Source organism: Bufo bufo, chromosome 4 (genome assembly GCF_905171765.1).
Source record: "Bufo bufo chromosome 4, aBufBuf1.1, whole genome shotgun sequence".
In the NCBI taxonomy this organism is placed as follows: domain Eukaryota; kingdom Metazoa; phylum Chordata; class Amphibia; order Anura; family Bufonidae; genus Bufo; species Bufo bufo.
This window is the reverse complement of record NC_053392.1, coordinates 106,540,851-106,685,029: the sequence shown is the minus strand read 5'-3', so window position 1 is coordinate 106,685,029 and position 144,179 is coordinate 106,540,851. Positions and strand designations below refer to the sequence as shown.

The window sequence follows — 144,179 nt, the reverse complement described above, 5'->3', positions numbered from 1 at the left end:
TGGTTATTGGCTGTTTTTACAAAACCCTGGGGTGGTAACTTTGTTGGAAGATGTGTATAAAATGCTTGTGTGTTAAAATAAAGATGAGTTCCTGTTTTACCCTTTATCATGTTGAGGCTGATATTTGGGTAACTGATCGACGCGGGGGATTGCTATACGCTGGGAGATTTGCTATACTCCCCTGGCTATAACTACTAGCTCTTGTAAGAGCTTGTTCCTGGTTCCTGCTCTCTGGATGTAGGAGAGGTTCACCCACTGCAGCCTGGAGCCTTGTCGTAGGTCCAGGGTGGGTAGGAGACGGTGAGACCTCAACCAAGCTTCGGCGGTTCGTGGGGTCTGCAGGGCGTACGGTGTCAAGTGGAGTGCTTGGAGTCCTCGGAAAGCACTAGGAGCATCTATTCAACGGAGGTACCCGGTCGGGGTGCTAGGCGTTCCGTTACAGGGTGATAGACAGATGTCCGTATCTGTTTAATATTCAGCAACTTACAGAGCTCCCGCATGACCTTGGACATAAAAGGAGTCCCTTGGTCAGTCAGAACCTCTTTGGGTATCCCCACTCTGGAAAACATCTCCATCTCCTCTTTTGCTATGAGTTTGGCCGAAGTATGTCGCAGTGGCACCTTCTCCGGGTACCGAGTGGCATAGTCCAGTATGACCAAGATGTGTTGGTGCCCCCTAGCGGACAGTATGGGCTTTCTAAGTATCTCATCTCGCACCTATGCGATTCATTAGCCTACATCCGGTTTACGGTTTTCTTTGTCTGCCACTTCCCTTCTGATGCGGTCCACTGTGAAACGGATCAGTGATTTCAGCATTCCACTCCACATCGTTGTATTTAAATACAATACAACGATTACATAGAAACCCTCTACCTACATTGATTAATCTATTTAGCTCAAATTCAAAACCTAGCCCGTTATCACAGATTGATAAAGTCCCACCCGATGCGTTCCACTGTGGAACACAAACGAGCACTTCTGCTTCCGGTCTTCTCCAATTCCATTTAAAAGAATACGGAGGCATTATCTGTTTTTTACAAATATACACAAAACCTTTATTTATTTATTTATTTTTACATGTGCTTAATGTGTTTAGCAATTTTTACTAAGCAAAGGTCCTGATTCTCTCAGAATTTTAGGTGATCAGGATGTGAGGTCAGAGAGGCCTAGTCCTTCCCCTCCTACCCGCTATCAGATAATCATGTGCTCTATTTTGCCTATATAAAGGTGCTTGTATCTGTTCTTGTTATGTTGTTCTGCTCTTGAAAATGGGATTTCATTGCGACAAGCGTCAAGCTTTTATTTGTCATTAAAAAGACTTATTTATCCTGGAGCCTCGGTATCATCCTTTGGGGACCAAGGAGCCTGATCTACAAACTACAAGCGACCTCGGCTTATCCTATACCTTCCTCCCCAGTAAAGTAAGTCCTATACCACTGTATGGAGTTCTTCGTGAATTAGCGATCACCAATCGCAACATAGGAGTATACACGGTGATATTTTAATATATGTATATGTATGTTTTTTTTATATATCTGTAATATCCCAGAGTTATGTTACTAAACTCTTTTTCCCCGCTACTATTTGTTGGTAACATGTGCCTTGTCATCTAATGTGATTTTATTTAATATTCCTCACAAATGTGCTTTAAAAGCCTGTTACATGTATTTTGCTATAATTTTCATGTACACCAGCAGGTGGCAGCAATGTGTCAGCAGGACCTTTCAGTTTAGCATATCTAGACTGGAATAGTTTATTCCAGTTTAGCTCCCCCCTCTTTGAGCAGAGTGGGCTGGCCCATGTCCTGCCTCATGGGGAGGAAAGGAAGTTTCAGTTAGTGTGCCAGCCACCCCGGCTAGGGGAAGGCTGTGCTGGTAGGAGCTCCCAGTTCTAGGGATCCCAACCCAGGATCTGTCACAGCTGAGGATGGGGAAAACCCTCAGCCGTGCGATGCCACGAGATGTTTGTGGCTGCTCGGCCAGGACAACAGAATAAGGGAGCAGGTCACCTCCTAATGCATCCCTAATCTGACCCTAACTCCTAGCTGCATGAGCCGACCTTGAAATTAGGAGGGCTCATGCTCAGGAACCTCGGATCCCTACTCACCCTCCGCCGATCCCTGAACTAGGAGCTGGGTAGACCACCTGTTCCTCTTGGATACGGAGAAACTGGAGTCTAAACTGGCCGGGCTGCAAGGGGAACAGAAACAGACATATGGCAATGGCAGGTAAGTGCAACTAGTACCACACCTACCTGCCACAGACACAGAGCCTGGAACCCAAGTATAAGTGCTGCTGTCCACAACAACACAAGAGACAGAGCACACACCACACAGGAACCCAGGAAACCATACGCTGCAATAAATAAGCATAACACAAACACATCTTCATAACACTGTGTATCACAATTTATGACCACAAGGGTGGCCCTCACTGGCAGATGGAATAAGGGACCAGGAGGGTGCCTCCAGCTTACAAACAAGGCTGGAGTACCCCTCAGACATCAGGTCTCAACTGAGGCTTTATAGCCCATGTAGCCACACCCACACAATCACACCCAGTGTTCACACACACAGAAGGGAATTAACCCTTCTCACACCAGGGAAGGGAGAACAGCCACATACAGGGGAAGTGAACAAACCCTTATCACTCTGCAGCTGTTACCGCAGGCAACGACATGCGTGGCAACCGTGTCCTGGGAGTCAGCCAGAAGGCCGAGACACCGCCACCACATGTACAGAAAACACCACGTTACCTCGGGCAGCCACAAGTGAAGGGAAACCATCCCAGTGCACACATCCAAACTTCGTGCACACCAGGTATATAAAAAGGCACACCTACAAACGCAGGTTGCCAGGTGTAACCGCATGCAGCTTGCAGCAAGCTGCAAAGCACAAACATGTTGCCAGCGGCAACCACACGTGAGGCAACAATCCAGCCGCCCTCACCATGTGATTGACCAAAACCAAACCGCAGGCAACAGCATGCGGATCAGGAGTCACGACCATAACCATGGTCGTGACAGGATTGTGTCTCGGCTGAGACCAAAGATCTTCATGCCCAGTCTGAGCCTTCAGCCTCAGCTGGTTGACAAGCAAGCAGCCACCTCCAGAACTCCAGGACGAACCATACCCTGTGAGCATAACTGTGAGTACTATCCAGAGACCAGGAAAAGCCAAATTCAGCTAGTCAGTCCCATACACAGCAGAAGATAGACAGAGCAGAAGATAGTAATTCCTGCCATATTCTCCAGGCACATGATAGGAGCAGAAGAGATATTGATCCCTGCCATACATTGCCAATACCTGCTGGGACCCAAGACTATTGCTGTAACTCATATGGATTAATGCTGCATCAAGTAAAGACAAGTTGAATTATATCCCAAGTCTGGATCTCATTTACTGCTACTAAAACCCTCAATTACTCCTACTAGCAACACACTCATTTATTGCAAGTGAGCCAGGATCCAGGAGTCCAGCCGTACCAAGGTAGGAGACACCATTGACACTATTACTACTATACAGAGACATTACACCACTCTGGCACTCCTTACCTGGTACGTGAGTTGCAACACCTTAAAGGGGCCCTGAGACTGTAACCTGCGCACGCTGCAAATGAACAAAAACTCTTAACTATCATTTACACCTGACCCAGTCAGTGCATATTATTGCGCTAGTGTGCATTAGTCCAATCCGGCTTACTGTATATCTTCTTGGGTTTTCATCCCACCATTCTTATTCTCATTCTTCTACATATTTATGTCTCACCGCTTAATATTAATAATCCTTGATAGTAATATTTCTCCACTTTCCATCTTAATTTGGCTCTGTGGTGTTTCCCCTCGGTACTCTCAGGATCCACCTGAAAAAGCACCTTAGACCATCTTTTCACCCATACTTATCCAACAGTCCACCATTGTGTACTGATTCTTTTTTATTGGTTTGGGGAGCTGCATCATCACCATTATCACTTCTTGTCCATCCCTTCCACCACTTCCATCCCCTACTACCATCATTGGTGAATCTATTGGTGTATCCCTTGGTGCCTCAAACCTTCTCTTCCCTTCCCATTTTTTCCCTCCAATCCCCCACCCTATTTTACCTGATCAGTCATTCCTATTTTTTTTTTTTTTTTCCAATTTTTTCTCTTCACATAACCCCAAGACAGCAGGCGTGCTGCCCAGGAGGTACGTTTAGTGGGTTAATAGATGGAGAAAGACAAGAAGTTATGTTTTTGAGAGGTTCAATTTCAGATAGAGAGAGGACATGTTGTTAGAGACAGCTGCTAGACAATCACTGGTGTTTTGTAGTAAAGCAGAGGTAATGTCAGGGGATGAGGTGTATAATAGGGTGTTATCAGCATGGTACTGAAAACCAAATCTACTGATGGTTTGTTTGATAGGCACTGTGTAGAGAGAGAAATGGAGAGAACCTAGAACTGAACCATGGGGACCCCCAACATCAAGAGTATTAGGAAAAGAAGTGGAGCCAGTGAATGATACACTAAAGGAGCGACCAGCAAGATAGGAAGAGAACCAGGGAAGAGCAGTTGTCAACACTGGCTCTGGTAGAGATCTTAGAAGTTCAGATAGACGGAAGACTCAGGAGTCGATCTGACATATCTCTATTGCTTTCATTGTTGCTGACAGGTTTCCACCCCTTCGCAGGTGTTGCTCGTTATTAGTCAGGTGGCTCTTTATATGTTCCGCCTCTCACTGGTTTCCCTGCGTCTAATAGCTCTTCTGTGGAATGCTCTGCTTGTGTGGTGGTTCTCCTGTTCCAGTTGCTTCTCAAGCTAAGTACTTTTCCCTTTCCTTTTGTGTGTGTTCTGACTAGGCCTCAGGGAGACACTAGCTACTTCAGTTTGGAAGGAGCTGGTTGCCTCTTTCCCTGTTCTCTAAGCTGAGGGTTTGGTGCAGTGTTTCAGCAGACTCAGGTTCCGGTGCATGTGCATTTCTACCTTTGAGATTTTCACATGTTGTTAGCAGCTTAGGGAGAGATATTCAGGGATTGCTATGAGGTGACCTCTTTTCCCTAGGTTTGGGGCCTAGTCTGTTGATGTTTCGTTGTGTTTCCCTTTGGTTGTCCTTCCTTCCCCGTACTACCTGTGACAGCAGTGTCCTTAAGGACACTTATATTATCCTTATAAGCATGCATCTTATTAGCTCCAAAATTATACAAATTCAAAAGTTTTACTTCCTAATTCTGTGTGGGTCTAAGTAGGGTCATAAATGAAACAATTAGAAAAACTGGGTCAGTGGCTACACTAAAATTGAAAAAACTTATGGCTAGGTGCTCTACCCAGCGACTCACCCTAATGTCTCAAGAGAAAATAGGTTATAGTAAATTTTGGATCTGGGAGGCACTCAAAATATCTAAGGCCATGTGCATTAACCACAATGTGTGTGATACTGTTAATAATTTATTATATTACCAATTCAAACAACAATGAAGCAAACAAAAATGAAAAGATAATTAAGTAATTGATCAACTTAGATGGATCAAATTTTAATTAAGAAAAATAGGAAAATTAGAAAAATTAGAAAAATTTTCAAATTCGAAAACATTTTTATATATAAATTTATATACAGTGCTGCCCATAATTATTCATACCCCAGGCAAATTTTGACTTAAAGTTACTTTTATTCAACAAGCAAGTAACTTTTTGATGGGAAATGACATAGGTGTCTCCCAAAAGATAATAAGACGATGTACAAGAGGCATTATTGTGGAAAAAAATAATTTCTCAGCCTTTATTTACATTTGAGCAAAAAGTGTGCAGTCCAAAATTATTCATACCCTTCTCAATAATCATTAGAAAAGCATTTATTGGCTATTACAGCAATCAAACGCTTCCTATAATTGCAGACCAGCTTTTTGCATGTCTCCACAGGTATTTTTGCTCATTCATCTTTAGCAATGAGCTCCAAATCTTTCAGGTTGGAGGGTCTTCTTGCCATCACCCTGATCTTTAGTTCCCTCCACAGATTCTCAATTGGATTCAAGTCTGGACTCTGGCTGGGCCACTCCAAAACGTTAATGTTGTTGTCTGCTAACCATTTCTTCACCACTTTTGCTGTGTGTTTTGGGTCATTGTCATGCTGAAATGTCCACTGGTGCCCAAGGCCAAGTTTCTCTGCAGACTGCCTGATGTTGTCGTTGAGAATCCTCATGTATTGCTCTTTTTTCATTGTGCCGTTTACCAGGTTCCCTGGTACATTGGCTGAAAAACACCCCCAAAGCATTAGGTTCCCACCACCATGTTTGACAGTGGGGATGGTGTTCTTTGGGTTGAAGGCTTCTCCTTTTTTACGCCAACTGGACACTTTTTGCTCAAATGTAAATAAAAGCTGAGAATTTTTTTTTCCACAATAATGCCTCTTGTACATCGTCTTGTTATCTTTTGGGAGACACCTACAGTATGTCATTTCCCGTCAAAAAATTAATTGCTGGTTGAATAAAAGTAACTTTAAGTCAAAATTTGCCAGGGGTATGAATAATTATGGGCAACACTGTATATAAAAAAATGTTTAAAAATATACAATGTAAACTTGAAGTCACAGAGGGAAAACAAACCAGGCTGGTGTAGTGAGCTGCATTTATATTTATATAAGCAGATATATAACGCGAGCTTGACTGCAATGCGTGGTTGATTAAGTGTGGTTGCGTAAGTGTGTGACTTAAGATTAAGTGACTTTGGATTCAGGGACTTCAGTGGGGGACGTATCCTATGGGGGGCCAGCACTAGTTTGTTCCATGACTTTGTGGCGGTGTTGAACACCAATGAGCTGGGTCTATTTTTCACCTCAGAGATCAATGAGAGGCAGATCTCATTTTTGGATCTAACTATTGCACTCAATACCACTGGTGACATTGTGACCAGCATGTATAGAAAATCTACTGCCACGAACAGTTTACTAAGATGGGAAAGTGGGCACCCGAAGGCACTGAAGAGAGGCATCCCTAAGGGGCAATATTTGAGAGCCCGTAGGAATTGCTCCCAGCTGACCGATTTCAGAAAGGCTGCGGGTGACCTTCGTGATAGATTTCGATCTCGAGGATATCCGTCTTATTTACTCAAACAGGCCTATCAACATTCTCTGAGCCTCAATAGAGATTCGCTACTATCCCCAAAACAAAATCTGCAAGGGGGTGATGATGTGCGGATCATTGGAACTTTTGATGGTGCACATGACCAACTACGGCATGTACTATCAGAATATTGGGATATTCTTAGATCTGACTCGGATATAGGCCATCTTATTCCTGAGAAAACAGCAATTACTTTCCGCCGTAGCCAGAACTTGCGGGATATTTTGGTTCACCAGACAATATACCTGGTTACACAATCCTGTCTCAGGTACTTTTCCATGTGGAAATTGCAAGTTCTGCGGTTACATTAATAAAAACAAATCATTCACCGGCTTTACATCTGACAGAACTTACTTCATTAGACCTTTTGTGAATTGTAAATCCACTGGTGTGGTCTATTTAATGACATGTAGATGTGGCCTAAAATATGTCGGTAAAACGATACGCGAGTTAAGACGGCGTATTGGGGAACATATATCTGATATTAACAACTCTCAAGATACTCCGATCGCTCGTCATGTGGATGATTTCCACAGTGGCCATGCTTCAGCCATTAAATTTCAGGGCATTGACATGGTTAAGAGAACACCGCGAGGAGGAGATTTAGACCGCAGTCTCCTACAAAAGGAGGCACAATGGATCTTTAGATTGGGGACCACCAAACCCAACGGGTTGAATGATGCAATTTCTTTTGTCCCATTCTTATGATAGATCTAGGTTCCATTGTGGTTTATTGAGGTCATTCTTTGTCCTCCTGTGAATACTACGCTATGGTTGTCCCTGGTAGACCTTTCCCACACATATGGCTAATAGTCATCATGAGTTGCACTAGATATAGTGGATGTTGTACTACACTACTTACCTTGGATACATTGTACCAGTGTAGGTGTGATCCGCTATTTATGGACTAGTATCAGTGGCGTACCGCCAATAGAGGCAGACCACGCAGCTGCTATGGGGCCAGTGGGGGAAGGGGGCCCAGCTGTGAAAGGACCCGAACCCATAATTTAACTAAATAAAAATGGTTGCTAAGAGTTCCTGTCTCTGGTTCGGGGCATGTCTTCTTGCTCCCTGCTTCCCCTGTGTTCGGATGGGCCCCTTACACAGTCCATGTTCAGCTGGCAGTCACAGTCCCTGCTTGCAGCCTAGAGCACTTCTGTCTGCTGGGCGCTGGTTGATTTGCCAATCAGCATTTAGCAGTGTTGTGCTAGCAGTAGCAGAGCATGCTGCTGATTGGCTAGCCTAGCGGTGCACCCAGCAGGGGAACGAGCCAGCCGTGCTGCGGGACTACTGTTGCTGCTGGCCTTGCTGTGACCTGACCTGACTGCCGTGACCAGGAACCAGCATCACCCTCCAGACACCAGCAGTCATCCTGCAGAGAGAGTGACTTATCGTCTCCTCCAGGATTCAGTTTGTTTGAAGATCTACTCTGCCTGCCGCTCTGCCACACAGTGACAGCAACAGCAAGTGCACAGTAAGTTAGCAGCAGTGTGCCCTGAAATGCCAAAGTTCAGAGTTAGGGGGCAGTATTCACTATAAGCACCAATAGCAGGCGAAGTGCATTTATAGGGGTCGGGGCTTGCATACATAAGCAGCAGAGCAGACAGCAGGCACAGTCCATAAGGAGGGGCTAAGGTGGCACTGGCAAGGTTCATAAAGGGGGGCTATGGTGGCACCATTGCTCCCCCTCATGAACTGTGCTTGCTGTCTGCTTATGTGTGCACCATAGCCCCCACCATTTTGAACTGTGCTTACCGCTGTGCTGCCTATTATATAGTGTGACACCATAGCCGCCTTCCCTCCCTCATAAACTGTGTCTGGTGTGCTTCCTATTATATAGTGCGCCACCATAGCCGCCCCCCCCCCCCCCCCCATGAGCTGTGTCTGCTGAGCTGCCTATTATATAGTGCGCCACTATATAAAAGGCCGCACAGCAGGAACAGTTCATGGGAGGTATGGCAGTGGCACACAATATTATAATCAGCCGACACAGTTAATTGGGTAAGACTATGTGAACTTTTGTGATCAGATTCTGGTATTCTATTCCAGCAAAGGAGCAGAATACTGAATCGCTGTGTCCGCCATATGCCAAACAATGTCGGCACCCACTTTATTGCATTCATTATAATGGAATCTGTTGGGTTCCAGCGCAAGTAGGTGAGTCGTGTGTGTAGTGAGAGGGGCTAAGAACAGGGCATGGGGGCCCAATTCAAATTCTCGCTATGGGGCCCAATGATTTATTTGTACGCCCCTGACTAGTATATATGCACATTCATTCATTTTTTATCTATATGAGTGATATGTGTAATCTTATAAGGCTATCTGTCCAACACCTTGCTGTCACTTGACGTCATATGTGGTTACTTTGTTTATTTATCCATCCTCATAGTAGCGGTTTACTTATCTATTGATTGCTTTTTGATCACCGATTTGCATATTATACATTGCTACCTGTTCATACATATAAAGCCGCCGTTGATTTTCCCTATTATACTTTTACCATGCAGCGCTTGTGCGCTGACCCCCTGGATACATCCTCATTCCTCCGTTGTTGGTAGTCAACCAGCCCATCATGCATACTTCTGCGGTGGATTGGCTGCCGACAGGAGGTGTGTCCAGGGGGCGGGGAACTGCCCCTTCAAATCACAGTGTTTGCGTGGCCGCTTTGCGGCCATTACAATGCCGAGACCTTGTTTGTTAAAAGCAGTGCACCGAGATCTACACTAGGACTCGGTGGTACTCACTAATAAGCCTCATACAATTCGCCGTTTCCCAGACTAGGGTATCGGCTTAGGCAGGCGAATGTGTTATAGATACGTAGGCTCCTGAAGAAGTGCACTGATAAAGTGCATGGAAACGCGTTGAGCCGCAGTTCAGCTTATGCGGGCGGGTTGTTTGCTGCGTGAACCTCGGCAGCAGTAGCCTTTACCTGTGATTGTACACATCCACATTGTAGATAGTGATCGGAGGCACGGCACAACACACAGCCGCTCCATACACTATCCCTCACTGCCCAGCGATACCACTGTCTCTGGTTAGTGGTAGATGTGCGTTGTATGTGGTATGGTCCTGATGGTTGTTGAGGTTATCAACACAGTGACCAATTCAGTGACAATACCACTTCGCCAATAGTCCATCAGCATAGGTTACTACTGAGTGACATCTACATTGCATCTCAGAGTACTACAATTTGCTTTCTGTGCGGTGGATTTATAAATTTTTAACATATTAGTCCGTCTATCTGGTAGCTACACTATAGTGATCCTCCAATTAACCTAGGTCTGGTTGGATCCTGATTAACATTACCACTGGTTGTATCAGCTGGATAGACGGTTTTGTACTCATGTCTCATGATTAATGTAGGCATTCACCCCTATCCCCTTAGCACTAATAAACTCTTTATTATTTTTGCTCCTTTTAATGCCCCTTTTCCAATATTTGCTTGGGGACTGCAATTAGCCAGTTTCTTAGTACTACATTATATTGTATTTTTCGCTTTTGTGGTGTAATCCCCATTTAGTATGTGTTGCACAATTGACAATGCAGTCCAGTGCACATCTTGCATGATGTATGCAGTCCTGGAACAGTCGTTCGAGGGTATATATCTTTGTTCAAGATGTGAGCAAATTACCCGTTTGGAATCGCAAATCGAGTCTCTAAATGGGCAAGTTGCAACACTGAGAGGCATTGACAATTTGCAAAAGAGTTTGCTTCTCACCGAGCAAGCACTCTTTGGGGTAGATGAGGGGGAGGGTGACAGAGAGGAGGCTGAGGAAAGTGAGGTAGCTAGCTGGGTAACAGTTAGAAAGCGGGGTAGAGGGAAGAGTGCCAGGGAGGCTAGCCCTGATCTGACACACCACAACAAGTTTGCATGTTTGGCAGATGAGGGCGATGTCAGTCCAGGAACGGCACTGCTGCAGCCGGACACTTCCTCTGCCAGTCAGGGGAATGTCAGCTCCAGTAAGCAGGGGACCAGGGGAGCAGGGCAGGCCAGACAGGTGCTGGTAGTGGGAGACTCCATTATTAGGGGAACAGATAGGGAAATCTGTCACAAAGACCGTGATCGCCGAACAGTGTGCTGTCTTCCTGGCGCTAGAGTTTGACACATCGCGGATCGGGTTGACAGATTACTGGGAGGGGCTGGAGAAGATCCAGCGGTCATGGTCCATATCGGAACCAATGACAAAGTTAGGGGTAGGTGGAGAGTCCTTAAAAATGATTTCAGGGATTTAGGTCAAAAGCTTAGGGTAAAGACCTCAAAGGTAGTATTTTCCAAAATACTACCTGTACCACGGGCCACACAAGAAAGGCAGCGGGAGATTAGGGAGATTAACAAGTGGCTCAAGAACTGGTGTAGGAAGGAGGGGTTTGGGTTCCTGGAGAACTGGGCCGACTTCTCTGTCGGCTACAGGCTCTATCGTAGGGATGGGCTGCACCTCAATGGGGAAGGGGCAGCTGTGTTGGGGAAGAAGATGGCTAGAAGGTTGGAGGAGTGTTTAAACTAGGGACTGGGGGGGAGGGAAATTACATTATAGGAGGGGAAGATAGTGCAGATAGAGACCGGGGGCAAGGTAGTGGGACTGGGGGAGGAATGGAAGGAGGGACTAGAACAGTTCAGAAGAAAAGGTGTAGGGTAAAAAATATACATAAACCTCTCAAATGTATGTATACTAATGCCAGAAGCCTGACAAATAAAACTGGGGAACTGGAATTAGTGATGTGTGAGGAGGACTATGACATAGTGGAAATAACTGAGACATGTCTGGATGATAGCTATGACTGGGCAGTTAATGTACAAGGTTACAGTCTGCTTAGAAAGGATCGTCAAAACCGGAGAGGGGGAGGGGTCTACCTTTATGTAAAGTCCTGTCTAAAGCCCACACTCTGTGAAGATATAAGTGAGGGACATGAACATGTGGAGTCACTGTGGGTAGAGATACATGGAGCTAAAAACAACAATAAATTACTAATAGGAGTTTACTATAAATCACCTAATATACCAGAGTCCACAGAAAATCTACTACTAAACGAGATAGACAAGGCGGCAAATCATAATGAGGTGGTTATTATGAGGGAATTCAACTACCTAGATATAGACTGGGAAACTGAAACTTGTATATCTCATAAAGGAAACAGGTTCTTGGCAATAACCAAAGACAATTACCTCTCCCAACTGGTTCAGGACCCGACTAAAGGGACGGCCATACTGGACTTAGTATTAACCAATAGGCCTGACAGAACAACAGACGTGCAGGTTGGGGGACACCTGGGAAATAGTGACCATAAAGTAATAACCTTCCAATTATCATTCAAAAGAGCGTTTCTACAGGGAGGAACAAAAATACCAAACTTCAAAAAAGCTAAATTTAGCCAACAAAGAGAGGCCATAGGCCTAACTAACTGGGACAAAGTCCTCAAAAATAAAAATACAGCCACAAAATAGGATATCTTTAAAAGCATCCTAAAATCTCATTGTGAGAGGTACATACCGTATGGGAATAAAAGGTTAAGGAACAAAAATAAACCAATGTGGATAAACAGAACTGTAAGGAAAGCAATAAATGACAAAAAGAAAGCATATAAAAACACTAAAACAGGAGGGTAGCGAGGAAGCACTGAAAAACTATGGAAAAAAATAGAACATGTAAAAAACAAATAAAAGCGGCCAAACTAGAGACCGAGCGATTAATTGCCAAAGAGAGTAAAATTAACCCTTAAATGTTCTTCAATTATATAAATGTTAAAAAGTATAAATCTGAAGGTGTCGGCCCTTTAAAGAGTAATGAGGGGGGAGTCGCAGAGAGCGACGAGGAGAAAGCAAAGCTGTTAAATATTTTTTTCTCCAATGTATTCACTGAGGAAAATAAACTGTCAGATGAAATGCTGAATGTAAAAATAAATTTCCCATTAAAAGTGTCCTGTCTGACCTAGGAAGAAGTACATCAGCGACTTAAAAAGATTAAAATAGACAAATCGCCAGGACCGGATGGCATACACCCCCGTATCCTAAGGGAATTAAGTAATGTCATAGCTAGACCCTTATTTCTGATATTTGCAGACTCTATACTGACAGGGAATGTCCCACAAGATTGGCGCATGGCAAATGTGGTGCCAATATTCAAAAAGGGTCCAAAAGCAGAGCCTGAAAACTATAGGCCGGTAAGTTTAACATGTGTTGTGGGTAAACAGTTTGAAGGTTTTCTGAGAGATGCTATGTTAGAGCTTCTCAATGGAAATAAGCAAATAACGCCATATCAGCATGGCTTCATGAGGGATCGGTTATGCCAAACTAATTTAATCAGTTTCTATGAGGAGGTAAGTTCTAGACTTGACAGCGGCGAATCAATGGATGTCGTATATCTGGACTTCTCCAAAACATTTGACACTGTACCACATAAAAGGTTAGTATATAAAATGAGAATGCTCGTACTGGGAGAAAATGTCTGTATGTGGGTAAGTAACTGGCTCAATGATAGAAAACAGAGGGTGGTTATTAACGGTACACACTCAGATTGGGTCACTGTCACTAGTAGAGTACCTCAGGGGTCAGTATTGGACCCTATTCTCTTCAATATATTTTTGTTAATGATCTTGTAGAAGGCTTGCATAGTAAAATATCAATTTTCGCAGATTACACTAAACTGTGTCAAGTAATTAACACTGAAGAGGACAGTATACTACTACAGAGGGATCTGGATAGATTGGAGGCTTGGGCAGATAAGTGGCAGATGAGGTTTAACACTGACAAATGTAAAGTTATGCACATGGGAAGGAATAATGCAAGTCACCCGTACATACTAAATGGTAAAACACTCGGTAACACTGACATGAAAATGGATCTAGGAATTTTAATAAACAGCAAACTAAGCTGCAAAAACCAGTGTCAGGCAGCTGCTGCCAAGGCCAATAAGATAATGGGTTGCATCAAAAGGGGCATAGATGCCTGTGATGAGAACATAGTCCTGCCACTTTACAAATCACTAGTCAGACCACACATGGAGTACTGTGTACAGTTCTGGGCTCCTGTGAACAAGGCAGACATAGCAGAGCTGGAGAGGGTCCAGAGGAGGGCAACTAAAGTAATAACTGGAATGGGGCAACTACAGTACCCTGAAAGATTAGGGTTATTCACTTTAGAAAAAAGACGACTGAGGGGAGATCTAATTACTATGTATAAATATATCAGGGGTCAGTACAGAGATCCATCCCATCATCTATTTATCCCCAGGACTGTAACTGTGACGAGGGGACATCCTCTACTTCTGGAGGAAAGAAGGTTTGTACACAAACATAGAAGAGGATTCTTTACGGTAAGAGCAGTGAGACTATGGAACTCTCTGCCTGAGAAGGTGGTGATGGTGAGTACAATAAAGGAATTCAAGAGGGGCCTGGATATATTTCTGGAGTGTGATAATATTATAGGCTATAGTTACTAGAGAGGGGTCGTTGATACAGTGAGTTATTCTGATTGCCTGATTGGAGTCGGGAAGGAATCTTTTATTCCCCTAAAGTGAGGAAAATTGGCTTCTACCTCACAGGGTTGTTTTTTTTTACCTTCCTCTGGATCAATTTGCAGGATGACAGGCCGAACTGGATGGACAGATGTCTTTTTTCGGCCTTATATACTATGTTACTATGTATATGTGAATATAAAGTATTCACTGTAAATCCCATTAATGTCCAGTAGGGGAAGCAGTTACTTCAAAGTTCTAAATGGTCCAAGTTCGTTCACACTGTTTCATGAATGGGCATCCCAGTGATAAGCGATATAGTATCGCAAGAGATCAGCAACTGTATATGTCAGTGAACTTCCTTCCAGTTTTGTCGCTAGTACAGTGGACATCCTAAACCGCGTTCACCGCACACAGGATAGCGCTACAGTTTTAAATATTATTATACTGCAGGCTGTTGTGAGCATTAAATATATTACCCTAACTTACCGGAAAACATTAGATGTATTGTGATGTCCTCACTGTCACTGATAAGTAAAAAGGAAGATTGTCAAAGCTGGAAGGAAGTGCTCTGACATATACAGTTGCTGATCTCTTGCGATACTATATCGCTTATCACTGAGATGCCCATTCATGAAACAGTGTGAACGAACTTGGACCATTTAGAACTTTGAAGTAACTGCTCCCCTTACTGGACATTAATGGGATTTACAGTGAATACTTTTTATTCACATACTGTGACTTCAAGTTTACATTGTATATTTTTTTTTAAAAAAATTATATATATAAATTTTATATATAAAAAATTTTTTTTTTTTTTTTTTTTACATTTTTCTAATTCTCCTATTTTTCTTAATTACATTTTTATGCATCTAAGTTGATCAATTACTTGATTATCTTTTCATTTTTTATCCTTCTCTTACTGAGTTGTTTGAATTGGTAATATAATAAATTATTAACAGTATCATGCACATTGTGGTTAATACACATGACCCTACATATTTTGAGTGCCTCCCAGATGCAAAATTTACTAAAACCTATTTCTAAGTAGGGTCATACCTGGACATTTAACTTAATTCTGTCTCTTGACAGCAAAAAGGAATGGCAACTATTCTCTACTGATTCTTCTGAATCTCGCTACCATATTAAATGCTACAGAGAGATCCAGAAGAGTCAGTAGAGAATAGTTGCCATTCCTTTTTGCTGTCAAGAGACAATTACATTTCCAGGTATGACCCTACTTGGACCCACACAGAATTAGAAAGTAAAACTTTTGAATTTGTAAATTTGGGAGCTAACAAGATGCATGCTTATAAGGCTAATATAAGGTTTAATATGATACCAAAATTTACGAACTAGCTCTTAAGTTCCAGCTGTGGAAAGAATTTGAATTCATGACACATTAATAAAGGGTTAAAGCCTGAAGGAGTGCTAGGTTCCTTCATGTAAACATGATGATTTACCCACCTGATAGGTATGTACTATTAATGCAGGTTTAGTCAATATTTTTTTTTTTAATCCATGAACAATGTTGTGATTTTTGTACTATTTTGTACTCTTTGTAATACACTAGTGTTATTAATGTGGATTGTTTTTGTTGTAGGCTGTTGTTTGCCATTCATGGCAAGACAGGTTCTTTTAAATCTGGAGTAACTAAGCAAGCACAAGATCAAACTAGGTATTTCATACTTTTACTATAGATTAGATCTGTCTTACAGATAAGTCCTCCATTAAAAAATCACTACAGTATTTTTTCTGAAGCCTAAATAGTGAAGCACGGATTATTATTATTAAAAAGGTACTGTTTCAATAAACTTTGCAGAAGTCTAATGGAATAGGTGAATATAAGAAACTTTGTAAGATATCTTAGTATGTTTTCTATCTGACCACCATACTGGATTGACAGCAACACTGCTCAGCACTGCTGCTTAATGTCCTACATGCTGCTACTTTTGGGGGAGCTACAGAGAGATGTGGGAGCAGGATCTTCTCTTCTCTGTGTGCAGTATATGGGAGACTTTATAGCAACTAGTCTCTGACCACTAGCTCAAGGAAAACTAAGAGTTATCAATGGAGCTTTAAGAGGTTAAATCTGTTGAAACATGGATAATGCAAGTCATATAATAACCAGATGCTTCTTTTTTTTTTTCTTCTCCTTCCTCTCTGATATGGCACCCCTAATGCAGACTATGAGGGATATTTATCAAAACTGTTGTAAAGGAAAAATGACTTAGTTGCATATAGCAACCAAATAAATTCAACCTTTCATGTTCAGAGCTCCTTTTAAAAATTAAAAGTGGAATCTGATTGGTTGCTATGGGCAACTAAGCCAGTTTTCCTTTATACCAGTTTTATATATATATCCCCTATGTTTCTATATTTCCAGAGTCAGAATGTGTGGAGTCTCATCACACTGCACTTCATCTGCCCTATAGAACTGCTGTCCCTTAACTCATGATACAGAGTTTCAAGTGTATTGTGATGCAGCTTCAGCTGAACTCTCCCCACCTCCTGCTTGTGATAAGTTTCTCCCTGTCAGCTCTTACAAGCAGGAGGGAAAGGGGAGCAGTGTTAAGCTGCATCTCATATGATACACTGGAGGCTGTGCACACAGCATTCATAGATAGTACAGACAATAAAGGTGGATCATCGGGAATGAATATTCCAGAGAACGCTTGTTCCTGACAATCTGCCCGTCTAAAGGTGCAGCAACTAAATTATCCTTCATGCAGGAACCTAAATGATTGTTTCTGGGCAGCAGATCATGCTGTGTGAACAGCAATCTGCTGCCCAGAAACAATGCCTCGTCCTCATACTGTGGAGGAGATCACTGCATGTAAATCCATCGTTTCAGCCCTACTGAATGAACAGCCGGCTGTCAGGAAGGGACACTTCCTTCCCAACAATCTGCTGCTAGTCGGCCCCTGTAAAGCATTTCTTAGCAGGATCAACCCTATTTAACCAGTCATAATGCCCGGTAAAGCTGACTCTGCTGATGAAAAACATACTTTTCTTCTCCTGATCTGTGCTGCAGGTAGGAGGAATAAGTGTTAAGAGAAATATAAAAATTAGGGTTTAAGTGCACTAAAAGTGGCTACTCCTCGATTCTGCTTAACTGGATACTACCTCCCACTGCTTCATTGACAGGGCCAGGTATCCAGGTGGAGGGCACAGTGTGCATGGAAGCAGTGCAGAGGAGTTAAGGTGCACCTAGTGGTTAGTGCCAGCCCTCAGTGCACTTAAGCTCTAATTGCATATTTTTAAAAACACTTATTTCTCCTAAATCCAGCAGCAGATCTTTGGAAAATAGGTATGTTTAAAACAGCAGGGTCAGCACTACCAGGCATTGTGACTGGTTTAATAGGGTTGATCCTGCCAATTAAGGGTGTACACATGTATACAGCATGCCTCTGATGGAATAAAACACTCACAAATTGCCTAACATTTGGCATGTGTACTAACGCCAGTGACTTGTAAAAACTAGAGGATACATGACCCTGACCCGGTCTTGTGTGCTTCTATATACCTTCATTTCAAATAAGAAATATACACACACAATTTATTTTAATAATCTATATTTTAATAAACCATATCTAGCAGCATCTTTCCACAATTCCTGGACCAGGGGTGAATGAATAACTCTGGAGTGAATTCACGGAACTTCACCTAAAGCTGTCACCAGCGATAGGGACCCGCAGATAACAGAATCTTGATCATTTAAAGCACATACATGTTTTTATTATCAGCAGTCGTATCAATCTCCCGGTGCAAGAGTAAAATGTGCAGAATGGGACAGGTTAAGTCACTTAATCATCTGTGGCTTTGAATTACCAGTCAGGAAAATAATAGGGTCATACAGTTTAGGTGGGGATGGAATGGGCTAAAATACAAATAATAAATGGGATTTTGAAATGGCAGAGAGCATTGCATAAATCCACCTGAGTATAAAGGCTGAAGCAGCATCTAATGCGTTTCCAAAATAGCCACCCGCTCTGTGTAAGGAGGACATTGTCCGCTGCAGAATAGCCCCTCTCTGTCAAGCGGACACACTCCTTATTAATCGGAAGAGGTAATTGTATGGAGGAGGGGGAGAGCGAGCCTGGATTCTGCTGCTGCCACAAGAGATAAAAAAGCAGCAAATTGCACCCAGTTGAAAAGCCGGTGCTGAGAAGTGAGGGTTTGTTGAGTGCTGGGTAATTATCAGCCACAAAAGGGACCAAATTGCTGGCTCTATGCTGTGGACCCAACTGCAATTTTGCTTCCTTACGAAAGCTGATCAAGCTTTTATAACCTGATAAGACTCCGGATGAGAACCTGCTGAATCTGAAGGAGTCATCTGGTTCAATATATATATATATTTATATATATATATATATACATATATATATATATACACACACATTTGATTTATGCATAAACTCTCATTTCCTTGTGGAAAGCATACTAACCCTTTAGGGACTGATTTTGTATTTAAAAATGTTGTTTGAAATATCATGTTTCAGTCTTTAAAGATAGCATTCACCATAAAAGTAGTTTCCTAAAGTTTTTAAAAGAAAAATATTTAAAGATTTTTCTGAGAGTATCTGAACTGTGGCGGGTCTGACACTCGGGACCCCCATCCATCATCTGACTGAGAAGGCAGTAGCGCCACAGGCTTCTCTCGGGTTTTCCTAGGCCATGTGACATCACGTTCATCGATCATGTGGCCTAGGAGCAACTCGGTCTCCTTGAAGTGAATGGGACTGAGCTTTGAAAACCAAGCACAGCCGCTATGCAATGTACGGCGCTGTGCTTTGTGAGCTACTGAGAGCATGCAGATACTGATGAACTGTGCAGAGGATAGATCATCAATTATTGAATCTTGGAAAACACCTTTAAAGTTGAGTCAGTCATTCGTAGATTTTATAATCATGTTCCAGACTGTGGCTCTACAGCTGTTGATGTAACATCCCAGAGTTATGTTACTAAACTCTTTTTCCCCTCTACTATTTGTTGGTAACATGTGCCTTGTCATCTAATGTGATTTTATTTGATATTCCTCACAAATGTGCATTGAAAGCCTTGTTTGAATATATATTTGCTGTAATTTTCATGTACACCAGCAGGTGGCAGCAATGTTTAGCAGGACCTTAGAGACAATTTAGCATACCTAGACTGGAATAGTACATTCCAGTTTAGCTCCCCCTCTATGAGCAGAAGTGGGCTGGCCCATGTCCTGCCTCATGGGGAGGAGAAGGAAGTTATAGTTAGTGTGTGCCAGCCACCCCGGCTAGGGGAAGGCTGTGCTGGTAGGAGCTCCCAGTTCTAGGGATCCCAACCCATGATCGAGTCTAGGCTGAGACCAAAGATCTTCATCCCCAGTCTGAGCCCTTCAGCCTCAGATGGTTGACAAGCAAGCAGCACCTCCAGATCTCCAGGAAGAGCCATTCCCTGTGAGCTAACTGTGAGTAACATCCAGAGACCAGGAGAAGCCAAATTCCTCCTCAGCTAGTCAGTCCCATACACAGCAGAAGATAGACAAAGCAGAAGATATTGATCCCTGCCACATATTGCCAATACCTGCTGGGACCCAAGGCTATTGCTGTATCTCATATGGATTAATGCTGCCTTCAGTAAAGACAAGTTGAATTATAATTCAAGTCTGGATCTCATTACTCCTACTAGCAACACACTCATTTATTGCAAGTGAGCCAGGATCCAGGAGTCCAGCCGTACCAAGGTAGGAGACACCATTGACACTATACCTACTACTACACAGAGACATTACCCCACTCTGGTATTCCTAACCTGGTACATGAGTTACAACACCTTAAAGGGCCCTGAGACTGTACCCTGCGCACGCTGCAATTGGCGTCACGAACAAAAAACATAGACTGTTATACCCATTTCCGGACCCACTGCATATTTTGGCGTAGATTTGCAGCAGCTGGAGAGCCACAGGTAGACTATTGTTTAGGCTCATGAAGACTTACATACAGTATGTGACAGCAAAGTTGCTGGGCTCTGTCAGGCACTAGGGCCTGTGTGCGTGATCTCCACCTCTAAACTGCCTTTGTTCCTGTGGTCATGTTCTATCAGAAGCCATATTACTGAGATATTTAACCCTAGAACACCTAAGGAAATCCATATGTCTCAATACATGTACGTTTGCAGGAAAAGGTAAGTGAACCCTTTGGAGTTAACTGTATTTTCTCTATTGATTACTAACAAAAGGAGGTCTTATTGTTACCTAAATCAAATATAGTACCCACAATCTAACTAAGCCAATAACACACCACTCTTGCTCAGTGTTTTTTTGAATAGTGGACTCATAAACAGATGGTTGCAGATTGTAGAGCATGCTGTAGGTCTTTTGCTGTTACTCTTGGGTTCTTTCTCACCTCTTTCAACATTGTCCATTGTGCTCTTGTAGTGATATTACCGGGACACACACTCCTAGGGAGAATACTATACCAACAGTCCTGAATTTTCTAACTATGGGCTGATGTACACCAAGGACTTTAGCATTGCTTTTGTGGCCTTTTAGAGCTACATGTATCTCTAGAGACATCATCTGAGGTCTTCTGAAAGTTTATACCTTAAGGTATAGTCCACACTAACCATCTTTCTTGAGAAAATCAGATTTGTGCTCGGATCGGCTCATGGTGAGAACCTACCCTAGCTAACCCTACTCCCCCCCTACCTGGAAAGCAGCAGGGTTATGCCGAAACTGCTGTCGAAGGGAAGCCTAAAGGGGGCTACACCGATAATGAGTACCTGAGATGAAGGGAGGGTTCTTGGGAGGGCCGAAAGCATTCGAACCGACGAGTGGCAGCAGGTGAGGCAGGTATAAGAAGCCAAAGCCTCGCCTCCCCTCTCACAAACACGGCAATCTCAAATTCTCAATTGCCTACCACTTGTGCTCGGATCGGCTCATGGTGAGAACCTACCCTACCTAACCCTACTCCCCCCCCCACCTGGAAAGCAGCAGGGTTATGCCGGAACTGCTGTCGAAGGGTAGCCTAAAGGGGCCAAAAAGAGACAATGCATAGGAATTGAGAAGACTTTAATAAAACATACCTACAAAACCAAATCTCGAAAGGCCAGTGACATCTCATATTGGGGATCTGGGATATAGCGCGTGTAGCAGAAGGAACTCCAACGCCCCAACTGTTAAATGACAAGTACTGGTACCTTATGCATGGAGGCAGCAGCCGCTGAACCGATGCAAAATGAATGCCCTGTGATCGCCAAAGGATTAACCCCTAACTTGGCCAACAAAATGCGGATGAACCTGTGGAAAGATGTAGTATTCATAGGCGCAGCCCCTAACCTGAGCAACGGGGAACATGCCGGCTTCGCCTCGATCCTAAGCAACCATGCATCTAGCGCCTGTACCGGACACCAACTATTGGCAGTGGGGAAATATCTGACCTCTACCGATTCCCCCGGTCGAGACGTCTTGGTTGAGGCCAAAGTAAGAATATACATGGAGCTGCAACGGCGGAGCTGATCTTTGCTCAAGAATTTAGCAGGCGTGTTGGCGCCCGTGAGCTCGCCCGGTCTGAGGAATCCGTAGAAGGCCAGGTACATGGCGGTCTCAACCAAAGTGCTAACCTGCGGCCCAAACGGTTTACCCTGCAACATGTTAGCTAAGGACCTAAACATGACTCCATGACGTTTCTTAACGGACATTTTCTGTAAGCCCTTTAATGTCGCCTTGAAAGGGTGGGCTGAGAATAGTGACGGTAGGTCCGGATACAGCATGTACCAATGGTGTTGAATACCTGCCAGGTACAGTTTAATGGTGCTATAGGCCAGGTTTAACTGAGAGTGGAAAAACCCGAAAAAAGCCAGTAGGTAAGTTATAGGCCCTTCCCCTGTAGGTGGGTAGGTGTCCTTATAATTTTAGAACAAGCGCCAAGCCGTCTTGTATGCTCTCAGGGTGTTACTGGACAATGTATTGGCCATTAAACTCCTAGCTACGGCGGAATGTGAGACTAGTCCAACCGCAACTGGGACTGGTGAAGAGTTGGCGTTGGCAACCGATCTGCCCCTGGACAAACCTGAAAGAAAAGTCGAAAATTAAGGCGGGACAGAGCATCTGCTGCGAAGTTACGCTGCCCACTAATGTGCGTACAAACAAAATGGAAATTATACACAAGAGATAGCCAAACAAACCTCCTGACAAATGACATGACCTGTTTTGAACTAGACCTGCCCTTCATGAGAATGTCAGCGACTACAGCGTTGTCAGTCAAGAACAGCACCGTACGGTTCCTCTATTGCTAGCCCCATACAACCGCTGCCCCCACTATAGGATAAACCTCGAACAATGAGGAACATAGGGAGAAGCCTGGGATGGACGCGACCTCTGGCGGCCACGGACCAGCAAACCAATGACTGCCGTACAGCGCGGCGAAGCCGACTGACGACGACGCATCAGTGTGGATTACCGGGGACTGGTTTGAGACCACCGGAATAAAGAGCGATACTCCGTTCCACTGTGACAAAAACCTATGCCACATTAAAAGATCCGCCATGGCCTCCGGATCCAAACTCACCATCCCGTCCTGACCACGGGCATGCAGGAGCAATGCCAGGAGTCTGTAAATGAAGGACCTACCCTGGGGAATGATGCACATGGCGAAATTGAGCATGCCTAACAGGGACTGAAGATCCGCCCTGGTAGCAACCCTCACCTGAGCCCACCTATGCACAACCTCCCTAATCCTGTCTAACTTGTCTGGCGGGAGACTAGCTCGCAAGCGCACTGTGTCTAAAGGAATGCCTAAGAATGTAATAGCGGTGTTTGGACCTTCTACCTTGTGTGGAGCTATAGCTACGCTGAGATCTGAAAACACCATACGCAAGAGCTGTAGGTCCTGAGGCTGCTGTGCAGGGGGTTCAATGAGGAGAAAGTCGTATAGGTAATGTGTGACATGACTGACCCTGAAAGACATCCGACAACACCCAATGCAGGGCACTAGCAAACTGGTCGAACAGCCACGGGCTAGACTTGGACCTGAAGGTCAACTTGTTGGCGAAGTAATACTGCTCCTGCCACTTGACACCATGCCACTGCCATAGGTCGGGCTGGATGGGGAGCAGTTTGAATGCGTCCGTGATATCTGCCTTAGATAACCAGGTGCCTTTCCCAAACCTGAGTATGACCTGAATAGCCTCATCAATAGAGGCATACCTCATAGAAAACTCATCTGAGGGGATCAGTGAACTTAAACTGGGTATGGGTAAGGAATGCAGGGCCGACAAATCATAAACCAACCTCTTTTTATTAGAAAACTTGCCAGTCACAACACCGACCGGGTTAACCCTCGAAAATTCGAATGGGGGCTGTATAACGGGCCGATCAAATATCCCTTATCTAGCTCAAGCCGTATTAACTGTGTGACTGCCTCGGGATCTTTAGTTGCCGACAACAAGTTCCCGCACTCATGCGGGGCTTGAGGAAGGGCAAGCAAGCCTGTGTGAAAGCCTTAAAGCAGGCCGTTGAGTACGAACTGCATCCAAGCTGTGTCTGGATAACTGGCTAGGAGACAGGCGAGGAGATCCATGTTGACCACGCTTAGTCATGCGTGACTATTACCCTTTTGCGTGCAAGCGACGCGGGAGTGGGCCCTGAAACAAAGGGCACATAAATGTAGCAATCTACATTTGTTGTAGTGGCACACAAAGTAATTGAAGTTATTGCACAGCGGTGACTTGCCGAGATACTTAACCGGGTGACCCAACTTGTCAAACCCTACTAGCTGGCTGGCTCGGAACAGTGCCAGCTTGGGAAGGCACTAGTATGGGCGTAGGAGCTGCAACTAGTGCAAGTCGGAGCCTTAAGCCCCGCAAAATGACGGCAAAATAGCTCAGTATCTACCTGCGACCAATCCAGGGTGTGCTGACACTGAGTGAGAGTGGCTGCCGCCTTGGCCGAAAAGGAGCGGTGGTAGTCGTAAAACGCGGTGCCACCATATTTGTACCCTAAATCCACGACCTTGAACAAGTAGAGATCTAACTCCTCCCTCCTGAGGGGGCTAATGGTGCAAGCCTCGTCCCTATAGAGGCTGAAGGCCAACACGAACTCAGCGATATTAATCTTTCTATTCAACCTGACGTCCCTAGACCTGAGCACTAGTGAGACCTCCCCACAGGATATGGTCTTGTTGTCTGGGGCTTCGTGTGCAGCCACGAGAAGAAACGCCAGATTGACGTCTTTCCCTTCCAGGATATCCTGTCGGATATTAGCGGGTATGAAATGGGCTGGTGCTATCATGGGAGTAAGACTGGACCCACCAGGAGCACCGGAGGCTGTTATACCGGCGACCAACGATGTCTGTACCCCCATGCCGAATGCCATAGAACTGGTCTCGATGGTCTCCGGTCTAGCCTGCATGTCCGACATGGACAAACCCATCGTGTTGATGGCAGCATGTAGCTGAGTGAGCGAAGTCTGGATGGTACTAAGGGAAACCTCATCCTGGCTAGGTGCCGCCGAGTGTGTTGAAAGAAGGCGGTTGAGTTCGGCCTTCCTCGCAGAGGCTGGGAACGGAATCCCCCTTTTCAACAACTCAGCCGTCAGTTTTGGAATGGTCCACAATCTCAATGGTAACTCCGCCTGTCGCGCTGACTGCTGCTCCCCGCTGTCACGAGAGGAAGAGGAGCCTTCCGGAGGAAACCCCTGAGACATCTCCCTACTAAAAGAAAATTGAATGAAGTAACTATACCAACACCTGCAAAGCAACATCACGCCAAGCTAAGCAACAGACCTGACCAACGAAAGAACCCACTGCACCCGTGCCTAAGAGCAAGGGCACTCACGGTTGTAAAACGCAAGACCTGCCAAGTCTGTCGAGCTGACTGGACTAAGGACACAGGAAGCAGACAACCGTTGAGGAGGATATAACCACGCTGAGCCTATGGTCGTGACACCGTGTAAACACGAGTCTGATGACGTGATTGAACTTCGATGCTGCGCCTGCCGGCGTAGACGAGGGTGCTACCGTGACAGGATCCCACAAGGAGTCTGTGGACGTGATTGGACATATGCCTGTAGTCGTGACCGGGCTAATATCTGTAGTCGTGGTAGACCAGCATGTATTGACGTGACTAAACGAGTCTGTAGTAGTGACAGAACTTTATACGAGTCTGTAGACGTGACTGACAAGTGCCTGTAGTCATGACAGGAGCCCATATGGAGTCTATAGTCGTGACAGACTAATGCCTGTAGTCGTGACAGGACCCCATATCGAGTCTGTAGTCGTGACAGACTAATGCCTGTAGTCGTGACCGGACTTTATATCAAGTCTGTAGTCGTGACAGACTAACGCCTGCAGTCGTGCCAGGGCTTTAAAACGAGTCTGTAGTCGTGACAGACTAATGCCTGTAGTCGTGTCAGGGCTTTATAACGAGTCTGTAGTCGTGACAGACTAATGCCTGCAGTCGTGGAAGGGCTTTATAACGAGTCTGTAGTCGTGACAGACTAATGCCTGCAGTCGTGGCAGAGCTTTATGACGAGTCTGTAGTCGTGACAGACTAATGCCTGCAGTTGTGGCAGGGCTTTATAACGAGTCTGTAGTCGTGACAGACCTGGCAGTACCCGCCTGTAGCCGTGACAGGCTCAACCGGGTTTTATTCTTTTTTATTTTTTTAAATCTTTTTTATTGTTTTTTATAAAAATCTTATTTTAATTTTTTTTATAAAAAAAAATTTTATATATTTTTTTTATATACAAAAAATTATTATTTTTTTAACAGTGGCCACGACAGTAGGAGCCACCATCCGGAATTAATACAAGTGGGGCTGCGTGGCCGCGTGCATGGAAAGTCGGCAGCACCCGCCCCCCAAAATGTAAACTAACTAAAGAGTCATAGGAGGCACGCCTTAAACTCACCTTGTGGCCATCTCAGCAACCTATAACTGCAGTGCAGCAGCGGAGTAGCTGACCGAACTGAAGACCTGAATAAACAACAACATACGGATAACTAAAACGTACGCAGGCTATGGCGCCCCTACCCTGACCTAACAGCCCCACCCCGCAACCCATATACAGCTGCTGCGCTCTGAAAATAAAGAAACCGACTAAACAAAGCATGCAACAATATAAGCTGACAAAGTCGCCAAGAGGCTCTCCCCCTTACCGGTACAGTATATGGACATAATTGCCTGTAGCTATTTATTAATCACTATAGAATAATCATGCTTTAACTCACAGTAGCATTTGACATTTAATTACACTATGTTCAGAAGCATTGACAAGTTTTCAGTTTTGCCTTAAAGCACCTGCTGAAACTATAAAGATACTACTTATAGGCTGCAATGCCAGGAATGGCCGGCAGGTGGCGCCCACCCCTTGTGCGTGCTACTAGCGAGCGCTACTGCCCGCCGGCCGGACCAAGCTGCTCTGAGACCCCACGCCTGGGAAGCCGGTAAGCAGTGTGAAACCGTTAGGGAACCAGCGAGGTGTTGGTGAGGCAGAACTGCGGGGGTGAACGCAGAACTGGTGAGGCAGAACTGGTGGGGGGGTGGACGCAGTGAACGAGAAGTGCGTCCCAGAGTGGAACGCACCGCTGAGCACGCACTACAGGGTATGAGACGGGGGAGGAGGGCGAGGGATGAAACCAGCAAGCCGGCCAGACACGTGGAGATAGCAGGGGATGCCAAGTACCATGAGCACATACGTGCCTGCCCAGAGCAGCCCCCTCCCCGGCCTACCTATGCAGGAATGAAGCAGCTCGGAGCACGCGACCACGTGAACCTGCTACAGCCTCCCTCAGTCCAGCACCTGGAAATTCACGTGTGAGCCGATCCGAAAGCATTCGAACCGACGAGTGGCAGCAGGTGAGGCAGGTATAAGAAGCTTACGCCCTGCCTCCCCTCTCACAAACACGGCAATCTCAATTGCCTACCACTTGTCAGTAACTGGGCTTTGTGTGCCTTTATTTAATGGGCAAAGCATCTTTAGAACCCACAATTCACAACTCATGTTAACTGAAACACATTTTCCCTATTCGCTCTTGGAGAAGTCATTAATACAGATGATTAATACTTTTTTTTCCCAGCACTGTGGATGTTCACTCCATGGGCTCAATAAATACATAAATGGTTCAAATGTTGATTTGTTGGTTTAGTTGGATTGTGTTGTCTAAAAATGTTTACTATATGATTTAAAAAGCAGCATACCTCCTGGAATGGATATAAAATGAAAAAAAGGGGCAGCACAGCCTCAAAATCGTAATGGGTGAACGGCCCACTGGGGAAAGTCAATCCCACAACAATAGGTAGGAAAAAGGCAGCACTCCAAAAAAATATAATAAAAAAAAACACTTTATTCACCTCAGTGGCAATGGCGACGTTTCGGCTCTATATCAGAGCCTTTCTCAAGCCTTGGGAAAGGCTCTGATATAGAGCCGAAACGTCGCCTTTGCCACTGAGGTGAATAAAGTGTTTTTTTAATTTTCCTTTTTTTGAGTGCTGCCTTTTTTCTACCTCCTGGCATGGATAGATAGATCGATCGATCGATAGATAGATAATTCTTTTTCACTTATAGGAGGAAAATGCAAAATTGCTGATATGTGTGAACATGGCCTTGGGTACTCCAGTTTTAGCTTGCCTTCCATGAATGGTATTATGTGAATACAATACCATGAAGAACAAAATTAGCATGGCCTTAAGCTGTATGTTCAGTCCATAAGGTTTTTGAAAAAGCTTGGCTTTACAATAAAAGAGCCTGAAGCTGCTATGACAGAAATACAAAAGTCACTTTGAGAACACACAATGGCTTCTCACGACCACTTAGGACCAGCTGTAAAATCAATGACACAGGTCAACAAGAAAACATGTAGGAAATTTTACCAACAGTGATAATTTCTACCCATAGGCCCCAGTGATCAGGAACTTTGACTCTAGCATTGACAAAAAAAAATGTTAAAATACATGAAAGCCTCCCTCCACCTCAGATGTTCAGTGACACCACTAACACTAAGCAGTGATATTTACATTCAAAGCTTTCGTCTCCATATGAACTGTAAAACCCTAGCATGTGAGCGCCTATGAAACAATACAAGTGGATTTACGGTATATGTGCAGGAATTGGGGGACCCACAAAATCTACATGCATGAATACACACTTACATAATATTGCTAGTTCTTTATAATGCATAGACAAAGGTAACCATATTAGCTGTAATTTCATTATTGGATCTCGTTGCCACTACAGCCCAACGGGAGGCATGGTTGAAGGGCTAGAGTGGATGGGAGTGGTGGATGAGGCAAATAAGGGTGGTTGCAGTCCTCACAGTGGTTAATCCCGACTCCAATTCTCCCCTTGCCCGTGGCTGCAATGGATGGCGGGGCACAACTATTTTTCCCCTTAGGGTACACCCTGGGTTTGGGACTTCTGCCTGGTGGTGGCTAGGGTGCCCCTAATGATGGAAGTTTAGAAAGATGCAATGCAGGAGGATTGGGACAAGGAGCCGGAGGATGGTGTAGGCAGAGGCCAAGCTCACTTGGTTAGCACATATAAAGTCTCTTTATTGAATAAATGATGAGGGTTTCAGTACAAATATAGTAGTAATGCTTTTTCAAGTAGTTCACAAGGCAGTAGTTCTCCAGAATGCTTTATATTAGGGGTTGGCAATAAAATGTTCCCCTCTAACTCTAAGTCTTTCTCTAGATATCCCATGCAATCTTCCCAAATGACCACAGACGTAGAATTACGTGTACTCTCAAAATACTTTCTTTAGTTCTTTGTTGCAGGGTAAAGTCCTTCAATGGAAGGCCAGTCTGTTTTAGAATTGTAGCAGGTGCCAGAAGCAACAATCCCAGAGCACAAGCAGTAAAGTCTATTGCCATAAGCAAGTCTTTAACCTCTTCAGGACACAGGGCGTACCGGTACGCCCTGATGTCCTGGTACTTAAGGACACAGGGCGTATCGGTACGTCCTGAGAATTTCCGATCACCGCATTCGGCAGGCACTCTGTACTAATGCCCAGGGGGGTACCAATGCCCCGATGTCGGCGATCACAGAAAACCGCAGGTCAATTCAGACGTGCGGTTTTCTGCGTTTCCGGGTTATTCGGGTCTTTGATGACTCGATAACCCGGAAAGGACGGTGATCGGTTGTGTGATTATACACCACCAATCACTGTCCTGCGATCCTGTGAGGTGGCGATCACGTCACCTCTCAGGATCGCCTGCGATTGGTCCCCATGCGGCATGTGGGCGGAGCGCAGCAAGTTTGAATCTCCGCCGCTGCTCTCCTCCCTCATTCCGGTCCGTGGAGCGGGGAGAGCAGCAGGAGATCACGCTGCCCACCGATATTGTGAGTTTTTGCGCCCCACAGCGCATTTGTATTATTATTTTTATTTTTTACACTTTTTTTAACTTTTTTTAGTTAGGGATCTTTTTTTTTTTTTATAGCTATAGGGTAAGTGCGTAAACACCCGTGCCCCACACACACGCACACCTAATAAAGATTTACACACACGCACATACACTCAGACACACACTCCCCTATGGCCCGCCGGACGTTCTCGGCCAAGGAGGCATACGCCCTCCTTGCCTCCGAGTCCGAGAGCCCCAGTGAGGATAAGGATGACCCCACGTTCCTGTTGTCATCCACATCCTCCTCATCATCAAGCGATGATGAGCCCCCAAGGCGGCGGAGACGCCACCAGGCGGATCGAGGGGACCCCCATGCTAGGGACCCTGTGGCCCAGCCTAGTACGAGCAGCTCTGGGGCTCGTACTAGTTTTCCGGCCCACCAGGTCAGTCCACCTGAGCCCCCTGCAGGTGGACTTGTCTGGTGTACCCCAGAGAACTTTGAGCCCGCAATTCCTGATTTTGTTGGTGAATCAGGAATCCAGATTTACACAGTGGGCTTCACTAAATACGACTTTTTCAGGGGTTTTTTCAGTGAGGAACTGGTAAATCTGATGGTGGAGCAGACGAACCTGTACGCCCAACAGTTCGTCGCTCAACACCCGGGCTCATTTTTGGCTAGGCCCCCGGTCAGTGCAGCCGAGATGAGGACGTTTTGGGGCCTCGTGCTGCATATGGGCCTAGTCAAAAAGCCCAGTGTCAGGCTGTACTGGAGTGGGGACGTCCTCTACCAGACCCCACTCTACAGTATGGCGGACACGTTCCCGATTTGAGGCCATCCGGAAATGCCTACATTATGCAGATAATGCAGCATGTCCCCCCAAGGTGATCCTGCCTATGACCGTCTGTATAAGATACGGCCGGTCATCGATCACTTTGGGGCCAAATTCATGGAGGCCTATGTATTTGGAAGGGAGGTCGCGGTTGATGAGTCTCTCATTGCGTTCAAGGGGAGACTCATTTTCCGCTAGTATGTTCCCTCAAAGCGGGCGAGGTATGGCGTGAAGCTGTACAAACTTTGTGAGAGTACCTCAGGGTACACTTACAAGTTTTGTGTGTACGGGGGGCGAGATTCCCGTATTCAACCCCCAGAATGTCCCCCCACTCTGGGTGTTAGCGGGAAACTTGTGTGGGACCTTATGCACCCACTGCTAGATAACGGTTACCACCTATACGTGGATAACTTTTATACTACCCCTTGTTCCAGTCCCTCGCCGCCAGATCCACGTTCGCTTGTGGGACCGTGCGGAAAAATCAGCGCAGCCTCCCTGCCTACCCCCTCCAGGTACCTATCCCCAGGGGTGAGACCCATGCCCTTACCAGTGGAAACCTGCTGCTAGTCAGATATAAGGACAAGAGGAATGTCCTTGTACTGTCCACAATTCACGGTAGCGGCATCACCCCTGTCCCTGTGCTAGGTACCGCGGCAACGGTCCTCAAGCCCGATTGTATCGTCGACTACAATCGGTATATGGGAGGAGTTGATCTCTCTGATCAAGTCCTCAAGCCATATAACGCCATGCGCAAAACCAAGGCATGGTACAAAAAAGTTGCGGTCTACTTGGTGCAGGTTGCCATGTACAACTCTTTTGTACTGTTCCAGAGCGCTGGCAACACAGGGACATTCCTCCAGTTCTATGAGACAGTCCTCAAGACCCTGATCTTTTCTGACCGGGAAAGAGCAGGTGGGAGTACCTCGGGAATTGGAGGCGCCTGGATCGTCCCTGGCCAACACTTTCCAGGTGTGGTCCCCCATACTGGAAAGAAGGGACGAACCCCAAAAAAATGCAGTGTGTCAAAGGAGGGGGATACGGGAGGACACCACTACTCAGTGTGACACGTGCCCCGATCATCCGGGCCCCTGCGTTATTGGTTGCTTCAGGGAGTACCACACTTCCATGGATTTCTAAATGCATAATCCCCTTCACCAACTTAGCCACTGACTATTCAAAAAAACAATGGTTCTTAGACTTGAGACACCAAAAAATAAATTTTTGTAGAACTAAAAAAAAAAAAAAAGTAGATTTACTAGGTAACGCAGCGTTGGTAATAATCTCCTCTGTAAATATAGCCCTAACCCCCCAGATTAACATGGTAAAACAAAAAAAAAAAACTGCAAAAAAATATTATTTTTTGTCCCCTTACATAAAAAAAAAGTGTAATAGCAGGCGATCAAACAGTCATATAGCCCCCAAAATAGTGCCAATAAAACCGTCCCCTCATCTCGCAAAAAATGAGCCACTACCTAATACATATATAAACGGAAAATGCAAATGTGATCGCACACTACATCCAGCACTCTGCCCTCCATGCTGGATGAGACATTGGTTTATATCTTGGCCAAAGCATAGTAAGCCACTCACCGCGTCAAGGTCGTCTCATGAGTGGTCCCTAACTCTTGTTCCTACCTGTTTATGGGCCATGACAGCCACATAAAATCCAGGGAATGCAGGTCAGCATGCAAGCCAAGTACACTTTGCTTGTAACCCCGTCCGGTGCCATTACAGCTTTCATCGGATCCAGGGATGCAAGTACCAACATGCATGCTGAATCCACCATATACTTCTCCTGGAGCCAGATGGCTAATGGTAGGTTCTATACAAGCAGGCTCAGTTTTATACTGACTTTAAAACCAGCCTCAAGGACAGATTAACTGGTCAGGTGTGCAATGACTCCAAGGAGATCGCCACGCCTCCAATATATACTACAAAGAAAAAAATAAGGGGTTGGGTCAGCACAACCTGCCTGTAGGTGCAGATCACTATGGCGAAATACATATATAAACGGAAAATGCAAATGTGATCGCACACTACATCCAGCACTCTGCCCTCCATGCTGGATGAGACATTGGTTTATATCTTGGCCAAAGCATAGTAAGCCACTCACCGCGTCAAGGTCGTCTCATGAGTGGTCCCTAACTCTTGTTCCTACCTGTTTATGGGCCATGACAGCCACACTTTGTAGTATATATTGGAGGCGTGGCGATCTCCTTGGAGTCATTGCACACCTGACCAGTTAATCTGTCCTCGAGGCTGGTTTTAAAGTCAGTATAAAACTGAGCCTGCTTGTATAGAACCTACCATTAGCCATCTGGCTCCAGGAGAAGTATATGGTGGATTCAGCATGCATGTTGGTACTTGCATCCCTGGATCCGATGAAAGCTGTAATGGCACCGGACGGGGTTACAAGCAAAGTGTACTTGGCTTGCATGCTGACCTGCATTCCCTGGATTTTATGTGGCTGTCATGGCCCATAAACAGGTAGGAACAAGAGTTAGGGACCACTCATGAGACGACCTTGACGCGGTGAGTGGCTTACTATGCTTTGGCCAAGATATAAACCAATGTCTCATCCAGCATGGAGGGCAGAGTGCTGGATGTAGTGTGCGATCACATTTGCATTTTCCGTTTATATATGTATTTCGCCATAGTGATCTGCACCTACAGGCAGGTTGTGCTGACCCAACCCCTTATTTTTTTCTTTGTAGTATATATTGGAGGCGTGGCGATCTCCTTGGAGTCATTGCACACCTGACCAGTTAATCTGTCCTTGAGGCTGGTTTTAAAGTCAGTATAAAACTGAGCCTGCTTGTATAGAACCTACCATTAGCCATCTGGCTCCAGGAGAAGTATATGGTGGATTCAGCATGCATGTTGGTACTTGCATCCCTGGATCCGATGAAAGCTGTAATGGCACCGGACGGGGTTACAAGCAAAGTGTACTTGGCTTGCATGCTGACCTGCATTCCCTGGATTTTATGTGGCTGTCATGGCCCATAAACAGGTAGGAACAAGAGTTAGGGACCACTCATGAGACGACCTTGACGCGGTGAGTGGCTTACTATGCTTTGGCCAAGATATAAACCAATGTCTCATCCAGCATGGAGGGCAGAGTGCTGGATGTAGTGTGCGATCACATTTGCATTTTCCGTTTATATATGTATTTCGCCATAGTGATCTGCACCTACAGGCAGGTTGTGCTGACCCAACCCCTTATTTTTTACTACCTAATACAATCGGCTAAAAAACAAAAAAAAAATGACTCAGACTATAGAGATACAAAAAATTTCTTTTTTGTATCCAAAAAGATAATATAGTCTAAAACCTAAATAATTGTAAAAAAAATAGACTTATTAGCTATCGCCGCGTCCTTAATAATATCCTCTGTAAAAATACCCCATGACCCAACCCCCCAGATTAACACGGTCAAAAAAAAAAACGGTGCAAAAAAAGATTTTTTTTTGTCACCTTACATAACACAAAGTGTAATAGTAAGTGATCAAAAAGTCATATAGCCCCAAAAATAGTGCCAATAAAACCGTCCCCTCACCCCGCAAAAAATGAGCCCCTACCTAATACAATCGGCTAAAAAACTAAAATAAAATGACTCTTAGACTATAGAGATGCAAAAAAAATCTTTTTTTGTATCCAAAAAGATAATATAGTCTAAAACCTAAATAATTGGAAAAAAATAGACTTATTAGGTATCGCCGCTTCCGTAATAATCTCCTCTGTAAAAATACCCCATGACCCAACCCCCCAGATTAACACGGTCCAAAAAAAATATTTAAAATGGTGCCAAAACAGCTATTTTTGGCACTTTTCCATTTCAATCCGTCGTGTCCGGTAAAAAACAAGCCAAGCAAAACTTTATATTTATTACCCTGATACTGCAGTTTACAGAAACGCCACATTTGTGGTTGTAAACTGCTGTATCAGTAAAAGGGAGGCGCAAAAGGAAAGGACCGACATGGTTTCTGGAAGGCTGATTTTGATGGCCTTTTTTATTGACACCATGTCCCTTTAGAAGCCCCCCTGATGCCCCCCTAGAGTAGAAACTCCCTAAAAGTGACCCCATCTAAGAAACTACACCCCTTAATAGCATTCCCCAAATGATCCAAACATGAAGTAGACATATGGGGTATGTAAATTAATAACTTTTTTTGGAGTTATTACTATGTATTGTAGAAGTAGAGAAATTGAAAGCTAGAAATTAGCAAATTTTTCCAAAATTTTGGTAAATTTGGTAATTTTTTATAAATAAAAATGATTTTTTACTCCATTTTACCATTGTCATGAAGTACATTATGTGACGAAAAAACAATCTCAGAATGGCCTGTCTAAGTAAAAGCGTTTTAAAGTTATCACCACATAAAGTGACATTGGTCAGATTTGCAAAAATGGCCTGGTCCTTAAGGTGAAATAAGGCTGTGTCCTGAAGGGGTTAACTTACTATCTTAGTCCAGAATGTCCTTAAATTGGTCCTCAACCTTTTGGATAAATATTCAGTACTTTCTTCCCTCAAAGGAAGTTCTAAGAAAAGTTACTATTTCTGGCAGCTTTTCCACTCCCAGGAATTGTGTTTTCCTAGAGAAAAGTTTTTTTTAAAGGCCTACATGACAGAGCACACCAAAGCAGAACTTCACTCTAGCTCTTCTGGCTAGAAACTCTCTACACTACAAGCTGGGATGTCTTCTGGCAACTAACTAAAGACTGCCAGTGTAACTATTTCCTCCTGTAGATAACCTTTTGGAGTTCACATTGAATAAATCACAATCAGCATCACAGTAAACATCTAAAATGTACAGGTAAACATGAGCATCAACCTTTTAGGGGTGAATCAGGGTATTAACACTTTAGCAGAAAACAATATTAACTCTATAGCAGTGACAAGTCACTGAACCTCAAATGAGAAGATACAACTGAAATAAGACCACAATGTTATAATATCCTGTAGGTTTATACATGATGTCAGAAAAACAGCATTACCCATCGTACTTCCAACCTCATGCTGTACTAACAGTTTTTATTGAAACAGAATTATGGGCACATTTATCATTGATTTTACTCCACAATGATGATGTTAAAAAGACGCGAATCGTGGAATACACTATATTTTCTCCATTATTTGTCACTTTTACCGACTCTTTCCACTTTTCTCTTAAGAGAGAGGCGTGGCCTCCCGAAGACTTGAGTTACTCGCGCATGAAGTGCCAGCGATACTCCTAATTTATTAAGAGACATCTGCCTCTTAAAGGGGTTATCCTATCTCAGACATTGATGACATATTGTTAGGATATGCCACCAATTTTAGAAAGTTGCAAGTCTGTTTTACCTAACCTGCAGGATAAACAGAACAAAAAGACACAACACAATACACAATGATAGTAAAAATAAAAATGGTTCCTTTACTGTAGGAGTCTTACAATGAATAAGGATTAGATAAAACAGAGCACATAATTGACCATGAAGGCTTGACATAAAACATCCAAACCAACACTTCAGCTAGAATCTTAACAACATACAGAATGAATGTACATACACAAAACTGATACTTCAACTGGAGTCCTAACTACATCCAAAATGAAGATACAAAGTAAAATCAACACTTCAACTGGAGTCCTAACTACATCCAGAAGGTACAAAGTAAATCAAGTGAAACATAAATACATCACCAATTATGTCATTTCAGCATAAAACGTAGGCCAACACCTCGCCTGGGAAGCCTCTTTTTAGCAAAGCCAGAAATCTCAGATAATCTGGAAATTCTGGGCACTGCATGCATCCACTCCACAGAGGCTTCTAAACTTGGATTTAGGAAATTCCTGCTCTTATACTTTGGTAAAACTTCCACTCATATAACCATTTTACCTGGGCCATAAAGTTCCAATCAGTGTTGATGTGCTTAATATTTAGGTTTGTGAAGGTCATACCATCCATTAGAGCGGCCACGTGACATGAAAGACTTAAGTTAGCTTCCTAAATATTAACCAGATGGAACATCGTATCTGCCTGGTGGAACGTGCTGAATTACCAGATGGATATCTCTTCCTAGGAATACCTTCAGGATTATATACAACCAATATGGCACATAAGCACTAATTAACTACATACATTTACACTAGCATTACAGTTGGTCCTCTGATTATTGATTATGTGCAGTATATGATGATGGATTCATAAACTGCTTATTATGATATAGTTTTCTAATTTTATATGATATATAACAATTCCATACTGACAATATCACAAGAACAATTGGGTGTATAAGGAAATTTAGCACCTATAACTCACATACATAGTAAAAAGCAACCACTCTAACCTGTGGGCACTAGCTATTTGTTAAATGCACAAAATGTATACCTTCTAGCCCCCCTCCTCAGGATGTACTGTGTGAAGAACTCGTGTCCCTGAGCAGCCTTCGCAGCGCAATGGGGGTCTTACAGTATATAACCTGACTAGCTAAACTAAGTACCGTAACTACAGTCACTATATTAAAAGGCTAATATTTTAAGGTAATCTTTAAAAATGCTAATTAAAGGGAATGGACCAAGAAAAATAATGTAAAAAAACTCCTTTAACACAAAGTCCCACCTCTGGGATCTGCTCCTATCTCGAAAATGGTCCACCAAAGTGAAGGAGAGTGCATTAGCTGCCACCTTTCATTCACTTCTACGGGAGTTCCAATAATAGCAGGGTGCTGGTTTGTCTATTTCCGGCACTCCAACGGAGGTGAATAGAGTGCTTGCCACTCAAGCACGGTGTGCTCTCTCTCCCGTTCTGGAGATAGGAGTGGGTCCCAGAGTTGGGACCCACACATATCTGACATAGGTGGCATATCCTATCAATAAGCCACCAATGTCTGAGATGACACAACCCTTTTAATAAATTAGGTGAATTTTACTCCATCCCACAGGAGATCAAGACTGGCATAAGAAAAGGCAATGGTGATAAATCTCCCCCCTGACTCTGTCAGCCAGTTGAAAGCCCAAAGAGGGATCACCTGATACCACTGGGTCTTTTTGAAACACCTACCAAGACTAAAGATGCCCATACACCTACAATAGATGTTCGGCCAATATATATCTCCCTCGAGTCCCCCATACACATATAGGCTAGGTTCAGCCGAGAATGTGCTTTTAATGGGGACAGTCACTTCCAGAGAACAAATGGACCAGGCACTGCAGTTCAACAAGCCCTATCCTTCTCTACCCCGACGTTATCTGTTTGTGGAGAGTCAGGAACTCCCCATACAATCAGATTATACTACAAACCACAATGTTAATGTGGGAAAAATGTTGAATTTCTTTCCACACTTTTGCACAAAACATGGCAAAACCACAATGTGGTATCATAATTATGTGTAACCTTTTTAATCCCTATGTCACAATATTTTGCCATATGGGCATTTTTGCACCGTGCTCGCCACTTGGAAGTGGCAAGGGAGCGATGGGGGCCACCACTCCTGGCACACGGACAACATCTTAAATTAGACACTTCCTCCAGCAGTGCAGGGGCATAAAAAGCCAGTTTTTTATAAATGACACCATAAGTTTACAACAAATGACCCTACTAAACAACCTCACTCCTGCGCTTAACCGCCACCCGCATCGGATGACTTTACAGTACCATTACAACTTTCTTCAAGCTGGCCACTTCCAAAGCTCACATGTAGCACTTAAAATGACTCCTGTTATTTTTTTTTATCTTTTTTTTTTTGTTATGCAACTTTTTTTAAATTTATTAATTTATTTTTTAAGTGTACTGTTAATTCAATGGTATGAGCATGTAAATTAAGTTTTGTTGCTCAGGCAAAATGTATAAAAAATTGATTAAACAGGGCAAACCTCGAACTCACAAAGTGCTTACAGCACTCAGGAGAGGAAAACCCTCCAGTCGAGGAAACCTCTAAGGGACTGTGGCTGAAGAACTGCCCTTCCCTTGTGTTTAGAAGAATAATCCCAACACATAATTCATCATTGTCATAATGGAATTGTGCATGATACTGTACCAGATATACAACAGCATTATCAAATAACAATACAGAGATACATCATTGAAGAGTGAGTGGCAGGGAAATGCTTCCTCCAGTTCATCTAGTGAGGAAAAGAGGAAGGAGGGATAAAAACATGAAATTGCATCTATTCCTGAACCCCCACCTCCCCCACAGTACAAGGCTAAGTACACATGCATCAAGCTGCAGGGGAGTGCATGGAAGATGGAAGCAGGGGCACAGTGTTCGTAAGGAAAAGTGTAGCTTTTGCCTGATAGCACTGTGCTAGGACTGCAAAGGGTAAAGGACCTTTGGAATTGATGTGTGCATGTCACATGATCGATCATATCAAAGGTCCTCAAGCTTCTGCAGGAGGAGGACCTGCAGCAGCCTGTAAGTAAACATGTTATTGTGTGTCTGTCAACATCTGCTTATTCTGTAGATAGAGGAATTACAAAACACCACTGTGCTCAATATCTGGACTCGAGTAGTAGTTGGAGTGTGAAAGGAAACCGAAGCAAAGGAGAAAATGTGCTCTTACTTCAAATATATGGACACTGCACAGTACCACTTCTTTCCTGTTTACTGGGTGTAATTCTCAGTATGTGCCTTTAGGGCTCATGCACACGGCCATAGTTTTGGTCCACATCTGATTTGTGTTTTGAGGATCGGATGCGGACCCATTCATCTCAGTGGGCCACAAAAGATGCGGAGAGCACACTGTGTGCTGTCCACATCTGTAATAGTGTTGAGCGCGAATATTTGAAAAGCAAATTTTTATCTCGAATATCACAACTTTGAGAATTTGCGAATATTTTGAATATAGTGCTATACTGTATATTCGTTTTTCGAATAATCGTAATTTTTTTTCATCTGAAGTCATGATTCCTCCCTGCTTCATCTGAGTCATTGCTATATATTTGTTTTTTTTAGAATATTCTCATTTTTTTTCCATCTGAAGTGAACAGTCATTGGCTCACAAGCAACTTTAAGCAGGGAGGAATCAAGACTTCATATGGAAAAAAATGAAGAATATTTTAAAAACTAATATATAGCACTATATTCTATAATGCTATATATATTTGTTTTTGACCCACACCTGTATTGATCGCATAATATTCACATATTACGCGATCATTACCTTGCCGATTTTCGAGTAAAAAAAAAGAATAGAATATGACGAATATTCAAATTCGCGAATATTCAATGAATATTCTACAAAATATTCGTGAAATATCGCAAATTCGAATACGACCCCTGCCGCTCATCACTAATCTGTAAGTCCATTCCACTGCCGCACCAAAAAATTTTACATTTCCAATACTTGTCTGTTTTGCAAACAAGGACAGAATATTTCTGCAAGAGTAAAAAAAAGCCCTTATTCTGTATATCTGCTCTTATTCAGTATATATGGACATTGCACAAGGGTCTGAGGCTGCAGGTTTTTTTTCTAAATACCAGACAGCCTCTTTAATTTTGGGATCTTTGTGATTTGTGGTTTTATGTTGATGATGTAACATGGAGCTGTGCTCTTTAACCTATTGAAGACAGAGCGATTCTCCATTTTAGCATTTCCGTTTTTTACTCATGGCTTTCCCAGAGTTATAACTTTTTTATTTTTTCATTCACATAGCCATACAAGGGCTTGTTTTTTGTTGTACCACTTGTACTTTCTAATGGCTCCATTTATTTTTCAAACAATGTAGTGGGAAGCTGAAAAAAAATTGGGTGGGACTGGAAAAAAATGGAATTCCACCATAGTTTTATGGGTTTCATTTTTATGATGTTCCCTATGTGGTAAACATGACCTGTTCCCTTCATTCCACGAGTAAGTAAAATTACAGCTATACCAAATTGGATAGTTTTTCTTCCCTTAAAAAAAAAAAAAAAATTTTTTTGACTTACATCACTATATTTTGACCCATAACCCATAACTTTTCTGTCTATAGACCTGAGTAAGGGATCATTTTGTGCAGGACGATCTATAGTTTTCAGTGATCACACAGGGAGCCATTAGGATCCTCACATCCCATGGTCACAATTGACAATGACATCTAAAGGGGTTAAATGTCTGCATTCGCCATTATCGTCAATTTCAAGTATTAGCCTCAGGTGTCTGCTTTATGATTCTGACACCCAAGGTGCAGTGATACCTAATATGTTTACCCAATGTAAAATTGGGAAAGGGGGGTGATTTAAACTTTTTTTTTTTTGTTAACTTTTTAAACTTTTTACTTAATAACTATTAGCCATCTTAGGGGGCTAGTACATGGGATCTTTTGATCCCTTGTCCCATTTACCATAACACAGATCTATTAGGGTGAATGGCATTCTGGCTCGCTCCTTGCTGAGTTGTGCCTCATGCACAGCCCCCAGGCTGTCATGCTAACTGATCTGAGCCTAGCAAATTAACTGTGGGGGCTCTGATCAGAAGGCAGAGGGAGCTGCCTTCTGCCTTACCTCACAAATGCCGCAATCGCTGTTAAGCACGGCATCTGAGGGGTTAAAATATGGGGTTCAGCACGATCTCCATTCCCCGTCCTTGTGGCCGGGTGCCTACTGTATTATAGAACCGGCAACCACCATGTAGTGGGCTCACTGTAGCAGCTCTCTCCAAGCCCTCAATCACTGTGATGTACTGTTTCATCAGAAGCAGTTGAGCACTACCAGGCTATACATGGAACAGACAGGATCAGAAGCAGTTGGGCACTGCCAGGGTATACATGGAACAGACAGGATCAGAAGCAGTTGAGCACTACCAGGCTATACATTGAACAGACAGGATCAGAAGCAGTTGAGCACTGCCAGGCTATACATGGAACAGACAGGATCAGAAGCAGTGGAGCACTGCCAGGGTATACATGGAACAGATAGGATCAGAAGCAGTTGAGCACTACCAGGGTATACATGGAACAGACAGGATCAGAAGCAGTTGAGCACTGCCAGGCTATACATGGAGCAGACAGGATCAGAAGCAGTTGAGCACTACCAGGCTATACATGGAACAGATAGGATCAGAAGCAGTTGAGCACTGCCAGGCTATACATGGAACAGACAGGATCAGAAGCAGTTGAGCACTACCAGGCTATACATGGAACAGACAGGATCAGAAGCAGTTGGGCACTGCCAGGCTATACATGGAACAGACAGGATCAGAAGCAGTTGGGCACTGCCAGGCTATACATGGAACAGACAGAATCAGAAGCAGTTGAGCACTGCCAGGCTATACATGGAACAGACAGGATCATAAGCAGTTGAGCACTACCAGGCTATACATGGAACAGACAGGATCAGAAGCAGTGGAGCACTACCAGGCTATACATGGAACAGACAGGATCAGAAGCAGTTGGGCACTGCCAGGGTATACATGGAACAGATAGGATCAGAAGCAGTTGAGCACTGCCAGGGTATACATGGAACAGACAGGATCAGAAGCAGTTGAGCACTGCCAGGCTATACATGGAACAGATAGGATCAGAAGCAGTTGAGCACTGCCAGGCTATACATGGAGCAGACAGGATCAGAAGCAGTTGAGCACTGCCAGGCTATACATGGAACAGACAGGATCATAAGCAGTGGAGCACTACCAGGGTATACATGGAACAGACAGGATCAGAAGCAGTTGGGCACTGCCAGGCTATACATGGAACAGACAGGATCAGAAGCAGTTGGGCACTGCCAGGGTATACATGGAACAGACAGGATCAGAAGCAGTTGAGCACTACCAGGCTATACATTGAACAGACAGGATCAGAAGCAGTGGAGCACTACCAGGGTATACATGGAACAGACAGGATCAGAAGCAGTTGGGCACTACCAGGGTATACATGGAACAGACAGGATCAGAAGCAGTTGGGCACTGCCAGGCTATACATGGAACAGACAGGATCAGAAGCAGTTGGGCACTGCCAGGGTATACATGGAACAGACAGGATCAGAAGCAGTTGAGCACTACCAGGCTATACATGGAACAGACAGGATCAGAAGCAGTTGAGCACTGCCAGGCTATACATGGAACAGATAGGATCAGAAGCAGTTGGGCACTACCAGGCTATACATGGAACAGACAGGATCAGAAGCAGTGGAGCACTGCCAGGCTATACATGGAACAGATAGGATCAGAAGCAGTTGGGCACTACCAGGGTATACATGGAACAGACAGGATCAGAAGCAGTTGGGCACTGCCAGGCTATACATGGAACAGACAGGATCAGAAGCAGTGGAGCACTGCCAGGTTATACATGGAACAGACAGGATCAGAAGCAGTGGAGCACTACCAGGCTATACATGGAACAGACAGGATCAGAAGCAGTTGGGCACTGCCAGGGTATACATGGAACAGACATGATCAGAAGCAGTTGAGCACTACCAGGCTATACATTGAACAGACAGGATCAGAAGCAGTTGGGCACTGCCAGGGTATACATTGAACAGACAGGATCAGAAGCAGTTGGGCACTGCCAGGGTATACATGGAACAGATAGGATCAGAAGCAGTGGAGAACTACCAGGCTATACATGGAACAGACAGGATCAGAAGCAGTTGGGCACTGCCAGGGTATACATGATACAGATAGGATCAGAAGCAGTGGAGCACTACCAGGCTATACATGGAACAGTCAGGATCAGAAGCAGTTGAGCACTGCCAGGCTATACATGGAACAGACAGGATCAGAAGCAGTGGAGCACTACCAGGCTATACATGGAACAGACAGGATCAGAAGCAGTTGGGCACTGCCAGGGTATACATGGAACAGACAGGATCAGAAGCAGTTGGGCACTGCCAGGGTATACATGGAACAGATAGGATCAGAAGCAGTGGAGCACTACCAGGCTATACATGGAACAGATAGGATCAGAAGCAGTTGAGCACTGCCAGGCTATACATGGAACAGACAGGATCAGAAGCAGTGGAGCACTACCAGGCTATACATGGAACAGACAGGATCAGAAGCAGTTGGGCACTGCCAGGGTATACATGGAACAGACAGGATCAGAAGCAGTTGGGCACTGCCAGGGTATACATGGAACAGATAGGATCAGAAGCAGTGGAGCACTACCAGGCTATACATGGAACAGATAGGATCAGAAGCAGTTGAGCACTGCCAGGCTATACATGGAACAGATAGGATCAGAAGCAGTTGAGCACTGCCAGGCTATACATGGAACAGTCAGGATCAGAAGCAGTTGAGCACTGCCAGGCTATACATGGAACAGACAGGATCAGAAGCAGTTGGGCACTGCCAGGGTATACATGGAACAGACAGGATCAGAAGCAGTTGAGCACTACCAGGCTATACATTGAACAGACAGGATCAGAAGCAGTTGGGCACTGCCAGGGTATACATGGAACAGACAGGATCAGAAGCAGTTGGGCACTGCCAGACTATACATGGAACAGATAGGATCAGAAGCAGTTGAGCACTACCAGGCTATACATGGAGCAGACAGAATCAGAAGCAGTTGAGCACTGCCAGGCTATACATGGAACAGATAGGATCAGAAGCAGTGGGGCACTACCAGGGTATACATGGAACAGACAGGATAAGAAGCAGTTGGGCACTGCCAGGCTATACATGGAACAGATAGGATCAGAAGCAGTGGAGCACTGCCAGGTTATACATGGAACAGACAGGATCAGAAGCAGTTGGGCACTGCCAGGCTATACATGGAACAGATAGGATCAGAAGCAGTGGAGCACTGCCAGGTTTTACATGGAACAGACAGGATCAGAAGCAGTGGAGCACTGCCAGGCTATACATGGAACAGACAGGATCAGAAGCAGTGGAGCACTGCCTCTGATCCTGTCTGTTCCATGTATAGCCTGGCAGTGCCCAACTGCTTCTGATCCTGACTGTTCCATGTATAGACTGGCAGTGCCCAACTGCTTCTGATCCTGTCTGCTCCATGTATAGCCTGGCAGTGCTCAACTGCTTCTGATCCTATCTGTTCCATGTATAGCCTGGCAGTGCTCAACTGCTTCTGATCCTGACTGTTCCATGTATAGCCTGGCAGTGCTCCACTGCTTCTGATCCTGTCTGTTCCATGTAAAGCCTGGCAGTGCCCAACTGCTTCTGATCCTGTCTGTTCCATGTATAGCCTGGCAGTGCCCAACTGCTTCTGATCCTGTCTGTTCCATGTATAGCCTGGTAGTGCTCCACTGCTTCTGATCCTGACTGTTCCATGTATAGCCTGGCAGTGCCCAACTGCTTCTGATCCTGTCTGTTCCATGTATAGCCTGGCAGTGCCCAACTGCTTCTGATCCTATCTGTTCCATGTATAGCCTGGCAGTGCCCAACTGCTTCTGATCCTGACTGTTCCATGTATAGCCTGGCAGTGCCCAACTGCTTCTGATCCTGTCTGTTCCATGTATAGCCTGGCAGTGCTCCACTGCTTCTGATCCTATCTGTTCCATGTATAGCCTGGCAGTGCTCAACTGCTTCTGATCCTGACTGTTCCATGTATAGCCTGGCAGTGCTCCACTGCTTCTGATCCTGTCTGTTCCATGTATAGCCTGGCAGTGCCCAACTGCTTCTGATCCTGTCTGTTCCATGTATAGCCTGGCAGGGCCCAACTGCTTCTGATCCTGTCTGTTCCATGTATAGCCTGGCAGTGCTCAACTGCTTCTGATCCTATCTGTTCCATGTATAGCCTGGCAGTGCCCAACTGCTTCTGATCCTATCTGTTCCATGTATAGCCTGGCAGTGCCCAACTGCTTCTGATCCTATCTGTTCCATGTATAGCCTGGCAGTGCCCAACTGCTTCTGATCCTATCTGTTCCATGTATAGCCTGGCAGTGCTCCACTGCTCCTGATCCTGTCTGTTCTATGTATAGCCTGGCAGTGCTCCACTGCTTCAGATCCTTTCTGTTCCATGTATAGCCTGGCAGTGCTCCACTGCTTCTGATCCTGTCTGTTCCATGTATAGCCTGGTAGTGCTCCACTGCTTCTGATCCTATCTGTTCCATGTATAGCCTGGCAGTGCCCAACTGCTTCTCATCCTGTCTGTTCCATGTATAGCCTGGTAGTGCTCCACTGCTTCTGATCTTATCTGTTCCATGTATAGCCTGGCAGTGCCCAACTGCTTCTGATCCTGTCTGTTCCATGTATAGCCTGGCAGTGCCCAACTGCTTCTGATCCTGTCTGTTCCATGTATAGCCTGGCAGTGCTCAACTGCTTCTGATCCTGTCTGTTCCATGTATAGCCTGGCAGTGCTCAACTGCTTCTGATCCTATCTGTTCCATGTATAGCCTGGCAGTGCCCAACTGCTTCTGATCCTATCTGTTCCATGTATAGCCTGGCAGTGCTCAACTGCTTCTGATCCTGACTGTTCCATGTATAGCCTGGCAGTGCCCAACTGCTTCTGATCCTGTCTGTTCCATGTATAGCCTGGTAGTGCTCCACTGCTTCAGATCCTTTCTGTTCCATGTATAGCCTGGCAGTGCTCCACTGCTTCTGATCCTATCTGTTCCATGTATACCCTGGCAGTGCTCCACTGCTTCTGATCCTGTCTGTTCCATGTATAGCCTGGTAGTGCCCAACTGCTTCTGATCCTATCTGTTCCATGTATAGCCTGGCAGTGCCCAACTGCTTCTCATCCTGTCTGTTCCATGTATAGCCTGGTAGTGCTCCACTGCTTCTGATCTTATCTGTTCCATGTATAGCCTGGCAGTGCCCAACTGCTTCTGATCCTGTCTGTTCCATGTATACCCTGGTAGTGCTCCACTGCTTCTGATCCTGACTGTTCAATGTATAGCCTGGCAGTGCCCAACTGCTTCTGATCCTGTCTGTTCCATGTATAGCCTGGTAGTGCTCAACTGCTTATGATCCTGTCTGTTCCATGTATAGCCTGGCAGTGCCCAACTGCTTCTGATCCTGTCTGTTCCATGTATAGCCTGGCAGTGCCCAACTGCTTCTGATCCTGTCTGTTCCATGTATAGCCTGGCAGTGCCCAACTGCTTCTGATGAAAAAGTACATCACAGTGATTGAGGGCTTGGAGAGAGCTGCTACAGTGAGCCCACTACATGGTGGTTGCCGGTTCTATAATACTGTATATATACATGGAACAGACAGGATCAGAAGCAGTTGAGCACTGCCAGGGTATACATGGAACAGACAGGATCAGCCTGGCAGTGCTCAACTGCTTCTGATCCTGACTGTTCCATGTATAGCCTGGCAGTGCCCAACTGCTTCTGATCCTGTCTGTTCCATGTATAGCCTGGTAGTGCTCCACTGCTTCAGATCCTTTCTGTTCCATGTATAGCCTGGCAGTGCTCCACTGCTTCTGATCCTATCTGTTCCATGTATACCCTGGCAGTGCTCCACTGCTTCTGATCCTGTCTGTTCCATGTATAGCCTGGTAGTGCCCAACTGCTTCTGATCCTATCTGTTCCATGTATAGCCTGGCAGTGCCCAACTGCTTCTCATCCTGTCTGTTCCATGTATAGCCTGGTAGTGCTCCACTGCTTCTGATCTTATCTGTTCCATGTATAGCCTGGCAGTGCCCAACTGCTTCTGATCCTGTCTGTTCCATGTATACCCTGGTAGTGCTCCACTGCTTCTGATCCTGACTGTTCAATGTATAGCCTGGCAGTGCCCAACTGCTTCTGATCCTGTCTGTTCCATGTATAGCCTGGTAGTGCTCAACTGCTTATGATCCTGTCTGTTCCATGTATAGCCTGGCAGTGCCCAACTGCTTCTGATCCTGTCTGTTCCATGTATAGCCTGGCAGTGCCCAACTGCTTCTGATCCTGTCTGTTCCATGTATAGCCTGGCAGTGCCCAACTGCTTCTGATGAAAAAGTACATCACAGTGATTGAGGGCTTGGAGAGAGCTGCTACAGTGAGCCCACTACATGGTGGTTGCCGGTTCTATAATACTGTATATATACATGGAACAGACAGGATCAGAAGCAGTTGAGCACTGCCAGGGTATACATGGAACAGACAGGATCAGAAGCAGTTGGGCACTGCCAGGCTATACATGGAACAGACAGGATCAGAAGCAGTTGGGCACTGCCAGGCTATACATGGAACAGACAGGATCAGAAGCAGTCGAGCACTGCCAGGTTATACATGGAACAGACAGGATCATAAGGTGTTACACTGCCAGGCTATACATGGAACAGTCAGGCAAGGCATGGACAAGGATACAACAACACTTTATCACGCGACACCACACAGAAAGGCAGATGGCAAAACCCCCTGGATGAGCAGCAAGGGGCTACACCCAGCAAGGCACAAGACATACTGACCCCAAGCCGCACAGTTCACAGATATAAATAGCTGCATAATAAGGGCACCTGATAAGCCACACCAAGGAACAGACCAGGGAATGTTAACCCCATCAGAACCAGGAGTAACCAGAACCAAAGAACAAACAATACAAGTGTCAGCTCACAAAGTCACAGAATGCTGCAGCCAGCACACCCAAACAACATCCAGCATACACAGGATAAAATGCAGCCAGTACGTGGTTATAGGCAGCCAGCCTACACAACAAGGAGTGACAGAACCGCACACTGCATCCATACTAAGAACCTGTTCACACTCAATGCCGCAGGCAGCACGCATCAAAGAACCAATATACATGGGAACACCCACAGCCAGTACACAAAGTGCATGCAGCTAGCCTGCACGGCATCGGTGACATAAACCACAGAGATATGTATGTGGGGAGACACAAACACAGGCAAAAGTTCACACACAACACCGCAGCCAGCACGCAGCCCTAAGCAACCTGCATACACAGGAGTTCTCCTGAGGCCAGTGCACGAGAGAGCATGCAGTCAGCCTACACGGCCACAACTGTCCAATGACCGCACTGTGACAACACTGTTGTAGTGCTTAATTTTACCATGGTATGTGGTGATGACCACGGTACAGATTCAAAAAAGCCATAAACAACCTATATAAAGAAAACGACCGCACAATGTACCCATTAAATGTAATAAACTTTTATTGTAATATATAGTTAAAAATATTAATAAAATCACATGATGTAAGGAGAGGTGACAGAAAAAACGCTTTCATGACTCACACACAGTGGATGAGGATTATGCAATGGAACATCTAATGACAGGAACACTCGCACTGAGTGAACAGCTTGTATGACTGATCACTACATATAAACCGTAACTGAAATAACTGTGCCCAATCTCAGATGAAAGTACCGTAGGTAAAAATAGTCATAATACCCATAGATGTGTGTGGTAGGGGATGCTTTGGGCTTGTTTTCTTTATGTAGGTTGTTTATCTCTAACTAATTGGTCCCTCCAGTTTTTACATCTCCTAAGTGAAATAATCGGGGGGTCTTGTACTCGATTGACAAGATCCCGGTCTGATTCAATCAAGTGCCAGTGTTCTCTGACAGCTCTTTTGATGTTATCTGCCATAGGGCTATATTGAAAAGATAAAAACAAAACAAGTGTTTAGTTTTTTCTGCAGTAACAACTCCTCTCTATTTTGGTTCAGGGCTCAGATAAGTGACTGTGATATAATATCATCTGGATATCCTCATTCTCAAAGACGTCTGGTCAAATCTAATGATTGTTCTAAAAATATGTTGTAATAACTGTTATAACTGACCATATGGTAAGGATATTTTAATATGGACTGGATGGTAACTATTATTGTGTAGGAGGGAGTTTGTTGCAGTCCATTTTCTAAACCCCTTTGTCAGTAATTGATGAGTACACTTCAGGGTTCAGAAGTGAAAGACCACCTTTTTGCCTTTGCAAAGCAGATTTTGATGGATTGTTTTTTAGGTGCCATGTTGCCATTCAGCAGCCTCTGGGGTAACAGTATAGCCATTTGTTTTTAACTTGAAAGTTAGATTTTTATAACTTTTTAAACTTTTTGTTACTTTTTATTTTTGTCCCACTAGGGGACTTCCACTTTTGAGGGTCTAAACCCTTCTACAATTAGTGTAATGCTGACAGTCACAATGCATTACAGTACACTTTGTGTTGTTATGCATTGTGACTGTCAGTATTACACTCAAAGTTGCCTATGAGCCCCAGCCTGTGAGTACAGTTTCAAAGTACAGTATAGTACAATATTCTCCTAGAAATAGTGTATGGACAGCAATAATGATGGTGGTTATAGTATTCCTTCTCTGTAAAGACTCTTTACAGTCTCTCAGCAGAACCACAGGCTTGCAATAAGGTTTGTGTTAAGTCCTTCTGCAGTTAACAAGCTGAGGGGTGTAGAATTGAGATATGGGTGGCCAATCCATCTCAAACTATGGAGAATTCAATTGCAATGCTCCCTTCCACAGCAGCAAAGCCTTTCTGCCATAAACTAGAACAATATCTTGCTGTCTGAGTCCAAAGCATTACTATGTGAGTTCTAGAACTTCTAATCTCATTCTCCAGTTCTAGACTTTCTACTCTCCATCCTTGCACTGCCAGCTGCATTGCCACAGCACCATTTTATCTCTTTTAGGCTACTTTCACACTAGCGTTTTTACTGCATCCGGCAGGGCTCAGTAAAAACGCCTCCGTTACTGTTAATACAACCGTCTGCATCCGGTTGTATTATCTGTAACATTGCCAAGACGCATCCGTCATGAACTCCATTGAAAGTCAATGGGGGACGGATCAGTTTTCTATTGTGTCAGATAGTGTCAGAGAAAACGGATCCTTCCCCATTGACTTGCATTGTGGGTCATGACGTCTTGCACGCTGCGGTTTGCTCTCCATTATGGGAACGCAACCAAATGGAACAGAATGCATTTTGGAGCATTTTGTTCTGTTCAGTTACGTTTTCTCCCCAAATGAATGGGGACAAAATGGGAGCATTTTCTTTCCAGTATTGAGACCCTACGACAGATCTCAATACCGGAAAATAGAAATCTTAGCGTGAAAGTAGTCTTAGACCCTTTAGCTAGCCTTACTACATACTATTACTAGAGCTACAGTGTCCCAGGTAGTTAGCTAGAACAAATACAAAAAACATTATAGGATACAGACCTACAGTCCAACAAAGGCAGACCACGCGGCTGTTATGGGATCCATTCATCTCAGTCTACAAATACTAAGGCTCCCAAGCCACTGTCTAGGGCTTGGGCCCTGATTTCTAGCTTCCTGCTTACTGCTTCCCCTGTGCTCATGCGGATGGGAACATGGGCTGCAACTGTCTTATTCCTTGTGTCAAGCCACTTATGAAGCAGAGACAACGTCAGAAGCCTCTTACCTGGGCTAAGGGGAAAAAACACTGGTCCCAGAGTCTGGGGGAAGAGTGGAGAGGCACACAATCCAAGTTGCTTGAGGTCCTGTGTCAAGCTTCCACAGATGGTTTGGGGAGCCATGTCATCTGCTGATGTTGGTCCACTGTGTTCATCATGTATATTATGTCCAAAGTCAGAACAGCCGTCTACCATAAAATTTCAGAGCACTTTATGCTTCCTTCTGCTGACAAGCTTTATGGAGATGTTGATTTCATTTTCCAGTAGGACTTGCCATCTGCTCACAAAAAGTACCAATACCTGGTTTAATAACCACGGTATCACTGTGCTTGATTGGCCAGTAAATGAGAATAGAGAATCTGTGGGGTATTGGCAATAGGAATAGGAGAGACACCAGACCCAACAATACAGACAAACTGAAGGCCACTGTTAAAGCAACCTGGCCTTCCATAATACCTCAGCAGTGCCACAGGCTGATCGCCTCCATGCCACGCTGCACTGATGCAGTAATTTATGCAAAAGGAGCCCTGACCAAGTATTGAGTGCATATAATGTACATACTGTTTAGTAGGCCAACACTTCTGTATTAAAAATAATTTTTAAATTGGTCATGTAATATTCAAATTTTCGGAGATACTGACTTTTGGGTTTTCAATAGCTGTACGCCATAATCATCAACATTAACATATTATTGTGTTATTTACGGTGCAGGGGGTGGGGCAGGGGAGGAGCCAGGGCAGGTAGTATGAGGGGCAATTTATGGGAGGGGCTAGGAACAGGGCATGGGAGCATAATTCAGATTCTTGCCTTGGTCCCAGTGATTTTCTATGTACGCCCCGGAGCTATATATTTTTTTTTTTCAGTAGCACCATTTGGTTGTACAAATCATTTATTAACCACTAACCAACCAACCATAGACATTAAGCGTCGAGGCGGTTTCTGAACGTCTTTGCAGAATTGGCAGCTAATTTTCAGTGACAACAGGGGTCCCCTAAGGGCTGTTGCACACAAGCGAGTCCATTGCGGGAATCACTCTGCGAGTGTGAGCGTGATCCTCCATTCTGGACTTGCAGGAGCGCACTGCATTATCATGATTTATAATGCTATGTGCCTCTGCTTGACCTTACAGATACATAAAGCTGTCAGTATGATCCTGTATCAGTAAGGTCAAGCAGAGACACATAGCATTATAAATCATAATAAAGCTGTGCGCTCCTGCAAGTCCAGAACAGAAGATCACGCTCACACACGGAGCGTGATTCCCGCAATGGACTTGCTCGTGTGCAACAGCCAGGGACAGGGAGTCAGGGACAGTTTTTTTTTACTGCCTCTGCCTTCTCCATCTGTGATTGAGCTCTTTGTATACAGATCAGGAAACGGCAATACCGCTTCCTGTTCTAGTCCTAGTGGTCATGGGATTGCCGGGGGCTGGGTGTCTGCACAAGCTGATCGGACCCTGATCAATTTTGTACAACCTCTGTACTGCCATGTAAACCTTTCTAGAACCCCTATCCCTGTGTAGCTGGGGCTAATATATCAGCCCCAGTTACAAGAGAATTGAGCAATAAAAAATCTAATGTTAAATGTCTCCTGAAGGTCTTGTTCAAAAAAAGTGAGTACACCCCTCACATTTTTGTAAATATTTTATTATATCTTTTCATGGGACAACACTGAAGATATAACAGTTTGATAACACTTTCATCATGGCATTCCAATGGACTTTTTACCTTTTGTGTCGCACTTAATTAATCATAGAGCGTAAGTTCCTGCTAGAGGGTTCCCCATCTGAATTATTTGTCGCTATGTAATGCCTGATTTTGTCTACACATCAAAACTCTGAATTGTAAAGAACTAAGAAAAACGGTATGTTTGCACTTTATAAATGGATCATTATTAAAGATCTTACCTTTACGGTCCATTCACACATCCGCAATTCCATTCCGCATTTTGCGGAATGGAATTGCGGACTCATACATTTCTATGGGGCCGCATGACGTGCGGCCCCGATCCAGAATTGCGGACTCGCACTTCCGGGTCCGCAATTACGATCCTGAAAAAAATAGAACATGTCCTATTCTTGTTCTCAATAGCGGACAAGAATAGGCATATTCTCTTAGTGCCTGCAATGTGCGGTCCGCCACTAAACACACACGGATGTGTGAATGGACCCTAAATCTAACAATATTCAAACTGGTTTGTAGGGATTTTGTAGGACTGCAAAGCACAGTCCTCTGCTGCCCTCTAGTGCCAACATTAATACTTACAATGAATTAAGACAATTCCTTAGAAAAACTCTACACAAATAACTGCAACCACATTTGTTCCTGGCCTTTGCGTCTTTATCTACAACAGATGACAACATGTGAAGAAGAGGTATTTTAACCTTGCTTTTTTTATAACATCTTGGACTTTATGTTAGTGGAAAATTTTGGTTAAGATATTTTGTTTTTACACATTAAAAAATTGTCTCTGCTTTTAAGTCAGTAACAACATAGTTAATGAATAATATTTGCCATATGTCCGCTTTATGTTGGCATCATTTTTAAACATAAGTTTGTTTTTGGAGATGTCAAAAGGCTTTTAAGCTTGGCAGCAATTTCAGAATTTTTTTAGGAACCAATTGAGTTCTCAAGTGGCTTTGAGAGGTCTATATATAAGAACCCCCATAAATCATCCCATTTTAAGAACTGCACCCCTCAAAGTATCCAAAATTATATATAAGAAGTTTGTTAGCCCTTTAGGAATTAAAGCTGGGGATTTTTATTTACTTTGAGGGCATTACAACACTTGCTGACTGTAGAGAAGTTCACCGATTTTGCTATATTCAACTATATTATGCTTTTTGTGGCACTAAAAATAAGTATTTGTTCCAGGTACAATCCAACTTTTTAATCAACTTGTAGCTGAAATTCTTCTTAATAAAGGCTTCATATCTAAGTTGTATTCATCGCTACCAAAGATGGATCCATCTGAATTCCGTTTTGAATCACGGGTTAGATGGTTAGGTGATATGTTTTTTCTGGACCGGGAAGAATAGCAGAGGATCTATCAGTTTCTTTATACAAATCTTTACAATTACAATTTAAGATGACACATTCTCTATTCTGTTAAAGGGGCTGTCCACAAGAACATCGGAGCATTTCATGTGCCGATGCTCTCCTTTGCCATGCGCTGAATCAGGAGTGTCGGTGACGTACGGGGCTCTCCATAGGGCTGCCAGGTGGAGGCTTCAGCTCAGCAGTGAGCCCAGTAACGTCACCGGCACTGATGGGCGGGCTTTAGCGCTGCCCTAGCCATTTTACAGGCTAGGACAGCGCTAAAGCCAGCCCATCAGAGCCGGTGACGCAACTGAATACACTGCTGGGTGGAAGCTTGTGTATTATTGTAAATAAAAAAGCCCTTGCCCTGTCCGATCTAGCGCAGGGCAAGGGAGCGCATCGGAGCATAACATTCTCCGATGCTAACATCAGAAGGGCTGCCTGGGTGAAAATATCAGAAGCTGTAACTCATTCCTTCTACGACTCGCATATTAATCATCAGTGGTGTAACTATAAATGACTGGGCCCCATTTTTGAATGCCCCCCCTCCCAAGCAACTTCTTCACAACCCCCTTCCTCCCGTACAACCCCCTATTCCTGTGGCTAGTCAAAATCTCTCTCTCAGACGAGGCTCGGCTGCTGATCCGTCTGTTTCCTATAGTGTCTCTGTATAATACTGTTGAGGGGGCCCTGACAATGAACTCTGGGTTCACTCTGAGGCCTGTGTGTAGGGGCGTGAGAGATTTCGACCCTTGTCAGTCACACAGTGGCGTAGCATGGGTTGCCGGCACCCGGGGCAAGCCAAGTATTGCTCCCCCAACCTTTGGCCACGCTCCTTTTAACAGATAATGTAGTAGATATCACCTCCTGCAGTCCTATGTAACTCCACAGATAACACGGTCATAACTCTCTGAATACAGATAATGTAGTAGATGGGTGTGAGCCCCCAGAATTCAGAACACGCACAGTGTGAACAGAGGTCTGGGGCCGGGCTGCTACAATGTGGGCCAAATTCTATATCCACCCTCCCATCACTACAGAACATACAGGGTAATACAGCGCACATACCTCTTACATCTAGTGACATCTCCTTTGATGTAGATGTTCTCTTTCCTCATCTTCTCCTTTCAGACCAGACCACCATTTTTCAGCCATTTCTCGTCTCTGCAGTTTACTACTTTTCCATCATCCTCCCATCTTCTGGACAAATCATCCTACCATCCCCAATACTCTGCCTGCCATGCTCCCCAATATTATGCTGCAGAAACAGATAAACCCCCTGATAATAGTAGTACCATGCAGATAGTGCCCTTGAATAATTATTGGCACACAGTGCCCTAAAATAACTGCGCCCAGCAAATAGTGCCCCTGACACTAATAGTGTAAACATAACGTCCCCCAAAAATAATTGTGGTAAGCTGATACTGTGCCAAGGTGCCCCCACAGTAATAGTGCTCCCAAAAGTCCCACTAATAGGAATAATTTTCTGCTAGAGCACACATGGCAGTAATAGTGCTCCTACAGTGCACCCAACATGTCCCCACTGTGCCCCAGAAGTAATAATGCTCCCATAGTGCCAATACTAGTAATCATGTTCCCTCTAGTCCCCCAGTAGTAATAAAGCCCACCATAATGCCCCCAAGTAGTAATAATTCTCCTTATAATGTGACAGTGCAAAAAATACCCCCTGTTAATGCCCCTAGTTGAGCTAATGTCCCCATATTGCCCCCATAATGTGCCAGTATAAAATACCCCCATAGTGCTCCTCTTCCCCGTTCCTCCTAGTGCCCCCCATAATGTATCAGTATAAAATGCCCCATATATAGTGCCCTCAGTTTCCCCCCTAATTTGCAAGTATAAAATACCCTTCTTAGTGCCCCATAGTACTCCTCTCTCCCCATAGTACCCACCATAATGTGCCCCAGTATAAAATGCCCCTATACAGACCCCCCCCATACAAAATACTCCTTCTTTGTGGCCTCAGTAGATGCCCCCAATAATGTGCCAGTAAGAAGTGGCCCCATAGTGCCACCAAATAATGTGCCAGTAAAAAGTGCCCCCAATAATGTGCCAGTAAGAAGTGCCCCCATAGATACCCCCATAGTGCCCCCCAATAATGTGCCAGTAAGATGTACCCCCATAGATGCCCCCAAAGTGCCCCCAATAATGTGCCAGTAAGATGTGCCCCCATAGATGCCCCCCAATCATGTGCCAGTGAGAAGTGTCTCCCATAGATGGCCCCCTAATCATGTGCCAGTAAGAAGTGCCCCCCATAGATGGCCCCCCAATCATGTGCCAGTAACAAGTGCCCCCCAATTGTGTGCCAGTAACAAGTGCCCCTCATAGATGGCCACTTAATCATATGCCAGTAGCCAGTATTGTACCATATAAAAAAATAAACACTTATACTTACCTCCATGGCAGCGATGTGATGCAGGCTTGTATGGCTCAGGCAGCGCAATGACGTCATCGCGCCGCCTGCACCGACTTCTGATAGGCTGCAGGCACTAGGCCTGCAGCCTATCAGAGGTACGGGTAAGGGAGAAGCCTCTCCCTGCCCCGCAACACATCCATCTGTATCGCTGTCCTGAGGACGGCGATACAGATGACTATGGGGATGAGCGCTTCCACAATGGAAGCGCTCATCTTCCTGTGACCTGCCGCCGTCCCCCACTTGTGAGCAGGGCCGCACCACCTGGGGCGATCGCCTAGCTTTGACTAATGGTAAATTGCTTGATCCTCCAATATTTCCTTTTTATAAGAGTTAGGCCTCATGCACACGACCGTTGTGTGCATCCGTGGCCGTTGTGCCGTTTTCCGTTTTTTTTTTCGCGGACCCATTGACTTTCAACGGGTCCGTGGAAAAATCGGAAAATGCACCGTTTTGCAGCCGCATCCATGATCTGTGTTTCCTGTCCGTCAAAAAAATATGACCTGTCCTATTTTTTTGACGGACAACGGTTCACGGACCCATTCAAGTCAATGGGTCCGTGAAAGAACACAGATGCACACAAGATTGGCATCTGCGTCCGTGATCCATAGGTTACTTTCATACAGACGGATCCGAAGATCCGTCTGTATGAAAGCTTTTTCAGAGCTGAGTTTTCACTTTGTGAAAACTCAAATCCGACAGTATATTCTAACACAGAGGCGTTCCCATAGTGATGGGGACGCTTCTAGTTAGAATATACTGAGAACTGTGTACATGACTGCTGCCTGGCAGCAGCCGATCTCTTACAGGGGGCTGTGATCCGCACAATTAACCCCTCAGGTGCTGCACCTGAAGGGGTTAATTGTGCATATCATAGCCCCCTATAAGAGATCAGGGGCTGCCAGGCAGCAGGGGGCAGACCCCCCTCCCTCCCCAGTTTTAATTTTATTGGTGGCCAGTGCGGCCCCCCCCCCCCACCCCCCCTCCCTCCCTCTATTGTATTATTTTCATTGGTGGCACAGTGTGCGGCACCCCCGCCCCCCCTCCCTCCCTCTATTGTATTATTTTCATTGGTGGCACAGTGTGCGGCCCCCCCCCGCCCCCCTCTTTCCCTCTATTGTATTATTTTCATTGGTGGCACAGTGTGCGGCACCCCCGCCCCCCCTCCCTCCCTCTATTGTATTATTTTCATTGGTGGCACAGTGTGCGGCCCCCTCCCCCCCCTCCCTCCCTCTATTGTATTATCATTGGTGGTCAGTGTGCGCCCCCCCGCCCCCCCTCTATTGTATTAATATCATTGGTGGCCAGTGTGCGGCCTCCCCTCTCCCACCCCCCGATCATTGGTGGCAGCGGAGAGTTCCGATCGGAGTCCCAGTTTAATCGCTGGGCTCCGATCGGTAACCATGGCAACCAGGATGCTACTGCAGACCTGGTTGCCATGGTTACTTAGCAATATTAGAGGCATCATACTTACCTGCTGCGCTGCCTGTGACCGGCCGGGAGCTCCTTATTCTGGTAAGTGACAGATTATTAAGCAATGCGCCGCACAGACCTGTCACTTACCAGTAGGAGAAGCTCCCGGCCGGTCACAGACAGCGCAGCAGGTAAGTATGATGCTTCTAATATTGCTAAGTAACCATGGCAACCAGGTCTGCAGTAGCGTCCTGGTTGCCATGGTTACCGATCGGAGCCCCAGCGATTAAACTGGGACTCCAATCAGAACTCTCCGCTGCCACCAATGATGGGGGGGAGGAGAGGGGAGGCCGCACACTGGCCACCAATGATATTAATACAATAGAGGGGGGGCGGGGGGGCGCACACTGGCCACCAATGAAAATAATACAATAGAGGGAGTGAGGGGGGGGGCGCACACTGTGCCACCAATGAAAATAATACAATAGAGGGAGGGGGGGGGGGGGGGGGCCGCACACTGTGCCACCAATGAAAATAATACAATAGAGGGAGGGAGGGGGGGCGGGGGGGGCCCGCACACTGTGCCACCAATGAAAATAATACAATAGAGGGAGGGAGGGGGGGCGCACTGGCCACCAATGAAATTAAAGCTGGGGAGGGAGGGGGGTCTGCCCCCTGCTGCCTGGCAGCCCCTGATCTTTTACAGGGGGCTATGATATGCACAATTAACCCCTTCAGGTGCAGCACCTGAGGGGTTAATTGTGCGGATCACAGCCCCCTGTAAGAGATCGGGTGCTGCCAGGCAGCAGGGGGCAGTCATGTACACAGTTCTCAGTATATTCTAACTTGAAGCGTCCCCATCACCATGGGAACGCCTCTGTGTTAGAATATACTGTCGGATCTGAGTTTCACGATGTAACTCAAATCCGATGGTATATTCTAACATAGAGGTGTTCCCATGGTGATGGGGACGCTTCAAGTTAAAATATACCATCGGATTGGAGAAAACTCCGATCCTATGGTATATTAACTCCTGACTTTACATTGAAAGTCAATGGGGGACGGATCAGTTTGAAATTGCACCATATTGTGTCAACGTCAAACGGATCCGTCCCCATTGACTTGCATTGTAATTCAGGACGGATCCGTTTGGCTCCGCACGGCCTGGCGGACACCAAAACGACTTTTTTTTATTGTCCGTGGATCCTCCAAAAATCAAGGAAGACCCACGGATGAAAAAACGGTCACGGATCACGGACCTACGGACCCCGTTTTTGCGGACCTTAAAAAAAAACGGTCGTGTGCATGAGGCCTTAAACGGAGGAAAAGCACCTGATAATTTGCTATGCAATTTCTCCTTAATACAGAAATACCCCAAACGTGATCATAAACTGCTGTTTCGGGACATGGCAGCACTCAGAAGTGAAGGGGTGACATCTGGAGCCATAACTTTTTTAATTTCTTTGTTGACTGAGCTGTATGAGGGGTTGTTTTTTGCAGGACAAGCTGTCGTTTTTTGTGCTACCATTCTGGGGGTACATTTGGCTTTTTGATCACTTTTTATTAATTTTTTTGGGAGGTGAGGTGGGCAAAAATTGCAATTCAGTGTTTTTTTAATGTTTATCCTTTATGGGATTCACTGTGAGGTATAATTGAAATGATAATTATATTCTATGTGTTGATATGATTATATTGCCCAAATTTTATAGTTTTATAGCTATCTAGTTTTTAAGCGTTTTACTACCTTTGCATTATACATAGGAGATGATCGCTGCATGTAAATGCTGCCCTCACCTCCACTCATGATAAGGCAAATATCTGGGAACTAACGGTTTATTCCCAATAACTGGCTGGTTAGTTGGCCTATGTGAAGGGTCCTGCCTGGAAACAGTCTATTAGAAGTGCATGTACAGCCTGAAACACAATCACAAAAGAAATACCTACCTCCTTTCTCCATGGAAGTCAATGGACAGGATGATCCAAACATACAGTATACATTTGAAAATATTTCGAAGATATTCAATGTTCCTGGGGCAGAAAAATACACTTACATGGATCGAAATGCAAAGCACTGTATACCATCACTAGATCAGCAGCACAACAATGTCCACCCATGGATTCCGCTTTCTATATTGTATTGGCCCTCACAGTGTTGGACCCCGGCCTTCAGGCCCCAGATAGTAAATACTAAAGAAACTCCTCTTCAATCACTGATTAACATGTTTATTGATCGAATATATGGAGACGGTTCAACTATACAAAATCTATACCAAGATTGTGATCATGTGCTCAATTAAATACGTAAATAAATTAATATTATAATCCTCCTTTTCTTTCTCTAGAAACTTTCATCCGAATGCGCAGCTCCAACCATGAAGTGAATCAGCTTAGTGCATTGCTTACTGATAGATCAAGGAAAACCAGGAATGGCCATCATATCATTAGTCATTATTCATTTTCCAAAGAAGACTTCACAGTTTTCCCTGTAACCTGTTGCTGCCACTCCTTCCTCTGTACCATGAATAATTTATTGCAAAGTTAATGTAATGATTATTGTAAGAGCCGCTGATAAGTTGTAAGGAGCGTTATACGGATGCTCCATTATCACGCTTTACTTTATTCGCTGTTGCCAGGTTACTAGGAACACCCCTTCTTGACATTTGACTTTGGTTGCATGTGCCAACATACGGTCCCATCGCTAGGATTTGAGACGCCAGGCATTGCGATCACATAATAATGTACGGATGCATCCAGAGAACAGAGGGTTCAGCGCTGAGAACTCTGCTTTACAAAATTACTATTGATATGATGGCTGTTGAGGAACGGTTGAGACGTGTGCATATATATCCATGCATGCCTGCAAACACGTGCGGGCATGTATGGTATATATATGCATACATTAACCACCGCATCATGGGGTGATGCCCATGGTGATCCCCAGGGGCTCATGGTGGCCCCTGTGGGAAATATGTGGTCCCTGGAAGCTGTGCCCCCTTATAATCCCCCTTCCCCCTTATATATGTCCCCTGTATGCCCCAGATATATGCGAGGGTGTGTGTATATATAGATATGTGTGTATGTATTTGCACACGTGTCTATGTATATACACTTATGTCAGCATGACAGTATGTATGTGGGCTTATTGCTGCCCATTCATACCCCCGGTTTTGTATGTGTTTATAGATGAGCCCCCAAGCATCTGTGGATATATATATGCATATATGCAATTCCAACTGTTATCAACAGAGTTGTTATAGCCTGTAGGATAACAGCTGATTAGCATCTAGTCCCCTTTTGTTCAGGCCCAAAGCAATCAGACGCTTTGGCACCGTTTGTGAGGGGACCTTCTAATCAGAGAACCTGTTTTTCTCCACCTCTGCCCCATGGCCATGCCCATTACTCCCAGCATTTTTGGGACTAGGAGGGGGGACTAAGGCACACTATGATGTCACATGCCTGAGGAAGGAGGAGGGGGTTGCTTTTGGGCTATAAAACCCCGAACCGGCCAGAGGTGCGCGCTCTTGCAACCAGACTAGATTCAGAGATGCAGGGGAGAGAGCAGCTTCATGATGACCACCTGGATAAGGCCTAAGTATACCTGTGTAGCCCCTACCTACCCCTCACATATCACCCCTGGTCCTGTAACCCCTTACCCTTGCCATGTTACTGGACACCCTGATCCCCCAAACCCTTGCTCCACCGTGTAACCCTTTCCCTACCCTGATTAACCCCTGGTGGTAACCCCTGCTCTAACCCTGCCACCCCCCCCCCCACTGTACACTTGCAGGGTATTCACCCTTGCATTGCTGTACAGTTCTGATATTATCCTCATTGTTAACCCTTTGTGTTTGTGGTCGGTTTACACCCCTGTGAGGCCACCATTAACCCTCGTCGTACCCCGTAGGGACAGTGAATAGTCAGGTGGGGTGGGTTACTGATATTTGTGTGTACGATGTATTATTGTAATGTATAGATAGTATGTGGGGTGGAATTTGGGATTGTGTAGTGTAGTTAGGCTTGTATTGTGTTTATTGTAGTACTGTTTCTGTATTGCGGTGTGTACGTCTATATGTATATATATTCATATCCATTGATCCATGAATATATATAGATATAACGTATTGCTAGACTGATATAATTGTATTGTGTAATAAATATTCCTTATTGTTCATAATGCAGTGTATGGTGTTTTTAGTAGTCGCCGCCGTAGTATAGTGATAGTAAGGCGCTTGCAGCTAGCGTAGTGATTAGTGTAAAGCATAGCAAAGGTATTATTATTATATAAAGGCATAAATGGGCGGAGTTATCACTAGGTGGCTCCTCCCATTTATGAATATTAATTATCGATATTTGCATAAATATTGGTGATCATTATTCCCCCTTTACATTGGCGAGCCAGGCCCACTGCGTGGATTTTGCGCTTATTTTTGGTCTTAAGGTTGAGGGTCGCTAGTACTGTGAATTAGCGGGCAGGAGAGACGCGGTCAGCGAAGTGTCTGAGCGTCTAGGACCCGATAATTCGTACAGGAGAAGCGATACTTCCCTTAGAGTACCAGAATTAAAACAAAATCTTTTGCAGAGAATCTATAATTGTTCTGTGAATTAATACTTTTGTATTTGCTTTACACGGTCACCGTCGCTGGGGTACACGGAAAAGTACAGCACCAACAAGCATCGCTCAAGTGATTGCAAGGGAGAAGACACATCACTGAAGGAGATCCATCTTCGGGGGAGCGGCGTACAAGTCAGGCTGGTCGGGAAGAGGCGATCCGGGAAAATGGACTTCTTCCAAGCAGCTGCGAAATACGGCGCCAAGGAGAAGATGGACACTCATCAAACGGTGAGTATGGACTTCCCCACACTGCAACACTTGAGCAGACACAGCACATTTAACCCCATCCTCCCCACTACATACAAGTCAGCAGAAATGCTGTGGTCCGATTTGTTAGCACAGGCTTGTAGTTACGACAAGCTTTGTGTTAACAAACGGACGGTTTTGAACAAGGCCACCAAACGGCTTCGGATGCTAGCCAAACTCGTTCATACGTTTGAGGCTAGCATCTGTAAGCCAAAGGAAGTGGCGCTGGTGTCTCAGTCAACGGAGACAATTCCTCCGGCCATTCACTGCCAGTGCTGTGCTAGTAATTCGGACCAGGTTTCGGCATTGCGGGCACAGCTGGCAGAGAATGTGCAGTCTACTGTTGACCGAGATGCGCAGGTGGCTAGGATAGAGTCACAGTTGGTAGAGCTGCAGAGGCAGAAGGAGGAAATTGAGGCTAAGTTGACTCAGTCTTATACTGAAGTCAAAGCCTTTAAGGAGCGGACTGCCTCTATTGACGTGACGGTAGCCAAATTGAAGGCTCAGGTTGCTGTAAGGTCCCAGCTAATGTCTGGCATGCAACAGGTTATCACCAAGTTGGTGCCGGCCCTTTCTTTTTCCGTAAAGCCAGGGTCGGAATCTCCCAAAATGTTGCCCTGTGCAGGGCCACAAGGGGGGAGAGTAGTCTGTGACCGGTCTGATCATCAGGTCAAGCCGGTCCAGACTAACAGAGATTTTTCCCTGACTTTGGGAAAAAGAACTGTGAAGAGTGCGTCCCTGAGGATGGTACAATTCAGAAGAAGGGAGCACGGCTGCAGTGTAGATGGACCTGGGCCATGCAGAGCAAACATCAGATGTTTTGCATGTGGTGGCCTAGGTCACATAGCGAGACACTGCAAAACACACAGGTCAGGAAACCAAGTCACGTGTTTCAGGTGTGGGAACAAAGGACACATTGCAAGGAATTGCCCTTGTGCAAGTAATTGCAATGTGTCCAACAGTATCAGCCAGGTAACAAATTGTGCAGTGGGGTCTAGTCAGCCTGGCCATAACGGGGTTACCTCTCGGCAGCATCACCAGCTGCTGAGGGGTCAGAGTGGCCAGGCTAGGCTAGGCAACATTTGACACCCCTGTACTATTTGTTACACCGTGTGTTCCCTGTGTATGTCCATGTTGTGTGTTTTTGTTATCTGTTTGTAAGTTCTTCTTGATGTTGATGGTGGTAGTCCTTGTCTACGGATGTGTTCTACCATGCTGATTTATGTAGTGTTGTAAGTCCCGTCTGCTGTCTTTGTTTCATTCTGTGTCCCCTTGGAGTGGAACAGTGTTATACTGTGGATCGAGAACGTATAGGTTTGCGAGCAGATAATATCACACGGGAAATCCTGCTGGTCGGGAGAAGGCATGGACCTTCTCCATGCAGCACACAAAGGATGATGTGATATTATTCTGGGCAACCAGGGTCTCAGATCGATACGGATAACACTGTTGTGCTCAAGGTTTTCGGTAGGGCTGTGTTGCGCTGGGGACTGAGGCGGACAGACAACATTGGTGTAATGTTGTGCTGCGCACTTAATTCTAGTCCGAGCAGGCGGCACAGCTCTGATAGGGATTGGACGCAGAATGTTTAGCAGCAGAGTGTGGACTGTGTTCTTGTGTTGTGGGGTCCTGGGGAGCCGGGGCATGACTATGCCATTGGTTCTGCAGGCCTCCACAGGACGGGATCACAGGGGGAAGTCAGCCTGGGTGCACACGAGTGGACAGGGATGCGGTGCCATCAATAACAAGATGGTGCTTTGTCCACAGAACTCCAGTTATCCCAACCTAGTAGGGTGGCCATCCTTATCTGTTGGTGCAGAGGGATGTGCAGCAGAGGACTCAATCCTCTGAAGATAGGGTGTTCAGACACCAGTGTTGGGATGACGAGGGGTCCTGTGAGACAAAGGGCAGCCCAATACCTTTCTCTACCCATGGGTCAAAGGTATTGGTGCTGGAAATTTTCACATTAATTGCACTGTTAGGGGAGAAATTCCCCTGGGAGCGCCTGGTGTTTTCTTCTGCCATAGGATATGGAGCGGAAGAAAAACCTAGGAGACGCCACAGAAGAGACCAGCTATTCCCCCTGACACTGTTGTGAAGCTCCAGAGGATCCCACTGGATTTTGGCAACAAAGCAACCTCTGCCTAGAGGTGTTATAGCAATGAAGACTGCCACAATCCAGCGGGAGCATTATTTAGGCTCTGGATGAAGACTTGGGAGACGTTCGGGTGGAAGAACTTATCACTTGTTTCACCCAGTGAAACTTCTTCTGGTTCTGGTCATCGTAATCGGAGGGTCAAGGGACTTATTGACCAAATACACCAGAACCAGACAGAACTTTACAGAACTATCCGGAGGAGTAGGCTCAGGACATAACTCAAACATTGTTCCTGTAGCCAAATATTGTATGGACACACTTTGTTTCCTATGAGGGTTCGAAACGTATAACTTGTACTACCCTGAAACCCCATAGCACATTGTATTGTACATTTATTGATTTTGTTTGTTGGTTGATTGTGTACCCATGGACACTCTAGGTACAAATGTGTGACAGCCTATACCCAGGGAAACTCGCCCAACGCATTGCGGTGAGTTATTATTTGGCTGTACACATTTGCATCCTATAGTAGTTTCCCATTGACACAGGGGTCTGCGACCTACCTGTGTCTTTGGAGGTGTAGAGATATGCCAGGTTGCATTAGTCTCTATGGGTACACACATTTAATGGAATTTGGTGGTGTTGGGAGGGATGTGTATTTTGTGTGAATGGGGATAAGGTTAGGTCACGATAGGGACAGACATCATTCATTTGCCACCTTGAACCCTGGAACGGTGAGGTTCTTAAGGGAAGGGCTGGAGGTGTAGTGTGGCGGAGGTGTTCTCCGCAGTAGAATTTAGGTACTGTGACATCGCCGCTTGAGAGTCTGACCTGCCTTGTAAAGACCTATTAATCTGTCCACGGGAGAACCGCACCCATCAAGATGGAAACAGACGTTGGATAGAAGAAAGTTGGGACAAAAACTGTAAGGGTGAACCTGCTCCAGAATTGGGGGGGCGAAGATACCTGAAGATCGGCAGAATTACCGAGAGACTGTGGGGGTGTGGTCACTCCAAAGTGGCGGTGGCCGACACCAAGAGACTGTTATAGAAAGGTAAAGACTGTAAGGGTGAACCCGCTCCAGAATTGGGGGGGACGAAGATACCTGAAGATCGGCAGAATTACCGAGAGACTGTGGGGGTGTGGTCACTCCAAAGTGGGGGTGGCCGACACCAAGAGACTGTTAAAGAAAGGCCAGTTAAAGACTGTAAGGGTGAACCCACTCCAGAATTGGGGGGGGGACGAAGATACCTGAAGATCGGCAGAATTACCGAGAGACTGTGGGGGTGTGGTCACTCCAAAGTGGGGGTGGCCGACACTAAGACTGTTAAAGAAAGACCAGCTAACCAAGAGACTGTGGGTGTGTGGTATCCTAAAGATGTCAAGAAGAAGACAGAAGGGCAGGTCGGAGGAAGCTGGATTGGGGATGTCTAAGTACCTAAAGATCAGTGTGCACTACAGTTCTTCCTGAACTTCCACCAAAGATGGGGTTGAAGATGGGCAAACATATCTCAACCCGTTCCCCCATTATATTGTCGTATTATATTCCGACAACAGGGGGATTGTTGAGGAACGGTTGAGACGTGTGCATATATATCCATGCATGCCTGCAAACACGTGCGGGCATGTATGGTATATATATGCACACATTAACCACCGCATCATGGGGTGATGCCCATGGTGATCCCCAGGGGCTCATGGTGGCCCCTGTGGGAAATATGTGGTCCCTGGAAGCTGTGCCCCCTTATAATCCCCCTTCCCCCTTATATATGTCCCCTGTATGCCCCAGATATATGCGAGGGTGTGTGTATATATAGATATGTGTGTATGTATTTGCACACGTGTCTATGTATATACACTTATGTCAGCATGACAGTATGTATGTGGCTGCCCATTCATACCCCCGGTTTTGTATGTGTTTATAGATGAGCCCCCAAGCATCTGTGGATATATATATGCATATATGCAATTCCAACTGTTATCAACAGAGTTGTTATAGCCTGTAGGATAACAGCTGATTAGCATCTAGTCCCCTTTTGTTCAGGCCCAAAGCAATCAGACGCTTTGGCACCGTTTGTGAGGGGACCTTCTAATCAGAGAGCCTGTTTTTCCACACCTCTGCCCCATGGCCATGCCCATTACTCCCAGCATTTTTGGGACTAGGAGGGGGGACTAAGGCACACTATGATGTCACATGCCTGAGGAAGGAGGAGGGGGTTGCTTTTGGGCTATAAAACCCCGAACCGGCCAGAGGTGCGCGCTCTTGCAACCAGACTAGATTCAGAGATGCAGGGGAGAGAGCAGCTTCATGATGACCACCTGGATAAGGCCTAAGTATACCTGTGTAGCCCCTACCTACCCCTCACATATCACCCCTGGTCCTGTAACCCCTTACCCTTGCCATGTTACTGGACACCCTGATCCCCCAAACCCTTGCTCCACCGTGTAACCCTTTCCCTACCCTGATTAACCCCTGGTGGTAACCCCTGCTCTAACCCTGCCACACCCCCCCCCCCCCCCCACTGTACACTTGCAGGGTATTCACCCTTGCATTGCTGTACAGTTCTGATATTATCCCCATTGTTAACCCTTTGTGTTTGTGGTCGGTTTACACCCCTGTGAGGCCACCATTAACCCTCGTCGTACCCCGTAGGGACAGTGAATAGTCAGGTGGGGTGGGTTACTGATATTTGTGTGTATGATGTATTATTGTAATGTATAGATAGTATGTGGGGTGGAATTTGGGATTGTGTAGTGTAGTTAGGCTTGTATTGTGTTTATTGTAGTACTGTTTCTGTATTGCGGTGTGTACGTCTATATGTATATATATTCATATCCATTGATCCATGAATATATATAGATATAACGTATTGCTAGACTGATATAATTGTATTGTGTAATAAATATTCCTTATTGTTCATAATGCAGTGTATGGTGTTTTTAGTAGTCGCCGCCGTAGTATAGTGATAGTAAGGCGCTTGCAGCTAGCGTAGTGATTAGTGTAAAGCATAGCAAAGGTATTATTATTATATAAAGGCATAAATGGGCGGAGTTATCACTAGGTGGCTCCTCCCATTTATAAATATTAATTATCGATATTTGCATAAATATTGGTGATCATTATTCCCCCTTTACAATGGCTGTTCATGGTTTCCTTGATCTACATGTAAGTGATGCACTAAGATGATTCACTTCATGGCTGGAGCTGTACAATCTAAAGCATATTTCTTTGTGTTTTCCTGGCTGTAACGGTGATGTCCTGTGTACTGCTGAGGCCAATAATTGGCTGCACGGTGATCTGTGTGCACGGAACGTCACTGCCGCAGCCAGGAATACGACCTTAGTTGTGGGGAAGACCAGAGAGCAGCACTGGAAGAAGCAGGGGGAGCACAGCACTGAAAAGAATTGGAGAAAATGGGTAAGTTTCGATTCATGGAAGCCTGATCTGAGGTCCTGATATGGAGGTATAACTTGAAGGTATGATTGGAGTCTCATCTGAGTTTTTTTTTTTCTTTTTCTTTTTAGCCAAAGTGTACAAAATACTTACATAAAAACACAGTACAGTGTTATATCAAAAACCTTACAACCAAGGCTTTTTCTCCTATCTTTAAATCCCAATCCCTCCCCAACCCTCATTTCCGCTAGGGGCCACTGTCGCCCCTCAATTATCACCTAATACCAATTAATTCCAGTTGCCCCAAATCTCTAGCCATATTGATTTTCTCCCTTCTGTCTGGGCGAGGCTAAATTCATATTGCTTCACCCTGTCCATATATTCCTTCCATTCCCGGAAGGAGGGATATTTAGTCGAACCCCAGTACTTCACTATTACGACTTTGGCGAGGGCAGTCCCCCTAAGCCAGAGTCGTTGCTTCCTTTTTTTGTTAGTTTCCGGGAAATTACCTAAAATCGCATAGTACACCCCTGACATTCTTGTAAATATTTTATTATATCCTTTCAACACTGAAGATCTGACACTTTGATACAATGTAAAGTAGTCAGTGTACAGCTTGTATAACAGTGTAAATTTGATGTGCCCTCAAAATAACTCAGCACACAGCCATTAATGTCTAAACCGTGGGCAACAAAAGTGAGTACACCCCTAAGTGAAAGTGGCCAAATTGTGCCTAATTAGTCATTTTTCCTCCCCAGTGTCATGTGACTCGTTAGTGTTACAAGGTCTCAGGTGTGTTAAATTTGGTGTTATCGCTCTCACTCTATCTCATACTGGTCACTGGAAGTTCAACATGGCACCTTATGGCAAAGAACTCTCTGAGGATCTGAAAAAAATAACTGTTTCTCTACATAAAGATGGCCTAGGTTATAAGAAGATTGCCAACACCCTGAAACTGAGCTGCAGTGCGGTGGCCCAGACCATAAAGCGGTTTAAGAAGACAGTCTACTCAGAACAGTCCTCGCCATGTTCGACCAAAGAAGCTGAGTGCACATGCTCAGCATCATATCCGGAGGTTGTACGAGTGCTGCCAGCATTTGCTGCAGAGGTTAAAGGGGTGCGGGGTCAGCCTGTCAGTGTTCAGATCATACGCCGCATACTGCATCAAATTGGTCTGCATGGCTGTCGTCACAGAAGGAAGCCTCTTCTAAAGATGATGCACAAGAAAGCCTGCAAACAATTTGTTGAAGACAAGCAGACTAAGGATATGAATTACTGGAACCATGTCCTGTGGTCTGATGAGACCAAGATAAACTTATTTGGTTCAGTTCGTGTCAAGCATGTGTGGCGGCAACCAGGTGAGGAGTACAAAGACAAGTGTGTCTTGCCTACAGTCAAGCATGGTGGTGGGAGTGTCATGGTTTGGAGGTGCATGAGTGCTGCCGGCTGTGGGGATCTACAGTTCATTGAGGGAACAATAAAGGCCAGCAAGTACTGTGACATACTGAAGCAGAGCATGATCCCCTCCCTACGGAAACTGGGCCGCAGGGCAGTATTCCAACATGATAACGACCTCAAACACACAACCAAGATGACAACTGCCTTGCTAAAGAAACTGAGGGTAAAGGTACTGGACTGGCCAAGCATGTCTCCAGACCTAAACCCTATTGAGCATCTGTGGGGCATCCTCAAACAGAAGGTTGAGGAGCACAAGGTCTCTAACATTCACCAGCATTGTGATGTCGTCATGGAGCAGTGGAAGAGGATTCCAGTGGCAACCTGTGAAGCTCTAGTGAACTCCATGCCCAAGAGGCAGGGCCAGTTTTAGACAAAATGTGACCCTGGGCAAAATCAAAAGTGGGGCCCCAAATCTTGTAATAATGTGCTAAAAACACAGTCCTACGTCCAACACCCCCGCCGATCAGCTGTTTGAGCAGACGGCGCTTGCTGTTCACTGCTGCTGTCCCATAGACATACAGCAGTGAGCAGGAAAAGAGAAGGGAGACGACACGTGCGCACCACAGCGCACGCTATCTCCTCAAACAGCTGATAGGCATGGGGTGCCGGGTGCCCCTACAGTACCTTAGTAGTAATAATATAACCATAATGTCCCCCTATAAGGCCCCATCTAGTTCCAATATGTAATGCTCCCCCCAGATTGCCAGTTTATATATAATGTTCCCCTGTAATGCCAGTATGTATATAATGCTCCTCCATTCCTCCCCAGTAGTGGCAGGTATATATAATGATCTCCTTTCCCCCCAGTCTTATCTCTGGCTTGTGTTGCTGCGTCCTAAAGCATGCCGTCTCAATGACATCACTACTCCTGCTCCGGGTCTCACGCGATCATGTCATCATGCGAGACCCAGAGCAGGAGGTTGCGTTGATGTCATTGTGGCTTCTTGCGCTGTTCTAATGCCTCACAGGCTTGAGGCTTAGCGGCCTGAGGCTTGTGAAGTTGGACGGCCATGAGTGCACCCCCCTTTATGGGTAGCGAAGTGGCACCATAGGCGGATACCCTCCCCTATCCATCGTCCCGGCCCTAATGCAGAGCACATTACCGCAGGAGGTACAACAGGAAGACTATAACTCCCAGCATGTCTAAGCTATTATTATTTAATATCAGAGCACATTACAGAGAAACTTATAAGCGGATGGGACTACAACTCCCAGTATATCCAAGCCGTTACTATGTAATATCAGAGTACATTATAAGAGGAGGTATAAGAGGAGAGGACTATAACTCCCAGCATATCCAGGGTGTTGTAATGTACCCTGATATTACATAATAATGGCCTGGACATGCTGGGAGTTTTAGTCCTCTCCTCATACCTCATCTTGTAATGTACTCTGATATTACATAACATGAGGTATAAGAGGAGAGGACTTCCCTGGCACTTATGAATCCTTTAATTCTTCCCATGCATCAATGCTCTTCTTCATTACTTTACTGCATAGCTCCACCTCCTGTTCTGGTCACATAATGGTGAGGTCATCGCAGGTCCTTCACCCCCCTCTTCTCTGCTGAGCTCCGCCTACTGCACATGACATCATCGCAGGTCCTACAGCTCCAGTAGAAGAGTGTTGCTGGTGTCCGGAGCTGTCAGTTTGCAGAGCAGCACTGTGGTAATGACTTGTGTTATGTGCACAGGAAGGGGGCCTTACACTGCATTGTAAAGTGCAGCTTTTTCAGCTGTCCGCCTGTTTGCTTCCATAGACGTTCAGCTGAACAGCAGCACTGAAGCAGGGGGCCCCTTAGACCATGGGACTCTGGTCAATTGCCCAGTTTGCCCCCCCCCCCCCCCCCCCCCCCCCAACGCGGCTGTGTGCATTCGGCCTTACAGGCATGTGTGCTGCTGAGCAAGAGCAAAGCAACACATGGTAATTGTTCTCTATTCAATTATTGGCTCCTTTGAGCCTTTATTTTGGTGTTTTGGTCTAAGCGGCCTAAAACACAATATAAAGTCCTATAAGAAAATACCAGAACGCATGAAATCAATTATACAGTTTATTGGCAAAAATTCATAAGAGGAAATTCTCTTCTTATGAATTTTTGCCAATAAAGTGTATTATTGTTTTTTTTCTTATAGGAGTTTATGTTTTAGGCCTCACGCACACGGCCGTTGTGTGCCCATGGCTGTATTGCGGCCCGCATACGGCAGGTCCGCAACGCAATACACAGGCACCGGCCCATGTGCACTCCGCATCACAGATGCGGACCCATTCCCTTGAATGGGTCCACAATCACAGAGATGCAGAACGAACGCATGGATCAGAACCCCATGGAAGCACTATGGAGTGCTTCTGTGGTGTTTCTGGCCGTGCCTCCGCACCCCAATAAAATAGAACTTATTACATTTTTTTGTGGGGGGCTGACGGTTAACGGACCCATTCAAGTTAATTGCGTACGGATCCGTCCCGGCCGCTGCACGGATGTTGCCCATGCACTGGTGACCGCAACGGATTAAGGGCTCTTTCATACGAGCGGATGCCGTGCGGGTAATCCGTTGTGTGAAAGACAGCCAAGCCCCGCTCCGCACAGCAGAAACATGGAGCAGTAACATGATTGATAATGCTCCGTGCCTCTCTGTGACATTTTTACTACAAAATCACAGTGAGATACAGTTGTCACCATGATTTTGTAGTAAAAAGATCACAGAGAGGCAAAGAGCATTATCAATCATGTTAATGCTCCGTGTCTCTGCTGTCCGGGATGGGGCTTGGCCCTCTTTCACACAGCAGATTACCCGCACGGCATTCGCTCGTATGAAAGAGCCCTTAGGCCCCTTGCAGACTAGCGTTCCTCACGCAGTGAGTCCACATCGGAGCACCCGGCCTGACCTCCCAGCGCTGCCGGAGGTCACATAGCATTATATTGATTTATGATCTAACCCTTAAAGTTCTGGAATGTATTGGATAACACTGGCATAATGCTGTTAGCGTCATCTAATACATTCCAAGACTGTAAGGGCTAGATAGCATCATAAATCAATATAATGCTATGTGAATCCCGTCAGCGCTGGGATGTCAGGCCGGGTGCTGTGATGCGGACTCGCTGGGGGAGGAACGCTCGTCTGCAAGGGGCCTTAGCACAGGGGGGCCCACTGAGGCTTTATCGCCCAAGGGCCCACATGAACCTGGAGCCGGCCCTGCTGATAAGGGGGTCTAATTTGAGGTCTGATATGAGGGTTTTATTTGAGTTTTGATATAGGCGTCTTAGGTCTAATATGGTGGTCTGATCTGAAGATCTGATATGGGGTCTAATTTGACGTCTGATATGGGGGTATGATCTCAGAATCTGATAGAGGGGTCTGATCTGAAAGGTAAGGGGGTACCAATTGTACTGACGTACATTATAAGGGGTTATTTTTTGTAGTAGTGTACATTATAAGGGAGTATTTTTTCTACAATTTTTTGTATTGGAACTTATTAGGGAACATTTTGTGCTGGCACATTATAAGGGAATTATGGGGAACATGATAACTAGGATGGGCTCAATTGGGGCATTATTACTTTTGGGGGCACTATATGCAATCTGGGAGATATTATTATGATATTATTTCTATTGGTGGGACTTTGGGGAGCACTGTTGCTGTGAGGGGTACCCTGGCACAGTATCAGCTTTGTACAATTATTTTTGGGGGACATTATGTTTACACTATGAGTGTCAGGGACACTATTTTCTGGGCGCAGTTATTTTTTAGGGCACTGTGTGCCAATAATTATTGAAGGGGCGCTATATATTTAGTACTAGTATTTTCAGGGGGATTATCTGTTTCTGCAGTATAGTATTGCGGAGCACAGTGGGCACATCATTGGGCTGTTGAGAAGGTGGAAGAATGATGGAAAAGTAGGAAAATACAAGATGTCTGTTTGTCAAACTCTGCAGAGACAAGAGATGGCTGAAAGATGAGGAAAGAGAATGTCTACATCAGTGGAGACATCACTGGATGTAAGAGGTATGTGCTGCTGTGCTACCCTATATGTTTTGCAGCGCTGTCTGTAATGTTTTCAAAGTATGTCTTTAAAAGTAGGGCTGGAGGAAAGGGGTTAGGTTGAGAATTTGGCATGGGGGGAGGGTGCGGTTTCAATTTTTACCTCAGGCAGTAGAAAGGCTAGGTGCACCACCCAGCCCCCCCCTTCCCCCGGCCACAAAGCACTGAGGGAAGAGGGAGCCCAAGCTGAACTTTTGTATCAAAGCCTATGAGCCTTTAGCTACGCCCCTGGGTCATGCCTAAATTAGTAGGTTCAGTCAGCAATAATATAATGTCTTTGGTCAGCTTTAGAGCATGGACAGATTCATTGTGAAGTAGAGATTACCACAAATATAGTGAACCATGTAAGTAAATAAGAATAAAACACAACAGTACGTAAAACATTCCATCTTTATTAGGCTATAAAGGTATGGCCACACGGTTAGGTTTCCTGATGTACAGTCGTGGCCAAAAGTTTTGAGAATTACATAAATATTGGAAATTGGAAAAGTTGCTGCTTAAGTTTTTATAATAGCAATTTGCATATACTCCAGAATGTTATGAAGAGTGATCAGATGAATTGCATAGCCCTTCTTTGCCATGAAAATTAACTTAATCCAAAAAAAACTTTTCACTGCATTTCATTGCTGTCATTAAAGGACCTGCTGAGATCATTTCAGTAATCGTCTTGTTAACTCAGGTGAGAATGTTGATGAGCACAAGGCTGGAGATCATTATGTCAGGCTGATTGGGTTAAAATGGCAGACTTGACATGTTAAAAGGAGGGTGATGCTTGAAATCATTGTTCTTCCATTGTTAACCATGGTGACCTGCAAAGAAACGCGTGCAGCCATCATTGCGTTGCATAAAAATGGCTTCACAGGCAAGGCTATTGTGGCTACTAAGATTGCACCTCAATCAACAATTTATAGGATCATCAAGAGCTTCAAGGAAAGAGGTTCAATTCTTGTTAAGAAGGCTTCAGGGCGTCCAAGAAAGTCCAGCAAGCGCCAGGATCGTCTCCTAAAGAGGATTCAGCTGCGGGATCAGAGTGCCACCAGTGCAGAGCTTGCTCATGAATGGCAGCAGGCAGGTGTAAGCGCATCTGCACGCACAGTGAGGCGAAGACTTTTGGAAGAAGGCCTGGTGTCAAGAAGGGCAGCAAAGAAGCCACTTCTCTCCAAAAAAAACATCAGGGCAGATTGATCTTCTGCAGAAAGTATGGTGAATGGACTGCTGAGGACTGGGGCAAAGTCATATTCTCAGATGAAGCCTCTTTCCGATTGTTTGGGGCATCTGGAAAAAGGCTTGTCCGGAGAAGAAAAGGTGAGCGCTACCATCAGTCCTGTGTCATGCCAACAGTAAAGCATCCTGAGACCATTCATGTGTGGGGTTGCTTCTCATCCAAGGGAGTGGGCTCACTCGCAATTTTGCCCATAAACACAGCCATGAATAAAGAATGGTACCAAAACACCCTCCAACAGCAACTTCTTCCAACAATCCAACAACAGTTTGGTGAAGAACAATGCATTTTCCAGCACGATGGAGCACCGTGCCATAAGGCAAAAGTGATAACTAAGTGGCTCGGGGACCAAAACTTTGACATTTTGGGTCTATGGCCTGGAAACTCCCCAGATCTTAATCCCATTGAGAACTTGTGGTCAATCCTCAAGAGGCGGGTGGACAAACAAAAACCCACTAATTCTGACAAACTCCAAGAAGTGATTATGAAAGAATGGGTTGCTATCAGTGAGGAATTGGCCCAGAAGTTGATTGAGAGCATGCCCAGTCGAATTGCAGAGGTCCTGAAAAAGAAGGGCCAACACTGCAAATACTGACTCTTTGCATAAATGTCAAGTAATTGTCGATAAAAGCCTTTAAAACGTATGAATTGCGTGTAATTATATTTCACTACATCACAGAAACAACTGAAACAAAGATCTAAAAGTAGTTTAGCAGCAAACTTTGTGAAAACTAATATTTGTGTCATTCTCAAAACTTATAGTAGTTTTGGAAGCCAAAATCAGGAGTGGATCATAAAATGAGAAAAAGTATATAGGCTTCTCTTCTTTTTTGAATTCACTCCTGGTTTGGCTTCCAAAACAGCATCAGGAAACCTAAACCTGTGGCCGTAGAACTGAGCCTGAATTTACAGCTTAGACTAATCATCTGTCATTTCCATACAAAATATAAATAATTCAATAAAGTTACTTAATATATTGTTACTACAAACCCTTTACTTCAAAACACAAACCAATTCCAATATGAACAATTGGGGCCCGTGTTCTGATGGCAACATGAGTATACACTGACGAGTGAGGGTGACATTACCACTATGCATCCTTGACATCCTCACCTTCCGGGTGTAAGCCTAGGTAAGTGGTGGCAAACTTATGGCACGGGTGCCAGAGGCGGCACTCAGAGCCCACCCGAACCCTGGAAAAAGTCTATGGTGTACCAATATGCCTTAGACTTTCCCCACCATTCATCAGCACAAGGCGCACTATGAACAGTACAGGGAGCGCACTGATTGTAGGCAGGCTACTATAGCTAAATGATAAAGTACATGGAAGATATAATATATTGGACTGTAGTACTCAAGTAGGTTTTGGGAATCACTTTGGGTACTTGGTCTCTAAAAGGTTCACCACCATGGTGCTGCCCTAGTCATCGGGTGTGGCACACCCTTATATATGTGTGTTGTAAAATGGTCTTTTTATCAATTTTTTTGACAATGTTTAGGAACATGGCACACACTGGCCTACTGCACACTGCACTGTGTGAATCACACTGAGGGCTCAAGCACACGAACGTATGTATTTTGCGGTATGCAAAAAACGGATCCACAAAAAATACGGAACGGACACGGAAAGAAAATACATTTGTGTGCATGAACCCTGAACCTTTATTCCATTCACTATGTGAATTACACAGTATCCTTAGGGCTCATGCAGACAACCATATGTATTTTGTGGTCCGCAAAAACGGATCTGCCAAAAATACGGATGATGAACTTGTGCATTCTGTGTTTTGCAGAAGGGAACAGCTGTCCCCTAATAGAACAGTCCTATCCTTGTCCGTAATGCAGAACGGACATACGGAAATATGGAAATGGAATGCACAGGGAGTAACTTTTGTTTTTTTTGGGCGGACCCATTGAAATGAATGGTTCCACATACGGTCTGCAAATAAAACGGAAAGAAAATACGTTTGTGTGCATGAGCCCTTACTCAACTAGTTTGTAGGGATGTTAAAGGACTGAAATATATGACAAAGTCTTGTCCTGCCGTTTACTTTTTGAACTATTTTTTAGCACTATTTATTCATTGCATTTGTATGTACTGAGTAGCAGCTGCAGTCCACAAGATTGCATACAACCTAGAACCTAATATTTTGCTTTGGAATGCAGCTTGTTCAAGGAAATGAGTCACCAACATTTTTATCAGCCAGTTAAAGCTAGATAACAACACCTCCTTTTTTGCTGATCTGTTTTGTTTTTTTCTGATTCAGATTCTGATCCGATTTTTTCGTATTCTATTTTTATTCTATTTTATTCTATGCATACAAAAATAGGCATTTTCTAGGGTAGCGGCGGCCATGTGCTGTCTGCAAATTGCAGAACGCATACGGGGCAGTATTTATAAAACACTATGGATGTGTTAATGTAATCTTAAAAGGGTTTTCCAAAATTTTTATACTGATGACCTATCCTCTGGAAAGGTCATCAGTATCTAAATCGGTAGGGGTTCAACACCCGGGATCCCCGCCGATCAGCGGTTTGAGAAGGCAGCAGCAGTTCTGGGAGCTCCTCTGTCATCTTGCAGCTCACCAGGCACAGCGTGTACATTATGGCGGCGCTCTCAGCGCCATTCACGTCAATGCGGTTGAGCTGCTCCTAGGCCATTTGACACATGAATGTCTCGTCACTCGGCCTAGGAAAAGCAGAGAGAAGGCCACAGCACTCTCAGGAGCGGACCTCTACCGATCAGATACCTTAACCTAGCCTAAGGAGAATTCATAGTTCATCTTTTTTTATTTTAACCAAAAATGTTGTGGCTAGATGTCACCAGAAAATGTGTCATCAGAAAATTATCTATTGCTTAAATAATTTTTTTATGCTAAACATATTTTTGTGAGTTTTTTGTTACCCATGTCAATATCTATATTGAATTTTATTTTTTTATAGAATCCTGCAATTTTCACAGTTGCCAATAGGCCTAAAATAGGCCTGTCTTTTGAGAGCAGCTACTTAGGCCATAGACACAGTGGACAGTGGAGGGACCCCATTGACTTCTCTGGGAGAGTTTTCCGGGCATGCTCTGTGACCTGTGCAGAGGTCGGAAGGAGTAGATAAGCTGTGATATCACCTATTGTGAATGGTGGATCCAGTGGCGTAGCTATAGGGGTCGCAGCGGTCGCAATTGCGACCGGGCCCCTAAGTCAGGGGGGCCCACGGGGCCCCCCAGGAGATAATGAGTAAAGCCCTGGCCCGGGTAGTTTACAATACTTGTGCGCTGCAGGCGGCGCCGGCCCTAACCCCCAGGCGTTCCCATGGTGACGGGGACGCTTGCCTGGGGGTTAGAATATACCATCGGATCTGAGTTTTACGAGCTCAGTGAGATTGTAAAAACTCAAATCCGATGGTATATTCTAACCCCCAGGCGTTCCCATGGTGACAGGGACGCTTGCCTGGGGGTTAGAATATACAGGGCCACGCCGCTCACAGCAGTATATTTATAAACTAATCATTAACTACTTTAACTTTAATCATTGCTCATTGCTGAGCTCTTTACTTGGATTATTTGGATATCTTACTTTGTCTTAGCTCCGGTAATAGCAGGCAGTGCGGGGGGCGGCGCTCACTCACTGACGTCATGCGCCTGCGCCGCCTAGTGGGAGGAGCAGGCGCGTGACGTCAGTGAGTGAGCGCCGCCCCCCGCACTGCCTGCTGTTACCGGAGCTAAGACAAAGTAAGATATCCAAATAATCCAAGTAAAGAGCTCAGCAATGAGCAATGATTAAAGTTAAAGTAGCTACTGATTAGTTTATAAATATACTGCTGTGAGCGTCGGGGAGGGGGATCTGTGGATGACACTGTGTGGGGATCTGTGGATGGCAGTGCCATCCACAGATCCCCCTACAGTGCCATCCACAGATCCCCCTACAGTGCCATCCACAGATCCCCCTACAGTGCCATCCACAGATCCCCCCTCCCCTAAACAGTGCCATCCACAGATCCCCCCTAAACAGTGCCATCCACAGATCCCCCCTCCCCTAAACTGTGCCATCATGGCACTGTTTAGGGGAGGGGGGATCTGTGGATGGGACTGTTTAGGGGGGTGATCTGTGGATGGCACTGTTTAGGGGGGGATCTGTGGATGGCACTGTTTAGGGGGGGGGAATCTGTGGATGGCACTGTTTAGGGGGGGGATCTGTGGATGGCACTGTTTAGGGGGGAGATCTGTGGATGGCACTGTTTAGGGGAGGGGGATCTGTGAATGGCACGGGGGGGGGGGGCCCATAATTTTTTTTGCTATGGGGCCCATGCATTTCTAGCTACGCCCCTGGGTGGATCCTTTCTTATGTATACAGAGGTGTTACTTGTCATTGTAATTCTGCCTGTCGTGATGATAATATTAATAGCTACTGAAAAGTTACCTGTACTGAACAGGAAATCATGATCTATTATTAGGTCTAATGGCCAGTGTGAAAATTGCAGAATTATATAATTTTTTTTAATACAAATGAGTCATGAAAAAAATAAAAATAAAACTCACCAAAATTGTAAATAAAATATGCTTAACATAAAAATATGTGCAAAGTGAGTGATTAAAATAAAAGTAAAACAAAACATCACATTACCTTTAGGTCATTAGATTTAGTAGTTGTAAAACCACTGTAGTACTATATTTACCTGTCTAGTATATGATGGTAATAACTGGTCTGGTTATGGAGATATTATACTGTATGTATTTTACGGTATGCTATATGTACTTGTAATGGAGTAAATGTTTGTAGATGGGGCTAAAGCAGGGGCATAAGTATAGCACTTGCTATGGGGCCCAGTCAGGTGCAAGAACATTGTACTTTATTTTGTGGGAAATAACAATATGGTGGCTTTTTGCTCTAATGTGGCTTTTATGATATATTGTACTATTTATACATACCTATCATTTTTGCTACTTATGCTGTTGTTGTAATTCTCTGACACTATGGAACCCTATGAATCATAGTTACACCCCTGGGCAATGTGCATTCATGTAACAAAAAACTTTAGCATAGTACTTTATTATATTGCCTATTTACATTGGCAAACACTCTCCCCAGTAAAGTCAAGTCCCAGTGTCTAGCAGAGCCCCTTGTTTTCTATGTTAAGATGATCAATTAATGTCCTAAAAATGGAGCCTTTCCAATAAGGAAAAACAAGCAAATCCAGGCCTCTAGGACCGTAGATTAGTATTATTATCTGAGAACTGTAGCAATGCTATTATGGACTGTTATATGTTCATTGTATGACGTTATGTACACAATATAGCAGTGTTTTATTGCAACTGTTGTTTGGAACTGTATTGTGGTATCATTTTGCCTACTATTGAACCATATGGCAACAGTACATACGTTTTTCTCCCTTCAAAAACATACAGACATGAGGTCCTGCGCACGTTTACCCATCGTCTCCATAGATCTTGATCTGAAGTTCAGAAAAGTTCCAAAAACTTGGCCCTGTCAGATCAGTTCCAATGACCTCTGATCTGCTACTGCTGAGAGGCCAACCAGGTGCAGGGATGATGCTGGGTTGTTTTTATTTGCTTCATTGATCAGTAGTAATAAAGACCTTAAAATGGAAGCACTGAAGCTGATTTTCATCCACTCAGAATCTGGATTTCAGAACACAGTTATGTTTATATAAGATTGTCAAGGTGTTTGCATTTTCACTGTAATAGAATTAATTTCTTGGTTGAGCATATGTTCATAAAGCTCAACCTTGTAGGTTTCTTCACTATCATCCTTGCTTGAGTAATAGTTTTGAAGCATCCTTTCACCAATGTAGGGTCCTTTCTGTAGAGAAACATAGACCATTAGGTAAGTGCATTCATTATAATCTACAATTTAAATTAGCTTTGATTCACTTTATCTACTTATTTAATGATACTCCATCATTCTGAAAGATGTATCTAGCCCAGTCAGTCAAACTGAAAAACAAACATGTAGCTACTGTATGCGGCCCTTGATTCCTTTAAAGGGCCATGTATCACATTCCGCCAGGTACTGATTAAAGAGGTTTTCAAGGAATTATAAACTATTTACTTATGGTCCCCAGTGTGGATTACCTAATGTAAGATTTACTCTTGCTTGCCTCCTAGGCCCCATTTTGCCATCTTGCAGTCCCAGGCTCATTTACTTATAGCTGTGTATAGACATGGCCAACTACGCCGCTGCAGCCGATGACTGGCTTCCACAGTGCTGTATCTCCAAATGGCATGTGAACCAGCAGTGATGTGCCACTTGGTGATATGTCACTGCGGAAGTCATCAGCTCCAGCAGCACACCTTGTCCATACTTATCCATAGGGTATTGGAAGATGGAAGAAGGGGACCCAGGGTGTAAGACAAGAGAAGCAGGGAGCAGGGGTTCTCCAGGATTTTCACATTGATGGCTTAATCTGAGGATAGGTCCTCAATATGTGATCACCAGGAGTCTGACTCCAAACTCCCCACTGATCGCTGTTTGAGGAAGCAGTGGCGCTCACCAGAGCTCTTCACAGTTTACCAAGCACAGAATCGTCTTTTTAGCAGTGGTATGGAGACTTTTTGGCAATGCTCCATGGGAAAAAAGTCAGACTTTGACTCATTGGGAGCCACTTCCAGAAGTTGGCACTAGCAAGATGGTTCTCTTGTCCTGGGAGATATCTCTTGTGCATATTTTTTTCCATAACAGGGAGCACAGCTAAAAACTGTCCCTACGCAGTTCGTCTCTTTAAGGAGAGCCAGCCCCCTACCTAAGCTGTGTTCAATCCATTGCACTCAGCCAGACAGAACCCTACTCCATATGGATTAGGAGCAAGCCCCCCCTTCAAAACAGCTCTCTATGATGAATATTTGTGTTGGCTATTTTCTCTTGTCATGTTCCAAGGTTTGTTAAAAAGTCAGACTTTGACTCCTAGGGAGCCATTTCCAGAAGTTGGGGCCATCAAGATGGTTCGTTTGACCTGGGAATTACCTCTTTGAATGACGGGAAAAGTAAAAAAAAATCTATGGCTGTTGAAAGGAACAAGAAAAAAACATCCAAACAAACAAAATTGGCTGTGGGAGAGGGTTAATAAATAATTCCAGCACCATGAATGCTAGTCAAATACTTGATACTTCTTGTTACATAAACAGGTAGGGTTACATCTATGAAATTTTCTTACCAACACATCGGGGACATCCTCAGCTGGACAACAGAAGTATCGTATCATATTGGCAGATTTCCAGATTGCTAAAACCATTGGTACAAATGCCAGAACCACCCCGAAGACACAAAGAAGTCCAGTGAACAGACCAGACTTGTTTACTTCTACAGGAACAGAGAACAGGATCACAGTTATTTATGAGCTCCATCATTTTGTCATCTAATTATAGCATAAACCTGACAATTATCCCTCTACTTTTTTTGTAATTGAGACATTTGCCACTTAAAAACCTATAAGCATGACTGTAGTTAAAGGGGTGTTCTGGTAATTTGAAGTTATCCCCTATTTGCAAGATATAAGATTAGATTGGTCTAGTGCGGTGCTTCATTATTTCTGGCAGATCCCATAGAGATGAATGGAGCTGGAGTGCACACTCTCAACCTGCCGCTCTGTTCATTTAGGGAGGCCTTGTGGGGTAAGAAGCCCCCATTCTCATGATCTGTGGGGTTCCAGCAGTAGGACACCAATGATCTAATTGTTGTCCCCTATGCTGTGGATAGTGGATAACTTCAAAGTACCGGAATATCCGTATAAATCCAATATCCCATATTCTCTGTCTCATTGTCAGGAGCCCAGGAAGCTTAGAGAGTTGAAAAATTTCCTAACAGTGCCTGCTTCAGTAACTTTTTTAATGTAATCTAAAAGTCTTGATTGAGCTTAAGATGAAGCTGAAATCCACTTTTATTAAAAAAAAAATCCAATAAAAGCCATCAAAAACAGGCACAAGGAACTCGCTTGTGTGTTTCTGGTGAGCCCTTAATCATAGTATGGTAGGACAGCATACTGCTTGTCTACCGCCCCCCTGGTGATGTCTCAGCCTTTCTTAAGGAATTAGCAGAACTTGTATCTTGCATAACACTGAAACACGTTAGGTGGATAATTCTAGGAGACTTTAATGCATGGGTGGATACACATTCCTCTCAGTTAGGAGGAGAGCTTCTTCTTTCGATGAATGAACTGGGCTTCTCTCAAGCCATCAACCTCTCCACCCACAAAAAGGCCACACTTTGGACCTCATATTTAATTCAGAACTTTTAATATCCAATGTGGAAATTGATCCAGTAGTTTGGTCATCCACCATACAATCCACTTCTCCCTTACAGCACCAGCCAAAAAACACCAAGTAAAAGAACTAATAAAATACCATTCCTTGAAAGGTCTGTCACCTCAACAGCTTCAGAACACCCTCTTGATGAACTGACAGATCACAACTTAGGCCTTGAATCCATGGTCCTCAAATATAACCACTATGTCTCGGCTGCTTTTGACTCCATAGCTCCCTTACGCTTTAAAAGTTCCGCACCATTACATCACGCTTGCTGGTTTGACAACTCTGTAAAGGAACTGTAGAAAGAGGGGCGCAGACTGGAACGGAAATGGTGCAAACATCAAACACTGATCAACAAGAAAAAGTCCTTATTCCTGTCTCAGGAGACTGCAAATGCAGCCAACAGACCTGCCCAGCTTTTCCGCACAGTCAACAACCTCTGCAACGCATCATGCCGGAAATCAAGCATCAGACCTTCACAAGACCTGTGTGGGAAATTTGCCCACTTCTTCTCAGACAAAGTCTCCTCCATATGATCTGCTATTCAATTCACAGAAACCAAAGCAGAGCCATAAAATGGATGCAAAAATAGCCTACCACCATGGTCTGATTTCAAGGTAATTACTGAAGAAGATACCCTAGATATCCTATTAAACCTTCGCCAAACTACCTGCGAACTAGACCCTGGCCCAACTAAGTTTATGTTAAAATGCCCCGAGCTATTTAGACCAGCATTCCACAAAATAATCAACTGTTCCTTACAAGAAGGCAGGTTTCCCAGCTGTCTGAAAGAAGCAATCATCAGACCGCTACTCAAGAAACCATCCTTAGACCCAGATGCTCTAAACAGCTACAGACCTGTCTCCAACCTCCCTTTTCTGGGGAAAGTTATTGAAAAGGCTGTCTATCTCCAACTTGAAGCCAGGCTCTCAAGGAACAGCATCCTTGACCCTCTTCAATCTGGCTTCAGAAAACACCACAGCTGTGAAACAGCCCTCACCCAGATCTGCAATGATCTGCTCATGGCAAGAGACAGAGGTCAATGTTCCATCCTGATTTTGCTCGACCTCTCAGTGGCTTTTGACACAGTTGATCACAAAATCTTGCTTAACGGGCTACAAGAGTACTGTGGCATAGATGGCTTAGTTCTCCAGTGGTTCAACTCCTTCCTGGCTGGCAGAACTCAAAGGGTATCCTTGGGACCCTTCCTCTCAAACCCTATGCCACTAAAATATGGTGTGCCCCAGGGCGCGATACTATCCCCTTTACTTTTCACTATATACATGTTGCCACTTGGAAAAATCGTATAAAAACATGGCCTGACCTATCACTGCTATGCGGATGACACCCAGCTATATTTATCTTTCAAACCTGGCGTCACAGACCCTACCCCACAAATAAATGCGTGCTTAGCTGAGCTTCAGGAGTGGATGAATGATAACTGGCTAAAACTAAATGCTGACAAAACGGAGGTTCTTGTTATCGGAGGTCAGCGCTCGACAGCAAAGCAGCCAGAACACACAAATCATATCTTGCTTTTGCATGGTAGAATGGGATGTTGATGTTAACTGAAGTCACTGCTGAATTTTCAGGTTTTGAGTGGAGTCAGATTTTAAGTTTATATCATGATTTAGGGATGAGCGAATTAACTTCGGATGAAACAGTCGATTTGCATAAAACTTTGTTCTAGAATGTATTGGCTCCGATGAGCCGAACCCGAGTTCGGGAAATGTTTTTTTACAGTACAAATTAATTTAAGAAGTTATTACTTGATCTCATCTGAGCCAATACATTCTAATACTACACGGAGCTCCTGCTCCGTACAGTATTAGAATGAAGTTTTATTCGAATCAACTTCAGATGTTTCATCCGAAGTCAATTAGCTTATCCCTAATCATGATATTATATATAAAGTATGATTTGAAACCTAACCTTTAACCTGGATACAGACTGCATCACTGCCGCTGCTGTTCTTATTGATCGGACTTGCAAATGCAATGACCTCTGCACAGTACTCTTTGCCTTCCTCGGCTTTTTCAAGAAAAGTCGATGTATTAGAACTGCTTATCTTTTTACATTTTGTCTGCAAAAAAACAAAAGATATGACAATAGACTGCAATGCAAAGTTCTTGATGGCATGTTATTTGGTAAATTCAGCAAAGTAGCCTTATTAAACTGGGATGAATATTACAGATGAGAAAGTTTATAAAAAGTTAGATTCGACTGCTTTGCCGGATTTTACCAAAAAAATCAGCTTTGTGATGAATTACTGTACTTCGTCACAAAGCGCATTTCTTTGTAAATAGTGGTGCAATGACAGGGAGCAGCGATTGCGCCGCTCCCTGTCATTGTAGCCCTCAGATGCCTTCGTTCATAGCTGATCGCAGCATCTGATATAAATAAAAGAGTGTACATTTTTTTTAAAATAAATAAAAATCATACATACGGCCGGTGTGGTGACATCATACGTCACAGCACACTGGACTTCGTGTGAGATCCTCAAGCAAGATGGCGGCAGCCGGCCCGTCGCAAGCAAATGGAGTAGGAAAGTATTTATTTATTTTTTACACTATTTCCGGTTAAATCGATTGGCTACCACAAAGCACAGCTTTGCAGCGAATCGAATTTATCATGAAATTCGGATCAAAGTTCACTTTGTGGACTTTAATTCGCTCAACACTAATGAATATATCTGGATGAAACTTTGGTTAAGGCCTCTTTCTTTTTTTGCGTTCCGTATACGGTCCGTATACGGAACCATTCATTTCAATGGTTCCGCCAAAAAAACGGAATGTACTTCATATGCATTCCGTTTTCGTATTCCCGTTTTTCCGTTCCGTTGAAAGATAGAACATGTTCTATTATTGCCCGCAAATCACGTTCCGTGGCTCCATTCACGTCAACGGGTCCGTAAAAAGAACCCGAACACAAACGGAAATGCATCCATATGTCTTCCGTATCCGTTCCGTTTTTGTGGAACCATCTATTGAACTTTTTTTGCCCAGCCCAATTTTTTTATGTAATTACTGTATACTGTATATGCCATATGGAAAAACGGAACAGAAACGGAAACACAACGGAAACAAAAAACGAAAACAACGGATCCGTGAAAAACAGACTGCAAAACACTGAAAAAGCCATACGGTCGTGTGAAAGAGGCCTAAGTCTAAGTTTTGGTTATGTAAATTGAATAGCCACCCCCATAAAATTCTGAAATGAATAGGTTCTGTAAGATGACACAAGAGGACCATTGACATCCAGGAGTTTTTCTGGTGGGAACCCAGCTTACCTGATGAAGGGAAGGCGCTTGGTCTCCACATTTGATTCATGCTCATTGCAGGAGTAAAGAATCTAAACCCTAATCTCACAGTCCCCGATTTGATGGGAAACGGTGGCTAGAAATGAAGGATCTAACACATGATACTTTTAGGGTACAGCCACACAGTCAGGTTTCCTAGTGCAGTTTTGGAAGCCGAAATCAAGAGTGAATCAGAAAAGGAGTGAAAGTATAAAGGACACAAACAACTTCTCCTTTTTTAATTCACTTCTGGATTTGGTTTCAAAAACTGCATCAGGAAACCTGACCGTGTGGCTGCACCCTTATGCTAGGTTTGTGCCTAGCTATGACAACTAATTAAAGCAAAATGCTATAAAAACATGCTCATATGAATATAATAAAATTACTTTTTTGTTCTTATTTTATCTTTGCTTTTGGATTTATTATGTAGTATAACTTATTTCTACAACATATTTTTGCAGTCATGTACAGTAGTGTTCAAGTATTGTTTTCTTTTTTTAGGAATGCAGCCTACAACTAGCCAGCAGAGGGTGCTATATACTGCACATTTTATTAATGAGCCATTCAAAAATGATTGTGTATTGGATTTTATTGCTTGATATATTGTTCCTATCTTACTTTGACACTATATTAAACTATTTAGCAACATTATAAAAAGCCGCCTATCCATATTAAGAACTTTGTGATATGTTTTCCGAATATGCTTGTGTATAATAAAGTCAATGGGAACAAAACTTCTCTGAAACATCTAAAGCCGAGTTCACGCTTTGCACTTGTGTTGTGATCCAAGGCAAATCCCTTGGACGTAGCAATGAAGTAGTGTAGTCCATTAGACAAACATGTTTTTCATTAGAGCCATCCGAAGAATAATTTTTGCAATATCATAGCAAACCTCAGAGTCTCAATTATAAAACTAAGCAAATAATTATAAGCATATTAAAAGTATATAGTCTAATAAAGAAGAAAGATGATAATTATTTACCGGTATTTGGATTTTTCTCTAGGCACGGTACTAACTGAGAGTTACCCCACTTCCCTAGGTACAGCAAACAATGTGGAGATCTATTAAAGCCCCCCCCCCCCCCCCCCCTCCCTTTGCCTGCTCCAGTTAATAAGGGAGGACTCTGCATCGGATGCAATACTTTGCTATTTTATATATTTAAATTAAAACAACAAAAATGTAGGCATATAGCGCAAATGAAACCAATAATGTTACAGCAAAAACAAGTTGGGAACAAAAACCATGCTGCTCTGGAGGCTAGAGGAAAATCCAATTACCGGTAAGTATCATCTTTTACAAGTGCCTCCACAGCGGCATGGTACTAACAGAAGGATTATCAGAGAAAACATCCTATGGTGGGATTACAGCAGATAAAAGCAAAAGACAAGTCTTGATTGTTCATGATATCTAACTGATAATGCCTAAAAAAGGTAGATGGGGATGACCAGGTGGCCATCTGGCAGATCTGTTCCAGAGAGACTGATGCAGATTCGGCCCAGGAGGCTTATACGGAGCATGTTGAGTGGGCCTTCAGACCTTCAGGAGGGTCGACATTTTTGGAGTTGTAACAGAAGACTATTGCTGACTTGATCCATCTTGCAATGGATGCTTTGCTCGCTGCATGTCCCTTATTGGCCCCTGCAAACTGGAAAAAATGCTGAGCTGTCTTCCTGGATGTTTTGGTTGCTTCTAGGTAGGCTAGGTACACACCTATGCACATCCAGGTTATGGTTCCAAACTTCTTTTTTAGAACCAGATGGAGAACAAAACAATGGTAAAGACACTTCCTGTAGGCAGTCAAATTTTGAGACCACCTTAGGTTAAAAAAAGAGGGAGAGTGTATAGGAATTATTCTATCCTCTTTTATATTTACATAAGGGGCCTTACAGGAGAAAGTCTTGATTTCACCTATTCTGCTAGCAGTTGTTATCATAATTAGGAATACGATCTTGAAGGAGAGAATTTTTAATGCTATATTAGATAAAGGCTCAAAAGGGGGTCTGCTAAGGCTGAAAGAACTAACTTAGGCTGACTCCTCCTCGCCCCCTTAATGAATCTCTTAATAAGCTCTACATTTGCTAGCTCAGTTTCCAGAAAGGCACTCAAAGCCGCAATCTGGACTTTAATGGTACTGACTTTTAAACCTTTGTCTAGAGCTTATTGAAGGAAATCTAGAATGACAGATAAATTTAAGGCTACAGTATTGTCCATTCTATGTTTAGAAAATTTTAAAAAAGCTTCCCAGGTCCTAAGGTATATTTTTGAGGTAATGGGTTTACGGCTACGTAAAATAGTGGAAATTACCGCATCTGATAGAACTTTAAACTTCAATCATTTCCGTTCAAATTCCATGCCGCCAGATGTAGCTGTGCCATCATGGGGTGGAAGACAAGACCATGGTAGGGATGGCAAGATCCAGTAGTCCCCTGGCAAAAAGTCCCTTTTATAAGACAGGGAGCAAAATTTTTCTGTTTGCCTGTTCTGGCGAGTTGCAAAGAAGACTCGGCAGTTCAAGTACCATTCTTATTCTCTTAAGATGTCTCTGCTTAAAAAGTCAGCCACTTGGTTGTTCTCTCCATTTATATGAATTGCCGATATAGAAGTGAGATTTTTTTCTGCCCAAAAGGAGATCTTTGCTGATATATTTGCCAAAGATATGCTCCTTATACCTTCTCGTTTAGGTAGGTAACTGTAGTGATATTGTCTGAGAGTATTTTTATGTCTCTGTACTTCTGGCAGAAGGGCATTTAGGGCTTTCCATACTGCCGATAGTTCCCTTACATTGGAGAGCACTTGGCTTAACTCTCGATTCCATTGACCTTGTACCACCGATAGAGTGGAATGTGCTCCCCAACCTGTTTTGCTGGCATCCGTTATTACAACTGTGGGTTTGTTTTGACACCAACAGACTACTCTGGTCAGGTTTTTCGTGTATAGCCACAACATTAACCCCTTAGGGACGCATGACGTACCGGTACGGAATGTTTCCCGAGTCCTTCAGGACCCATGACGTACCGTTACGTCATGGGTTTAAACCGCGATTGCGGCGCAGCGGGGGTTAATCGGAACAGGATGCCCGATGAAATCATTCACCGGGCATCCTGTCACAACGCCGGGGGAGGGTCATGTGACCCCCCGTATCGGCGATCGCCGCAAACCGCAGGTCAATTCAGACCTGCGGTTTGTGGCTTTTTACCTGGTGCGGCGGCTGTGGTCGGCGGTGCCATCGGGTTCCCATGCGGCTGTGGGGGGGACCCGATGGCATGGAAGGCAGCGCGATGTCTAAGGAAGGCATCGCGCTGCCTTTCGGTGAAGAGCCTGTGAGATCCAGCCCTCTGGATCTCACAGGCCGGAAGCTGTATGAGTAATACACACAGTATTACTCATACAGCCAATGCATTCCAATACAGAAGTATTGGAATGCATTGTAAAGGAATATACCCCCCAAAGTTCAAGTCCCAAAGTGGGACAAAAAATAAAGTGAAAAAAAAAGTTGAAAAAATAAAGTTTTCCCCCCCAAAAAATAAAAGTTTCAAGTAAAAATAAACAAAAACGTCATTTTCCCCAAACAAAGTAAAAAAAAATTGCTAAAAAATAGGGGGGGGGGAGTATACATATTAGGTATCGCCGCGTCTGTATCGACCAGCTCTATAAACATATCACATGACCTAACCCCTCAGATGAACACCGTAAAAAATTAAAAATAAAAACTGTGCTAAATAAAATAAAAAATTGTCACCTTACATCACAAAAAGTGTAATAGCAAGCGATCAAAAAGTCATATGCACCCCAAAATAGTGCCAATCAAACCGTCATCTCATCCCGCAAAAAACGAGACCCTACCTAAGATAATCGCCCAAAAACTGAAAAAACTATGGCTCTCAGAATATGGAGACACTAAAACATGTTTTTATTTTTGTTTAAAAAATTATATTATTGTGTAAAACTTGCATAAATAAAAAAAAAGTATACATATTAGGTATCGCCGCGTCCGTATCGACCGGCTTTATAAAAATATCACATGACCTAACCCCTCAGATGAACACCGTAAAAATTTTTAAATAAAAACTGTGCTAAATAAACCATTTTCTGTCACCTTACATCACAAAAAGTGTAATAGCAAGCGATCAAAAAGTCACACGCACCCCAAAATAGTGCCAATAAAACCGTCATCTTATCCCACAAAAATCATACCCTACCCAAGGTAATCGCCCAAAAACTAAAAAAATTATGTCTCTCAGACTATGGAAACACTAAAACATGATTTTATTTGCTTCAAAAATGAAATCATTGTGTAGAAACTTACATAAATAAAAAAAAAGTATACATATTAGGTATCGCCGCATCCGTGACAACCTGGTCTATAAAAATATCACATGATCTAACCTGTCAGATAAATGTTGTAAATAACAAAAAAATAAAAAAGGTGCCAAAACAGCTATTTCTTGTTATCTTGCCTCACAAAAAGTGTAATATAGAGCAACCAAAAATCATATGTACCCTAAACTAGTACCAACAATACTGCCACCCTATCCCGTAGTTTCTAAAATGGGGCCACTTTTTTGGAGTTTCTACTCTAGGGGTGCATCAGGGGGGCTTCAAATGGGACATGGTGTCAAAAAAAACAGTCCAGCAAAATCTGCCTTCCAAAAACCGAAATTTTGAAGTTGTATCTCTATTTTCCATTAATTCTTGTGGAACACCTAAAGGGTTAATGACGTTTGTAAAATCAGTTTTGAATACCTTGAGGGGTGTAGTTTCTTATATGGGGTCACTTTTATAGAGTTTCTACTCTAGGGGTGCATCAGGGGGCTTCAAATGGGACATGGTGTCAAAAAAAACAGTCCAGCAAAACCTGCCTTCCGTATGGCATTCCTTTCCTTCTGCGCCCTTCCGTGTGCCCGTACAGCTGTTTACGACCACATATGGGGTGTTTATGTAAACTACAGAATCAGGGCCATAAATATTGAGTTTGGTTTGGCTGTTAACCCTTGCTTTGTAACTGGAAAAAAAATTATTAAAATGGAAAATCTGCCAAAAAAGTGAAATTTTGAAAATGTATCTCTATTTTGAAAATGTATCTCTATTTTCCATTAATTCTTGTGGAACACCTAAAGGGTTAACAAAGTTTGTAAAATCAGTTTTGAATACCTTGAGGGGTGTAGTTTATAGAATGGGGTCATTTTTGTGTGGTTTCTATTATGTAAGCCTCGCAAAGTGACTTCAGACCTGAACTGGTCCCTAAAAATTGGGTTTTTGAAAATTTCTGAAAAAATTCAAGATTTGCTTCTAAACTTCTAAGCCTTGTAACATCCCCAAAAAATAAAATATCATTCCCAAAATGATCCAAACTTGAAGTAGACATATGGGGAATGTAAAGTAATAACTTTTGGAGGTATTACTATGTATTATAGAAGTAGAAAAATTGAAACTTGGAAATTTGCAATTTTTTAAACATTTTTGGTAAATTTGGTATTTTTTTATAAATAAAAATGAATTTTTTTTACTTAATTTTACCAGTGTCATGAAGTACAATATGTGACGAAAAAACAATCTCAGAAAGGCCTGGATAAGTCAAAGCGTTTTAAAGTTATCAGCACTTAAAGTGACACTGGTCAGATAAGGTGAAATAGGGTTGAGTCCTTAAAGGGTTAAGGAAATTTTCACCTGATGGGGAATTTGTACTTTTTTCTCTAATGAGAATAGGTTTTTGTCCCAGGCAGGCTCCACCCAGTTGAGCCGAACATATGAAGATACCGGAGCCTATACCAGGGGAACGGAGCGGCGCCCAGGGATAAAAGTAATTGCAGGGAGATCCCTGGGCGCTGCTCCACATGTCTGTATACTTAGTTTAGATTTTTTATTCTAGTGAAAGGTCCTCTTTAATTTCCTGAGAGTCTAATAAAATTCCTAGAAATACCTTTCTTCTGTTTGGTTTTAAGTCTCACTTTTCTAAGTTTATTAGCCAAACTAGGTTCTTGAGATCCCATTGTACAATCTAAAGATGCTGTTCCAATTTCATCTCTGAATCTGCCGCTATGAGGAAATCGTCTAGGGTAAGGAATGGGGAATATGTATTTCCGATGCAAGCTTGCCACCACTTCGGACATCACTTTTGAGAACGCTATGGGATCTGAGGCTAGACCAAAAGGAAAAACATGAAACTGAAAATGAGATATTATGTCTTCTTTCCGGAATGCAAAACGTAGATATTTGTGATGACTGCTGTGTATTGGATCATAGTATCAGTTAGATCAAGAGTTGCCATGTAGAAATTTCTTCCGACAAGATTCACCGTCAATTTCACAGTTTCTATTTTGTATCTCTTGTACGGTATATGTAGATTTAGGCGTTTTAAATTTATTATCAGCCTTAGAAGCCATTAGTTTTTTTACTAGGAAGATCAAGAAATAGAATCCCCTGCCTTCTTCTTCTTTTGGCAGGACTGGGGCTATTGCTCCTTTTTGGAGAAGAATAGCTACCTGCTCCAGTAAAGGCATCCTGATGCTTTCTTTTTAAATATCTGTTTATAATAAAAACTGTTGGAGGGGTGGAAGAAAATTCCAACATAAGGCCTGATTCTATTATGTTCAGGACCCATGGAGAGCTGGAGTTCTCTTTCCAGGTGTGAAGGAATCTTCCTACCACTATACTTCTTGCGTCATTGGTTATGTGACTGCTGAGAGGAATTCCCTGGGTTGAAGAGGAAACCTTTACCTCTTCTTTTGCTTGTCTGCCACTTCCCAGAAAAATCCCTTCTTTTTTTATTCAGGCTTCCCACTTTTTTGGGGACGAAAATTCTGTCTTTGATGGAAAAACATCAAGAACCGAGCCAAATAGTCGGTCACCTTCACAGGGTAGGCCACATAATTTATTTTTGGATGCTGCGTCTCACGACCAGGATGTCAACCAAACTGCTCTCCTAGTAGCATTTGAGAGAGCCACTGATCTGGCTGCTAGCTTTACTGTATCTACCAAAGCATCAATTAGGAAATTTACTGCTTGTTTTAACATAGGCAGTGACGCAATTATTTCCGTCCTTGGCGTTCCAGCAACTAGATGGTCTTCCATTTGGCTGATCCAGATAGATATAGATCTAGCTGTGTATGTGGCAGCTACACTAGGTCTAAAAATAGCCGTTAATGCCTCCCAGGATCTCTTTAACAGGGCATTACTCTTTTTATCCATTGGGTCTTTGAGAAGACCCACATCTTCAAAAGGGAGGGCAGATTTTTTTAGTTATCCTGGCTACAGGCGCACCCACCTTTGGACATCCGTCCCATAAGATAGTGTCTTCCTCTGCAAAAGGGTATTTTCTTTTAAAGATTCTGGAGATTTCTTTGCGCATTGAGATCGATCACTTGTTTTTTGAGACTCCCTGGCCTGAAGAAATATCAAAAAAACTATTTGTATAAAGCAAAATTTCTCCTGAGGAGAAGGCTTACCAGGCTGAGGGCTCTGGCAGGGTCTGCAGACTTGCGCATCGTGTCGAATCACTAGGTCCTGACATCACTCTGCTGCACAAGGTACCACCACACTATGCCAAACGCCGACCAGGTAATTCCACTCTTTCCCTTTCTCCTGGTTTTTATCTCTGCTTGTTGTCTAAGGCCTCTTTCACACTTGCGTTGTCCGGATCCGTCGTGTACTCCTTTGCCGGAGGTGCCCGTAACAACGCAAGTGAACTGAAAGCATTTGAAGACGGATCCGTCTTCAAAATGCGTTCAGTGTTACTATGGCAGCCAGGACGCTATTAAAGTCCTGGTTGCCATAGTAGTAGTGGGTAGCGGGGGAGCAGTATACTTACAGTCCGTGCGTCTCCCGGGGTGCTCCAGAATGACGTCAGGGCGCCCCATGCGCATGGATGACTTGATCCATGTGATCACGTCATCCATGCGCGTGGGGCGCCCTGACGTCACTCTGAAGTGCCCAGGGAGCTGCACGGACGGTAAGTATACTGCTCCCCCGCTCCCCACTACACTTTACCATGGCAAACAGGACTTTAGTGTCCTGGGAGCCATGGTAACCATTCAGAAAAAGCTAAACGTCAGATCCGGCAATGCGCCCGAAACGACGTTTAGCTTAAGGCCGGATCCGGATTAATGCCTTTCAATGGGCATTAATTCCGGATCCGGCCTTGCGGCATGTGTTCAGGATTTTTGACCGGAGCAAAAAGCGCAGCATGCTGCGGTATTTTCCCCGGCCAAAAAACGTTCCGTTCCGGAACTGAAGACATCCTGATGCATCCTGAACGGATTGCTCTCCATTTAGAATGCATGGGGATAATCCTGATCAGGATTCTTCCGGCATAGAGCCCCGACGACTGAACTCTATACCGGAAAAGAACAACGCAAGTGTGAAAGAGCCCTAAGGAAAGTGGCGCACTGAAAGTGATGCTCTGGAGATCTCCTGCCCACCAAGAATTTCGCCTGCACGTGGATCACGTGACCCTCCCGTCTTCTCGCGATGCCATGCTTGATGAAGCCCAGGGCTGCCTCCGCTGGAGGGTTTAAGCCACAGAACGGGAAAGGCTACTACTGGAGCCCTGCAACCCTGCTCACTGCCACAGTCCTCCTGGAAAACCTCAGGGGAGACAAGTCTGGGCACATTATAGAAAGAAAACAGGCATGGCTGTACTGCAAGACGATCATCCATGCTTCCCAGAGGGACAGGAAACAACTGGAGCAGGTAAAGGGGAGGGGGCTTTTTTAGACCACCTTGTTTCCTGTCCCTAGGGAGGTGGGATAACCCTAATGTTAGTACTGTGCCACTGTGGAGGTGCTTGGAAAAACTGGAATCTTTGTTTGCAAAGCAAAAGTATATTAGGCTACTTTCACACTTGTGTTTTTGCTGTATCCGGCAGGGTCCAGCAAAAACGCCTCCGTTACTGATAATACAACCGTCTGCATCCGTTATGAACGGATCCGGTTGTATAATCTTTAACATATCTTTAACATTGCCAATACGGATCCGGCATTAACTCCATTGAAAGTCCATGGGGGACGGATCCGTTTTCTATTGTAGCAGATTGTGTGAGAGAAAATGGATCCGTCCCCATTGACTTGCATTGGCGGCCATGCCGGATCAGTCTTGCTCCGCATCCCAGTACGGAAAGCAAAATACAACATGTTGCTGGTAGGGCTGACATTATTGAATAAAACCATACCTTTCACCCCACCATCTGTTGCTGTATTTAAGCGGGTCTACAAATATGCAAATGCGGGCTTAGGTGAACTGAGGACTGGCTCTAGCCACCTTAGCTCCTCCCCTTTGCTTCTCTGGACACTCCTCCCTTCATTTGATTGACAAGGTCAGACAGCCAGGTGGGAAGAAGTGTCCAGGAAAGCAGAAGAGCGGAAGAGCTAAGGTGCTAGGGCCCTGCCCTCAGTGCACTGAATCCCTCATTTGCATATTTTTTTTTTAAACCCTTATTTCTCACAAACATAGCAACACATCAGGCAAAGAGCAAAGAAAAGTATGACTTTCATCAACAGGGTCAGTCATGGCTGGTTTGATAGGGATGATTATGGTGATAGATGACCTTTACGGGGAAAACTCTAGTTCAGTGCAAGGCAAGTGAAGCAATGTATCTGCAAAGTGTCTTAACCGTTAGGTAGACTAACTGAATAAAACTTCTGCTCCTGCAAAGGAAATATCGTATGGCTTTTTACAGTATATTTTGAAAAACATTCACAAATTGTGAGGTTGTGTCTAAGGGTACGTTCACACATGAGTATACTTGGGTAATCTCCATGGATTTGCTGCAGCAGAATTATGTGTGGACAATCAGCAGCAAAGTAGATGCAATTTAAAAAAGTTTTATCCACAATTAACGGCACATAAACTGAAATGCGGCGCAGATTGTATTCTGCAGCATATCAATCTAGGTTGCAGATTTCTGATGTGGATTTCACCCTTTGTAATGTATTTAGACACCGAAATCTGCAGCAAAATCCACATGATTTAGGGTCTATTCACACGTCCGCAAAACGGGTCCGCAACCGTTCCGCAATTTTGCGGAACGGGTGCAGACCCATTAATTTTCAATGGGGCCGGAATGTGCTGTCCACATCCGCATTTGCGGATCCGCACTTCCGCATCCGTGCTTCCGTTTCCGCAAAAAAATAGAACATGTCCTATTCTTGTCCGCAATTGCGGACAAGATTAGGCATTTTCTATTATAGTGTCGGCGATGTGCGGTCCACAAATTGGGGAATGCACATTGCCAGTGTCTGTGTTTTGCGGATCCGCAAAACACTTACGGACGTGTGAATGGACCCTTAGTGTGGATTTTGCAGCTGCTGATTTCAGGCAGATATGCCGAGGAAAATCTGCAGCATAACTTTCCAGCCCTGTGTGCTTAAGCTTAGCCCATCTACCGTTTACTCACATCATCCTTTTTCCCTTTTTGCCAATAAAAGATATAAAACTGGAAATACGGCCCATAGTCTTCAATGTTGGCTACCAGGTTAAGTCCACTGACTTGGAGGTCCACCCTTGGAGGAATCAGCAGGGCTGTAGATGGTAAAAGAACAGCTTATTTTCTAATGCCGGCAACAATGTAATTAACATCATTCAGTTGGACAGGTATTCATTGAATTTATACCGTATTGTCTTCAGGCACAAAGGGTGTAGATGAAGAAGCCCCAACTAGGCCAGGGTGCTGATGGAGGCCCCAAAGAACCCTCTGCCACATAACAAGTTACCTACTAGTGTTATAAATGACATTTTGAATGTGGGGCTTCTGGCAAAGATTTTTTGGGGCTCAAAAATTATTATTTTTTTAAGGAAATAAACCTTTAGTGATCAACTCTCCAATTTAGCCTCATTCACACAGTACTTATACTGGTCATCATACATAGCCTGATTAAAGTGATTATTCACATGACTGGGCTGAGCACTGGACCTCATACAGTGGACTCAACAAGTATTTGTAACGATCAGTGATTTTTCAACTTGGAAGAAAACCTTTGTGATTTCAATATTTCATCTAGTAAAGGGAAAGAAATGAAAGAAACAGCACAGAAAGGAAAATTGGTTAGATTATCTATCGTTATAACATATTGGGTGAGGAGCTCACCACAATGACCAGAGGCACGGCAACTCAATACCGTATAGATATCATCCTCATAGGCATCCTCCCTCCCCATTACTCATTTAGTTATGTAATATGTATGGAAACCTTATGTGATTCTGACTCAAATAGGAAGACACCTACAACCTAGAGGAGTGAGAACATAATGCACCCATTTGATTACAGTCATTTCGGGGCAGTCCACCCAGTATTGCCATATATGCATACAGACAGTGCTCCTTTGTTATACATGGTAGAAAATTGTAATCTGGGTTGTAATTGCAGAAAAAAACACTTTTGGCATTTGTCCGTTTGTGGGCCTATGCTGAAAACGAGGGACAATTTATAGTATAATATGGTTCACGTGAATGGAGTTTTTAAAACTCTATCCACATATAGCAGACAAAATAATTTGCTTACTGAGAATTTTGCAGATTCGATTGCAATGCAGAAGGTGAAATATGCTGCAAATATCTATTGTATTGTTATTTAACCACTTGCCTACCGCCACATGACTTTATACGTCGCGACTGTAGGCATTTATCTGTAACCCGACGTATAAAAGCGTCGGGGTACATCGCGATCTACCGGCGGCCATTAGACAGCTGCGGTCACAGGGAGGTGTGCTGTGGCCAGTGGAAGCAGTCAGGCAGTAATAGACACTTGTAGCATCCACCGATACGTTGTAAAGTCGAAAAGCCGGCAGGGAGCTTTTTTTATTAGGTAAGAGCGCCACCTGCTGGCTTTAAAATTAAATGTCAGCTTCAGGCTTGAAATTAACCTCTTCCTGCCTTGACTGTGGCAGAAAGGGATTAATTCACTTAAATTAATAAAAATAAATAAATAAAAATTAAATAAATAAATAATTAATTTAAATTAAAAAAAAGCCCTTAAAATGTCCAAATTTCCCCAAGATGAATAACATAAAAAAAAGTCACTTTGAAGGGGCTTGTTGCGTTTTGGCACTGTACAAGACTTTTCTGGCATTATAGAACCAGCAATAGAAAAATAGGCCGCCAAAATCCAAAATGCCTTATGAAGTCTTTTTTTGCGATTATTTTTTTTTTGGGGGGGGGGGGGGGCGAGATTTCACCCTTTGCAATGCAAAAAGTGAGATCTGCTGCAAATTAGTATCATATCCACAACAAAAATCACATCACATGCGGATTGTGGTGCAGATTTGGTGTGAAAACGGAAATCTGTTTGGAATTTCTGCTTGTCAACTTGCACCCATGTGCAGGTACCCTAAGGGTATTGCCATATACAGTGTAAATGCTGTGGATTTTCCACTGTGGAAATGCATGAGGAAAATTCACAGCAGCAAAGCAGAGCAAATGCTTGTTCATCTAATGAAAGCCTTGTTGATGCAGCACCCCAAATGATTGTTTCTGGGCAGCAGATCGTCCTGTGCATTTAGGGCACTGCTAAATAATAAGAAGAATTTGCAGATTCTGCATTTTCTAATATGTGGTTGGGTATAAGACTATGTTATAATACATGTTATGTAACATGTGGCTAAAACAGAAAGTCCTGGGAGTCAGCAGTTAGAGAGTTGGTAGATGTGAGCAGCCTGTGAGGATCTACAGCCAAGAGGTAGGGCCCAAAAACAGAGAAAACTCCAGAAACCTACTAGACTGAATGCAGAAAATGACTAATATAAAAAAGGTTAAGTAGTCAAATTGGAGGGTGCAAGGAAATGGACTGTGGAGATAACATTCATACTTTAGCTACTGGATTCCACAGCTTTGGCTGGGTTTAAAAGCCTCAGGGCCCCAGTCATACAAGAGACAGATACATTATATGTCTTTTTATGGTCTACACTCTGCAGTGGACATTTTAGAGCCATATTTTGGAGAATATTTCACCCCTACAGTGAAGCATAGCCATATATAAAAAGTGCACCTGGATGTGGTACATGGAGCTAATTCTCTTGATTCAACCAGGAATTTATTTAGACTGCTAAAAGAATATTTAAAAGTGAATGTATGTAGGAAACTGCTGGTTTATATGAAAAGCTGGTTTATATGTGAAAAATTGCACTGGCTTCACCATTCTTCTCAATCGCTTGGTTCCCTGCCCTGCACCTTACAACATTGACACAAAACAAGAAGAGAGGGCAGCAGTTAGGATGAACACAGGTTTCATAGTTATTGAGGTTGAAAGAGACAAAATATCAAGTTCATTCTCTTATGAAAAGTCTCTAGCAGAGCTAAACTGGACTACCAAGAGTCCATTAGAGGTGAGACTGAGGGTCCACCACATACAGAGCAATAGAATATGTCCTTTAATTGCATCAGAATCTCTGCTGGACCTACTGAGTCAAGCTTTAACTAGGATCTCTCATCATGACATGGTCTGTGCAATTGCCCCAGTGATCAACTGCTGTCAAAACAAGTGATGAGGAGTAGGAGAAGCATCAGGAGCAATACATAATATTAAGGTGATAGGCAGGAACGACAGCTTCCTTCTGCTGACGTTGTTGAGCCCTGACTACTGGAGAGTGGTTGCTGCATCAGGCTGTAACCGTAAATGAGTGGCACGGTTTTCCCACACCACTTTATGGAGACCCTCAATGTGTTGATGAAGGGCCGTTGTGCCAGTATTAGCACCCTGGCTCCGCCTCACCTTCTGCCCACTCATCCTGCATACTGCCATGCTAACTTCCCCCAGCAACTTGGTAAAAAAAAATCCCACACAATTGAATATGGCATTTTCCCTCCAACACTATGTGATGCCTGCCTGCCGCTGCTTTTATGAACCCGCGCACTGCTAGTGTGTTCTTCCTGAGTTGCAGACAATGTACCCCCCCCGCGCATTTGACTGCAGATCTCCCACTGTTTCCACCCTGCTGTCTCAAGGGCATGCTTCCACCCTTGCCCCTGATGATAACGACCCCCAACCCCTTCACTCGGCTCTCACCTGCGATCGGCTACATCATCATCTGTTTGGTTGCCACTTGTGTCCCTCTCACCTGTCTCTTCCACGTGTCCATGACCTCTCACAACATGTGCTCCCACACAACTGTCATCATCGATAGTTGCACGCCTAAAGGAGTCCGCAGCGGACCTCTCCTCTAAGTGTGTGCTGGCCTGTAACTGCTGACTGTCCTCACAATGCTCATCGTAGCTGAAAAGCGAAGCATAGCCAGGGGCTATCATTACTTGACAAGCAGAAGGAGCAGCAAAAGCAAGAGACAGGTTCAGGACAGAGGAGGGCACAGAGGCAGTTCCTGGGCCATGCCAACTAAGCTTAGTGTCAGACGAACCCAAAGATTCCTTGCTGTGTGTATCTGTTGTCACTTGAGATGTTGAAGAGCAAGTCAACCATTCCAGTACAGCTGGATTGTTGGTCAAAACACGACTGCTTGATGACAGTGGCAGCTCTGGCCTTTTGCTGCAGCTTCTACCAACCCCCGTTTTTCTGCTGCTACTTGTTCCTTTGGAGGGCCCAGACAACTGTCTGTTGGCCAGAGTGTACAGTAACTGTATTAGTAATGTAATGGATTAACTAAGAATGTGGCAGCAGCTGAACAAGATAAATGCGGCGATATATTAGACCGCCCTTTAATACTAAGACACAGTAATTCTATGTATACACTAATAAATTAACTGGGAATGTGGCAGCAGTTCAACAAGATGCACACGGCGATATATTACATCACCTCTTAATACTGAGGCACAGTAATTCTATGTATAAACTAACAAATTAACTGGGAATGTGGCAGCAATTCAACAAAATGCACACAGCAATTACACTCAAACAGTATTCTCCCTGCTGTCTTTCTATGCTCTCCCTACAGTTTCTAAAAACTCTCCCTACGATCTCCCTACACTGTCCCTGCACTGTCCCTGCAATGTTCCTATCCAATTTTCTTCTATTAATAGTTTTCTGCAACACTATCCCTAGTGCATGAGTGCTTGTCACGTCTCTCCCTAAGCTCAGCTCACAGTGACATGGCAGAGACCGTGCGAGATGAGGGTTTTATAGGGATGTGACATCACAGGGCGATGGCTACCTGCTGACTGGCTGGCTGCATTGCATTATGGGTCATATTGCATTCCTAGTCTTCTTATTTTCACTTTGTAAATAACTACCACGGAGCGCAAGAAAATTTTGATTCGGAGCGAATCGAGTTTTCCTTTCCGAACGAATTCCACTTTGGATGCTTTGATTCGCTCAACACTAGTTATTATGGTCAGAAAGACCAGATTTACTCTGAACCTAAAAGTATCGCTTCCTTCTTTGCTTTTGTCCACCTCAAAGTTTTTCCATTATAAGCTGAAATGTAAAGAAAACTTCAAAAATTTGATTTCTTTCTATCAATCTTCAACAGGTCCTGCTATGAATGACTTATGGTATTTTTACATGAACCGATGATCTGGCAGAATTACGGGGGATGTGCCTTTGTACAAACTCTCGTTCCCGATAATCTGGGGTGTAAAAGGTGTCACAAATCACCCAATGAATGAGGAAACGCTCGTTTATCGGGTGATCATGTTGTTCAGCCGGCACCAAAAATCACCATTCCTGTTCTGCGGATCGCAATGACCTGATGCATAGAAAAACTTAATTACTATAGGGACAAGCATTTACTGTATCAATCGATTGTACAGTGGAAGCGATTATAGTAGAACCAGTACCTCTCAAAGGCTATGCCAAAGGCATTTCACCCAGCCAACCAGTACCTTGTTCTGTGCTGCTGAGGAGCTAGAACTCTAAAACAGCACTGTCTACAATGTTGTCTTTGGTTTAGCTGATTTCCTTCGTCAAGTTTCAAGGTTCTCTGATGGGTAGCACATTGTCTTACAGTGTAGCCACCTATAGATGGACCTAGAGAGACAGTTTTCTTCTTCCTGGAGGAGACCTAACTTACACATTCTGTAGATGTGCAACATCTGTGTAGCTATTGAAGCATTTCTTATCCTGGTATCCAAAATAAAACTTCTTTCATTAGGGCGGCAGAGCAAGTTTGGGCAGAGTCAGTGAAGTAATTTTGTTTCAGGTGTTTAAATACCAGCATAAACCAGTTATTGGGTTATAGGTGCTTATTAAAGCAACACTCCGAAAGGCATACATTTCATGGGAATCTGGCCAAATACAGTCTTTAGGCATACCATACACAAGATCAGTGAACTCCATGAGTACCATCAATTTAACGACTAGATGGGTTTTAGAACTCTAGATTGAATTCCTTAGGAACCTCTTACTTTACTGGAAGTCTCTGGCATAATATTTTTAAGAAAGCTCCAATCAGTGAAATCATTTCGTTGAGGCCTCATGCACACGACCGTATTTTTTCACGGTCCGCAAAACGGTTCCGTTGGTCCGTGATCCGTGACCGTTTTTTCGTCCGTGGGTCTTCCTTGATTTTTGGAGGATCCACGGACATGAAAAAAAAGTCGTTCTGGTGTCCGCCTGGCCGTGCGGAGCCAAACGGAATCGTCCTGAATTACAATGCAAGTCAATGGGGACGGATCCGTTTGACGTTGACACAATATGGTGCAATTTCAAACGGATCCGTCCCCCATTGACTTTCAATGTAAAGTCAGGAGTTAATATACCATCGGATCAGAGTTTTCTCCAATCTGATGGTATATTTTAACTTGAAGCGTCCCCATCACCATGGGAACGCCTCTATGTTAGAATATACCATCGGATTTGAGTTACATCGTGAAACTCAGATCCGACAGTATATTCTAACACAGAGGCGTTCCCATAGTGATGGGGACGCTTCTAGTTAGAATATACTACAAACTGTGTACATGACTGCCCCCTGCTGCCTGGCAGCACCCGATCTTTTACACTGGGATGTGATCAGCACAATTAACCCTTCAGGTGCCGCACCTGAAGGGGTTAATTGTGTGTATCATAGCCCCCTGTAAGAGATCAGGGGCTGCCAGGCAGCAGGGGGCAGACCCCCCTCCCTCCCCAGTTTGAATATCATTGGTGGCCAGTGTGCGGCCCCCCCTCTATTGTAATATCATTGGTGGCCAGTGTGCGGCCTCTGTCGGCCCCCCTCCCCCCCTCTATTGTAATTTCATTGGTGGCCAGTGTGCGGCCTCCGTTGGCCCCCCTCCCCCCCACTATTGTAATTTCATTGGTGGCCAGTGTCCGGCCTCCGTCGGCCCCCCTCCCCCCCTCTATTGTAATTTCATTGGTGGCCAGTGTGCGGCCTCCGTCGGCCCCCCTCCCCCCCTCTATTGTAATTTCATTGGTGGCCAGTGTGCGGCCTCCGTCGGCCCCCCTCCCCCCCTCTATTGTAATTTCATTGGTGGCCAGTGTGCGGCCTCCGTCGCCCCCCCCCCTCCGTGTATTGTATTATCATTGGTGGCCAGTGGGCCCTGATTAAGCCTGGAGAAGACAAACACAGCAACCAAGCACCAGACAGTGAGTCTATGTCTAAATATGAAGTAAGCCTAGTGAGGGTTACAGCTGAATCTAGCTTATGGACCTCAGCACAAGTGCCTGAGAGTAACTTTCCAAGTGCTGGGACACGAATGGATAATTAGTGCGCAGAATTGTCCTTATTCCCTAGAAGCCTTCCGGGCTTTTTAGGAGAGCATCCTACAAATAATGTAGCAGAAGACTGATGCCTGCCACACGGAAAAAAAAACACCACGGAAGCACTCCGTAGTGCTTCTGGTGTTCCGTTCCATGACTCCATTCCGCATCTCCGGAATTGCAAACCCATTCAAGTGAATAGGTCCGCATCCGTGATGCGGGTCGCAATATGGCCTCGGCCGCCCAACGGCCGTATGCATGAGGCCTTAGGTTGGCACTTTACAGGCAAGACTTCTGTAATTATTCTAAGTCCAAACTATAGCACTCTGGTACAAAATATGCTGTTTTCTACTTATCTTGAGCTATCCAATAAGGGCGTTCCGCCCCCGTCCCCATTATAGTCAATAGGGACGGAGCGGCGGTCCGGCGGCACGGCAAAATAGCGTCAGGACGGATCAGACAGGGTGAACAGCCTGTCGGATCCATCCTGCCGCTAGTGTGAAAGTAGTCTTAGGGATAACGATGTGAATGTCCTTCAGTGGCTCAGCCAGAGCGCTGACATGAACACAATCGAACGTCTCTGGAGCGACCTGAAAATGGCTGTTCACTGACGGTCCCTATCCAACCTGACAGAGCTTGAGAGGATGTGCAAAGTAGAATGGCAGGAAATCCTCAAGTCCGAGTGTGCAGGCCTTTTGGCATCTTATCCAAGAAGACTGGAGGCTGTAGTCGCTGCCGAAAGTACTTCAGCTAAGTCCTGAGTAAAGGGTCTGAATACTTATGTCAATGCAAGATTTTAGTTCTTTCCTTTTCAATAAATTAGCAAAGATTTCTAACATTCTATTTTTACTTTCTCATTATGGGTTATTAAGGGCAGAATGATGGGGGAAAAAAATATATATTTTTTAATTTTGGCACAAGGCCGCAACATAACACAATATGAAAAAAGTGAAACGGTCTGAAAACTTTCCATGCATTTATAGCTTCTCTATACATTATATCAATACAAACATATTCGTCATTATTTACCAGGCTATAAATGTGTGAATAATGTAATACGGTATATAGGAGATGTTTAATTAGAACTGGCACTTACTTGTCTTTCTGTTGAATGGTGGCTCAAGTTCTACCCAAGCAGATACCTGGTTGTCTAGTATTGACCGAACCCGAAATCTATACAAGACACTGGCGGATACCTCGTCAGTCACATTGCATTGGTGAGCAGAGATTTCCTGGCAGTTCTCAGGATCATGCCAATGATCTTTCATATATATACTTTCATATTCCCTAACAAAACAAAACAAGTGTTGATAATGGCATATAAGGGAACAGCCACATGGTCAGGTTTCCTGATGCAATTTTGGAAACCGAAACCAGGAGTGAGTCACAAAAGGAGAGAGAATTCAGACAGCTTACGCTAGACTCTGCCATCAGAAAATGTGCGCACATGGCGTGTGATAGATTTGGTGCATTTTCCGAGATTTAAATACAGTTGAAAGAAAAAGTATGTGAACCCTTTGGAATTATATGGATTTCTGCACAAATTGGTCATAAAATGTGATCTGATCTTCATCTAAGTCACAACAATAGACAATCACAGTCTGCTTAAACTAATAACACACAAAGAATTAAATGTTACCATGTTTTTATTGAACACACCATGTAAACATTCACAGTGCAGGTGGAAAAACTATGTGAACCCCTAGACTAATGGCATCTCCAAGAGCTAATTGGAGTGAGGTGTCAGCCAACTGGAGTCCAATCAATGAGATGAGATTGGAGGTGTTGGTTACAGCTGCCCTGCCCTATAAAAAACACACACCATTTCTGGGTTTGCTTTTCGCAAGAAGCATTGCCTGATGTGAATGATGCCTCGCACAAAAGAGCTCTCAGAAGACCTACGATTAAGAATTGTTGACTTGCATAAAGCTGGAAAGGGTTATAAAAGTATCTCCAAAAGCCTTGCTGTTCATCAGTCCACGGTAAGACAAATTGTCTATAAATGGAGGAAGTTCAGCACTGCTGCTACTCTCCATAGTAGTGGCCGTCCTGTAAAGATGACTTCAAGAGCACAGCACAGACTGCTCAATGAGGTGAAGAAGAATCCTAGAGTGTCAGCTAAAGACTTACAAAAGTCTCTGACATATGCTAACATCCCTGTTAGCGAATCTACGATACGTAAAACACCAAACAAGAATGGATTTAATGGGAGGATAACAGAGGAAGCCACTGCTGTCCAAAAAATACATTGCTGCATGTTTACAGTTTGCACAAGAGCACCTGGATGTTCCACAGCAGTGCTGGCAAAATATTCTGTGGACAGATGAAACCAAAGTTGAGTTGTTTGGAAGAAACACACAACACTATGTGTGGAGAAAAAGAGGCACAGCACACCAACATCAAAACCTCATCCCAACTGTGAAGTATGGTGGTGGGGGCATCATGGTTTGGGGCTGCTTGGCTGCGTCAGGGCCTGGACGGATTGCTATCATCGAAGGAAAAATGATTTCCCAAGTTTATCAAGACATTTTGCAGGAGAACTTAAGGCCATCTGTCCACCAGCTGAAGCTCAACAGAAGATGGGTGTTGAAACAGGACAACGACCCAAAGCATAGAAGTAAATTAACAACAGAATGGCTTAAACAGAAGAAAATACGCCTTTTGGAGTGGCCCAGTCAGAGTCCTGACCTCAACCCGATTGAGATGCTGTGGCATGACCTCAAGAAAGCGATTCACACTAGACATCCCAAGAATATTGCTGAACTGAAACAGTTCTGTAAAGAGGAATGGTCAAGAATTACTCCTGACCGTTGTGCACGTCTGATCTGCAACTACAGGAAATGTTTGGTTGAAGTCATTGCTGCCAAAGGAGGTTCAACCAGTTATTAAATCCAAGGGTTCACATACTTTTTCCACCTGCACTGTGAATGTTTACATGGTGTGTTCAATAAAAACATGGTAACATTTAATTCTTTGTGTGTTATTAGTTTAAGCAGACTGTGATTGTCTATTGTTGTGACATAGATGAAGATCAGATAACATTTTATGACCAATTTGTGCAGAAATCCATATCATTCCAAAGGGTTCACATACTTTTTCTTGCAACTGTACATAATGGGAAGGTCCAGCTCCACAGAAATGAAAAATCCAAAGGTTTATTGCTCCAGAATAAAATCAAGACAAAGAGAGATTCTAGAGGATATTAGTAATATTGTGATACAAACAGAAAAACTGCATGGTCGACGCGTTTCTGGCCCAGACTGGGCCCTTATTACACCAACAGATTATCTGACCAATCAGACCAATAGTTGGTGTGTGTATATCAAAAGGTCTGTGTGTGTAAGAGGCCATCTGACCAATGATTGGTCAGAAAATCTGTCAGATAATCTGTTGGTGTAAAACAGCCCTAACTCATAAACTGATGCTGATTAAGTGGGCAGACATTAAAAAAGAAAACATTTCCAAGCACCACCTGCAATTTTCATATCACTAAATTAAAAAAAAGAAATGTATATAAAAACAAACAAAATACAAATAAAGGGTGTATTAGACACCCTGATGCCACAGACGATTGCCGGGAGAGAAGCGTTTCCTCCGGCAATCATCAGATGGAGGACACCACTACTATTGCATGCAGCGATGTACTCGTGGCTTGGGGAGGAGCAATCTTCTAGCAGGAATAATACAGGAATGGCACAACATACAGACATAAAAATAGATGCTCTAGAATTGTTAGTACGTGGGGAATGCATGAAGCTATTCAAAATGGCAGGTCAGGAGTGGTGACAGGTCCTTTAAGGGAATCTGTCACCAGGATATTTTTTAATAAATACCGTCCATCCCCCTGGCTGAAATACATGTGTTTTTTGTTTGTTTTTATATTCATCTCATTTATTTATTTTTATACTTTTTTATATGCAAATTGCAGGCGGTATTTGGACATGTGTTTAACTCCCACCCACTTAATCAGAAGCAGGTTGTGAATAAGGGGCCAGTTTGTGCCAGAAACGCGTCACACAATGAGGTTTTTCTGCTGGCATCATGGTATTACTAACTAATATCCTCTGATACACAGTGTACCATCTCTTTTTGTATTGGTTTTATTCTGGAGCAATAAACCTTTGGATTTTAACTTTCCATGGTGCTGGACATTCTCTTTATGGATTTACTTGGAGATGCCCGAGCCGTGCACTGGCTGGGGTGAGCTGATTGAACTCTTTCATGTTTTGTTTCCTAAGACTTTAGACCAGGGCAGGCTCGGACTGGCCCACAGGGGTACAGGTGAACCCCCGGTGGGCCCCTGAGAAAGGTGGGCCCCTAGTCTCCCACCCCCTGCACAAGTGGCACATAACACAGTAGACTTACTGCACTACATACATATATTCATTGTACAGCACCTCAACCAGCCTATGTTCATATTATTATAGACACGATCAGAGCTGAGATGACTTCTAGGTATAGAGGAAAGCTATCAGTATCCTCTTCTCCCCAGGACCTACCTTCTCAAAGTTGCTGCAGGGACCCCCATATTCAATCACCTGATAGCATCTTGCTGCTGTGTGAGCAGGTAATATTTGAATGTATCTATACGGTGGGCCCCCAAAATAAATTTTACTGGTGGGCCCTAGGCACTCCAGTCTGACACTGGACCAGAGGTAGGCAACCTCCGGAACTCGAGCTGTTGCGAACCTACAACTCCCAGCATACATACTTGCACTGCTCTTCTAAGAACTCTCATAGAAATGAATAGAGCATGCTGGGAATTGTAGTTCCACAACAGCTAGAGTGCCAAAGATTGCTGATCCCTGCTTTAGACTAATATTTTGCAGCAATTTCGGCTCATTGAAGCCAGAACCCTTTTCTTACATGCTTTTCCAAACAGCCTAGTGTGATCTAAAAATTGTCTAAAAAACATAATAAATATAATACAAGGCATGTTAGAATTATTCCCATGCTGCATTTGTTCTCTTCTTACAAGAAGTTTTTTAGCTTACATATAGATCTAGCATCTCCTCGTGTATACAGTATAGCCAAAAAAGGGGTCTGTGAGCTCACCGCAGGGAGCCAGAGTAAAAAAAAAAATTCCTCTTCAATTCATAAAGCTCACATGTAGGACATGTTTAGATTTAAATTGAATCTGATAATGGAATATGTGAAGGCCCCATCCTAGATTTTCTAGTTTCTATATAATCATTATTTATAATGACCCCCTATGCCAGAAACTAGCATAAAAAAGTTGCACTTCTAGAACGCCTGTGCACCAAAATTAGGGTGCATGTGGCGTTTTTACTCCACCCTCACTACTGGGGAGTGGAGAGGGTGGGGGCGTAATGTGGGCGAGGCTAACGGCCTCAGAACATTCAGGGGCTGGAGTAGATTTCAATATAGGGGCCATCAGATTATGCCGACCTTGATGACCTCACACTCTAAACTACTAGTCTGTTACATTCTCCAGCAGTGTCGGACTGGGGTACTTAGGGCCCACCAGTGTAACTGATTCTGGAGGCCCACCTTAGGGCTCCTGCACACAAACTTATTTTTTTTCGTCCGTACCATTTTTTTTTTTGTGGTCTGTATGTGAAACCATTCATTTCAATGGGGCTTTGGGCTGCAAAAAACGGAAATTGACTCCATGTGCATTCCGTGTCTGTATGCCCGCATGGCCGTTACGCAAAATTATAGAACATGTCCTATTATTGTCCACATTACAGACAAGGATAGGACTGTTCTATTAGAGGCCAGCTGTTCTGTTCCGCATAACGTGGAATGCACAAACCCGGGATCCATGTTTTGCAGATCCGCAATTTACGGACTGCAAAACAACCAACGGTCATGTTCATGAACCTTTACAGTGATAACAGAAATATCAAAGATGAAGTATGATGGCAGACATTCACAGAAAAATGCACAAACATACATGTGGCAGAATTTAGGCTACTTTCACATTTGCAGTAGCAAGGTCCGGCAGGATGTTACGGCGGGGGAACAGCCTGCCGCATCCGATCTAACGCTAGCCCACCGTGCAGCCGCCAGTCCGCTGTAGTTTTTGTCCGGCTGCCTCTCGGCATGCTTGCAGTGCTGCGGCTGGACCTCCGGCCCGCCCTCAATATAGTGAATGGGGCTGGAGCGGACCTCCGGGGGCACGGTGGGCTTAAAGGGGCTGCCTCATTTCAACAAATGGCATTTATTATGTAGAGAAAGTTAATAAAACACACTTACTAATGTATTCTGATTCTCCGTATTGCCTGCTTTCCATCACATTATACCGTTCACAGCACATATCCATGGTTTTGACCACTCTACAATCCAGCAGTGGTGGCCGTGCTTGCACACTATAGGTAAAGGTGTTGGCTTATGCGCACTTCCAGCCTTTCCCTATAATGTGTAAGCACGGCCACCACTGCTGGATTGCAGAGTGGTTGTAACCACGGATACGTGCTGTGTATAATGTGATGGAAAGGAGGCAATATGGACAATCACAATACATTAGTAAGTGCCTTGTATTAACTTTCTCTACATGATAAATGCTATTTACTGAAGTGAGACAACCCCTTTAAGAATAAATGTCTGGCATGAAATTTATCAAATCTTAACCTCCACAGATTGTACATAATCTACAGTATATTTAAAAGGGTTGTCCTACCATAATGACCTATCGCCTATCTACAGGATAGGTGATAAATATCAGATTGCTGGGGTCTGACTGCTGGAACACCCACTGATCATGAAAAAAAGGGGTCCTGAGACATTCAATTACATTACCACCAATCTATGTACACAAGGGTCTTAAAGCGGTTCTCTCACTTCAGTAAGTGGCATTTATCATGTAGAGAAAGTTAATACAAGCAACTTACTAATATACTGTTATTATCCATATTGCTTCCTTTGCTGGCTGGATTCATTTTTCCATCACATTATACACTGCTCCATGGTTACAGACCACCCTGCAATCCAGCAGTAGTGGTCATGCTTGCACACTATAGGCAAAAGCATCAGCCTCTCTGGTGGCCGGGACCATGGGAGCACACATAGGCTAGTGCTTTATCCAATAGTGTGCAAGCACGACCACCACTGATGGATTGCAGGGTGATCGTAACCATGGAAACGAGTGTATAATGTGATTGAAAAATGAATCCAGCCAGCAAAGGAAGCAATATGGATAACAATATATTAGTAAGTGGCTTGTATTAACTTTCACTACATGATAAATCCAACTTACTGAAGTGAGACAACCCCTTTAAGACCACGTTCCCTTGCTCTTGGGGGTCCCAGCAGTCAGACCCCGACCAATCAGACACTTATCACCTGTCGTGTCATAGCTGTTTCACCTTTTCACATTGCCTATTCTTAAAGGTTTTCTTTGGTGAAATTTTTAAAAATAAAAATAAAAAACCTGGCCCAAAATGTGTCAAACTATCCACAGGATCGAGGATTACTTAGTGATCCGTGGGGGTCTGAACGCTGGAGCCCTACTGATTCCCCTTCTTGACTGAGTGGCAGGTCAAGCGTATGCCCTGCCTCTCCAGCCATTCTCTATGGGGTCGCCGGAGATGGCGGAGTACAGCGCTGGCTATTTTCAGTGGTCCCGAAGAGAATGAATAGAGCAGCAGGGCAAATGTGTGGCCTGCCACACCATCAAAAAGGGGGTACAGGACCCATTACTGGGATCAGTGGGGGTTGCAGAATCGGACCCCACTATTCATATAGTTATGCCCTATGGTGTGGAGAGGATAACTTGAAAACCTGCACTACCCCTTTAAATCCTCCAGCACTCCACCACCAGTATCTCTTTACATAGCAGAAGTGATGCCTGTAAATACAGAATATCATCACTGCCGCCATGTAAACCATATGTGTCAATACTGGAGAATATGACGCACTGTGCAGAATTTTTCGGGCATAAGTCTAACCCCCTTTGCAGGTTATAACCTTTAACAAATCCCAAGCAAAGGCGCTAGAGGAGCAATGTGAGCAAAGGGCACAAATGGAGGGTCATAACTGAAACAGAGGCATTAGGGTCACCTGAGGTAGGGTAATAGTGGGGATCCTGCAGCAGGGGTAACTGGAGAAGAGGCGTATTAGCAGTGCATTTAGAGTGGGGGCATCTGGAGCTGGGGCACTAATGGGGGTGCACCTAAAGCAGAGGCATTAGTGTCATCTGAGGCAGGGTAATAGTGGTGATCCTGGAGCAGAGGTATTAGGGGGGCAACTGGAAAAGATGCAATATTAGGGGTGCATTTAGAGTGGGGGCATTGGGGGGCATCTGGAGCTGGAGCACATATGAGGGTGCACCTAAAGCAGAGGCATAGGGGTCACCTGAGGCAGGGTAATAGTGGGGATCCTGGAGCAGAGGTATTAGGGGGGGGCAACTAGAGAAGATTCAATATTAGGGGTGCTTTCATAATGGAGGCATTGGGGGGGCATCTGGAGCTGAGGCACTTATGGGGGTGCACCTAAAGCAGAGGCATTGGGGGGGACCTAGAGCAGAGTCCCCCCAATGCCACTCTGAACTCTGCAAAGAGCAGCACGCATTCATAGATCTGGGTCTGCTATAAACAAATCCCCTATTCCCCCTTACAGTCTCCTAGAGCTCACTACAGTCACACACCTGAGAAATCAGCCCAGCACCGTAGAGGAGTCCTTCTCTATCCAGCAGCCACAGTTTTCTGACATCAGGGAGGGCAGGAGGATGGCCAGACATGTTCTCTCCTCCTTCACTGCCAGCAGCCTGGGAAGTTTAGAAGATACTGCGGGGCCTTCTGTACAATGTACACTAGTAGGAGCTGCATCAATGTGCGATACTGCCACCTAGTGGCTACAATAACTATCTCTCCTGAGAAATAATTACTCCTCCATCTTGTCTCGGGCCCAGGAGACTGGGGGCCCACAGAAGAATCCCCCGTCTCCCTGGTGGGCCAGTCCGAGCTTGTTCTCCAGTTCGTAATGACACATGGCTTGTTAAGTTGCCATGAAGCAGAAATTGTGACTCCGTTCATTTACACAATCGATTCGGAAGAAAAGTTTTGCAACTTCTTTAGAACTTACTTTGTGCAATTCCTGACCTGTTACAAAATGCATGTTTTGTTTCCCCCCAGGATTGCAGTGTCTTTACGGAGCATGTGGAGGATTTTTTTTTTTTACATAGATAACTTTAAACCGAGTTCATTCCATCTGAATGAATGTTTAATTAGCATATTAGTCAAATGGAGAAGGTCACATGTGAGCAGCCAAGATGCTTTAAGAGACTGTATATAATTCACCTGAATCAGGAAGGGCCTGCTGAGCAGTCAGTTAGGTTCAGTGTTTGGTCTATATGTTGTGGGTTAACATTAGGAGTGTCCTCCAATCTATAGCCATACAGCGGCAGTCATCAGCAATCGCCCATAGTGCACAATATAGTATACTGCACACTTTGTGGTGGTCCAATGTATACGAAACCACAATCTAAACAGTAAAAAAAATGTTGTCAGCACATGGACGGAGGCCGAATGGATAGTATTTTGGCGTCCATTGGGGGCCAAGGGCTTTACCAGGAGCTTTTCCAGCACATACTGCATGCCAAACATGTTCAACTGAACGTGGTGTGAACATAGTCTTACCTGACTAAAACGACACCATAAGGACAAAAGTGCACTCCAAACAAATTGTGTGAACAATACCAGTCATGGGACAGATGTAAGAACATTATCAGGTTATCAGACACGCATTGGGTCTCTTAGCCTTTAAAAATATTATATTCGGTGTAGGGCAAGGATTACATACCTCTATTGCCCTCAATAAAATGGGTGGTGATGACAGCCTTATGTTATTGGGATTCTTCTGTGTAGTTGGCCCTTGTAGGCTTTTGATGGTAGATGGCAAAATGAAGTAAGCAAAATAGAGAAAAATCCTGGATAAAAAAAAAAAAAAACTACAAGAAAGCCAAACATGCTGAAACTGCTCATGAATGGTTACACCAATAATGATGTGGCCTACAATATGACTTTTTATCCCTTTCATAGAAGCCAATGTTATGACTGATCAAAAGTTCAAGTCAGCTTCAACTGTAAGTGGCCCCTGCATTATTGGGAGTGACAAGTCCGCTGTTAGTAAATGCTAGTTTGGGGCCTTAAGAATGAAAACGCCCTAAGAACGAATTTGTCTCAGGCCTACTCCCCTAGATAACACTGTAGACCTTCTGCATTCTCTTTTTGGCAGCTATTGAGCTGCTTTGTATGCAGTTTTTTCTATATGTTTTATCTACGGTCTAGTTTGATATTTTCGATTGACTTTGCACTCTTTCAGTCATATGTCTCTGCATTGAGTTTCAAATCTATACTTCATTATGTATTACTCAGGTCATTATTGAAATTAGAATTCTCTAAAAGAAAAGATGTTAAGAAGATGCTTCCATCCTAAGCACAAGATATGCCAAAAATGCATGGGAGATAAAGCTATGCCACCAGGAGAATATGGAACCTGGATCCCATGGCCACGTAATGTATTAAAGGGGTTGTCCCACGACAATAACTTATCCCCTATGCACATAATAGGGAATGTGTCTGAATGGGGCTCCGGCAATCATTGCAATGGGGGCCCGTGTTCTCATGTTTGACTGTAGTGGCAGACACGCATGCATGTCCACCTCATCATTCAGCTCTATGGAACTGAAGGAGATAGCCAAGCGCGTGTATGCCGCCATCTCTAACATATCTTTTTTCAATCTCTTTTTTTTCTTATTACAGATTTGTTTAAATTCTATTTTCTGAACATGATTATGGGGACGGTCAACTTGCCTGAACTGTTCTTAACAGCATTTCCAAAGCATTAAGAAAATTGCTTTACGGCAGCCCCATGGTCCACAGATACAATGGTCAGGAGTGACTTCTATGGGAGCATTATCTAGGCAGCTGTGACCTGTGCAGAGGTGATTGTACAAGGAAAGAATAGATAAGCTTTGACAATCACGTATTGTGAATGGTGGATTCTGTTTTATCTGTCATTCTAATCCTTCTTGTAATGATATCACCTCTGTCTATAGATAAGCAGGTAACTGCAGTAAAGTGATCTGTACAGACCAAGAAGTGGCACCTATTATTATTCTTAGTGGACGCTGGGAAAACTGCAGGATTTTATGTTTTTTGTTTAAATATAGATATTAACATAGAAAATGAAAAATACCATCACCAAATAAAAAAAATATATATATATGTTAAACACAAAAACGTGATTTAAACAATAGGTCATTTTCCGGTGACACATTGAGATATGGTAATTGATAGAGGTGACCGATCCCGCTTTCACACTGGCCAATTACTGTTAAGACAGCCTGGAATCTATTCAATTGTGGCTATGATCAGCCAATATAAACATGCCTTTATCCCTTGTTTAATGAGGCCACAGCATGACTTCGAGCCCTTTCACACGGGTCAAGGATTGAGACAATTATCTGGGGGGAGCATTCGTACGGTGCTTAATCTTTGTAAAGGTGCCGCCAAACATCTGATGTTGTCTTCGTTGTTTGGTGATTGTATCTTTCATGCAGCACCTAATATCTTTGTTCGGTCAAACAATCTGCATAGGGATGAAAGATCATAGTAGCGATTGTTCATCCCCATTCAGAGGGGGTGGATTGCTGCATGTGAATGCACCACTTTATACTGGACAGTCGCATATATTAGAGAGGTTGTGCCAAGTAATATACAGTTATCTACAGAGAATGAATGGAGTATCAGGGTGCATGCTAAGCCTGCCACTCATCAGGGTGGGGACATGGGACCCCTTTTCTCAGGCTCAGTGGGGTCTCAGCGATCGGACCCCCAGTGATCAATTAGTTATCCCCTATCCTGTAGATAAGGGAAAATTGTAATACTTGACATAATCCCTTTAACTAGAAGATATCTAGATACAGGATGTACACTCGCACTCAGAGGGGACATAACCCCTCCTTTACTCATTCAGCATGAATAAGTGGAGCATCAGAGCATCGCACAGGGCAAGGGCTGTTTGTTTACATTCTCACACTGCTAGGCTGAGGTTTCCGCCTAGCAATCATCCCAGTGACATCACAGGCACTAATGGGCAGTCTATAGCGATGCCCTAGCCTGAGCAGAGCTCAAGACCACCCATTAGTCACTGGGCTCACTGCTAGGCGGAAGTTTCTGCCTAGCATACACATGCTGAATGAGTGAAGAAGAGGTTGTATCCGGGTACAGCTCTGAACCTGGACAACCCCTTTAACAAGAACCTGACTCACAGATCTTCAGAGACATTTCATTAAAGGGAACCTGTTACAAAGAGACTCACTATTAAACCAGTCACAATGCCTTGTAGGGCTAGCTCAGCTGAATGTAATTATACTTTCATTTAATAACCTGTTGCTTCATTCTGGAGAAAAAATACTGTTAATTAATATGCAAATGATCAATTAAGTGCACCAAGGGCGGGCTCAATCCACTCTGGGCACCCTTGCTCCTCCTGCTTCCTCTGTAAGCCCCTCCCTCTCCTTTCTGATTGGCAGTGACCTGGCCCTGTCAATGAGGAAGGAGAGACTTGGGCCTGCCCTCCATGCCCTTAGCTGCTCATTTAAATAGGGGTTAAAACTATACATCACCAAGTGACAGCTTTCATCACATTCAGCTGAGCTAGCCCTACAAGGTATTGTACCTGGTCTAACAGTGACAGACTGCCTTTAACATACAAATAAATCAGAAGACATAAAAAAAAATATTAAAATAAAAACAGAATGAAATCAGTCATTACCCTTGTGCTTGAACAGAATACGTAATATTTCCGGCTACCATTACTGGATCCCAGTGCAGAAAATGCTTCAGGTTGGTGGACACCATAGAGATATTTTCTGGGGCGGGAAACAAATTTTGGTCTATAATAAAAAAAAAAATAAGAAAACAAGATAATAAAGAAAATGGAGAGTCACATGGTTCACATAAATATATTCCTAGGTTACTATGGTCGTGTAAAGAAAAAAACAGAAAAGCTTTGCACAGAAATTCCCACAGATTCACAGCAATTCCGAAAGATAATAGGCATGCCCCTTTAATAAAGTGTAACTCTTTTAGGGCAGGTTCACATGCTACAGGTAAAATGCAGATATCCACACTCACCATTTATCTACATGTTTAAATCTGCATTTTAAAGGGGTTATTCAAGAGCTAAAAAGAGCTCAGAGACTGGCGGACCCGTGGTGGGGTTCATACATACCTGGTCCCCGCTGCTGAGTTCCGGCTCCCTGGCGTCTCTGCAGTTGTGCAATGATCTGTCATCAACATCCTGTTGACGGGCGCCATGTAACCGCCGCAGCTAATCACGGGCCACAGAAGTGACCTGTCACCCATATGACATGTCACTCCACTGGATAACTCTTGCATAACTCTTGGATAACCCCTTAAATTTCCACAGAACCGACTAAAATTTGCACCTGGTTTCCTACAAATCCCATTTTCTGACATTTACTGCATTGTTGTTGCAGATTTGCAGTGTTAGATCTTCAGATTTCGGTGTAAACTCAACATACAGTATACAAAGTAGCCAGAGACTAGTTATAAAAAGAACTTGTCACCTCTCCTGATATGTTAGTTTTAGTAACTACATTCCCATGTAATAACAGTTCTGAATCATCTATTCTTATGACTCTACAATGTGTCATTCCTTTATTATTCCTGCAAGAAGTTATGAATGAATTACTAGCAGTCTGTAATGAACGTCCAGATGTGTATTACCAGTTTGGGGTGTGCCCCTAAACAGTCTAACATTATCCAATCAGTGTTGCGAGTGTCAGACTGTGCAGGGACACCCCTACTACTAGTAAAAACCCATCTGGACCTTCAATAGTAATGCGTTCATAACTTCTAGCAGGAATAATTAAGGAATGGCAAAACATAGAGTCATAAGGATTGATTCCAGAATTGTTATTACATGGGGATGCAAGTAGTAACTAAACCAGACATGTCAGGAGAGGTTCAAAGTCACTTTTAAGGCTTCTTTCACACTGGCGTCATAATTTTCTGCCGGAACAGCCTGCCGGATCCGTACTAACGTTTGCACGAGTGCGCTGCCCGGAAGCCGAAAGTCCGCCCCGGCCCCATTCACTATAATGGGGACGGGCGGCAAATGCGGCCACAGCACGGCAAACATGCCAAGAGGTGGCTGGACAAAAACCGCTGCACACTCGTGCAAACGTTAGTACGGATCTGGCAGGCTGTTCCCCTGCCAGAACAGCCTGCCGGACAATCCTAATGCCAGTGTGAAAGAAGCCTAATGCCGTTATACAGTATATTAGAACCAGTTACTCGTTTTTTTTTTTAAACAGAGGGACAGTGAAGATGGAGCTATATAAGTAGTATCTACTGGAGTAGTAATACTGGATCTGTATTACTCCTGAAGAAGGGGGCTTGGCTTCAGACCCCTGAAACGCATTGAGAGTGCCGTGAGTTTTGAATAAAGGAAAATTGACCAGACGTTGGATGTCCGGCTGCCATCATTTCTACCATCCTAGAAGCAAACCCGGCCAGGGGGGCTCTGTCTGAAGGTGTCTTGAGCTTTATCCAACAGACATCCCCCCAGTAAAATGAGTTCTACCTATGTTTTATGCTACAAACAGTGTTTCCTTCCAGAATTTTTATGGTTGTATAACATTTTAATAATACTTTCTTCAGACACATTCTGACACAAGAATGGCCCCATTTTAGTGGGTCACAATTCTACGGTTATTTGTGATCTTTCGGGGGTGCCTTTCTCCTCATTTTTGAAAGCCTCCTATATCCATCTTACGCCGTATACTCATTGATCCCTCTAGGTATGCCATGCAATCTTCCCAAATGACCAAAGGCGTACAAACTCTCAATATTTCTCTGCAATGACCAACTGCGAGGTAGTCCTAGATCAGATGGTCATTCCATCTCAGTAGTGTGGTGGTTGCCATAACCCAAACCACGTGCACTAAAGTCTACGGTCATAAGCGTGCTTTACCTTTACTGTCTCTGTCCAAGCACTGTCCCTTATGGTCCTCAACCATCTATGGAAATGTAATGCTTAACCCCCTCAGAGGTTAGTTCTTAGTAAAGTTGCTTTAATGGCAGCTTTAAATCATGCAGGGATGGTGTCTCCTTGGATCCACACACAGGTTTCTGGTCTACATTTCCGCAGTAGACACTAGGCCTTTCTCTTGCTTGTTCACCAGTAGACTCACAAACCAGGGGAAATAGGACCAGCCCACTGTCCAGCAACTAACACACTGCCAGTTAACTGTTTTCTACCCATACATAGCCCTTTTTGGATTTTAACAGCTTTAGTAGTGAATCATAACACTAAGGCCCCTTTCACACGAGCGAGTATTCCGCGCGGATGCGATGCGGGAGGTGAACGCATTGCACCCGCACTGAATACTGACCCATTCATTTCTATGGGGCTGTGCACACGAGCGGTGATTTTCACGCATCACTTGTGCGTTGCGTGAAAATCGCAGCATGCTCCTCTTTGTGCGTTTTTCACGCAACGCAGGCCCCATAGAAGTGAATGGGGTTGCGTGAAAATCGCAAGCATCCGCAAGCAAGTGCGGATGCGGTGCGATTTTCACGCACGGTTGCTAGGAGACGATCGGGATGGAGAACCGATCATTATTATTTTCCCTTATAACATGGTTATAAGGGAAAATAATAGCATTCTGAATACAGAATGCATAGTAAAGCAGCGCTGGAGGGGTTAAAAAAATTAATAAAAATCATTTAACTCACCTTAATCCACTTGCTCGCGTAGCCCGGCATCTCCTTGTGTCTCCTTTGTTGAAGGACCTATGGTGAGCATTAAATACAGTTACAGGACCTTTGATGACGTCACTCCGGTCATCACATGGTACGTCACATGATCTTTTACCATGGTGATTCACCATGGTAAAAGATCATGTGACGTACCATGTGATGACCGGAGTGACGTCATCACAGGTCCTTTACCCAGGTCCTAAAGAAAGGAGACAGAAGCAAATGCCGGCTGCCCTATCAAGTGGACTAAGGTGAGTTAAACATTTTTTTATTTTTTTTAACCCCTCCAGCGCTATTGTACTTTGCATTCTGTATTCAGAATGCTATTATTTTCCCTTATAACCATGTTATAAGGGAAAATAATACTATTTACAGAACACCGATCCCAAGCCCGAACTTCTGTGAAGAAGTTCAGGTTTGGGTACCAAACATGAGCGATTTTTCTCACGCGCGTGCAAAACGCATTACAATGTTTTGCACTCGCGCGGAAAAATCGCGGGTGTTCCAGCAACGCACCCGCACATTTTTCTGCAACGCCCGTGTGAAAGAGGCCTAAGCCTTTAGCAGTGAACCAGCATTCACTGCAATATTAGGAAAGCTCCATCTCTGCTTTGTGCCTCTTTAAATATTTATAAAGTGCACTCTTACCTATAGGGCTAATGAAATTTGTAAACTATTTTAAGAATATTTTTGTCTTGTGTTCCCAGGTTGCTATAAAAATAATCTTAAAAAGGCATGGATTTAGAGGAGTTTCTGGGATTTTAATATGGATGACCTATCCTTAGGAATGGATATACCATCCATATTTACTGGAGTCTGACTTTCGGCACCTCCACCATTCAGCTTCTCTATATGCTTAGCACGTAGTACATATAGTAGGGGTTGTTGAGAGTATTCCAGTATAGTACCATTCACTCGAACAGGACAACGCTGCAATACCCATCACAGCTACTGCTATATATATGTGAGCGTTGTAAACAATGTAGCAGCAGTGATGCTAATGGGAGATCCCCAGGATAGGTCATCAAAAAAAAAATATACTGGACAACCCCTTTAAGCGCATGCTGCACATCTTTGCTTTGCAAAGGTCAAAATTTGCTGTAAAATTGGTAATAGAATCGGCTGCAACACAGGAGGCATATGTCAGGCCCTCTCTCCAATCTGTGAGAATGTGGCATAAATATCTACAGTCGTGGCCAAAAGTTTTGAGAATTACATAAATATTGGAAATTGGAAAAGTTACTGCTTAAGTTTTTATAATAGCAATTTGCATATACTCCAGAATGTTATGAAGAGTGATCAGATGAATTGCATAGTCCTTCTTTGCCATGAAAATTAACTTAATCCCAAAAAACCTTTCCACTGCATTTCATTGCTGTCATTAAAGGACCTGCTGAGATCATTTCAGTAATCGTCTTGTTAACTCAGGTGAGAATGTTGACGAGCACAAGGCTGGAGATCATTATGTCAGGCTGATTGGGTTAAAATGGCAGACTTGACATGTTAAAAGGAGGGTGATGCTTGAAATCATTGTTAACCATGGTGACCTGCAAAGAAACGCGTGCAGCCATCATTGCGTTGCATAAAAATGGCTTCACAGGCAAGGATATTGTGGCTACTAAGATTGCACCTCAATCAACAATTTATAGGATCATCAAGAACTTCAAGGAAAGAGGTTCAATTCTTGTTAAGAAGGCTTCAGGGCGTCCAAGAAAATCCAGCAAGCGCCAGGATCGTCTCCTAAAGAGGATTCAGCTGCGGGATCGGAGTGCCACCAGTGCAGAGCTTGCTCAGGAATGGCAGCAGGCAGGTGTGAGCGCATCTGCACGCACAGTGAGGCGAAGACTTTTGGAAGATGGCCTGGTGTCAAGAAGGGCAGCAAAAAAGCCACTTCTCTCCAAAAAAAACATCAGGGACAGATTGATTTTCTGCAGAAAGTATGGTGAATGGACTGCTGAGGACTGGGGCAAAGTCATATTCTCCGATGAAGCCTCTTTCCAATTGTTTGGGGCATCTGGAAAAAGGCTTGTCCGGAGAAGAAAAGGTGAGCGCTACCATCAGTCCTGTGTCATGCCAACAGTAAAGCATCCTAAAACCATTCATGTGTGGGGTTGCTTCTCATCCAAGGGAGTGGGCTCACTCACAATTTTGCCCAAAAACACAGCCATGAATAAAGAATGGTACCAAAACACCCTCCAACAGCAACTTCTTCCAACAATCCAACAACAGTTTGGTGAAGAACAATGCATTTTCCAGCACGATGGAGCACCGTGCCATAAGGCAAAAGTGATAACTAAGTGGCTCGGGGACCAAAATGTTGACATTTTGGGTCCATGGCCTGGAAACTCCCCAGATCTTAATCCCATTGAGAACTTGTGGTCAATCCTCAAGAGGCGGGTGGACAAACAAAAACCCACTAATTCTGACAAACTCCAAGAAGTGATCATGAAAGAATGGGTTGCTATCAGTCAGGAATTGGCCCAGAAGTTGATTGAGAGCATGCCCAGTCGAATTGCAGAGGTCCTGAAAAAGAAGGGCCAACACTGCAAATACTGACTCTTTGCATAAATGTCATGTAATTGTCGATAAAAGCCTTTGAAACGTATGAAGTGCGTGTAATTATATTTCACTACATCACAGAAACAACTGAAACAAAGATCTAAAAGCAGTTTAGCAGCAAACTTTGGGAAAACTAATATTTGTGTAATTCTCAAAACTTTTTGCCACGACTGTACATTACATAAATTGAAACTGAAAAATTCTAAATTCTGGGAGACTTGATACACAATCTATAATCTCCATAAAATACACTTGAAAATGGATTTAGGGCTTGTGAAGCCTGGAGAGCCCTGTGCATTAAGTCTACAGGGAGTGCAGAATTATTAGGCAAGTTGTATTTTTGAGGATTAATTTTATTATTGAACAACAACCATGTTCTCAATGAACCCAAAAAACTCATTAATATCAAAGCTGAATATTTTTGGAAGTAGTTTTTAGTTTGTTTTTAGTTTTAGCTATTTTAGGGGGATATCTGTGTGTGCAGGTGACTATTACTGTGCATAATTATTAGGCAACTTAACAAAAAACAAATATATACCCATTTCAATTATTTATTTTTACCAGTGAAACCAATATAACATCTCATCATTCACAAATATACATTTCTGACATTCAAAAACAAAACAAAAACAAATCAGTGACCAATATAGCCACCTTTCTTTGCAAGGACACTCAAAAGCCTGCCATCCATGGATTCTGTCAGTGTTTTGATCTGTTCACCATCAACATTGCGTGCAGCAGCAACCACAGCCTCCCAGACACTGTTCAGAGAGGTGTACTGTTTTCCCTCCTTGTAAATCTCACATTTGATGATGGACCACAGGTTCTCAATGGGGTTCAGATCAGGTGAACAAGGAGGCCATGTCATTAGATTTTCTTCTTTTATACCCTTTCTTGCCAGCCACGTTGTGGAGTACTTGGAGGCGTGTGATGGAGCATTGTCCTGCATTAAAATCATGTTTTTCTTGAAGGATGCAGACTTCTTCCTGTACCACTGCTTGAAGAAGGTCTCTTCCAGAAACTGGCAGTAGGACTGGGAGTTGAGCTTTACTCCATCCTCAACCCGAAAAGCCCCACAAGCTCATCTTTGATGATACCAGCCCAAACCAGTACTCCACCTCCACCTTGCTGACGTCTGAGTCGGACTGGAGCTCTCTGCCCTTTACCAATCCAGCCACGGGCCCATCCATCTGGCCCATCAAGACTCACTCTCATTTCATCAGTCCATAAAACCTTAGAAAAATCAGTCTTGAGATATTTCTTGGCCCAGTCTTGACGTTTCAGCTTGTGTGTCTTGTTCAGTGGTGGTCGTCTTTCAGCCTTTCTTACCTTGGCCATGTCTCTGAGTATTGCACACCTTGTGCTTTTGGGCACTCCAGTGATGTTGCAGCTCTGAAATATGGCCAAACTGGTGGCAAGTGGCATCTTGGCAGCTGCACGCTTGACTTTTCTCAGTTCATGGGCAGTTATTTTGCGCCTTGGTTTTTCCACACGCTTCTTGCGACCCTGTTGACTATTTTGAATGAAACGCTTGATTGTTCGATGATCACGCTTCAGAAGCTTTGAAATTTTAAGAGTGCTGCATCCCTCTGCAAGATATCTCACTATTTTTGACTTTTCTGAGCCTGTCAAGTCCTTCTTTTGACCCATTTTGCCAAAGGAAAGGAAGTTGCCTAATAATTATGCACACCTAATATAGGGCGTTGATGTCATTAGACCACACCCCTTCTCATTACAGAGATGCACATCACCTAATATGCTTAATTGGTAGTAGGCTTTCGAGCCTATACAGCTTGGAGTAAGACAACATGCATAAAGAGGATGATGTGGTCAAAATACTCATTTGCCTAATAATTCTGCACGCAGTGTATAAGGTAAAACAATGCTTCCTGGGGGGAACATCTCTGTACATACTGTATGGAGCCTGATGGAGCACGTTGCAGTTTTTTTTTCATTCTGAGATTCGTGTGGAATTTGACAGCAAAAAAATAAATAAAAATGTCTCGGATTTCATAAAGGAGTACAATACAAAAAAAAACCCCGCAAAGGCAGTGTATTCGGGTGTGGGTCTCCTTTTAAAAATTGCCTATCTGGTTTTACAAATATTCTTTTTCTTTTCTTTTTTTTTTACTTCTTAAATATCACTATATTGTGAAAAATAATGAAGGAGGAAGTGACATACATGCGTATGGAGGGGTCATTAATATCTGTTTTGTGAGTGCCAGACAACCTGCATCTCCACCAATCAGATGTTCCCTGCTGCCTCCAGCACTGAAACTAGCTCTCGAATGGAGCAGGAAGCACAGCTCTGTTCATAGCATAGTGGCCGTGCCGGGTTACTGCAGCTCAGCTGCCATTGCAGTGAATAAGAGCTGAACTGCAGTAACCCGACATGACCAGTACACTTCCTGCACCATCCAAAGTGCAAGTTCCAACTCCGGGGGCAGCAAAGAGGTGCGGGATGTCGGCCCCCCATCAATCAGATATTAATAACCTATATTCAGGATAGGTCATCAATCCTAGGAGCCTGAAAAAACCTCTTTAAATGTTAGAATAAATAATAAAAATATATTTAAGAAGTAAGGGGGTATTTACATGACCGTAGTTATGGTCTGCATCCAATACGGATTTTTTGGAGAACCGATGCAGACCCTTTCATTTCAATGGAGCCGCAAAAGATGCGAACAGTACACCATGTGTTCTGCATCTGTATGTCTGTTCCACTGCCCTGCAAAAAATGGCAGAACATGTCCTAGTCTTTTGCAGAACGGAACGGGCAGCCCATTATAGAAATGCCTATTCTTGTCTGCCAAACGTACAAGAATAGGACATGATCTATAATTTTTGCGGGGCCACGGAACGGAGCAACGGATGCGGATAGCACACAGAGTGCTGTCCGCATCTCTTGGGGCTCCATTGAAGTGAATAGGTCCGCATCCAAGCAGCAAAAAATGCAGCTTGGATGCGGAACCAAACCACCCCTTATGTTGCTGAAAGTACTGTCCACCTCCTGGGAAAATATGGCCAGAATTCTCACCACTATTTGACACCAAATGGCTAGGCCAATAGTCCACTGTATAGATGGCTCCTATTCTCTGTTCCTTAGGGCTCATGAACACAAATGTACCATATTTTTTATTCCATACCCGTTCCGCTTTTTTTTTTTGCGGCTCATATGCGAAACCATTCACTTCAATGGGGCCACAAAAAAAAAAAAATGATCCCGTGTGCATTCCATGTCTATATGGCCGTTCCACAAAAAAACAGAACATGTCCTATTATTGTCCGCATTACAAGGATAGGACTGTTCTATTGGAGGTCAGCCCTTTCCTTCCTCACAATGCATAATGCACACTGCTGGTATCTGTGTTTTGTGGATCCGCACTTTGTGGACCACAAAACATCCAACGATCGTGTGCAAGAGGCCTTATTCTATAATACTATTTTTCAAATCAGATGATTTTCATTGATTTTAAGTAACACGAATACACATAGAGGTACATAAACCCCAACACAAACAATCCTCTCACCCACCGCCCTCCCGGATTCCATAACAGCAAATAACACAGATACACATAGAGGTACATAAACCCCAACACAAACAACCCTCTCACCCACCACCCTCCAGGATTCCATAACACCATATCACACAGAGGACAGCATTTGAGTCCCAAGTAACATTACCAAAACGTGTGCTTTGGAGCAGGTCCCCCTCAGGCTTATTTTGCTTGACAGCATACCAGTTTCCAGTGTAGCAGCATGCCATTATCCCATGACGCCACACAAGGTAAAATATGCAATTATTTCCAAATTCAAAGTCATATTTTCTTATTGTGTTCTCTGTGCGAACCTGTTGAGCGTGTTAAAACTCCCACTGGTACATAACTTAAATTAACACATTAAGGAATGAAAATAAAATTATGTGAAAGGGTACAGCCACAGGGACAGGTCTCCTGAAGCAGTTTTGGAAGCCAAAGCCAGGAGTGAACTCAAAAAAGAGGAGAAGTCATATCTGTTCTTTATACTTTCTCTTCTTTTATGATCCACTCCTGATTTTGGCTACCAAAACTGCCAAATATCTGATTGGTGGGGATATGGGGTGTTTAACCCCACCAGTACGATAATGATGGACCATCCTAAGGTTATCAATAGTAAAATCCTGTAATACACCTTTAAGACCTCTTTCACACAGGTGAGTTTTCTGTCCAGGTGCAATGAGTGTAGTGAACGCATAACATCCGGACTGAATCCTGCCCCACTCATGTCAATGGGTCTGTCTACACGTTTTTCATGCATCATCTCTCCGTTCAGAAAAAAATCGCAGCATGTTCTGAATTGTGCATCTCTCACGCAGCTCTGGCTCCATAGAAGTGAATAGAGCTTACATGAAATGAAAAACGTAAGGCATCCGGATACAAAGCGTTTTATTACTGATGGTTGCTAGGAGATGTAGATTGTTATCTTTCAGTTTTATTTCACGCGTGTAAAAAATGCATCCAATCCGGACTGAAAAAACTAACACACTGAAAACAGTAAAAAAAAAAAAACTGATTGAACTTACTGGCAAAACCATCGTTTTTTAACTGAACACATCCTGGGCCAATCCGTATTGCTTATGTGAAAGAGTCCTAAGGCTAATTTCACATCTACGTCACAGCATTTTGGCAGCCTACTGGAGTTCTCTGGATCCAGCATTGCTGGATTTTACCGGAATGCCTGCCAGCCCCATTAACTGTAATGGGGTCCAGCAGATATTTGTCTGCTCTCTGCCATCTGGCTGGCTTTGAAACAGCCCCCCCCCCCCCCTCCCCTGTGGAGCTCACTACCTCTGCTACCTTTCAGCAAATGGTTGGTGTGTGAACATGGCTGACAGTAAATAATCATCCATATTCCTCACAGAGGTATATACCTTATGGGAATAAAAGGTTAAGGAACAAGAAAAAACAATGTGGATAAATAGAACTGTAAAGAAAGAAATAAATCACAAAAAGAAAGCATTTAAATCACAAAATCAGGAGGGGTGCGAGGAAGCACTGAAAAACTATAAGGAATTTTTTTTTATATGTAAATAGTGATGGACGAACATCGGCCGGACGGTTTGTGAATGCAATCGTGTTAACGCAATAAAATGTTCGCGAATCGCATGTTTGCGGCGGGCCCCATTCACTTTAATGGCAGGCGAACCTGAAAAACCTTCAGGTCATTTTTGCAGCCACCAAATACTTACAAGAAGTGCACAAATCGTCCCACAACATGGACAGTGACATACCAGAGGGGGATCAATGGCAAAAATTCCCACAAAAAATATGTATTTTAATCAGGGGCCATTTTTATGCATCTTAAAAGGGAAACTGTCAAAAATGTGGCCTGCTGGAGCCTAGAAATTTTTTATTTTAGGCCACTGGACTACAGGCCCCAAACATTAGGCATTCACCGGACATAAAAGATCAAGTAAGTATTTGGCTGGAGGTAGATTACACAGTCAATGGATATCAATTTTACTGCAGGCGAGTACAAATACAGGTCAAATACATATGTTTAAAAGAACTAAAAATATAAAATTGGATTAAAAACATGGCTAACGAAATCCCCCCTCTTGAAAAAAAAAACTAATGATAATAGTTGAAATTCGATAACACGTGGTCGTCACTGGTGTTGAATTCCTCCAAGGCTGCAACAATTATGCATTCAGCGCACAGAAAAGAACAAGTAAGTTTGTGGCTGGAGGTAGATTACATGGTCATTAGATATCAATTTTACAGCAGGCCAGTGTACTACAGGCCCCAAAAATTATGCATTTAGCGTACATAAAAGAACAAGTAAGTATGTGGCTGGAGATAGATTATACGGTCATTGGATATCAATTTTACAGCAGGCCAGTGGACTACAGGCCCTAAAAATTACACATTCAGCGTACATAAAAGAACAAGTAAGTACGTGGCTGGAGGTCTATTAGACTGGCAATGGATATCAATTTTACTGAAGTCCAGCCCAAATACAGGTCAAATACATATGTTTAAAAAAACGAAAAATATAAAATTGGATTAAAAACATGGCTAATGAAATCGCCCCTCTAGAAAAAAAACCTAATGATAGAAGTTTAAATACGTGGTCGTCACAGGTGTTGAATTCCTCAGAGGCCTAAATAAATAGACATTCACCGGTCAGAAAAGGCCTTTATGCCACTGTATTTACCCAAGACAGGGACCATTATTTGTTATGGGTGGTGGTGGATTTTTGTGGGCTGTCATGAGGAAATTCAATTAAACGTGGTCGACTGGTCACATGTGTTGAATTCCTCCGAGATCCATGCCTCATTCATTTTTAGAAATGTGAGGTAGTCCACACTGCCGTGAGCTAGGCGAGTGCGCTTATCGGTCACGATCCCACCTGCTGCGCTGAACGTCCTTTCGGACAGGACACTGGACGAGGGGCAAGCCAACAGTTCCATGGCAAATTGTGCCAGCTCTGGCCACAGGTCAAGCCTGCACATCCAGTAGTCCAGGGGTTCTTCACTTCTCAGAGCGTCCACACCGGCCGTTAACCCGATGTAGTCGGACACCTGACGGTCTAAGCGTTCCCTGAGGCAGGATCCAGAGGGCGGCTGTCGATGGGTTGGCTGCAAGAATGATCTCATATCCGAAGTGACCAACACATCTTCAAACCACCCTCTTATTGCATGCGCTGTTGGATTGGTACTCGCAACTGTTTCTCTGTGAGTGAAAATTCCTCTGCCAGCGCCCGCAAAAGCAGAATGCAGCCAAAACCGCAAACAAATGCTGTACTACCTAAATGCACTATATAGAAAGTATATTATTGGTATATAACACCCCTGCTTCAATCACTTTTTGGGGGGGGGCAACTGGTATATCACACCAGTAGAAATTATTTGTTCCAATAGTGTTTGCCACTCTGTGTAGCTGCGGTAACGCAGCAAAATGGCAAACAAATGCTGCACTACCTAAATGCACTATATAAAAAGTATATTATTGGTATATTACACCCCTGCTTCAATCAGTTTTGTTTGGGGGGCAACTGGTATATCACACCAGTAGAAATTATTTGTTCCAATAGTTTGCCACTCTGTGTAGCTGCCACTCTGTGTACCTCCGTTTGGTGAACCGCGAACGAGCAAAGTTTGCAGCGAAACGACCGCCGGGCGAACCGCAAGGCCATCTCTATAAGTAAAAGACAAATAAAAGCAGCCAAACTAGAGACTGAGAGATGAATTACCTAAGAGAGCAAAACTAACCCTAAAATGTTCTTCAATTATATAAATGGTAAAAAGTATAAATCTAAAGGTGTCGGCCCTTTACAGAGTAATGAGGGGGGAGTTGCAGAGAGCGATGAGGAGAAAGTAAAGCTATTAAATATTTTTTTTCTCCACTGTATTCACTGAACAAAATAAACTGTCAGATGAAATGCAGAATGTAAAAGTAAATTCCTCATTAAAAGTGCCCTGGCTGACCCAGGAAGCGGTGTCTTAGAAAGATTAAAATAGACAAATCGCCGGAACCAGATGCCATATACCCCCATATCCTAAGAGAATTAAGTAATGTCATAGCCAGACCCTTATTTCTGATATTTAAGGACTCTATACTGATAGGGAGTGTTCCACAGGATTGGCGCAATCCTGTGTTCCACAGGATTGGCGCAATTGGTGCCAATATTCAAAAGCGTCAAAAAACATTGCCCGGAAACTATAGGCTAGTAAGTTTAACATCTGTTGTGGGTAAACTGTTTAAAGGTTTTCTAAGAGATGCTACCTTGAAGTACCTCAATAAAAATAAGCAAATAACGCCATATCAGCATGGTTTTATGTCAAACTAAAAATACAAATGTGATAGCACTCTACATCCAGCAATTTGCCTCCATGCTGGATGAGGCATTGGTGTACATTTTGGCCAAAACGTAGTAAGCCACTCACCACGTCAAGGTCGCCTCTATTTGAGTGGTCCCTAACACTAGTTCCTACCTGTTTATGGGCCATGACAGCCACACAAAATCCAGGGAATGCAGGCCAGCGTGCACACCAAGCACACTCTGCTTTTAACCCCGTCCGGTGCCATTACAGCTTTCATCGGATCCAGGGATGCAAGTACCAACATGCACGCTGAGCCCACTATATACTTCTCCTGGAGCCAAATGGCTACTGGTAGGTTCTATATAAGCAGACTCAGTTTTATACTGACTTTAAAACCAGCCTCCAGGACAGATTGACTGGTCAGGTGTGCAATGACTCCAAGGAGATCGCCACGCCTCAAATATATACTACAAAAAAAAAATGTGGGGAATTGGGTCAGCACAACCTTGACGTGGTGAGTGGCTTACTACGCTTTGGCCAAAATGTACACCAATGCCTCATCCAGCATGGAGGCAAATTGCTGGATGTAGAGTGCTATCACATTTGTATTTTTCGTTTGTATATGTATTTCGCCATAGTGATGTGCACCACATACAGGTTGTGCTGACCCAATTCCCCACATTTTTTCTTTGTAGTATATATTGGAGGCGTGGCGATCTCCTTGGAGTCATGCACACCTGACCAGTCAATCTGTCCTGGAGGCTGGTTTTAAAGTCAGTATAAAACTGAGTCTGCTTATATAGAACCTACCAGTAGCCATTTGGCTCCAGGAGAAATATATGGTGGGCTCAGCGTGCATGTTGGTACTTGAATCCCTGGATCCGATCAAAAGCTGTAATGGCACCGGACGGGGTTAAAAGCAGAGTGTGCTTGGCATGCACGCTGGCCTGCATTCCCTGGATTTTGTGTGGCTGTCATGGCCCATAAACAGGTAGGAACTAGTGTTAGGGACCACTCAAATAGAGGCGACCTTGACGTGGTGAGTGGCTTACTACGCTTTGGCCAAAATGTACACCAATGCCTCATCCAGCATGGAGGCAGGGCAGAATGCTGGATATAGAGTGCTATCACATTTGTATTTTTTGTTTGTATATGTATTTCGCCATAGTGATGTGCACCACATACAGGTTGTGCTGACCCAATTCCCCACATTTTTTCTTTATGTCAAACTAATTTAATCATTTTCTAAGAGGAGGTAAGTTCTAAACTTGACAGCGGCAAACCAATGGATGTCGTATATCTGGACTTCTCCAAAGCATTTTACACTGTACCACATAAAAGGTTAGTATATAAAATGAGAATGCTTGGACTGGGGGATAATGTCTGTATGTGGGTAAGTAACTGGCTCAGTGATAGAAAACAGAGAGTTGTTATTAAAGGTACACATTCGGATTGGGTCACTGTCACTAGTGGGGTACATATAATGATCTTGTACAAGGCTTGCACAATAAAATATACATTTTTGCAGATGACACTAAACTGTGTAAAGTAATTAACACTGAAGAGGACAGTATACTGCTACAGAGGGATCTGGATAGATTGGAGGCTTGGCAGAGAAGTGGCAGATGAGGTTTAACACTGACAAATATAAGATTATGCACATGGGAAGGAATAATGCAAGTCACCCGTACATACTAAATGGTAAAACACTCGGTAACACTGACATGGAAAAGGACCTGGGAATTTTAGTGAACCGAAAACTAAGCTGTAGAAACCAGTGTCAGGCAGCTGCTGCCAAGGCCAATAAGATAATGGGTTGCATCAAAAGGGGCATAGATGCCCGTGATGAGAACATAGTCCTGCCACTTTACAAATCACTAGTCAGACCACACATGGAGTGCTGTGTACAGTTCTGGGCTCCTGTGAACAAGGCAGACATAGCAGAGCTGGAGAGGGTTCAGAGGAGGGCAACTAAAGTAATAATTGGAACGGGTGGGCTACAGTACCCTGAAAAATTATCAAAATTAGGGTTATTCACTTTAGAAAAAAGACGACTGAGGGGAGATCTAATAACTATGTATAAATATATCAGGGGTTAGTACAGAGATCTCTCCCATCATCTATTTATCCCCAGGACTGTGACTGTGACGAGGGGACATCCTCTGCGTCTGGAGGAAAGAAGGTTTGTATACAAACATAGAAAAGGACTCTTTAAGGTAAGAGCAGTGAGACTATGGAACTCTCTGCCTGAGGAGGTGGTGATGGTGAGTACAATAAAGGAATTCAAGAGGGGCCTGGATGTATTTCTGGAGTGTAATAATATTACAGTCTATAGCTACTAGAGGGGGGTCGTTGATCCAGAGAATTATTCTGATTGCCTGATTGGAGTCAGGAAGGAATTTTTTCCTCTGGATCAACTTGCAGGATAACAGGCCGAACTGGATGGACAAATGTCTTTTTTCAGCCTTATAAACGATGTTACTATCTATCTATCTATCTATCTATCTATCTATCTATCTATCTATCTATCTATCTATCATATCTGTCTGTCTACCTATCTATCTATCTATCTATCTATCTATCTATCTATCTATCTATCATATCTGTCTGTCTACCTATCTATCATATCTGTCTATCTATCAAGGTTGAAGTGTAGATAGCAGCACTGCTATGTAGACCAGGTGCTTAACCCCAGGTAAAATCTCGGACTGGATCCACTTATTTCACATTATCCAGAGTGCTGTCTCTCCTACTTATACTATCTATCAATGTTATTGTTGGACTCGGCTGTTTGTACTACATCTCTTACATATAGATATTTAATGATGGAAATATACATGTTCTATGCAGTCATCCTGTGTACAATCTTACCTGCCAAGGAGCCAGAAATCAAGGCTATCAGTATGACTTGAAGTTCATTTCCCATTGTCTGTTCACTTTACCGAAGTCCCATGTTAAGTTCCAAGCTGAAAGACTGAGTTGTGTATCCATACTCTGATCAGAAGAATCAGGACACAGCATACAGTCATATCTAACACCACACTGAGACCTGGAAATCCTGTTCTTCATCTACAAATTTCTCTCAACAGGTGTGGCCAAAACCAGCAGCGCAGGTACAGCAAGGAGGAACATTGTTCTGCTGGTGTCAGAGCAGTCATGTAGAATGTTAGGATCCCTATGGGATTATAATCATTATACTGGTAGAATAGGGCTGGTTTGGGCTGGAAATTGCCCGCCAAAATTGGTGGCCAAGTTGGCAAAAAAATCGATTGGGTTGCTAAGCTAGGGCAGATGTTAGGGGATTGGTTTAGGGAAGTGTCCTATGGTACGATTGTTGCTGGGGCTAAAAGGTGTAGGGGACCCAGCAACAGTTAGGGCATTGGATACAGAGCTATGGGGTGTGTAGCCCACGGGGTTTATTAGTCCGGTGTGGGACAGCTTCTGGCTGGCTGTCAAGCTACGTTGGAGGAGCTGCGGCCCACCCGCCCTCCCTGTTAATTAATTTGTCACGGCCACTTTATTAGAAGGAGGGGGAAAGTCGCTCGCCGTGAAGTGGCGAGTGGACAAGATGATATGGTGTTTAGGTCGAATTTATGGCTGGTCTAATCTGTGGTTTAAATAAGTTTTGTGGTTATTATATAATATGTTAAGTTATTCCTTAATAAAGTTGGCCGTGGCCTAATTTATCCACTTATATTCTTGTGTCCATGTGTTTTATTAATTTATTATTGTTTTAATTTATTGGGTTTTCCTATATGATTTATAATCCCATGTGGTCTTCCTGCATCAGGACACACACTGCAGATCATTGTACATCTGAATAGTGCGGAGCACTCATTCTGGTATCTAATATTAATCTATTATACTTACCAACACTCCAGTGGGTAAAAGACAAATAGACTATTCCCCCCTGGAAAACCCTGAACCATGTGGGACCATCCACTTATGGGAGGTGCTTACATAAGCCCCATGCATTTTAGGCCAGAGACAGCCTGAATTTAACATGGACTGTCTCTGAAAATGTGTGACTTGGACTGTGAGGCTCATCAGATTTTCTGAGATTTTTATACTTTTAGATAGGTCATCAGTATATGATCTGTGGGGGTCCGACACCAGAGACCCCCACCGATAAGTTGTTTCGGAAGGCGGCGGCCCTTCTGCTTTTCCTAGGCCGACACATTCATCGATCAAGTGGCCTAGGAGCAGCTAAGCCCTATTGAAGTGAATGAGGCTTAGTGCGATACCAAGCACAGCTGCTATATAATGTATGGCACTGTGCTTGGTAAGCTGCGATCGGCGCGGGTCCTGGGTGTGAGACCTCCATCGATCAAATACTGAAGACCTATCCAGAAGATCGATTATCAATATAAAAATCCTGGAAAACCCTTTTAAAGGACTGATATTAGTTATTACAATCTGTGTACAGTGCTATGTAATAGGTTGATGCTACAGTACTCCAGTGCCATAGACAGAAGTGATCCATAGCCACAGTAAATATGATATTTTTTGGTGAATCATTACGATTCCGTAAGATCCTGAAAGGCCGATGTCCAGTTGCTGATGTTAATGAAAAAGACTGGACAGGTTAAATTCCCCCACCCTGTTAATGGCTAGAGTTTTTTTTTTGAATTTTCCTCATCTTTCCTACCTACACAGAATTAGTGCTCTCACGTATTTTTTATACGTATGTAAGGAAGCTATTTAGAGTGTGATGGGCATTAAAACTGAATTATACCATATATGCTTTAGTGGTTATGTGTATTACTATGTAGCTTGTCCAGCTGATTACACATTAAATACTGTAGAAGTAGGCTGGTGGTTGAACATCAGGTGAACAATCGTTTCGCAGACACAGCCATACACATTTTTGTCCATACTGGCTGTTCTAGTCATTCATACTGGCCATACATGTTCAATAAAACCTGGCAATGGACCAACAATCTTTTTTAAAAGGTGTCTTCTGGGATCAATGTAGTGTCCCACTAGGTAGGCGTGGGCACTACACAAGGGTCAATTGGTTCACGTGTTACTTCTGCTCACAAGGGACAGTGATATTATATCTAACTATGCATTTAATGTATGTTTCTATGTGCCTTTTCATGTATATTTCCCCTTTGACATGCATAGCAGGCCTATGAGGGTGTTGTTAGGCATCCTAGACACTAGAGGGAGATAGAGAGCCCCTAGTATAAATGTTCAGGCCCAGACAGGGAGGAGTTAGTCTGTAGTCAGGAGTCTGTGGAGACAGAAGTGAGAAGGCACCAGCCAGAGATATGCTGAGGGCCTCCTCCTGACATGCAGCTTGATAGCCCTGGCTGCTAGCCACGACCAGGAGGCTAGTGAAGAACTCTAGCCTGCCTGTAGATAAAGTGAGCCTCAGTTAGCTCAGAAGATTACCTCAGTAGTAGGAATGAACCTCCTGGGAGAAACCTGCAGCTTCCCCCACAACAGGAACAGCACCACAAGTTCAAATAAGTAACCTGATGAGCAGAGGGACTTTAATATAAAAGCAAGAGCCCATACTGGAGGAAGGATTTATATACCAAGGATTAAAGCCACCATTTAGGCATCCGGGCCTTGGGATCCAGCCAGCTAGAATAGCTGAGGGGATAGAGTAGCATTGTACTACAAAGCATTAACTGTATACCCTCCAAGTATCTTGCATGATTAATACCTGCCATTATTGAAAGTAAACCTGCTTGTGGAGTATTGTTGAAGGGACTGCATCACCATTAGCAACTGTAAACTGTCTGTATAAAGTTGGACTGTTTCCTAAAGTAAAGCAACGTTTGGTTTACCACCTGTGTACTCCATTACTACTCCTACAAATCAGTGTGCCACCGTTACAGGCACTGGCGTCACGATCCTTAAAGGGACCTTGCCTCAGGCACTCAAAACACCTGCAACATCCAGGGCACCTCACACACCATCAGGCCAGGTCTCTCTATACAGAGTGTGCCCCAGAGGAACTTGTGTCTACCTCTCCTTTACTGCCGCATGCCTGCCCAGGGTCCTCCAAAAAGTGAGTAACCCTCGATTGCCCATAACCGTGACCTCACTATCGCCATATCCTGCAGGTCTGGCGTGCTGCAAAAATTGGCGTCACGAACAGGATACGATCATATCCTCGCCATTGTTGGATTACAAAAACTGTGTGCCATTACATGCCTAAAAAGTGACTAAGCCCTATTGCTTTATTGGAGAAATTGCTGGGCCAAAGAACTGTAATAATTTGCGGTGTGAAACTGTGCTTTTTATGGACTGTTTTGCTGTTGTAAAGCCACCGCTTGCTGTCAGTGAATAGACAGCATTTTGCTCAAGATGGCCGCTTAGCTTGCTTGGATTTAACTGCTGCGTCATCTTCATACTTTGTTTGGCGGGAAAAATTGGCGCCTTCTGCTGAAAGTGCGGGAAAGGCTATATGTCCGCGCCACCGCCCTGTCTGGACATTTGCATGTCTGCAATGATGGACTCCGCCTCCCCTATACTGGAGTACCTGGGGGGCGGCCTCCCAGAGCAATGGGAGGATCTGTCTACAATTATTGGTGCCGCCCTTTCGCTCTCCAGAGAAGGATCGAGCATGTTGAAGAGTGAGGACTGCTCTGATATTATGTCGGCACCCACTGGATTACAAATGAACTGTACTGGTGTAGAGCAAGAGGACGCTCCACTGGCCTACTCTCCGGGACCGGAGAGACCCACCTGCCCTCCACCGAGGATGCAGCCGGAGACCTATTATGGCTCCTGGAGAGACTTTTTCCAGCCCTCGTTTAAATGGTCGGCGCTGATGGCAGAGATACGGGAGGCCGCCATAAAGAAAACTACCAAGACTAAGATCTATAATGAGGAACTGGCAAAGACCGTTCATGAGCGCCACACTGACACCCAACCCCGCCTGGAAAGGAGAATGGGGTTGGTTGTGGCATTTGACAAGGACCGTGGCTACGGTTTTATCCAAGATTATACCACCGGCAGAGACTTGTACGTGAATCGGAGGTCCGTCAAGCGGAGCTACCTCCCGGAGCACCTGAATAACCTCCGCGAGGGAGAAGAAGTGGAGTTCACCCCTGCCGAGGGCCTGCGAGGCCCCTACGCTACTGCTGTGACCCGTCCCAGAAAAGAACCGGAGGACTGGGAAACTGATGAGGACTACACTGGCTGCGAGCGTGAACCAGCGCGCTCTCCAGAACCGGCCCATCATGCCTTTCAAGAGCGGGGCTCTTTCATTGGCCCGAACGTCTTTTGGCAACCAACAGTAGTGGAGAAGTGGGTGAGCCCATATCCATCCCCTGAGCTGCCTCGCCGGGAGAAAACCATAAAGGAGTTAGAAAACCTGGAGCGATTCCATGCGACCCTGGACAACATTCGTAAAGGGAAAGGACCAGATGCGCCACCTGAACCTGCAGCGGCTGCGCAGGATGCGATTCCCCTACCTATACCAGTGAAAGCTCCAGAAGACAGTGATCCCGAAACCGAGAGTCTGGATGACCAAATCGTCCGCCTGGAGGAACAGCTGCGAGGCCTGCGCCAGCTTGCCACTGCCAGAATCCGGACTCCGCCTAAGAAGGAGGAAAGTCGACTCCAATACTCGGACATCGCTGGGTCTGAGGTAAGGGTACCTGTTCCTGCCGTTCGGCCACCCTTAATACCTGCAGCTGCATTGAGGCCCCCGAGGAGGCCCTCTTATACTATGCAAGGGACCTTATTGCTGAGGATTTAACCCTTCCAGGACAGGAGTCCTTTGTTTTGGTCCTCTGTTGCTGCTGCCAGTTGCCCACGGCTCAGTGGAGGCGGTAGACCACTGAAGATACAAATTGCATCAAGGCCATATTGTTTACAGGACCACCTGCCTGCTTTCTCTCAGAAAAGCCAAGTTGTGCCTATTTTTGTTTGCACCTTTAACCCTTTTTAACCCCCTTTTCAGGTTGATTAAGGGATATTGCAGCACTTATTTTTTATATGCCATTTTAAATAATGTGGATTACTTTTATGTGCTGAGACTTTTATTATGCCATTTAACATTCCAAGGAAATGCGCCCAGGGATAGACTCTAATGCACATGAGCCTCTGAGATTTTTGCTACTTAAAGAAATGTGCCCAGAGATGGACTCCACTGTATGTGAGCCTCTGAGATCTTATACCTTTGCCTCTGCTGGATTAGAACACTTTCAATGAATAATTAAAGAAACCTGGGTACGGACTCATTTTGTTCTTTGAGCCTCCAAGAACTTTTAATTGTTTTATATTTTTCTATGGGTTACTATTGTTCTATTATGGACAATTTGCACTTAAAATATTAATATGGAATATCCTGGTATCACTGATATGCTGCACCAGGTCAGCGCCCCTGTTCCCTTACATTATCCTGAGAGAAGAGAACGACGCCCCTTTTCACCGTACTTGCTCCTAAGCCAGCAGCACTGCCTGATATATATATATGTATTTGCAAATGTAGATGTATTTTTCTGCTTTGCACTATTTTTCTCTTTCAGGTGCAGTATCCAGCTGGGCAGGGCCCCTTCATGTTGTGCCGAGGACGGGCAACGTTGTAGCATGGGGGTATGTAGTGTCCCACTAGGTAGGCGTGGGCACTACACAAGGGTCAATTGGTTCACGTGTTACTTCTGCTCACAAGGGACAGAGATATTATATCTAACTATGCATTTAATGTATGTTTCTATGTGCCTTTTCATGTATATTTCCCCTTTGACATGCATAGCAGGCCTATGAGGGTGTAGTTAGGCATCCTAGACACTAGAGGGAGATAGGGAGCCCCTAGTATAAATGTTCAGGCCCAGACAGGGAGGAGTTAAGTCATAGTCAGGAGTCTGTGGAGACAGAAGTGAGAAGGCACCAGCCAGAGATATGCTGAGGGCATCCTCCTGACATGCAGCTTGATAGTCCTGGCTGCTAGCTACTACCAGGAGGCTAGTGAAGAACTCTAGCCTGCCTGTAGATAAAGTGAGCCGCAGTTAGCTCAGAAGATTACCTTAGTAGTAGGAATGAATCTCCTGCAGCTTCCCTCACAACAGGAACAGCACCACAAGTTCAGATAAGTAACCTGATGAGCAGAGGGACTTTAATATAAAAGCAAGAGCCCATACTGGAGGAAGGATTTATATACCAAGGATTAAAGCCACCATTTAGGCATCCGGGCCTTGGGATCCAGCCAGCTAGAATAGCTGAAGGGGAGAGAGCAGCATTGTACTGCAAAGCATTAACTGGATACCCTCCAAGTATCTTGCATGATTAATACCTGCCATTATTGAAAGTAAACCTGCTTGTGGAATATTGTTCAAGGGACTGCATCACCATTAGCAACTGTAAACTGTCTGTATAAAGTTGGACTGTTTCCTAAAGTAAAGCAACGTTTGGTTTACCACCTGTGTACTCCATTACTACTCCTACAAATCAGTGTGCCACCGTTACAGGCACTGGCGTCACGATCCTTAAAGGGACCGTGCCTCAGGCACTCAAAACACCTGCAACATCCAGGGCACCTCACACACCATCAGGCCAGGTCTCTCTATACAGAGTGTGCCCCAGAGGAACTTGTGTCTACCTCTCCTTCACTGCCGCATGCCTGCCCAGGGTCCTCCGAAAAGTGAGTAACCCTCGATTGCCCATAACCGTGACATCACTATCGCAATACCCTGCAGGTCTGGCGTGCTGCATTAATATGAGATTGTCAGAGGTCCGACTCCCAGAACGCCCGCCGATCAGCTTTTTGAGGAAGACACAGCTCTCATCGGAGCTCTGATGAGCGCCACTACTTCCTCTCAGTGTACCGTCCATATGATAGTGGCTGTGCTTAGCATCACAGCTCAGCCTCATTCATGTGAAGGGGACTGAGATCAGCCTAGGAGGCCAAGTGACCGATGAACGTGATGTCACAGGCCTAGGAAGAGGCTGCAGAGCTCACCTGTGTGCCCCGCTCTCCTCGAACAGCGGGGGGTGCCGGAAGTTGGGCTCCCACTGACCTCATATTGATGATCTTTCCTAAAGATAGGCCATCAATATGAAGATCCCAGAAACCCCTTTAAATTAAAATAAAGAACTTTCACCTATCGGTCAAAAATTTCCAACTTCTTTTCAGACAATGGCGGTCTGTCATCAGTCAACTAAAGTGATTGTTTGTTAAATAAATCCATTTTGATCATCTGTAGACTAATGTTAAGTGTGTATGTATGGGTTTTTCGGAGAAATGCAATCAGCTTAGAGGGATGTTAGTTGTCGACCAGTTTCAGTGCTTAGTGATCACATCCCTTTTTAACTGTTTTTCAAACGTTTTCATTAGTAAGCTGATATCTCCACCTAGTGGTTACTCATCGTATTGGCATGCAGCATTTGAAGTATAGTATGTTATGTAAGGGTCATTTCACAATCCATCATTATTCAGAAAATCTGAGTTTTCGTGTCCATTTTTCATGCAGTTTTGTGAGACAAAGCCAGGAGTCGATTTAAAACTAATTAGGCTACTTTCACACTTGCGTTCAGAGCGGATCCGTCTGGTGTCTGCATAGACGGATCCGCTCCTATAATGCAAACGTTGGGATCCGTTCAGAACGGATCCGTCTGCATTATAGTTCAGAAAAAATTCTAAGTGTAAAAGTTAGTCAGACGGATCCGTCCAGACTTTACATTGAAAGTCAATGGGGGACAGATCCGTTTGAAATTGCACCATATTGTGTCAACTTCAAACGGATCCATCCCCATTGACTTACATTGTACGTCTGGACGGATCCATTTGGCTCCGCGCGGCCAGGCGGACACCCGAACGCAGCTTGCAGCGTTCGGATGTCCGCCTGCTGAGCGGAACGGAGGCCAAGCGGAGCCAGACTGATGCATTCTGAGCGGATCCGCATCCACTCAGAATGCATTGGGGCTGTACGGATCCGTTCGGGGCCGCTTGTGAGAGCCTTCAAATGGAACTCACAAGCGGAATCCCGAACGCTAGTGTGAAAGTAGCCTTAAAGTGTTAATGCCTTGAATTCACCTCCTGCAGCTAAGCTTTTCATTAATGGTGCTTCTTTTAATAAAACATGTCAGGGATACCCCATTTAAAAAAAATATTTTAGCCATACAACTCCTAGCTGAAGCCATCAGAAGTCACCACAAGCTCATGGATATTGATAGGAAAAGCAGGACATAAAATAGCTTTGTTAACGGATGACATCATCCTGACACAGTGGCAGATCCAGAGCCTGGTCTCGGGAGGGGCACTTTCAGATTATTTTCTGTCCGCCGCTGCTTATAGAACAGACTACACAGTGTATGCTATATGTGTATAACAAACATATTTTGAAAACTTACAATTACTTGACTTGGCCCTTGGGGATCTCGGACGCCACTTCAACACTTTGGCTGGGGGGGCTCGGCGGAGCTGATGTGTTTTATCCTAATGAGAAAGATTTCATAATAAGGATTTGGAGAAGGGGCAGAGGGATAGCAGAGCAGGGGGAGGCTGGTGCTGCTACTAGGGGGTCATACCATGGGGGAGTAATAAAGCCCACCATAATGCCCCCCCAGTAGAAATAATTCTCCTTATAATGTGACAGTGCAAAAAATACCCCCTTGTAATGCCCCCAGGTGAGCTAATGTCCCCATAGTGCTCCCATAATGTGCCAGTATAAAATACCCCTATATAGTGCCCCCAGTAAATGCCCCATAGTGCTCCACACCCTCCTTCCTCCTAGTGCCCCCCATAATGTACCAGTATAAAATGCTCCAGTAGATGCCCTCAGTGTCCCCCATAATTTGCAAGTATTAAAATTTCTTAGTGCCCCCGTAGTTGACCCCATAGTACTCCTCTCCCCCCTTCCCCATAGTACCCACCATAATGTGTCCCAGTATAAAATTGTACTGTACAGAGCGCCCCATATAAAATACCCCTCAGTAGATGCCCCTATAGTGCCCTCAATCATGTGCCAGTATTAACAGCCCCCCCATGTGCCAGTTTTAATAACAGCCCCCCCATGTGCCAGTTTTAATAACAGCCCCTCATATGCCAGTATTAATAACAGCGCCCCATGTGTCAGTATTAATAACAGCCCCCCATGTGCCAGTATTAATAACAGCCCCCCATGTGCCAGTATTAATAACAGCCCCCCATGTGCCAGTATTAATAACAGCCCCCCATGTGCCAGTATTAATAACAGCCCCCCATGTGCCAGTATTAATAACAGCCCCCCATGTGCCAGTATTAATAACAGCCCCCCATGTGCCAGTATTAATAACAGCCCCCCCATGTGCCAGTATTAACAGCCCCCCCATGTGCCAGTATTAATAACAGCCCCCCATGTGCCAGCAATAACAGCCCCCCATGTGCCAGCAATAACAGCCCCCCCCCTGTGCCAGCAATAACAGCCCCCACCTGTGCCAGCAATAACAGCCCCCCTCTGTGCCAGTAATAACAGCCCCCCCCCCGTGCCAGTAATAACAGCCCCCCCTGTGTCAGTAATAACAGCCCCCCCGTGCCAGTAATAACAGCCCCCCATGTGCCAGTAATAACAGCCCCCCATGTGCCAGTAATAACAGCCCCCCATGTGCCAGCAATAACAGCCCCCATGTGCCAGCAATAACAGCCCCCCATGTGCCAGCAATAACAGCCCCCCATGTGCCAGTAATAACAGCCCCCCATGTGCCAGTAATAACAGCCCCCCATGTGCCAGCAATAACAGCCCCCCATGTGCCAATAATAACAGCCCCCCATGTTCCAGCAATAACAGCCCCCCATGTGCCAGTAATAACAGCCCCCCATGTGCCAGTAATAACAGCCCCCCATGTGCCAGTAATAACAGCCCCCCCACTGTGCCAGTAATAACAGCCCCCCCCCCTGTGCTAGTAATAACAGCCCCCCCCCCGTGCCAGTAAAAGTATTGTATATATTTAAAAAAAAAACACATACTTACCTCCATGTCAGTGATGCAATGCAGGCCTCTTCCGGCCTGTGTCCCGCGCTGTACGGCTCAGGCGGCACGATGATGTCATCACGCCGCCTGGCGCAGGCCTGCAGCCTATCAGAGGAAGGGAAAGGGACACGCCTCTCCCTCCCCTGCCGCAGCACAGTCATCTGTATCGCTGTCCTGAGGACGGCGATACAGATGACTAGGGAGATGAGCGCTTCCACAATGGAAGCGTTCATCTCCCTGTGTCCCGGCACCGCCAGCTCGGGGAGGGGGGGAAAATGCCCCCCCCTGGATCCGCCACTGTCCTGACACCATCTCTGCATACTTGCCAGGTTGCAGCCGGATCTCCGATGATCCCCATTATAGTCCTGGAATGCAGTCCTTGCTGGAACAGCCTGATGGGTCTCAAACAGGGCATAGCTAGAACTGACTGGGCCCCACAGCAAACTTTTGTATGGGCCCCCCACCCTCCATGACTATCCTGGCATCACATGTGTGCATATGTAGGGGTGGGTTCACATCACGTTTTTGCCATCCATTTGATGTATACGTTGGGAAAAAAGGGATATCAACGTGTAGAACACCACATTTTTGTATCCTGCAAAGTCTGTTAAAAGAATACGTTAACGTATAACTTTTTTTTTTTTTTTTTTTTTTTTTACAACGGGACTCTATGGTGATGGATGCCACTGTATGGTATAAGTCTGAGGAATCCGTTAACATATACGTTTTTGTATATATTAGACGGATGGTAAACCGTGATGTGAACCCAGCCTTAGTGTGCCATAATAGTGCCAAGTGCCAAGCATTAGTACACAGCGGAGCGGCGTGGCAGAGAAGGGAGGCTGCCGTGTACTGCATGCCATAGTACAGAACGCTGGCAGAGGGCACAGCCTAGTCCTGGTGGTCAGGGGTGAGGACTGTGTTCCCCAAGGCTAATTTACTCTATTGGGAACTCCACAGTATCATGTACTGGATTCTACAGTATATACTGTAAAGATATTAGCCCTACCCCCAAATAGTAATTAGTGACTACATATTACCAACATACAGAGACTAAATAACACCACCATACTGGATAATAGCTCATACCACGACTGGATAACAAACACTGTAACATTATAGCCCCATATCATGACTGGAAAACACCACCATACCATGACTGGATAACGCTGCCATACAGTGACTGGATAATGCCTCCATACAG

General features: G+C 44.3%; 1 protein-coding gene across 1 annotated transcript; it reads right to left on the bottom strand.

Moving 5' to 3' along the window:
• Nucleotides 1–79,601: 79,601 nt before the first annotated feature.
• Nucleotides 79,602–133,119, bottom strand: IL20RB (interleukin 20 receptor subunit beta). Its single transcript, XM_040427615.1, has 7 exons — nt 132,936–133,119; nt 116,688–116,808; nt 105,043–105,233; nt 96,762–96,886; nt 85,005–85,155; nt 81,983–82,128; nt 79,602–80,631 (listed from the first exon to the last, which is right to left on the bottom strand). Exons 1-7 carry the CDS (start codon nt 132,988–132,990, stop codon nt 80,488–80,490), a joined length of 933 nt encoding a protein of 310 aa, XP_040283549.1. The 5' UTR covers nt 132,991–133,119; the 3' UTR covers nt 79,602–80,487.
• Nucleotides 133,120–144,179: the final 11,060 nt, after the last annotated feature.

Bases quoted from the DNA above. Each gene is read 5' to 3' on its own strand.
- IL20RB (XM_040427615.1), bottom strand. From the start codon at position 132,990: ATGGGAAATGAACTTCAAGTCATACTGATAGCCTTGATTTCTGGCTCC. The intron at 105,234-116,687 runs GTAATGACTGAT...TTGTTTTGTTAG, and splicing joins TATTCTGTTCAAGCACAAGG to GGAATATGAAAGTATATATA. The intron at 96,887-105,042 runs GTAAGTGCCAGT...TACCATCTACAG, and splicing joins ACCATTCAACAGAAAGACAA to CCCTGCTGATTCCTCCAAGG.